This window comes from Balaenoptera acutorostrata, chromosome 11 (genome assembly GCF_949987535.1).
Source record: "Balaenoptera acutorostrata chromosome 11, mBalAcu1.1, whole genome shotgun sequence".
NCBI classification, from domain to species: Eukaryota; Metazoa; Chordata; class Mammalia; order Artiodactyla; family Balaenopteridae; genus Balaenoptera; species Balaenoptera acutorostrata.
Genome location: NC_080074.1, coordinates 66,003,919 through 66,140,218, shown reverse-complemented (window position 1 = coordinate 66,140,218; position 136,300 = coordinate 66,003,919). Strand labels below are relative to the sequence as shown.

The 136,300-nt window shown below is 52.0% G+C and overlaps 9 protein-coding genes and 1 non-coding gene across 27 annotated transcripts in view; 3 read left to right on the top strand and 7 right to left on the bottom strand.

Moving 5' to 3' along the window:
- Nucleotides 1–1,908, top strand: part of CCDC65 (coiled-coil domain containing 65) — a 7,891-nt gene extending 5,983 nt beyond the window's left edge. The window contains exons 5-8 of the mRNA XM_007179282.2: nt 105–302; nt 505–723; nt 1,124–1,276; nt 1,374–1,908. Of these exons, the coding sequence (XP_007179344.2) occupies nt 105–302; nt 505–723; nt 1,124–1,276; nt 1,374–1,691 (888 nt within the window). The 3' untranslated portion in view covers nt 1,692–1,908. The remainder of the gene's footprint in view (nt 1–104; nt 303–504; nt 724–1,123; nt 1,277–1,373) is intronic.
- Nucleotides 1,909–2,138: 230 nt separating this feature from the next.
- FKBP11 (FKBP prolyl isomerase 11) lies at nt 2,139–6,023 on the bottom strand. Its single transcript, XM_007179283.3, has 6 exons — nt 5,774–6,023; nt 5,523–5,588; nt 5,067–5,154; nt 4,737–4,770; nt 4,315–4,385; nt 2,139–2,377 (listed from the first exon to the last, which is right to left on the bottom strand). The coding sequence occupies exons 1-6, from the start codon at nt 5,903–5,905 to the stop codon at nt 2,160–2,162; spliced, it is 609 nt and encodes a 202-aa protein (XP_007179345.1). The 5' UTR covers nt 5,906–6,023; the 3' UTR covers nt 2,139–2,159.
- A 7,233-nt stretch (nt 6,024–13,256) lies between these two features.
- Nucleotides 13,257–31,933, bottom strand: ARF3 (ADP ribosylation factor 3). Its single transcript, XM_007179284.3, has 5 exons — nt 31,711–31,933; nt 18,007–18,246; nt 17,079–17,189; nt 16,718–16,842; nt 13,257–16,152 (listed from the first exon to the last, which is right to left on the bottom strand). The coding sequence occupies exons 2-5, from the start codon at nt 18,152–18,154 to the stop codon at nt 15,991–15,993; spliced, it is 546 nt and encodes a 181-aa protein (XP_007179346.1). The 5' UTR covers nt 18,155–18,246; nt 31,711–31,933; the 3' UTR covers nt 13,257–15,990.
- A 5,901-nt stretch (nt 31,934–37,834) lies between these two features.
- Nucleotides 37,835–43,316, bottom strand: WNT10B (Wnt family member 10B). The gene is made up of 5 exons (XM_028165858.2): nt 43,154–43,316; nt 42,115–42,234; nt 41,730–41,992; nt 39,570–39,943; nt 37,835–38,948 (listed from the first exon to the last, which is right to left on the bottom strand). The coding sequence occupies exons 2-5, from the start codon at nt 42,186–42,188 to the stop codon at nt 38,490–38,492; spliced, it is 1,170 nt and encodes a 389-aa protein (XP_028021659.2). The 5' UTR covers nt 42,189–42,234; nt 43,154–43,316; the 3' UTR covers nt 37,835–38,489.
- Nucleotides 43,317–50,698: 7,382 nt separating this feature from the next.
- WNT1 (Wnt family member 1) lies at nt 50,699–53,714 on the top strand. The gene is made up of 4 exons (XM_007179286.2): nt 50,699–50,802; nt 51,533–51,786; nt 52,474–52,739; nt 53,226–53,714. The coding sequence occupies exons 1-4, from the start codon at nt 50,699–50,701 to the stop codon at nt 53,712–53,714; spliced, it is 1,113 nt and encodes a 370-aa protein (XP_007179348.1).
- Nucleotides 53,715–64,095: 10,381 nt separating this feature from the next.
- On the bottom strand, nt 64,096–70,630 carry DDN (dendrin). 2 transcript variants are annotated; one of them, XM_028165854.2, is made up of 4 exons: nt 70,286–70,630; nt 69,829–69,918; nt 67,897–67,968; nt 64,096–67,489 (listed from the first exon to the last, which is right to left on the bottom strand). In XM_028165854.2, exons 1-4 carry the CDS (start codon nt 70,324–70,326, stop codon nt 65,614–65,616), a joined length of 2,079 nt encoding a protein of 692 aa, XP_028021655.2. In that variant the 5' UTR covers nt 70,327–70,630; the 3' UTR covers nt 64,096–65,613. The 2 variants fall into 2 exon arrangements, with proteins under 2 accessions (XP_028021655.2, XP_007179349.3); XM_007179287.3 differs by lacking the exons at nt 69,829–69,918; nt 70,286–70,630 and having other exon boundaries at nt 67,897–68,105.
- A 421-nt stretch (nt 70,631–71,051) lies between these two features.
- On the bottom strand, nt 71,052–85,007 carry PRKAG1 (protein kinase AMP-activated non-catalytic subunit gamma 1). 4 transcript variants are annotated; one of them, XM_057556998.1, is made up of 13 exons: nt 84,902–85,004; nt 81,048–81,096; nt 75,690–75,872; nt 74,005–74,114; nt 73,725–73,806; nt 73,568–73,626; nt 73,382–73,427; nt 73,225–73,279; nt 72,774–72,900; nt 72,500–72,665; nt 72,304–72,341; nt 71,889–72,035; nt 71,052–71,758 (listed from the first exon to the last, which is right to left on the bottom strand). In XM_057556998.1, exons 4-13 carry the CDS (start codon nt 74,074–74,076, stop codon nt 71,654–71,656), a joined length of 897 nt encoding a protein of 298 aa, XP_057412981.1. In that variant the 5' UTR covers nt 74,077–74,114; nt 75,690–75,872; nt 81,048–81,096; nt 84,902–85,004; the 3' UTR covers nt 71,052–71,653. The 4 variants fall into 4 exon arrangements, with proteins under 4 accessions (XP_057412981.1, XP_007179351.1, XP_007179350.2 ...); XM_007179289.3 differs by lacking the exon at nt 75,690–75,872 and having other exon boundaries at nt 84,902–85,007; XM_007179288.3 differs by lacking the exons at nt 75,690–75,872; nt 84,902–85,004 and adding an exon at nt 82,736–82,754.
- Nucleotides 85,008–85,418: 411 nt separating this feature from the next.
- On the bottom strand, nt 85,419–124,898 carry KMT2D (lysine methyltransferase 2D). 13 transcript variants are annotated; one of them, XM_057555948.1, is made up of 55 exons: nt 123,668–124,884; nt 119,349–119,434; nt 118,953–119,079; nt 118,549–118,772; nt 118,325–118,434; nt 117,987–118,149; nt 117,482–117,647; nt 117,268–117,382; nt 116,964–117,121; nt 116,611–116,756; nt 115,054–116,472; nt 113,854–114,962; nt 113,268–113,381; nt 112,807–112,917; nt 112,168–112,272; nt 111,240–111,421; nt 110,926–111,090; nt 110,721–110,830; nt 110,574–110,621; nt 109,676–109,897; nt 109,327–109,446; nt 109,124–109,237; nt 108,775–108,905; nt 108,543–108,690; nt 108,278–108,343; nt 107,993–108,103; nt 107,654–107,827; nt 107,465–107,549; nt 106,993–107,234; nt 106,822–106,895; nt 106,562–106,612; nt 104,624–106,435; nt 104,338–104,517; nt 104,124–104,260; nt 102,015–103,891; nt 100,352–100,475; nt 100,121–100,205; nt 99,945–100,026; nt 99,612–99,844; nt 96,719–99,511; nt 96,444–96,584; nt 96,153–96,320; nt 95,835–95,994; nt 95,137–95,212; nt 94,790–94,965; nt 94,551–94,681; nt 93,730–93,862; nt 93,524–93,651; nt 92,237–93,377; nt 90,969–91,105; nt 90,740–90,870; nt 88,777–89,062; nt 88,464–88,537; nt 88,228–88,336; nt 85,419–88,088 (listed from the first exon to the last, which is right to left on the bottom strand). In XM_057555948.1, exons 2-55 carry the CDS (start codon nt 119,395–119,397, stop codon nt 87,996–87,998), a joined length of 16,566 nt encoding a protein of 5,521 aa, XP_057411931.1. In that variant the 5' UTR covers nt 119,398–119,434; nt 123,668–124,884; the 3' UTR covers nt 85,419–87,995. The 13 variants fall into 13 exon arrangements, with proteins under 13 accessions (XP_057411931.1, XP_057411933.1, XP_057411942.1 ...); XM_057555950.1 differs by having other exon boundaries at nt 104,624–106,432; XM_057555959.1 differs by having other exon boundaries at nt 104,624–106,342.
- On the top strand, nt 91,715–91,840 carry LOC114237649 (U6atac minor spliceosomal RNA). The gene has a single exon (XR_003623188.1). It is a non-coding gene; the product is annotated as a U6atac minor spliceosomal RNA (small nuclear RNA).
- A 3,019-nt stretch (nt 124,899–127,917) lies between the features above and the next one.
- On the bottom strand, nt 127,918–130,975 carry RHEBL1 (RHEB like 1). 2 transcript variants are annotated; one of them, XM_007179292.2, is made up of 8 exons: nt 130,752–130,975; nt 130,067–130,138; nt 129,668–129,735; nt 129,309–129,391; nt 129,163–129,219; nt 128,913–128,960; nt 128,569–128,650; nt 127,918–128,409 (listed from the first exon to the last, which is right to left on the bottom strand). In XM_007179292.2, the coding sequence occupies exons 1-8, from the start codon at nt 130,801–130,803 to the stop codon at nt 128,320–128,322; spliced, it is 552 nt and encodes a 183-aa protein (XP_007179354.1). In that variant the 5' UTR covers nt 130,804–130,975; the 3' UTR covers nt 127,918–128,319. The 2 variants fall into 2 exon arrangements, with proteins under 2 accessions (XP_007179354.1, XP_057413140.1); XM_057557157.1 differs by lacking the exon at nt 129,163–129,219.
- Nucleotides 130,976–136,300: the final 5,325 nt, after the last annotated feature.

The following is a 136,300-nucleotide window of genomic DNA, read 5'->3' as shown; positions in this document are numbered from 1 at the left end:
CATGCTGTGCTACAAACAGTTCAAGAGGGGGAGGTTGCTGGTGGAAGTGAAAGGGTGCTAATAGGGTAATTCCAAGTACTGGCTATTTTGGGGCCACTTCCCAGAATTTAGAAGAGAAGCACTTTCTAAGACTGCAACTGGAGCATAAAGTAGAAGATCTGTGGAGAAGGTTCCAGGATGCACTCAAGAATTACACTGATGCCACAGAGGATCGAAAGATCGCCTTTGAGACTCTAAAGGTAAAGGACGAGAAGAGCTCCAAAGAGATTGAAGCACAGATGAAAAAAATACAGAGACTACAGGTTAGTGCAGCCAACCTGAAAGACTCACTGCTTTACCTGTTCCACTATCCCCTGTTCTTCTTTCCCCAGTTTCTACTGGGCCTCATCACTGGTTGGGGAAAGATGGTATGCTCTGCTATCAGTCCCCAGACAGTCCTTTTACCTGCTCACTGAAGACTCTCACCTAGTCAAGTGTTTCCTCTAAACTACCCTGTTCCTCTAGGATTCCATAATTATTTTAAAAGGCAAGATCATGGTGCACGGCCGCGAGAGTGAAGAACAGAACCAGAACATTCGTGATGACAAAGAGTTGGTCCTTGTACAACTGCGAAAACTTAAGGCCCAAAGGTCTCAGGCCCGGGGAATATCACAGGAGAACTTAGTCAAACTCACCCTGGAAAGTAATGCCACCCTCAAGGCCCTGAGGAAGATTGTCGACAAGGTAACAAAGGGGAGAGGGCAGCCAGAACAAAACCAAGGAACCTGGCTCCCTGCGAAGCGAAAGGGGCTGGGGAGACATAGAGGGCTTCCCCCTGCTTCCTGCCTGAGTGCACATTTGGAATGCCTATTGTATTCCATGTATTCCATGTATACAATTCCATGTATTGTATTCCCTCTCCTCTCACATTTTAAGTGAAATTAGTTAATAATGAATGAATTTTAGAAGAATATAAAATACTTGGAATAGTGCTTGGCACATAGCTCTCTCTGTTGGATGTATTCATTACTTTTGTCTCCCATTTGGATAAGTAGCTCCCCTGGATTGAAGCAGGGGAACCAAATCCACTATTTGCCCTCCCCACCCCCTTTCCTAATAAAACGTCTCTTCTTGCTTCCAATAGGGTGAAAAGATCCTTAAACTTGCTGAAATATGTAGGAAATTTGAAACAGAGGAAGAAAAAGTGCTGCCTTTTTATTCGTCGGTATTGACTCCCGAGGAGCAGGAGGAGATAGAGAAAATTGACCCAGAGGAGTTTAATGAGGAGCTTGGAAAGGTAAGGCCCCTAGGGCCCGGAGGCCATCGCCCAAGGCTGGGGCTGCATTTGCTAACGGGTCCTACCACACACCTTCCCCCTTTAATTCAATTCCCAGGTGATAATGGACTACATAGGGATGGAGAATTTCTGGAAAAGGTACAACAAAGTGAAACTGGAGCGACTGAGCCTTCAACACAGACGTGCCCAGTTGTTAGAAATCAATGAGAAGCTGCGGGAGATGCTCAAGCAGTACTTGGATGGCATCTCAGTGAGTGATGAAGTGCTGAGCCAGCTCAACCCACTCTTTATCGTCAATCATCGCAGCAACTTACCCCAGCCCCCGTCCACGCCTACAGCCCAGCCAGGTGACAAAAAACCTCCAACCACTTACAACATCATTGAAGCAGCCCATGTGATATCCCACATCCTGTGATACAAGGAGAAAATCTCTTTTCAACCCCCAGAGAATGTTTTGAGAGACCTGAGGACTTTGTTATTAAAAATCTCCATGGAGTTTATGAGCTCCTTATATCTTTGTCATGTTGGATAGAACAGTCTACTTGGAGGACACTAGGAATACAGCGGCCCTAGGGGGTAAAGAGAATAGCTAAGCAACTACCCAGAGGCTTACTTCTCAATGATGGATTGCTCCTCAGAGTCAGGACACCATGGGAGCCAAAACACATACGTTCGGGACCCAGAGATCCTATGGTCCTTGGGGTAAGTTAGGACAGGAAGAGGAGGGCCAGGAGAAGAGATCCAAAGCCTCCAACCACCCCCATGCCAGGCAAGACCCAACTAAGAATGCCCTTTCTCCCCAGCCCTTTACCTTATTCCCACTTACAAAGGCAGCAGCAGAAAGTATCGGGTGAAAAATGCAAAGATTTTTTAAAATTATTGTTTATTTCTTTTTGCTCTTGTTTCGTTTCTCTTCCTTGAGCTTCTTTTTGGAGACTTTAGGTCTGCTGGCCTTTTTGTATAGGTGATACCCAATGAGGCCCAGGAGGGTTGGCACCATGGCCATGCCTACCAGAGGCAAAATGCCTTTCACCAGCTTTTGCCAGTAGTTGGCTCGGATCAGTGCAATGAGCTCCACGTCAAAATGCAGCTCTGCATCCGCTGGAGGCAGAGAGGAGGTGAAGGTTAGAATCCCTGTGCATGTGACCCAGGACTCAAATCTGAATGAAAGCAGGGAGGGCAGACCACAACCACAGCACCAACTGTAAAGCTGGCAAGATTTAAATGTGGGGCTGAGTTCTCTTACAAAGGCAGAAGCAGAGGAGGGTTATGAGCTATCTAGTGATAGTCACATTTACCTCAAATATACAAGTGTGGCTTGTATTCACTGACAGGTCTTTGCCAGGACAGGAAAACTTTCTGTGAAAGACTTTACTTGTAAAGTCCATTTGTAAGTTAGAGACCTCTGTACTAACTGTATTCCATTTCTAAACAGCCACATGGAGAGAATCTTTGCAGGGCTGAAATTAATTGGATTTAAACTAGACTTTTTAAAATTTCACCAACCAATAAGCACACTCAATGTGATTCTTAAAAAAAAATAGGTGTTTCAACATAAGGGCTAGAGAGGAAGAAGGATGTGGTTTAAGAAGTAAGGAGTGGGGCTTCCCTGGTGGTGCAGTGGTTGAGAATCCGCCTGCCAATGCAGGGGACACAGGTTCGAGCCCTGGTCTGGGAAGATCCCACATGCCGCGGAGCGGAGCAACTGGGCCCGTGGGCCACAACTACTGAGCCTGCGCGTCTGGAGCCTATGCTCCGCAACAAGAGAGGCCGCGATAGTGAGAGGCCCGCGCACCGCGATGAAGAGTGGCCCCCGCGCTCCGCAACTAGAGAAAGCCCTCGCACAGAAATGAAGACCCAACACAGCTAAAAATAAATAAATAAATAAATTAATTAAAAAAAAAAAAAAGAAGTAAGGAGTGGAGGAATGGACAGGAATGAGTTGGGGGAGAAATGCAAACAAGCAGCACTGGAAATGAGGAGGTAACAGAATTTTGGGTAAAAGAATTTCTCTTTAGTCCCCTGACCCTCTCTATGGGTCTCTGTCTAAGCTGGAACTCGGATAAGAACTTTTATCCCAGTACTCTGAAGTACAAGTCATTTTCGCTAATAGAACATTTCTTATAACCAAAAGCAAGAGATATGCATCTTGGGAAATCTGTCCAGTCTCAGGCCTTCAAAAATAGGTATCAGCAGTGACCTGTGAGGGCTTTTAAAGTTAGGGGGTAGGCTTGGCCATTTTTTTAAAAAACTTATTTATTTTTAATTTTTATTTATTTAATTTACCTTGGTTACATCAGGTCTTAGTTGCAGCATGCATGTGGGATCTAGTTCCCTGACCAGGGATCAAACCAGAGTCCCCTGCATTGGAGGGAGGATTCTTAACCACTGCACCACCCGGGAAGTCCCAGGCTTGGATTTTAAAAGTTGTTTTTTGTTTTATTTTGTTTTGAATTACTTGACTGTGATCATTTTTACTATCGCTTTCCTGGTGGAGGCTGAAAGGAACGGTGGAGATGTGGTGAGAAGCCATGCCAACTGCACAAACAACAGTTTGGAGTTGTAGGAAAAGGGCAGGAAAGAAGTCCAGAGTTCTCGGAGAGGTGGCACAGGCAGCAGACTCATGTGGCTCAAGCAGGTGTCTCCTCCCTAAAAAGTTGCTGTCTGCCAGAGGACAAGCCAGTGGCTTTAACAGGTTATATGTTCCTAGTCCCTGCTGGTGATCTGAGGAGGAAAAAGGTGGCCCTGCAGAAGGAAGCCTCAGCCACTCCTGTACCTTTCAGCAAACTGGGTTTAGACCTTCTCAAGCTCCAGACAAAGTGCATAGCTCCTTGTATGTAGCTCTTAAAGACTGGGTTTTTTTTGTTTGTTTGTTTGTTTTTGCTGCACAGTGCAGCATGTGGGATCTTAGTTCCCAAATCATGGATCCAGCCTGCGCCCCCTGCATTGGAAGCATAGAGTCTTAACCACTGGATTGCCAGGGACGTCCCCGGGACTGGGTATTTTGATAGCCACAGAGAGAGGCCTAGTCAGATTACCTGGGATAGATGGCGGAAATCCCCGTTTTCCATAGGCCAAGTGAGAAGGAATGATTACCCTTCGCTTCTCTCTGAGGGAAGGAATGTGAGTCATAGCCAGAGGTGGGAACAGGTAGGCCAGCCACCTCAGTCCATCTGAAGCCCCACCAACAAAACCCTCTGGATATTCACACTCAAAACATGAACTTTCCCACCTGAGCACCAAACAGGTTGACCAGCCAAGGCGTCCATCCCCCCACATGTCTCAACTCCACCAACAAAATCCACAGCCAGAAAGCCTGAGGCTTCATCCAAAGCCTCAGTGCCCAGTGACCTTGACCCGCCCAGTGTGAAGCCAAGGCCCATTCTCCTGCCTCCTCTAGGAGCAGGGATAGCAGAGACATGCAGAGGGGGTACCCAAGCCCACCTGCCCAGATACTCACCCCACACACATGTCTAGAAGGCTCTGCTCCAGACCTTGAGGAAGAAGACACAACTGAATAGGAAACTACCTACATTCCCCAAATCCCAGGAGAGGAGGATCAAAGGCTCCCCTTGGACCCTCCGTTGAGCTCCCCACTGCTGGAATCTCTGGCTTCCAATGTGGTATGGGGCAAGAGGAGTACTAGAAGCGGGGTTTGAACCTCAGGAGGTGGCTGGTAGAGCCCTGGGGTCTTATTCCAGGGGGCATTTCCACTCTAGCTTAGGAGTTGAAGAAGCTAAGCAAGGGCTTAGGTTGGGAAGAAGTGGAATGGGAGGTACGGCTCACATACCTGGTATCACCTGCTTTTGGCCAAGTTCTATAACCAGAGGATCTCTGGTCAGAGAAGTGTCAAAGATGCGTCCGTCTACCAAGCTGCCCTGTGGGGGAAAGAGCTTCTAGAGCACACACCTAGTACCTCTCCCTCCCAGCAGGGCGCGCACACACCTGGGCCTCGGTCGGCAACCCCCTTACGACTGCTGCCTAGCATTCCCCTCGGGGCAGAAAGGGCTGGCGCTTCTCGGAGATCCCTCCACCCTTCACTTCTCAGGGCCCGGGAGGAACTGGCGGAAAAGCAGGCAGGTAAAAAGAGTAGGGAAGAGGAGCGCCCCTCCCCCGGCCACGTGCTGCAGGACCCCCAGAGCCGGAGTGACTCGCGAACCGCTTGCCACGTGTCCAAGCTAAAGCTGACGTGTTGCTGCAGGGCGCCGCCCCCCCAGGCCCCGCCCCGGCCCCCCAGGCCCCTCACCGAGTAGTGTATGTGAAGCGTGTCTCCAAAGGCAGCAGGCTCAGCACACGGTTCCGGGGGCTCCACCTAGGATCGCACTACAGGAGTCACGGAGGCTCCACCAAAGATCCCGTTCTTGCCCCTAGACTCAGCACCCCCAGTTCAGTCCCCGCACTGCCTCTCCTCCCCGCTCCCAGGTTCCTTGAGACCCCGGCATTCCCCTCACGAGGCCCGACCTCCACAGAGCCCGCCCGGGACTATCTCCTCCTCACCAGGGTCTCTACTTGGAGGGTCCGGACGGGACTTTCGGTTTCGAAGCCAGCCTCAGCCCGGCACACCGCCCCACAGAGCAGCAGCAGCAGCAGCAGCAGACGGAGCGGGAGAAGCGCGGGGCGCAGGGTCATGACTGGATGGGGGCAGGGCACGGGACACCCAGGACAGGCTGGTGGGTGGCAGCGCCCAGGCCAGACTGGACGGGACAGGGCGGGTCGCGACGCGCGCCAGCTCCTCCTCCTGCAGCCCTTCCTCCACCTTGTCCCCACCTCCTGGAGGGAGGAGGCCGCGGGAGCTCTCCCTGCCCTCTGAGATTCTGACCTGTCCGTTAGCCGTTCGGTCCCATAGCGAGGGGCTGGGTAACGTAATAGCACCCATTTACGATTAACTATTGTGTTCCAGACACTTGTCTGTAATCCTCAAAACCACCTTGAAAGGTAGGCATACTTGTTTCCATTTTACAGATGAGGAACTGGGTGTTCAGGTTAAGTTGCTCAAGGTCATCTAGCTAGGTGGCGACAGAGACAGGATTCAAACCCAGGACTACCTGAGTCCAGCCAGTTTGCGCTCTGGTCTTTCCTCTTAAAGATATATGTGTCCTCACACCTATCCTGGCAGTGTCTGACTGGTCCACCGCAACCCAGCAGCTGCCAAAGGTCGTATCCCTCTCCCATATCCAGCCCTTCAGCTTGGTTTTCTGGAGGTCATGTACCCAAAAGGAGGAAGGGTGTTGTCCCATCACCCTGTCCTTAAGGTAACTGAAAAGAGCACAGGCTATTTCACTGTAAGGATGAGGTGAATCCCTGATCTTTTCCTCTGACATTACCACTTCCTTTCTCCTTTCATCAACAAACTTGTCAAAAGGTCAGCTACATACACCCCTTTTATGTTTGTGCAAGGACTTCAGTTTTCTTGTTTTTAGAAATTCTTTTTATTTATTTATTTTGGCTGTGTTGGGTCTTCATTGCTGCGCGTGGACTTTCTCTAGTTGCGGCCACCAGGGGCTGCTCTTCATTGCGGTGGCTTCTCTTGTGGGCTTCAGTAGTTGTGGCACACGGGCTCAGTAGCTGTGGCTTGCAGGCTCTAGAGCGCAGGCTCAGTAGTTGTGGCGCATGGGCTTAGTTGCTGTGCAGCATGCGGGATCTTCCCAGACCAGGGATAGAACCCGTGTCCCTTGCATTGACAGGTGGATTCTTAACCACTGCGTCACCAGGGAAGTCCCAGGACTTCAGTTTTTAAGACTTTTTAAGTTATTTCCGGTGACCCTACCAATCCCCTGCTGCATGATTTAAGCCCTCACTGCCCACTCATGCCTTGGGTATCTGGATTCTGCTCCCTTAAAAGTCATCAGTGAGTTCACAGTCACCATATTTTGGATCACTTCTTAGGCCTTGTCCTCTTAAGCATCTCTCTGGTCCATGATGCCGTTGAGCTCTGACTGCCCTCCCAAGCTCTAGACACAACTGTGTACTGGGGATCTCCACCTGGATGTTTGACCAGCACCTCAAATCAACAAACAAAATACCGTACTCATTCCTCTTTCTCCTTCCATCCCACCTGCAACAATCTAGACTTCACTCCCAACCTCCTGTTTCTGTTCCTGGTTCTGCTATCAGCACTCTCTTTGATTCTCCTCTCACCCCCACATCCAACCAGTCTGCTTTGGATTTTCCCTCCTCTCCAGCTTTCTTTCCATTCCCACAGCTACCACCCTAATTAAACCTTCATTATTTCTCTCTTTTGGGTTTTTTTTTTTTTTTAAAGCCCCCTCAGCAGGAGGAAATTTCTGGGGGTGATGGAATGCTCTATATCTTGATAGGGATGTGGGTTACATGGGTGTATGCCTGTCAGAACTTATCAAACTGTATAAGATCTGTGCATTGCATTTTATGCAAATTATACCTCAAATTTTTTAAAAAGGAAAAAAAATCAAACACAAACAGAACTATATTTCCACGTCTCCCTTAAAGTTGGATAAGGCCATGTGACTAAGTTCTGGCCTATAAGACATAAACCAAAGTGTTTGAAATATTGTCCTGGACTTCCAGGGAGGCTGCTTAAAGGGAGTTAATTTAACTAAGCAGTGTGTCGCAGTGCTCCACCTCCTCCCCCCCAGTCTCCTTCCCTTCCTTCTTTCTGCTGCCTGGAATATAGATGAGATGAATTACACTCTAGCAGCCATATTAGACCATGAGGTGACCATGAGGATGTAAGTAGGATAGTGAACAAAAAGAAGTCATCAGAGACTGATAACTGTAGAGCCACCATACCAGTCCTGATTGCCTACCACCAGACACCTTTTAACTGAGGTAGAATTGAACTTCTAGGGACTTCCCTGCAGTCTAGTGGTTAACACTCTGTGCTTCCACTGCAGGGGGCATGGGTTTGACCCCTGGTTGGGGAACTAAGATCCCACAGGCCGCGCAGTGTGGCCAAAAAATTAAAAAGAAATGAACTTCTATCTTGTTAAAACAAAAAACAACAAAAGAGTAGTAAGTCCCTCAGCCTCAGCCTCTCCCTACTCTAGCCCATTCTGTTCACTGTTGCTATCTGTTCAGCTTCAGTCATGTTACCTACCTACCCACTAAAAAGCCTGCATGGCTCCGCATTGCCCAGTGAATTAAATTCAGACTACCTGATATGCCAATTGAAAGCTTCCATCATCTGGTCTTAACCTGCCTTTCCAAACCTGGCTTTGATTCCATTAAAATGAAAGCCTTTTAAAGACAGGAACCTCATATTTCTCATTTCTATATTCTCATTGCCTAGTATGATGTCTGACACATTTGATGCTTGATAAATGTTTATAAATTGAATCAAATCCCCTTCATGCTCATGGCATCAGATGAACCTGCGTTGTGTGTTTTCATCTCTGTGTGCAGTTCACGCTCTTCCTTCACCTGTCAAGCTCCTTCCAGGCCAAGCTTGAAGATCACCTCCTCTGTTAAGTCCTGATCCCCTAAGCTAGAAGTCACTTCTCTTATTTCTGAACTTCAGGCACACTTGGGGACTTTAATGTATTTTCCCTCGTGCTGTGGTTATTTGTGTATTCCCGCTCCTCCCTCCCCGTCTCCCCTAAAGAGCGAGCTCCCTGATGGCAAGGACAAGGTTGTGATCGTATCTGGAGTCCCTTAGGTGCCAGCTGCACAATACCCTCCATATAACAGATTCCAGACAAATACGTTTTATTTTGTGTAAATATTATATACTATGCAGTACTGAGAAACCATTAAAAAGGAAAACCTAACTATACTAATATAGAAAACCTCTAAGACAAACATATATACCTTTAAGTTAAAAAAAAAAAAGGTAGAATAATAGATGTGATGAGCCCCTTTATATTTTAACCCCTCCCCAAATGTGTCTAGATACATGTATTTAGAAAAGGAACTAGAGGATACACACCAAATAGCTGAGGGTGGTAACCTTTGGGGACAGAGTGAGCAGAGGGGAACAAGTCCTACATGCTGCTCTGAACACTTCTGTATTGTTTGGAGCTTTTGCAATAAAAATTATTTTGGTTACAAAGATAAATTCTGAAATTAAAATATTGCATGAATGAACATGATACACAGCAATCCAAGGCAATGTGTGGGAGGTGTTGAGGGAGTTGTGCTAGCGGAGCTAAAGGAGCCAGGCCAGGAGAAAAACGTCCTTGTGATTAGAGAGGCCATGGCAGCTTTGCATACCTTAAAGGAAAGTACTGTTTCTAAACAGGGGAGAAAGGGTAAAGAGGCAGAGGGCCAGCTTTTTGGGGAAAATGAACCAACCAGTTTGGCTAAAGTAAGGGACTTAGCCAGAAGACCAGACAGAGGTAATTGGAGAGAGAAGGAAGAGCTGGTTGTGGAGAGCCTTGAATGGCAGTGGGAACCCACTGAAAGTTTCTGAGCAAAGGGGTGACCCCGCATACTGCACTGAGGCATCGGCTGACTGCAATGGTGCCACTGAGGTGGACGGCTACTGTCTCGTCCAGCTCTGAGGCTTTGTTTCGTAAGTACTCTGAATGGGAAGGGGTGAGAGAGGATGGTAGCAGAAAAGGGCAAAACTAAGACAACGTCACCCACAGAGGGCAGCACAAGCCCTCTTGGACCCGGAAGGGACCATGGAGGAAGGAGCTTTCTCCTTGGATCAAGTTAGGAGGAACCTGAAGGACAGAGAAAGGTGAGATGGTCCTGGGAAAGGTAGGGGAGCTGGCCCAACCCTGACTCAAGGCGCAAGTTAATCAGAGGGTCACTCCTGGAGAGGTTTCCACCTTCAAAGGTGTCTGTCAGCAAGTAGGAGAGACTACCACAGACCCCTGGCTTCCAAGACTCATGAGGCACCCATCATGTCCAGCTTGGTCAAGGGCAATGACGTTTATTCATTCATCAAGGTTGAGTGACTATCATGTGCCAGATAGTAAGCAAGGCACTGCTTTTTAAATGGATTTAATATGTTTGACAGATTGTTAATAAAAAGCTTGTGAGTCAGCATATACAAATCTGGATTCAAAATCGAATGGCATATTTTCAGGAGCATGCATATACCCTGGCTGACTAGATGTTTTCTTTTTAGGTATGGTTATGCACTCATAACCAGGAATGAAGCATTACCTCCCTCCCCAACTCTGCCCTTTGGCTGTTCTAGCCAGGGATGTATCATCCCATCAATGCAAGATCTAGCATAGGCAAAAACAGATTCTCCATCTCCTATTTATTACCTAAAGGCAGTATTCCTATATTCAGAACTCAGAAAAAAGCTAGCATCCAAATCCCTGTGATTCATTGCCCCAGGCTAAGCCCTCCAACCCTTAAAAGGCCTTGTACTCGAGTCTGTCTTAGGACAGCTCTCAACAAAGTGTGGGAGGGAGTGCCAGGTGGCCACGTTCATCCTCAAACCTCCTGCCTGGCCCGGACTCACTGTCCAGACCTCCTCAGAGACAGCTCTCAATGCACCTGGTTTGGAGGAAGGGTCGGGGCAGGAAGGGTGCATGGGCAGAACTGGTCAGCTCTGGGCACAGAGAGCCAGAGTTCTGGCTTGAGAGGCACCCTCTCTACTCCACCACATTCAGCTCAGAAGCCAGCTTTGCTCCTAAGCTAGAGCCCAGATACTCTCTTCTGCAGCTCATGGCCATAGTGATACAAACAGGGAGACACTTACCTTCAAGGCTTGATGGTGAACAGTCCTGGCCCAGGTTCCTCACTTCCAGACCTCCAACCACTGCCTTCAGCAGCATTGCGCCCTTTACCACACTCAAGGCTCAGATTTCCTCAGGCCTAACCCTTTCTTCCCTTTGCTCAGGAACTCAGGGTCATCCTTACCCATCCCAGTAATCAGGGCCAGGAAACCTAATTTGAATGAAAAACCTGCAGAGGAAAAAAGGCACCTGGATCCTATGACTCCCCAGTGACCAGCCTGATACTCTAACCTCCAGTTACCAGGCTAGAAAGTAGAGAACTGGACTTTGACCCTTCTACCTCCACACCCTTCTGAACTGGGAAAGAGACTATTCTCAGTAGTATAACTGCCTGCACAAAGACACCACTCCCTGCTGCAAGCAGCAAGGGGGTATCCCCCCTACACACTTACTCCCCGACTCTCACTACCCCACGTGGTACTCTACGCTTATCCCAAGGATTCCAGAGTATCCCAGAAATAGATTCCCTGGTCTTTCCCTCAGTACTGTGGTTTGACTCAATTCTTAGCACATCTCTGGAAACACAGAAGGTACAAAATAAATACCTGTCAGTTTTCTGCTTTGACCAGTCTAGGTACTTGAAACTGGTGACTCCCCAAAGCCTTCAGACCTTATACCTCTAGTCTGAAAAAGTCATACATACTCACACTCATTCTCCCTGTCACTGCCTCCATCCCACCTGGACCAATCCAAGTACTTCCAATGGCTTTCTCCAGGCTCATTTTAGAAGCTCCCTTGCCCAGATTATCCTGAAGTGGATGCTAGGCCCAGATCCTCTGCCAAGCCATGAATGAAGAGCTATTCGTGCTCTGGGAAGACAAGGTGGCTGTTTGTCCTAAGAGCTGGATGCTAAACATTTACCTTCCAGGTTAAGTCTCCCTTTCATCTCCCCATGTCCCCCCCCAACCCCAAAAGATGGAAGGTTTAAGCAAAAGCCACAAGAGAGCTCCCTCCACCTCCTTCCTGGCATCCTAGACTGCCTACTGAGGGACAGAGGGACTAGGTCATCCTCTTCCCCAAGTTGTCAGGGGTCAAAAGACCCCCACTGGCCTGCCATCCAGCTAAAGTCCTCTCCATTATCATTATCTTGTGCGAGGTTGTAGCTCTAGAAGTTATCTATTTATTAGTATACAAATAACGTACTTGGGAAAGTGCTCCTAACTTATCAGTAACCTCAGTCACCAAGCAGGACTTTTGAGAAGCCTAGAAGCAGGAAAGCATCATCTGATTTTGAGGGGTAAGTGGGTAGTGTTCAAAGCTTAAGGGGTTAATAAAGTGATGTCTGGTTGGAGCAGTTTAAGGGTTTCATAAGGGCAGAAGCACTGGTCCTTGAGGGTGATGACTTATTTTAATAGCAAGAGAGGGGCTGAAAAGGAGAATTACCAGGGGAGGCAGCAGGGAGGTAACTGAATACAAATGATATACTTCACACTGGTTCTTGGGGCTCTCAGACCTATTATATGCCTAAATCCTGTCCCTTTCCCATATCATCAGGTTGGGAAGACCTCTGTCCTCAAAGCTTAAGAAAGAGGTAAGAGTCGGGAAGGCCTGCCGCGCTCATCCAGACCTCACCCCGCCTACCCCAAGAAAGGGTAGCACCACCCCTTTCTTTGCCTGAGTAATAGCAGGAGAGGAACACAGTAATGGTGGGAGTGGGATGGGAGGACAGAGGCTTGTCTTTTGCCTCGAAACATTATCTCTGGATGAGGCTTGGCCTCCTGACAATGGGGAACCACACACACCTAAAGCAGAGGTGACGCAGGGCCATCGGCTGTAAGGAGGATCAAGTTCATTATACTACCCAGACGTCTACCCTTCAGGCTTACTCACTGCCAAAATCCAGAACTAGACGGGCGAGCAGACTCCAGTCTATGGATGAGGGGACCCTGTTTCAACTAGAAGCACCTGATGCACAGGCCTGGGGAGATCAGAGTGGAGGCAATGTGGGGCACTCCAAGTTCAGGGCCCTCTAGCTAATGAAGTCCGTAATGTCTACTAAAAGGTGATAAACATGGCTAAGTTCAGGGTTAAACCCTTTACAACTAGAAAGGCAAAGTCATGAAGCCCTCACACTCTGGGGCCCAATTCATTTAAGCTCCCTTTTGGGGTACGACGGGAAATAGTAAGCAGTGTGGAGATGAACCTAAGTTCCTCCATAACCTCACTCTCCCCATTCAAGGGTACCCTTTACCCCGCTGCTGAGAGAAAGAGCAGTCTGGAGAGCGGGACCAGAAGCAGAACTACCCTCACCATTAAACACTGTCCCATGGCTGCTGCACATCAAGCATGAAGGTCTGCTCCAGAGCTGCATAAAACAAGTTTAATTTCCAACCAGGGTCACAGTCATCGCGTATCCCACATTTTGAGCAAGGAGAGAGAAGGTGAGTTATTAAACATATACAGTCTACATTCCAGAGGAGGAAAAAAGAAGAGAAAAACCAGTTCAGAACTGCAGTTACCACTGTAACACCACAAACTTTTAGGGGGGAAATTTAGGGGAAATCCCCAGGGAGAAGAAAGGCTGGAACAAAGGAAAGCAAAAAATTAAACCTACCGGAGGAGAGTGGGGGAGGGAGTGGGCAGAAGTGGAATGAAACACCCAATCCCAAAAGAGCTTTTAGGTGAATGGGAATGTAGAAAGGACCACCCCTGCCAAAGGCCTAGCAGCCTGGGATACTACCAAGATCACTTACTGCCCCCTGCTGGACAGATCCTCAAGCAGCACTTACGTAACCTCTAAGGCTGCTTCCTAACACCCTCAGCCCCACTAGTCCCTGAAGCCCCCAAAACCAAGGTGGGGGTGGGTCTAAAATGAGAAAAACCCATTTGGGACTGGCAACTACCTAGGCAGGGTCAGAGAGGGCGTGAGGCAGGAGAAGAGGCAAAGTCCTCACCAACCACAAAGGTACAGAGTGAAGAATCCTAAGTAGGAAAGAACCAAGGAAAGGGGAGACAAATAGGCAACAGCAGTGATTAAGTTGAGAAGGCAAAGGAAAGGGTTCAGGGAGGGAGAGGCAACAGGAGCAGGAGCAAAAAAAATCTGACAAAATAGAGACAGAGGCAAAGAAAAAGTGTGGAGGGAAGTATCTGTGGGGTCAGGGGAATGAACGCATGTTAAAATGAGACAGAAGCTCCAGCACCCCCCTCCCCCCACCAAACACACATACACACATACACACAAAGGCCTAGAGAGCAAGAGACCTGCATACACCCGCTGCACCTTGGGTAAGTAACACATCACTAAGGAGCTGGCACTGGGGGAGACACCCCTGGAACCTCTCTTTCACAGTTCAGTCTGGGGTGGGCTGGGGGGTATTGATCCTCCTGCTGTAGACAAAGATGACAGGAAGCCTAGTCCCATGGGGTGGGGCTTGGGACAGCCCTTCTGGGAAGGGGTCCCCCAGCCACGCTGTGGAGGCCCTGGGCCCTGACGTTAGCAGAAAGGTTACGGGCGGCCGTCTTGGAGCTCAGGGCGCAGCCAGCACACACAGGAGCCCACAGAAAAGCCACGGCTTCACAGAAACCGCAGAAGTCAGGACCCAGGCCAGGATCTCAGGGACAAGCGCCTCCTGTAGACAGAGACACAGTAGCAGCAGCTTCTGAACAACTACATCATAATGGAGGGAGGACTCTGAAGACCGCCGCATCCCACCAGCACCAACAACCACTTCAGAGTCCTATTCCCTCCATTCCAACGTCCAGATCCATTTATGGGAAGTGGGTGAAGAGGGCAGGGAAAAGCTGTTAGGATGGAGAGGGGGGACAGCAGGATGGTCTGAGGGTCTGGAAACAGAAAATTTTCATCCTTCAGCACATCCTGGACTAGAGAGAACTGGAGAACAGGGGGATTGATACTGAGGTCTGCTATGTCACCCCCACTCCCCACTCCTCATTAAACCAGCCAGCCAGCTCTGGTCAGACCAGCAGAACTACCAGGGTGAGGAAACTTCTGACAAAGGACAGATGAACCACCCAGCCCCAAGACCAGAAGATAGGGGGATAGGAAGGCAGGAATGGGACTGATCTGTGTATCACCTTCTCCTAATAACAAGAGAGGATGAAGATGGAAAACCTGAGCCCCTCTCCCCAGTGCGCTGGGTCCCAAATACACCCCATGGTCTTGCTACCTATCCCCACCTCCCACCTAAAGCTCCTGAGGAACAGCTTTAAGGATGCGGGGGAGGATCAGTTGAACACTCTGAGCTGGTAAGAGTGAGTGGGTTCCTCTCTCCTTCCCACTAAAAGGCAGGGCAGAATGGCATCTCCTTGGGAACAGTCATCTAGAGATAAATGCCACCCCGCTGCCCTAAGTGGGGTGGAGAGAGGGATAAAGGAAGATGGTGGCAGAAAGTCCATCATCTGTCCTATCATCCAGGAAAACACCTACCTGCAGAGGAGAGGAACCAGTGCAGGACTGGGGCAGCCTTCCCTCCCCCTCCTTCCCTTTATCTCACCAACATGGGAGAAGATGATAGGCGAGAGTGGGCAGTGTCCTGGCTCCAAGCCCTGAGCTGCACACCACCTCCTCCACCCGCTCCTTGGCCCCCATATATATCTCTCTATACAGATATATACACGCGCACACATGCACGCACACAAAGAGAGGCCCGTGCAATTTCCATGTAGAACAGGGGGAGAGCAGCAAAGGAAAGGAAGACGGGGAGCAGGAGAGGGGCCTATGGGGAGAGAGAAGGGACTCAGATGCCAAGAGCACACCAACCGGAGCCAAACGAAGCAAACTGGAGAGAATACCCCATCCCACCTCCCAACCCCAGAGCTTGGGGAGGGGGGCACCCCATGAAACCATAACAACCTTGTTTTTGTTTTAAATCCGGTAAATTGGAATGATTCATCATTAGGACAGCAACTGGGGACTGGTCATGGATAGGGGAGGGGAGGGAAGGGGCGGCAAGGCTCTTGTTGGGCATGCGGACATGAAACCCAGGGCCCTGGCCACACTGGCAACAGGAAGGAAAGGGTAGGGCTGGGGCAGGGAGACAGTAGGGGTGGGTGGGGTGGTCGGATAGGGCTGTCTGGCTCTCACTTCTTGTTTTTGAGCTGATTGGCCAGCCAGTCCAGGCCTTCGTACAGCCCGTCCCCGCTGGTGGCACAGGTGGCCTGAATGTACCAGTTGCGGTGACGCAGGGAATGCAGGCCCAACTTGTCTGTGATCTCAGCAGCGTTCATAGCATTAGGCAAATCCTGGAGCACAAGGGAGACAAACAAAAAGGAGCTTCAGGATCTTTCAAAGGCTTCTAGAGCAACCATCTACCAAAGACTTGTAGACTAGCACCCTCTCCTCCTCCTTCAGTGTAGGAACCCAGAGCAAGATCCTAAAGAACTACTTCGGATTTAATCATCCTAGAACTCCAGATCCAAGGCACTAAAGGTCATTCCACTGAGGAGTTGGAAATCAAACATGGGTTGGCAGGGAAGTGGAGAGGTGATTCAGACTGGGCGTACAATCAGGTCTGTCTGACCGTAAGAGTGAGGGCAGTTCCACTAAAGTAGACAATAGGTAAGATAAAAGAGGGACAGGAGATGAAGGTGAACCACACCAGTCCCTCTGGACAGAAATGTTGCTAATTAAAGCTGGGATGGGGTGGGGACAAGAAGAAGAGCATAAAGAAGCCAACTAATCATATTTCCCACACTTTCAAAATTGAGAGCATGGCCATGGGGCTTCCCACACAATGGGCCCCAAGACCCCATAATTTCCACGGCCAGGCTGCCCTCTCTCAAACCCAGGGGTAGGAAGATGTCACACCTGTTTGTTTGCAAAGACAAGGAGCACAGCGTCCCGGAGCTCATCCTCTGCCAGCATCCTCATCAGCTCCTCCCGGGCCTCATTTACTCGCTCCCGATCATTGCTGTCGACCACAAATATCAACCCTAGGGAGGCAGAACATGGGCTGCACAGAGACGGCAGATCAACTCCCCTCCCCCACCACCAAAAGAAAACACCCTCCTTATACCCTCCAAATATCTGCTCCCTTTTCTCCTTGTCTCCCACTCCTAGTAACTGCAGCAGGGCAAGAGTTGGTTACCGATAACCAAGAACAATAGCCATACTCTCTGCTCACACCCAACCAACCCATGCCAGTCCATAGGCAATTCACATGCCCTACCTTGGGTGTTCTGGAAGTAGTGTCTCCAGAGAGGCCGAATCTTGTCCTGGCCACCCACATCCCAAACTGTGAAGCTGATGTTCTTGTACTCCACTGTCTCCACGTTGAACCCTTTGGCAAAAACAGACAATGGTCACTTGGCCTGAAACACCAGGCCTGCACACGATGCCCCAGTGGGTTGTTTGTTTCCCCCAGCCATGGCCATGTCCTAGCAAGGGAAAGAAAGCTAAGGCTTCCTCAGACCTGGTGTTCCTTGACTTAGTAGTGTGAAGGCCAAAAAGAAAACCTAAGAGAAGTGGAAGAGGACGAAGAGGGCCAGTCAGGAAGTTCACAATCACCTGGGTGAGACAACCTTCCCCATTCATTCTCTCCGTTTTTGACTCTCCCTCCTGCAAAAGAAATGACTCAGCCCCACTCCTGTACCTTGGCCACCAGAGTCTGCCTCAGCTAAGAAGTGGGGCCTGTGAGGCAGAGTGAAGAACAGGAAGTGAGCTATAGTCCTGGAGCCCCAAATACAGAACCAGCTGCTGATGACGATCTGGAGCCGCCTTTACAAGGCAAATGTTCTCTCTCCCGCAGACAGGTCTTAACCGGGATCAGGGCCACCAAGGATCTAAACTGAAGCAATTCCAGGCCTCTGGCAGGAACATCAAAGCCCTTCACCTGCTTTTCAAACAACAGAGAACAAACCAGCTCAGTGCCTGAGGGCCACTGTTGGGTGCCAGGCTGAAGTTCCCGCATTAGAGAGGGTCAGGGTAGATAGGCAAACAGCAGCCCCAGCACCTGCTATTAAGCTAAATAACCATTCTTCCCTGAACCCCACAAACTGCAAGGACTTGCCTGGTGGCCAGATGGGGGATCTAGGAATAGGCCCCCTGTCTGGCTCAGTGGTTGGCAATGAAAGCCTACAGCCAAGCTGTGCCCTTACCAATGGTGGGGATGGTGGTGACGATCTCGCCCAGTTTTAGCTTGTACAGGATGGTGGTCTTTCCTGCGGCATCCAGGCCCACCATCAGGATGCGCATCTCCTTCTTCCCAATCAGGCTCTTGAGAAGGTTTCCAAAGATATTACCCATGATCACAGCAGCCGCTTTCTGAGGACAGTAGGGCGCAGTGAGGGCAGTGGCAGTCTGGTTTTGGCTTGGTCCGTGGTATGGAGGACTTGATCCTAGGCAAAGAAATGCAAACTTATTACCACCATCTGCTTGTCAGGATTTCACATTAATGACACCAGCTAAAGTCATGGCTGGAGCTCTTTCATGACAAACTGAGAGCCTGAGGGTACTAAGAAGATCAAGGCCCACTCAGACACATCCTGAGCCTTTGGGAGCAGAGATAAAGCAGTGAACATTCACGACCCCTGTTTCTGCCAGTAATCTACCCATGTGACTTTGGATGAGTTGTTTCACCTGTCCTTATCTGCACCTGTAAATGGAGGGGGTTGAACTAGATGATTTCTAAAGTCCCTTCAGTCCTGACATTCTACACTATACCCCAAGGCATTGGGAGATCATTAATGCCTCTCCCTCCCCCAACCTTACCCTGAGACTTCTGGAAAGGTTGGGAGAGGAGGGAGTGGAATGAGGAGTGGCTCTTTGTGACTCCTAACGAGGTTCAGGCTTGCCAGGTTCCCAAGGTTTATGCTCTCAGCTCTAATCAAGACACTCTGCTTCTTCCCTTCCTATATTTCTACACCGTCCTTTTACACACCAAAATTAATGAGGAAGAAATAAGAAAGCAGCACTCCTAAGAGAGGCTGATCTTTTCCACTCTGTGAAATGCCAGCTGCTAACGTCGTGCCCTGTTCCTACAACAGTGCACTGAGAGCTGGGAGACGGGGTGGCGAGAGGCTGCCCCTCATTCCTCAGCCAGGTAGGTCCTAGGCTCGCCGTGGCCCATCCCAGGACAGCTGCTCCACATGGCCACCTGCAGTGAGGCAGTCAGCTCATCCTCTGCTTCTGCCCTAACCCCCTTCGGTCTATTCTCCAAAGAGCAGCCAGACTGATTTTAAAGCCGAAACCAGGTCATGTTGCTCCTCTATTCAAAACCCTCTCTGGGCTTCATAGCTCCTTTTCAGTAAAACCCAAAGCCATACCAAGGCCTATAAAGTCCGGCACAATCTGCATTCCCGTTTCTCTCATCAGATCTACTCTCCCCTGTGCGTACTCCACTTCAGTTCCCCAATACCTTCCTGCCTCAAAGCTTTTGTCCTTGGTATTCACTCTGTCTGGAGTGCTCCTCTCCCAGACAGCCTTCATGCAGCACTCCCTCACTTCCTTCAGGCATCTGTTCGACCGTCACTTTATCAAAGAGGCCTTCCATAACCACCTATAACACACACACACCACTCTCTACACCATTTATTCCACTTTATTTTTCTTCATAGCATTTATCACCATCTGACACGTTACATATTTGTTTCCTGTTGTACTGTTTTTCTCCTCCTACTGTAATGTCAGCTCCTTATCTATTTTGTTCCCTGCTGTGTTCCCTACCTTGACTAGTACCTGGCACACAGTAGTTGAATAACTGAACTAACTCCCAGGTCTCTACTGACCTGACTAGCAGTTCACTCAGGTTAGACATTTCTGCCTGCTACACACTAGGGAAAAATGAAGGGAGCAGTTAGAACACTACAAAAGTACAAAATGCCTATCTGCCCACCCCATCCACTGCCCCCGACAGACAGAATCAGAGTCATTCATTCCCTCTCTTTTTCCCTCCCTTCTCTATGGCTCAGGACAGCCACAGAAATGAATCTTTGAAACAACAATGAAACGGGGGTTCAGAATCACCCGTGCCAGCCAGTTCTCTGGGCCTGCGGGAGACATGCATCAGCGGGCAGCTTATTCAGCAATCACCATATGCCAGCTGCTGGCATTCTCTACAGCGTCTAGGAACCAGAGATATACACACACACACCCCAAACCCAGCAGGCGAAGGAACAGGTCAAGACAGAGTGCACCCAAACCCAAGAATGTGAAAGGTGGATGGGGAGGAATCCTATTTACAAGCTAAAGCATGGCGGGGTTTGGTGGGAGTTTAGTTGTTTTTTCAAAAACGATTTCAGGCTTTTTTTGTTTCCTACTCTCCTCAGTTTGCAGCGAATTCCAGACTAGTACAAAGGAGCCAGATCAACAGCCCCTGGAGACCAAAGTACTAGTTTGTCCAAAAAACAGAAACAATGAGTGCTTATGGAGTGTTTCATCTTCAAAGACCTCCCCAGACATCCACTAATGAGCCAGGCGTGGTGCTCCGGGTAGGTTCCGCAGATGAGCCCTGCCCCTGACCCAGAGCGCTCACACCCCAGGGGGAGGGCCTGGCTCAACTTTGGCCTCAACTTCAGCCAAGTCGCCCACTAGCCATCCTCCCTGCTCATCCTGCCTCAACCACCCAGGCAGACAGATTCCAGAAGATTTCCTGAGGCAGGAGGGGACACCTGCCCAGCTAATAAGATCAGATCCCACCAACCTTGGTAATCTGTGGTAGTCAGACTTCTGGTTCTGCTGCCGTCACTTCCAGAAATTTAGACCTTCCCCAAGTCTTCCTAGTTTTTATCTTGTCTCCAGCTCAGGTGTCATCTCCTTCAGCTCCACATGATACTTTGCTTTAAAGCTTAAGTAACAGGCTTTGGCCCAGACTCTGAATTGAATTTATACCATACATTTATCTTGCTTTCCTTCATGACTGGAACTGTTGCTGGCTAAATGATTACCAACTGTGAGTCGAGTCGTGGCTGAAAGATACCCCTTGCCCCAGAACATGCATACACTGTCCTTTGGTTTGCTCCTTTGCTAAGCTATCATGCTAAAGTCTTGGTTCAAAATCTGATCCCAGTGTTACACTTATTTCTATTTTCTGGCATGCTACATAAAGCACCCTGAATTATCTGAACCACTCAAGTGGCACTATGTTATGGAGTTTTTTCTTCTTTTATAAGTCTGTATATTTACTGTCTCCCCAATTTAACTGTGTACTCACCATGGGCAAGGACTATGCCTTTTATTTATTTTGGATCTTTCCTTGCTCCCAGTGCCAAGCCCACAGTAGGAGTTTAATCAAGCACATTGGCTAATTTTAGCCTCATCTGAGGATGTCCTTATATCATTTCTTCTGTCCTAGCAGTTATCTCCGTGTAATGCACAGATGGTTGCTTAGCTTTCCTGTCAATTCTTGGCCATTTTCCACACATACTGACCCCAAGACTGGTTTGGGAAAGCCATAAAAGGATTAGAAGACTAAAATTGGTAAAATTTTCTCTTGCCATTTAATACTCAGTGGGGCTGATAGATAACAAACGAAATATTCAAGTAGTTACCATGTGTCCCCCATGGCAGCCCAAACCCTTGAAATTAATGGACATTACAACTCTTCTTTAATATAATCAGGAGCTTGACTCAGATGAACATTCCAAAGGGGGTGTTGGCTTTCTTGTCTTGGCTTTCCCTGTCCCTGCCTGTTTCCAGATAGCATACTGCCCCTACCATCAGGATGGTGGCAACTTTCAGCTTTGTGCCATGAATACAAATCTATGGCTATATAGCCAATTCTCACTTTCACCATAATGCATTCCTAGAGAAAGCTCTGGGAAGCAGATGGCAAACAAACAAACAAACCCTGGATTGTATCCCTATGTACTGTACTGCCTGTAGTCATTCTCTTTTGCCACAGATGGCACTCCTGTGTCAACAGGGCAAAATACCAGGGTTCTATGGGCTGGTAGAAACAGGAAGCAGTTAAACCTAAAGGTGAGTGGCTCAAGATGAAAAATGGAATATAGTCATATCTCTATTAACAAAGAGTATGTCTCAACATTCTATTTTACAGTTACAAACTTTGTTATCTCCTCCGTGTGCGACACTGCAGGAGTTCAACCAAGCACATTGGCTGATTTAAGCCTCACCTGAGGATGTCCTCACTGACAATCACTTACTGCCCCCAATCCCTCTCTCCCACCCTCCAGGAGGGGCAGGCCGTTGCTGTCACTGACTGTTCAGTTATCTGGACTTGAGGCATGCCTGCCTCACCCTCCAGGGGATTCTGAGAGTCACAGCTCAGTCTGCCACACACACTGCCCACTCCTGAAGCAGGCATGTGTCCTGAGACACCCCGAGGGGACTCCTGATCCAGCACCTCCTCTTCAGGCTGCATGGGCCCAGGGAAAGGACGACCAGAGCCTCCCAAATCGTGTGCTGCCCAGGCAGGGTGCACTAAACTGCAGGGTGCAGCTTTATTCCCAAACAATCTTCAAATTGAGATATCACTAATAGAGATGCTATTTTTACCACAGCCAATGGAGCAGACCAAAAAATTTAAGAAAACCAAAGCAGGGTCTGCCTGTATTTAGTTTCCTTAGTGCAGCTGGCTTGTGACCTCTGTAAACTTTCCAAATTTTTGCCTCAAGAGCACTGTAATCAGCACACAAGAACTCCTAGATTAGTATCTCAATGAATTCTATTAGACTCAAAGATTTCCCAAAGCCAAGAAACAGCTTCTGATGTCAGCTTCCATCCATTCATTACACATTTATTGAGTATAATGAACCAGGGATACAGAGGAAGACAGTTTCTGCCTTCATGAAACTCAGTCAATGGGAGAGAAAGACTAGGAAACAGAGGATTACTGTGTGAGGATAAGAGTGGGATAAACACATAGTTTTATGGGGACAGAAAGCTGGAGCAGTTAATCAAGACTGGAGGATAAAGGACGATTCCCAGACATGATTCTCAGGTCACACCTGAGCTGACTCTTAAAGGAAGAATAGGAAATAATCAGACGCTAAGGAATAGGGAAGGTGGGAGAGGGAACAGAGTGTGCACAGGCACAAAGACTTGAGTTAGAGAGAGCATTTATTAGCCAAAGCCAGGTGCAACTGGGAGGTCGTCTATGTGGATGCAGCATGGTGAGTAAAAGGAAGGGATGAGGCTGGAGAGAGAAGCAAGAGCTAGATCATGAAGGGCCTTAAAGGTCATACTGAGTAACATGATCAGATACATGCTTTAGAGACCATTCTGGGCTTCCCGGGTGGCGCAGTGGTTAAGAATCCGCCTGCCAATGCGGGGGGCACGGGTTCAAGCCCTGGCCCGGGAAGATCCCACATGCCGCGGAGCAACTAAGCCCGTGCGCCACAACTACTGAGCCTGCGCTCTAGAGCCCGCGAGCCACAACTACTGAAGCCCGCGCACCTAGAGCCCGTGCTCTGCAACAAGAGAAGCCACTGCAATGAGAAGCCCGCGCACCACAACGAAGAGTAGCCCCCGCTCACCACAACCAGAGAAAGCCCGCGTGCAGCAACAAAGACCCAACTCAGCCATAAATAAATAAACAAAAAGAAAGACCATTCCGACAGCAGTTTAGGGAATACGTTAAAAGGGGGAAAGACTGGAAGCATAGAGACCACTTGGGAGGTACAGTAATACAGATAAGAAAAGTTCTGAAACAGAGGTGGCAATAGAGAGGACAGGACAGATGTGAAACAACAAAATAGTAAAATCCACAGGATTTAATGACTAATTAAACGTAGGAAGGAAGAGGAGAAGAGTCAAAGATGATTCCCAGGTTTCTGGCCTGTGTGATTCAGTGGCAATTCTTTAGGCAGAAAACATAAGAGGAACAGATCTGAGAGTGAAGATGCCAGTGCAGGGGACACGGGTTCGATCCCTGGTCTAGGAAGATCCCACATGCCACGGAGCAACTAAGCCTGTGCGCCACAACTACTGAGCCTGCGCTCTACAGCCTGCGAGCCACAACTACTGAGCCCACATGCCGCAACTACTGAAGCTCGCGTGCCTAGAGCCCGTGCTCCGCAACAAGAGAAGCCACCACAATGAGAAGCCCCCGCACCTCAACAAAGAGTAGTCCCCACTCGCCGCAACTAGAGAAAGCCCGTGTGCAGCAACGAAGACCCAACGCAGCCAAAAATAAATTAATTAAATAAATAAATCTTTAAAAAAAAATTTACCATTTTAACCATTTTTAAGTGTACAGTTCAGTGGCATTAAGTACACTCACACTATTGTGCAACCATCACCACCACGCATTTCCAGAACTTTTTCATCTTCCCAAACTGAAACTCTGTACCTATTAGACAATAATCCCCCTCTCCCCAGCCCCTGGAAACAACCACTCTACTTTCTGTTTCTGAATTTGACTATTCTAGGTATCTCATAAATGTGGAATCAAACAATATTTGTCCTTTTGTGTCTGGCTTATGTCACCTAGACTTCTTGCTATATGTTTAATAAATCCTTTGATTGTTTGAGCCACAGGTGTGTTTTCTATCTTTTGCAACTGATACATCTTAATTGATATATCTAGGGAGAGCGTGTACAGTGAGACAGGAGAAAAGGCCAAAGGCAGAAACCTAGGGCACATCAACATTTAAAGCAATGGGCAAAAAAGAAGGCCAGGAAAGAGAGTAGGAAGCAACCAAAAGGGTAGAAAGGAAATCAAGAGTGAGACATCAGAGACACCAATGAGGAAAGAACATTAAAAAAAAAAAGGAGGGTCAAAGGCTGTAGAAAGGTCAAATTAAGATAAGGCCTGAAAAATACCTACTGAACTTAGCTACCAGGCAATCAGTGATGACCCTGTTATAAATTAGAACATATCTAACTAAAATTAGCCTCCATTTAACTCAACTACCAGCATTTAGGCTCAAGCCAGAATCCTACGCCAGTTTCCCTTCTAGTCCGAAAGGAAGACTCCAGTACAGGATGACCTGAAGGAGGCCACAACACCAAGTGAAGGATTCTAAATCGCCCTGATAAAGACCCAAACACAGAGAAAGGGTGTGGCTTTTCCTACGGACAACCCTCAGCAAGTGAGTCAGAGCAGAGCATTAAGTCTGCTTCAGAATACATGACTTCGCTAGATAAAACAGTGACTGGATAAAAACTAGACTCATTTGTTTCCTTGGAACATTCTGTGGCACTATCCTCTCACCAAAGCTTTCAGCTTGTCCTATTCTTAGAATCTGACCAGTTTACAACTGCACCATCTCCTGATATTCAATGGCTGCTCCAATGCCCACATCGATAGCCTTGGATATCCAGAACACTGTACTTTGCTAATTACAAAATCACTTAAATTCCATGAGTAATCAACCTAAAGCCCTAGTAAATCTTTGCCCCAATCTGGTCCCACTATGCAGGTCAAGATGGAATTGCCAATCTTAAAATTTGTATGGAGACACAAAAGACCCCAAATAGCAAAGCAATCTTGAGGGAAAAAAACGGAGCTGGAGGAATCAGACTCCCTGACTTCAGACTATACTACAAAGCTACAGTAATCAAGACAATATGATACCGGCACAAAAATAGAAATATAGATCAATGGAACAAGATAGAAAGCCCAGAGATAAACCCATGCACCTATGGTCAACTAATCTATGACAAAGGAGGCAAGGATATACAATGGAGAAAAGACAGTCTCTTCAATAAGTGGTGCTGGGAAAACTGGACAGCTACATGTAAAAGAATGAAATTAGAACACTCCCTAACACCATCCACAAAAATAAACTCAAAATGGATTAGAGACCTAAATGTAAGACCGGACACTATAAAACTCTTAGAGGAAAACATAGGAAGAACACTCTTTGACATAAATCACAGCAAGACCTTTTTTGATCCACCTCCTAGAGTAATGGAAATAAAAACAAAAATAAACAAATGGGACCTAATGAAACTTCAAAGCTTTTGCACAGCAAAGAAAACCATAAACAAGACGAAAAGACAACCCTCAGAATGGGAGAAAATACTTGCAAACGAATCAACGGACAAAGGATTAATCTCCCAAATATATAAACAGCTCATGCAGCTCAATATTAAAAAAACAAACATCGGGCTTCCCTGGTGGCGCAGTGGTTGAGAGTCTGCCTGCTAATGCAGGGGACACGGGTTCGAGCCCTGGTCTGGGAAGATCCCACATGCCACGGAGCAGCTGGGCCCGTGAGCCACAATTGCTGAGCCTGCGCGTCTGGAGCCTGTGCCCCGCGACGGGAGGGGCCGCGATAGAGAAAGGCCCGCGCACCGCGATGAAGAGCGGTCCCCGCACCGCGATGAAGAGTGGCCCCCGCTTGCCGCAACTGGAGAAAGCCCTCGCACGAACCGAAGACCCAACACAGCCAAAAATAAATAAATAAATAAATAAATAAATAAGAAAATCCTTTAAAAAAAAAAAAAAAAAACAAACAAACATCCCAATCCAAAAATGGGCAGAAGACCTAAACAGACATTTCTCCAAAGAAGACATACAGATGGCCAAGAAGCATATGAAAAGCTACTCAACATCACTAATTATTAGAGAACTGCAAATCAAAACTACAATGAGGTATCACCTCACACCAGTTAGAATGGGCATCATCAGAAAATCTACAAACAACAAATGCTGGAGAGGGTGTGGAGAAAAGGGAACCCTCTTGCACTGTTGGTGGGAATGTAAATTGATACAGCCACTATGGAGAACAGTATGGAGGTTCCTTAAAAAACTAAAACTGGAATTACCATATGACCCAGCAATCCCACTACTGGGCATATACCCAGAGGAAACCATAATTCAAAAAGACACATGCACCCCAATGTTCACTGCAGCACTATTTACAACAGCCAGGTCATGGAAGCAACTTAAATGCCCATCGACAGACGAATGGATAAAGAAGATGTGGTACATATATACAATGGAATATTACTCAGCCATAAAAAGGACTGAAATTGGGTCATTTGTTGAGACGTGGATGGATCTAGAGACTGTCATCCAGAGTGAAGTAAGTCAGAAAGAGAAAAACAAATATCATATATTAACGCATATATGCGGAACCTAGAAAAATGGTACAGATGAACCGGTTTGCAGGGCAAAAACTGAGACACAGATGTAGAGAACAAATGTATGGACACCAAGGGGGGAAAACGGCGGGGGTGGGGCAGGGGTGGTGGTGGTGTGATGAATTGGGAGATTGGGATTGACATGTATACACTGATGGGTATAAAATGGATGACTAATAAGAACCTGCTGTATAAAAAAATAAAATTAAATTTAAAAATTTTTTTAAAAAAAGATGGAATTGCCAGTGAACAGATGAAACAGGAGGCCATGATTTGGACAAGGCCACCCATCATAGAGCAGCCTAAGGATACAGAAGACAGGGAATCACCTGCCTTGAGCGATAAGAGCCATCTGTGATCCCTTAGTACCTCAAACACACTTCTACTCTAGGACTTACCACATAATGTTTTATTCACCTTTGTGTGTTTTGCTTCCCAGAGTTGGAACTTCCCAAATAATGTGCCTTTAATGCAATACAGGTCAGCTGGAGATACTGATCCCGTCAATACTGGACAGCTAGGCAGGGCTTAGGGTGGCTAGAGCCCACGGGCCAGTCATCTCAGGTTGCAAGCAGCTATGCCTGTTTCACTATTACCATTTTCTCTGTATGCCATGGTGGGAAAAAGTTTGGGAAGTACTTCACTAGACTCTCAGTCCCTTGCCAGCAGGGACCATGCCTTATTCATGTTTCATGTTCCCAGCACCCAGCTCCATGACTGATCTGTAGCTAGTGACTGATATGCTTGTTGCTGAACACGGTTCTACTGATGATGGCAAACGTCTGTGAGGTTGAGGAAGACAGTATTCTTTAGGTGATCTCCAATCCTTTTCCTGTATCTGACAAACTGGAGAAGTGGCTTCCACATTCTCAGAGCCTTAGGGTTCCCTGGATGGGATTCAGAGCCTGCCTGGGGGAAAGGGAGAACTATATGAGAGGCTCTAATTATGTTCCGCCACTCTCCACCACTACCACAGCAGCAGCACTTTTATGCATTTTACGTATCAGACTTCAAATAAGATTTTATATAAGGTAAAGTTCAATTGCTTTTTTTTTTTAAAGTGGAGGATAGGGGACAAAACCACTCCAATAGAGAGCAAATGTACTACTGCATCCTAAATCATGTTGAAATTTAAACATTTATGCTTGACACTCTTGTGTTTAAGCTCATAAAGGACAGGTTATGGGAATTCCCTGGAGGTCCAGTGGTTAGGACTCCGCGCTTTCACTGCCGAGGGCCCGGGTTCAATCCCTGGTTGTCAGGGAACTAAGATCTGCCACACCCAGGCATTTCACCTTTCTTCAGGAATATGGTGCTAATGGTGGATCCCTGAAATCTTGAGCCATTTCCCTTCTGGTCCATATGGTGCAAGCAGATCCTTTGCAGAAGTCCATGCCAAATCTCTTAACACCTTCATAGACTCCCTACCTCAGTCAGTTCTTTCCTAGACTACAATACAAAGCCTTCAAACATTTGTAGAACTTTCTCCAAAAGCTCCCCATGTCCTTTCATTATCAAAAAGCTTTATTAGCATTCTACCTATATTTGCAATAGATGTTGAAAAAGGTACAGTAGACAGAATTACAGATATCGCAACTCTGGATCTTAATACAGTACATTCTGAAACAAAGGCAGACATTTAAAGGAGATATGACTAAGTGAAAAGAGTGGCCCAGGAAATGGAGGATGCTGAAATACTAACTGAAATCTAAAATAATGGGAGCCAGGAAACTAAATGCCCAACCTAGGACAATCAGGGTGCTCTTTTATGGAAGAGTCAACCATTACCTCAGAGTCACACTGACCTTTCTAACATGAACACTATTTTTGAGCCCCTGTATCCTCACCCTACATCCAAGTTGATAGTTCAGGGCCCCTGCCTTGCTCCAGCTTCACCTCCCACTCAGGCAACAGGAGCTGCCTCTGTGAGGCTGATGCTGAAAAAAAGATTTCATTGCTCATAAGCCTACGACCAGCACAGAAAGTCATGGTAACAATCATCCCTCTACACAGGCGCTTCAGGCGGCAAGTTGTTCTTTTGTAAACCTCCTCTTTAAGGCAGCCCTGAGTGCTCATGTTATTATTTCTATGATGATGGTGATTATTAATAGCAGCCAACATTTACTTGAGGGTTACTATGTGTACTTTGTATAATACTAAGTGCTTTACATGTATTATCTCATTTAATTCTCATGCCAACACTATGAATAGGTACCATCATTATCATACTCTTTACAGATGAGGAAAATGAAGCTAAAAGAGGACAAATAATTTCACCAAAATCACACAACTAGTAATTAGCAGAGGCAGGATTTGAACTCAATTTTGTCTGATTCCAAGGTCCACACTCTTAATTACCATACCATTTTGCCTCTAAATTCACTTGAAACAAAAATGGTGAAGGGAACTATGCGTACACCTGAAACTAAAACAATGTTGTAAATCAACCATACCTCAATTTAAAAAAAAAAAATGGTAAGGAGAGCCAAATACAGTGACATGTTTTGAGTCTCAAGCCTCTTGACATCCATTTCTAAAGGTATATGAGGAAGCAGATTCCACAATTTCCCTCAGTTACTGATTCAGCTTGAACAAACCTGGTTTTAAAGAACTTCCTCCTTCTGACCAACAAATCCCACCCACTGTCCTCTGAGTCCATTTTCTCTATTATGACTCCAGTGGAAGAGACTAGCAGAGGTAAACACACTTTATGACCCTTTGTGCACTTAAGACTTCACTTCCACTCTTTCTAGCCTGCTGTCTGCTCTCCTTTACACTTGCATTCAGTTTAATAATAGCAGCTACCATTCACTGGCACCAATTCTATGCCAGGCACCACATACATACACTGGCTCCCTTCTCCGTAATTACCAGGATCCCAATCTGCAGACAACACTCTGAAGGACTTAGGTCTAATGGAGAGACCCCTTTGCCCACAATGGGGAAGCAGGAGATCTGGGATTTCTGATAAATAATGACTGTGTTCTAATATTTTTCTTTTGGGGTCTTACTTTCATTATCCATGACTGTTTTGTGCCTCTTAGGAAGGTGGAGAGACCAAGACATCTTAATTACAAAGGCTAAGGACCTTTACACCCTCACTCAGCTATCTTCAGGCACTCTCCCTGACAGCCAAGCCCTCTCCTCTTTCCTTAAACTGTGGTCAGAAAACCTGAGTTCTATTCATTCACATCCTGTATTCATCATGAGTGCCTACAGTGTGCACAGACAGTGTGGGAGATACAAGATGAGATCCAATTCCTGCACTCAAAAAGCTTCTCTTTGGAAAAGCAAGACATACACATAAAAATTTTGACTACGCAAGGTAATAACTCTATGCTGGGAGGCAGGAGGCATGTGTATATGGGATACAGGAGGACCCTTCCCAGCTGAATCCACGGTCAATGATCCATTCTGTGAAAAGGTGGATCAGCTTCTTTCTTAGAGTGAGCTTTTCTAGACGTGTTATTCAAACTCGGGTCTAAGGTACAATGACCAATTCACTGACCCATTCCAGTCATAGCAAGTGGAGACCCCCCAACATCAAGCTCAAGACAAAATGGCAGCAAAGACTGTCAACACCTGATTAGGGACACGGAAGGAAGTATGCAGAGACTAGATTCTGCCCTGTTGCACTGACCCAAGCAATCAGACTCCTGCAGCAGATCTCCTACCAAATAAAACTTTCATGCCATAGACCAGGGGTGACCCAATCCAACCGCGGCAGAGACAGGTTTTAAGTTACATTTCTCCCTCACCCGATGACCTCACTATTTCTTCTCACTCCTGACCACATACCACACTCCTCCTGGCCTGGCCAGAGAGAGACCAGCAGTAATACAACCCAGAAAGAAGGCAACTCCCCCAAAAGAGGAGCTACCACTTTGCTAATCAAGTGGCCCGTTTTCAGCAGGGAATTCCACACACCCCCGCCCCCTTCCCGCAGACACTGGTATAAGCAATGGCTCCATTTTCTGTTCCGGGAATCCTGGTACTTCCTAAAGAAAGAAAGCGGATTGGAAGACAGAAACTCAGAGCCAGTGACAAGATGCTCCCTCCTCCTGTGAGACCGCCCCCGCTTCGCCTGGGGGAGGAAGGCACCACCTCTCTTCTCCAAGCAAGATCAGATCCCCTCCCCCTCCTCCTGCCTCCTCTCCTCTTGCTCCCCACCTGCTGCCCTCTTCCCGACGTGCGGTCCCCAAGACCCGAAAGCTCAGCCTCCACCAGAATAGTGCCCCTGGGGTGCCCCACTAGCCTGTGTTCCCGGTTAATCCCTAAACCCCCTAAGCACCCCTGCGCCACGATGGGGGGAGGGGGTGTCACCATAGCAAGGCTTCTCTCTGGTCTATTACTCAGGTGGAGGGGGAGAAGGGGTAGGAAAAAGCGACATTCCCTAGCCCTTTAATAAGAAAAGGATACAAAACAGCCATCACCGCCCCCGCGTCACCTCACCTTGGACTGCTTTGCTCCCCCTTAACCCCAACCCTTCAAAAGCCCACCTCCTGCAGGCGAGGGGAACCTAACCGCAGCCCAGGTCGCCCCCTTGTGCGAGGCGGAGGACAAATCCATGTGCGCCCTCCACCCCCACCCCAGCTCCGTGTCCTTCAAATGCGGGGGCAGGCGTGTGGCTGGCCCGGCGCCCCCTCTCCGAGCTCTCTGGTGGGAAGGACCACACCGGCCCATGCCAAGCAGTGCCGGGCGGGCGGGCGAGCGAGCGGGGGTGGGGGTGGGGGTGGGGGTCTATCTTCTCAGCTCCCACCCCGAGTCTCTCCTCTACCGGGACCCGCCTTCCCTCCTCCCCAGCCCCTCACCTGTTCCTGCTCCCAGCTCCGCCGCTGCGGCCACCGCCTCCGCCCCCGCAGGTTCCGCTCGGCTCTCGCTCCACTCTCTCCGGCTCCCTCCGCCGATTTCAGCACGGCTGCTCCCCTGGCCCCGCTCCCGGCTCCCTCCTTCCTTCCCTCCACCTAGCACCGGAAACCGCGACGGCTACAGGAGCTGTGCGGCGCACCCTCACCCCCAGACCAGGATACTTCCCACCTCCCCGATCGCGCGAGAACTGCGCGGCGGCGAGCGGCAGTTCTCGCGAGATCCATCACCATGGCAGCTGCTGCAGCAGAGGCAGCGGGCGCGTGAGTGGAAGACCTGGCGGGGGCTGATGTGGGGGCTGGAAACTGCGGGCGGCAGAGGCGGGAGCTAGGAAATGGGGGTGAGACAGTGGGCACAGAGGTGAGAATCCCAAGCCTCAGAGCCATGTCTGTTATTTAAGGACTGGGCCGCATAGTGGGCACACTGGAGACTGGGACTCCTTGGGCAAAGTCAGGAAGGAGCAGAGTATGAGTGAACAGCCCTTGCTTTGGACCTTACCCCTTAGCTCTCATCTTCATTTTTTTATTTAACCTTTTTTTATATATACATTTATTTATTTATTTTTGGCTGCGTTGGGTCTTCGTTGCTGTGCGCGGGCTTTCTCTAGTTGCGGCAAACGGGAGCTACTGTTCGTTGCGGTGCACAGTCTTCTCATTGCGGTGGCTTCTCTTGTTGCGGAGCACGGGCTCTAGGCGCGCGGGCTTCAGTAGTTGTGGCTCGCGGGCTCTAGAGCGCAGGCTCAGTAGTAGTGGCGCACGGGCTTAGTTGCTCCGCGGCATGTGGGATCTTCCCGGGCCAGGGTTTGAACCCGTGTCCCCTGCATTGGCAGGCGGATTCTTAACCATTGCACCACCAGGGAAGTCCTCAGCTTCATTTCTTAATCAGGGCTATGTGCACCCCCCTGAGAGCCCTCACTGCACCAGTGTTTCTACTCACTACTAAGGCTAAGTTGCTCGGGGGTGAGAATCAAGAGATCTTTTCCATAGGGAAAAGGGAGAGTGATGAATTGAAGAGACTGAAGGAAACAGCTGGACACTGGGCCAGTTAGGAAGTTGGGACTTGAAATACAAACGGTTGAAGACCAGTATTCAGAGGTATGGTTTGAGGAAGTATACCTAGATGAGTATGAATTTTAGGATTACAAGGAAAGTGGGGGATTTTGCACCCGTGTTTCTCTATTCCTGCCAACCCCCACTTTCCTCACACTCATTTCTGCAGCTGGTCTAGACATGCAAAGCTGCCTTGGAACAGTCACAGCTGTGATACAAGAAGGGCGCTAGTAATGCTAAGAATGGAAAAAGGTTCTTGAAGTGCCCTTTCTCCTCATTTACAGCAGTACAGATCCTCCTCAGCGTACAATGGGGTTACATCCCAATAAACCCATCGTAAGTTAAAACATCTTAAGTCAAAATGCGTTTGCACCTAACCTACCGAACATAGTAGCTTAGCCTAGCCTGCCTTAAACATGTTCAGAACACTTACATTAGTCTACAATTGGGCAAAATAATCTAACACAAAGCCTATTTTATAATAAAGTGTTGAATATCTTATGTAATCTATTGAATACTACACTATACTGAAAGTGGAAAACAGAATGCTTTTATGGGCACAGAATGGTTGTAAGTGTATCAGTTGTTTACCCTTGTGATGGCATGGCTGACTGGGAGCTGCAACTCACTGCCACTGCCTAGCATCACAACCGAACATCATACCAAATAGCCTGGGAAAAGATCAAAATTCAAAATTAATTTACAGTTTCTACTCGAGGCATATCACTTTTGCACCATCATAAAGTAAAAAAATCATAAGTTGAACCATTGTAAGTTGGGACCATCTGTATAAGGGAACACATGGCTCTTCCCTAAAGCTTGAGCCAAAATTGTTGCTTTTTTAATTTGTTTTTGTTTTTGGTTTTTTTTTACCTTGTTTCTTGTCTTCTTCCAAGAAGAACTAGACTGGTAGATAGCTACACTCTGTCTACCCCTTATCCCCATCAATCCCTGGTGTATGAATTCACCAGTCCCTTCCTCTTATTCCAGTTTGGGTTTTTTTTTTTTGTTTTAAAGTCTTTATTGACTTTGTTACAATATTGTCTTGTATTGACTCTGTTACAATATTGCTTTGTTACAACATTGTTTTATGTTTTGGTTTTTTGGCCGCGAAGCATGTGGGATCTTAGCTCCCCAACCAGGGATGGAACCCACACCCCCTGCATTGGAAGACAAAGTCTTAACCACTGGACCGCCAGGGAAGTACCCCCAGTTTGTTTTCTCTCTTATTTTAACTTGAAGAATAACACAACCCTAGAATGTGAAGTCAAGAGGCCCTTAATTTAAGATGGTTAAGGATGAGTGATAACCTACATGAGAAAAGAATCCAAAAAAGAATGCATATATGTATATGTATAACTGAATCACTTTGCTGTACACCTGAAACTAATACAACATTGTAAATCAACTATACTCCAATAAAATTAAGATACTATTTAAAAACAGAAAAAGGATGGTGAAGGATGATTGAAAACAAACTTATGGTTACCAAAGGGGAAATGGGGGGGGGGCGGGGGGGCGGGGGGGGGGAGGAGGGATAAATCAGGAGCTTGGGATTAACATACAGACACTACTATATATTTTTTTAAATAAATTTATTTATTTTATTTATTTTTGGCTGCGTTGGGTCTTCGTTGCTGCAAGTGGGCTGTCTCTAGTTGTGGCGAGCGGGGGCTACTCTTCGTTGCGGTGCGCGTGCTTCTCATTGTGGTGGCTTCTCTTGTTGCAGAGCACAAGCTCTAGGCGCACAGGCTTCAGTAGTTGTGGCACACGGGCTCCACAGTTGTGGCTCGCGGGCTCTAGAGCGCAGGCTCAGTAGTTGTGGCACACGGGCTTAGCTGCTCCGTGGCATGTGGGATCTTCCTGGACCAGGGATTGAACCTGTGTCCCCTGCCTTGGCAGGCGGATTCTTAACAACTGCACCACCAGGGGAGTCCCCACACTACTATATGTAAGATAGGTAACCAACAAGGACCTAATGTATAGCATAGGGAACTCTACTCAATATTCTGTGATAACCTATATGAGAAAAGAATCTGAAAAATAATGAATATATGTATACATATAACTGAATCACTTTGCTGTACACTTGAAACTAACACAACAGTGTAAATCAACTATACTCCAATAAAAGAAAAGAAAAGATGGTGAAGGGTGAGATGGATAACAAGGATCATGTTTATAGCAAAGAGAGTTGTATCCATCCTGGGTTATTGCCATTAAGGGCCTTTGCCCTCCTAAGCTCTCTGTTTTAAATGTCAGAAGACTCCTCCAGTGTTATTACAGACTCCTAAAGTGGGCCCTGTGATACCTCCACATGATTACTCTTTTCATTTCTTTTCCTAGAATTTTCTAGGCACACCCCACCAGTTTATGCCCACACACTGATCACCAAAATTATGCTTTGCCACTGCCCTTGCTAGTGCCTCAACCATACCAACATGCCTTGTGGGACTCTGACAGGAGGTGACACCTGTCAATGTTCCTGCCGAAGTCTCCAGATCCTCTCAAGGTTGGGTCCGGGTGTGATAGAAGGATGGAAATGGTGACAGTCTAGTATGGTTAGCAGCAAGTATCATGAATTTGAGTCAGAACTGTTGAATGGAACTGGAGAATCTCCCAGCCCTTCTATCCTTCACCGTCTAGAGTCTGGAGGGGAAAGTGTCTGTTGCAGCATTACTGGGCACTTCCCATGGAGCAAAGAGGAGCACAGACAGGAGGGGTGCTGCTCATCTGGCAATAAGCCAGCCAATGCCACTCCCCAGCTCCCCAGCCACTTGAAAAGCTAAGGGAAGAAGAGCTCTGTCCAGAGCTGAAGGAGGCCAAGAGGCCTGACTTACAGCTCATCAGTCTTTCTCCCTCCCTCTGGCTGCCATTGGCGCTAACTAAAGCTGAAATTTTAGCCACCCGCTCTGTGGGTTGCACACTCCCACTCCCGTCACTGACCCCAGGCCTGGGCCTGAGCCCAGAGCGTGTGCCGGGAGCAGGGGTGGGGAGGGGGGTGTTGGCCTTGCTGACAAAATCCATTTGGAATTTCTCAAGGTTGTGGTTTGGGGCTTAAGTTTGCCACAGAGTGTGTCTGACGAAAGAAGAGAGAACGCTAGAAAGAGAAAGGGAGCCAAAGAGAGCACAGAGGAAGGAAATAGGGGAAAAACTGAAATATTCCTGCTGTGATTTCATTGGACATTCTCCTCCCTCTTCCTGAGTGTGAGAAATTCCCATTCTGGATATTCCTTATCATTATTCTCTCATATCCTGTGTGTATTCTAGCTGCATCCCTCTCTCCCCAACTATCCCATACATACGTTAGGCTCAGTCAGTGCCTAAAGCCTACCTCCACCAAATTTCCAAATCAAGAATTCGCAGTGCACAAGCAGAAATTCAGGACATAAACTTTTGCCATAAACTACTGCCCTAAACCAACACCCCTTGTGGTTCTTGCTACCGTCATTTCACCTGATTTTGAGGGTAGATATAGTTATTGCCTAGAGGAGTGAAAAGGACTATTTCTACATCCCCTAGCCAAGGAGATGACCTGATAGAGTCAGCATCTTGCAACTCCATAAATATTGTTATTTGTAAAGTTCTAAATTTGTGATGCAGATTCCTTTTCTGAATTGAAAGATAATTGTTTATTTTCTTTTCTTTTTTTAATAAATTTATTTATTGCATTTATTTATTTATTTATTTATTTATTTTTTAATTTTTGGCTGCGTTGGGTCTTCGTTGCTGCGCACGGGCTTTCTCTAGTTGCGGCAAGCGGGGGTTACTCTTCGTTGTGGTGTGCAGGCTTCTCATTGTGGTGGCTTCTCTTGTTGCGGAGCGGAGCACAGGCTCTAGGTGCGCAGGCTTCAGTAGTTGTAGCATGCAGGCTCAGTAGTTGTGGCTTGCGGGCTCTAGAGCGCAGGCTCAGTAGCTGTGGCGCATGGGCTTAGTTGCTCCGTGGCACGTGGGATCTTCCGGGACCAGGGATCGAACCCGTGTCTCCTGCATTGGCAGGTGGATTCTCAACCACTGTGCCACCAGGGAAGCCCTAATTGTTTGTTTTCAATGATACTGGGCTAGGAATAGAAAGAAATTGGAATTGAAATAAAAGAAATTCTGTTTTCTCTAGTTATGGTTATCTCCTGAAAGATAAAGGCATTGTTTTATTGAGATTAAATGCAGAAACGCTCTGAATAAGGAAAGACAAACTACACAGGCAAATAATTCAGTGGGAGAGCATGCTGGTGTTTCTGGTTTCCAAAGTAAAAAACTCCAATTTTGAGCGTAGGAATCCTTTATATATGTTTCGCATTAGTCTTGCATCTATCTCCAAGTTCTCTGATTTGGAGCCAGAGAGAAAAGAACCTGCCCTTTTGGGTCCAGGTTCAATGCTGGGACATCTTCAGGACATGAAAACCCCAGAAAGGAGGTGACCTCATGGTATGTAGGGTAGGGGTCAAAACAAATCACAGCCAGAGGACCAAATCTGGTCCCGCAGTCCATTTCTGTGAATTAAGTTTTATTGGACATAGCCATGCCCATTTGTTTATGTATGGTCTATGGCTGCTTTTGAGTAATTATGGCAGAGTTGAGTAGTTTCGACAAAGTCCGAAAGTCTAATGTATCTACCATCAAGCCCTTTACAGGGGAAAAAAAAAAAGCCAACCCCTGTTTTAGGGCAGTGACCAAGGCAAAATTTGGAGTTGAGGCACAGAGAATGTAAATAGGGCCTATGTTTACATTTCTAGTCCCTCACACCTAGAAGTCCCCCCCGCCCTGCCCAGGTTTTTCCACACTAAAAGTCACCAGGTCACCTGAAGACCATCTGAAATCCTTTGTGGAACCAGGCATTATATACAAAAAGTCATTGAGTGTGGGAGGGTAGGAGAATTCACCCGGCAAAGAATCCAGGACTGGGATCCCAAATGTGGGTAGAAATATCACCATCTGTATTCACTGGTCCAGTAACTTAATTTATTTTTGTTACAAACAAGAACCAAGAACAAGTCTCAGTACAATAAATTATCCATTCCCACCCCCCGTGCTGAAGAAAGAAAAAGAGGCTCAGAGAATCTTAGGTAAAATTCTTCCTTTGGAGGGTTCCCTTTAACATCTGAATTGGGGGGGCAGCTTCCCTAAGGGCCTAGACAGACAACTTTCAGGGCTTTTGAGTGCCCTGTACTCTGTCCCTTCCCTAAGAAAAACCTCTCTACAACCATCTCCCATTACTCCCTAAGAGGGGGCCCAGGCTGCAGTAAAGGAGTTTGGGAACAGCAAGTAGGAGTGAGTGGTCTCCTTCTGGATACAGGTCTTATGGCTCCACACAATGCCTGGGGCTATCCCTCAAAAGAAAAGAGTGGTCAAACTATAGGGACTCCCCAGCCAAAAGGAGTGTGAATGAGAGTTAAAGGGACCCCAGGATGGGTAGAGGGGGGCAATACAGTTCATTTCATCTTAGTCCATTCGGATGATCAAGGAGCAGAAGAGGGTGACAGCTCCCTCTCAAGCCCTCCTACTGTGGGGGAGAAGGCCACACATCACAGACTCCACCTGACCCCTACCACCCCCAAAGCTGTTTCCAGGTAGATACTTTGAGCTTCCAGGGGCCAAGATTGACCCTGGACAGAAATCAGAGCAAAAGGCTGCAAAGGTGCCCCTCCCCTTCCCCAGCCCCTCAGTGAGGCGGACCCTCACTTACACACGTTGACCCACTCTGTGACCTTGCACTCATCACATAGCACGTAGCAGCACCAGTGGAAGCGGCAATGACAGCGCTCAGCTCGTGTCTGCCGGAGCACGTTGTGGCCGCGGCCACAGCACAGGCTGCCACAGCCATCCAGCAGGCGGCTGGTCTTGTTGCAGGCCCGGCCCCGCGTGCCTGGGGAGCCCATGGTGGGGTCTCGCTCACAGAAGTCAGGAGACTTCTCAAAGTAGACCAGTTCTCCTGAGAGGCGACGGGGACGAAGGCGGGGTTGGAAGGCTCCGGAGTTGCGGTTGTGAGTATCAATGAAGATGGCCCGGCCCAGCCGCTCCCTCAAGGCTGCCCCTACCACCCGGAACTCTGGGGCTGACCTCCAGCACGTCTTGAACTGGCAGCTGCCTGATGTGCCATGGCACTTGCATTTCCGCTTCAGGTTCTCAGTTACCACCTAGAGCATCAGCAGGGAAGAGGTGAAAGGGGAGGGCAGCAAACGGACAGAGCACAGAGGCACAGGAGAGGGGAGGGAACAGAGGGCACAGAGGGACAAACAGAGGCAAGAATGACAAGGGAACATCAGAAGAGAAAGGGCACTTCGAGGCTGGCTAATAGCCCAACTCCCTCATTTTATGGTTGGAGAACTGAAGCCGGAGCAGAGTGTAATTTGCCCATCTTCAATAACTAGCTGGCAACAGGACTCAGCTCCAGTTGTCCTGACTCCCAGTCCAGTGCTCTTTCCAGAGTGAGCACTGCCAAACCAGGGAGTCTAGCACCCCTAAATTCTGTAGGGAAGACAGCTATAATAATAGCTACCATGTAATGAGCACCCGCCAAGGACTAGGCACTATTCTGGGTGCTCTATTTGCTAGCTCACTCTTAATGACACTGTAAGGTAGGTATCATTAGACTCTTTTTACAGATGCAAAACTGAGGTTAAGTGACTTGCTCTGCTCCAGGCCACCCAGCTGGTGAGTGGCAATCACCCACCACATCCTCTTGCTATGCTGTGCCTCCCAAGATCTAGCCAGGCCTCGAAAGCTAGGGAGACGGAGGGCAAGTTGCACACACATACCTGACGCCCCACCCTGTTGTTGTGGATTCGCATTCGTGCCTGGATGTCCCGGGGAGCTTCCCTGGAATCCAAGAAATCCCGAGAGAACTTCTCTCCAAAGTCCATGTCATGGTTACAGCCACCCCATTCCCATGTGTCCTGGGGGCCAGGGCTGGGGCCTGAGCCGGGGCCCGGGCTGGGCAGGGAGTGGGGAAAACTCTTGCCCCGGGACAGAGCCTGCAGCTGCAGCAGTTTGGCCCTCAGCCGATCCTGCTCGCCACTGCCCTTCCAGCCACAGCTGCAGCTCACCAGCTTGCCCAGGCTGCAGGCTGTGGCTACCGCATGCATGACCCCAGCAGCCAGCATGGAGAAGGAAAAAGCGCTCTCTCGGAAACCTGGGGATGAAAAGGTTTTGATGGTAGGGGTAAGTCTGACAGGCAGCTGAGAGTAAGGAGGCCAAAGGAAATAAACAGCCACACTCCAATTCCAGAAACTCCTGACTCCTGATCCTGCCATTTACCAGCTGAGTAATTTGGGAGCAAGTCACACGGGAAGTAAGGGAACCGAAAGCACAGAGCCTCAGTTTCCTCATCTTTAAAGGGAGAGGATGGTTTGAGATCATCCCTGAGGCCCATTCTTGCTCTGTTAAGTCTGGGATTTTCAGGTATGGATGAAAGAGCTAGCCTAAAGGGAAAGACCCCTGGGGTTGAGAGATGACTAAGAGAGAGTCCCTGAGGTCTTTGAAGATGTGTTCACTTAGTTCTACATCTGAAAGCCTTAGAAATTCCCCAGCCCTGCAGGTGGGGTGGAAGCAGAGTCCTTTGGTTTTGTGTGTGTGTGTGTGTGTGTGTGTGTGTGTGTGTGTGTGTGTGTGTGTGTGTAATTCAAGATTATTTTAATCAGCCTTTTAACCAACCTACCCTCCACCACTCCAACATCCCCAAAGTACGGGAGCTGTGGAGCTGTCCTTCCTTTTTCCAGCTTCTAGTTTTATAAGACTATTGCCCATTAAGACTGCCCTTTATGTTTATCCTAACCTGCTATTACTCTATAAAACACTGGGAGAGGGAGAGAGGTGGGGGTGATTCTCCCTAAGGCCCTCTTAAAATATTGGCTTCTTTGTTATGTTTTGGGGGTCACAGAGGCTCAGGATGACAAGCCTTTCCCGGGCTTAGATAGACACGCTTCTCATTTGGGCATCAAAGCCTTCGCCTACACCAGGCCCTGTGGAAATGGAGGGGGTCCCTCACTTCCTTCTAGGCAGGGGCTCTCTGGAGCCCTGACTGGATGAGAGACAGCACCTCTCTAGGGGCCAGGCCTCTCCCACCCCAGGACGCAGGGCTCCTGGCCCAGCCTCCTGATCCTCCAACCCCAACCCTCCAGGGGGGAAGCTGTTTGCACAAGTCTTGGGAATTCCCCTGAAGATGGCAGCTGCCTATTAACCCTGTGGTCCCCAAAGTATTGCCCCCACCCTTGGGCTGAGACTGAGATGGATGTTTACTCCTCTAGGGAGTAAACTCGGGCATGGCCTGGCAAGAGACAGGGCTGCCTCTCAGACCAGGGCCCCCAGACCAGGCCCCGAAGTGACCTGTTCTCCACCCCTCCAGCCACTCCTCACCTGCTCAGGTGAGAGCCACCTGGGGCCCTCACAGCACAGAGGAGGGGGACGCTCCCTGGCTTCAAAGCCATCAGGGTCTTTGTTCCCACCTTCTGCTCCTGGGAACCCCAGTAATTAGGGGAGTGGGTTTAACCCTTAAACGGTTGGGGGCGTCACCCCACCCCCGCTGAGGCTCTGGGGACACCAGCCTGGGCTTGTCCCATGGCGAGGGAGGGACAGAAAACTGGGGGAGGGGAAGAAGGGGGGCATTTGAAGTTTCCAGGGCTGGGGGCATCTCTTGCTCGCAGGTGCAGCCCAGATCAGCTGGGCGGAGGCAGGAAAGGGGGGGCCCTAAGGTAGGGGAGCAGGGACCCAGTTGCCTTGCCGGCAGTGCGCAGGTGGAAGTCAGAAGCACGGGGCCCCAGACGGGTGGCCAGACCCTACTCCGCGCGCGGCTCTGGGGGGAATTCCCGGAGAGGCCCCTCCCGGAGTCGTGAACTCGTCCCTTCCCGCCTCCGCTCGCCTCGGCCTGCCCCCCGCCCCCCAGCCCCGGCGACGGCGCAGACCCGCCCTGTCAGGCTCACCGCGCTTGAGGATGGCGCTGTGGTGCGGCAGGCGGCCGCCGCCCTCGAGCGCCGAGCAGTTCCAGCGCTGGTCACGCAGCTGGTGCTGACACTCGTGGACCGCGATGTGCAGGCCCTGAAGCGCGGACGCCGTCACGTCGGGGCTGCGCAGGCACAGGCCTAACTGCCGCTTGCTCAGGCCCGACAGCGTCAAGCATACGGTGTTGGCGGTCAGCGGCGGCTCGCCGGGCAGCTTCAGACCCAGAATCTCATTGCTTAGGGCCCTGGGAACCGAGAAGGCATTTGAGGGTCTGTGGTCCAGGCCTCGCGCCCCCTCTGACTCCTCCCGCCCCGCCTCTAGCCCAGGGCTTTCTCTCGTGGGCTGGGTGACGGGGGAACTGCTCACCGACTGCACAAAGCCAGGAACAGGAGACCCGCGAGGCCCGAGGGCGGAGGCCGCGGCCGCGGCTCCTCCCGCATGTCGAATCCCGGGCCCGAAGGCCCCGGTGGGCAGATCGATCAGGGCCTGCGGGACAGGGAGACTTAAGGATGGCTCCGGAATAGGGTGGCTCGCCTGGGCAACCAAAGAATGCCCAACTTCGGGCTCCTAACTCACCAGTGCCACCCCACCGACCGTTCTCACCCCCCTCAAACAAAACAATAAAGATCACGCCTTGATTCCCAGAGTACCTGGGCCCTGGAGGAAGTCCCTGCCTAGAAGCTGGGACTTACGCTAGTGCTCTGGAGCCGATCTAGCCAGACACAATGCCTGGCACACAGGCACACTCACGTGCAAAGAGATGTATAGACTCACAAACAGCTCTCCACTACCTTGCCCACCGCTCCCTTTTCAAGGGCCCCAAGACTGGCTTCCCCTGCCCAGCACAGCTTCACCCTCTCACTGGGATGCTGGGCAGGATTGGGAGGGGGTTCCCCACCACCCCCAGCTGGCAGGGCGGGGGTGGGGGAGTGTCGCCTCCAGGTGCCGTCTAAGGCCAGCAGCTTCTCTGAAAAGGGTGGAGAAATGGGCTCCCCATCCCACTCTGCCCCCTTCAGCCCCAGTAGGGAGCGAGGGGAGGCTCCAGGTGCGGCAAAGTCAGGGAGGGGACCTTGGTTCCCTCCTGAAAGGGACCATGGAGCAAGCTGAGACCTCTTCCTCATCTGCCACCTTCCCTAACCACATGTTCCCCTCCTCCTAGCATCGCCCGTCTGGTCCCCGCCAGGTCCCCAGTCTCAGTCCCCACCCCTTTGCTCCCGTTCATTGCCCTCCAAATCTGGGGCCACTCCTTTATTTGCTGTGTCTTTATCTCTGGCGATATCCCCGGCTCTCTCCGCATCTCTGTGCCCCCGTGGGCGGATGCGTGTCTGTCTGTCTGACTGCCACTGTGCCTGTCTCATCCCCGTGTGCGAGTCCCTGCCCTCCCTGCTTTCCCGGTCCCGATTACCTCCAGCTGCTCTGGTGCGGAGTCCGCCACCGGCGCGGTTGGGTAGCCTGGGCTCGGGCTGTTCAGACCGTGGGGAGACTGCGTCGGGTTCTGCCCCCTCGGCAGAGCCGCATTCTTCCAGGGCAGGGCCACTCCTCTTCGCCGCTTCCCCAGCGCCGCCGCGGCCGCCGGGAGGAAGGGAGGGAGGAAGGGAGGGAGTGATCGAGAAAGCTAGCAGGCGGGCGAGCAAAGAACTGGGGGCTCTGGCTCTACTCGCGCCGAGCTCACCGGCGGCTCTGCCGCGGCTGACAGAGCTGCGGCCCCTCCCCGAGCCCGGGGCATCCCCACCCCACTCCTCGCACCCCCCGCCATGACCCGGGGAGCCCAGCCGCTCCCCCTCCTCCCAGCGTACACACACACCCTCTCCCCCGACGCCTGGGTTCAGGCTTGGCCCCGCTGAAGGGGGAGGTGGTCAGAGTTCTGCTCACCTGCTCTGGGACCGCCCAGGCTGCAAGGAGGGTGCAGTGACCCAGTCTAGGGAGCCAGGACCCTGGTCCCAAGTGGTCATTTCTCTTTGCCTCAGTTTCCCCACTGATAGCTGGATGGTTGCAAGGTGCCCTTGAGAAGATGAAGATGGAGCTGAGATGGAAGTTTTGTCGCTGGACAGTCTTGGGTAGAGCCCTCAGAGAGAGCACACTGCAGGGCAATCGGAGCCGGCAGGAGCAGCTCCCTTCTGGGTGGCTTGGCTTCCGCCCACCTCCGAGCCCTACGCCTGCCTCTTGGGAGGGGTCAGCTCTGGCCTCAGAGTTTGGCTTTAGCAGCGGCTCGGGTAGCTCCAGAGATCTTCAGCCTGCCCCAATGCTTCCCTTGGCTTACAGGCAGCCTTGCCAGCAGAGGTCTCCTGCCCTTCCTAGGATCCCGGGTCTGCACTCCGGGTAGCCCATATTCCTGCTCCAGACTCTCAGACTTGCTTCACGTGGAATGAGGAGGGCCTCGGGATCCCAAGCTGAGCCCAGCCCAAGGACAGCCAGGGAAAGAGCCTGATCCTGGGTTGCACATACAGAGGCAAACCACCTTAGGGAGCTCCAGTGGCAGCGAAGGGGTTAGGAGCCACTGCGCTCCTGCCTGACTCACCCTCCCAGCTATAACCACTATGGGCTATTTTTGCCAGAGAGGGGCCCCAGGCTTCCCAGCCGCCCCCCGCCCCTGCCAGACCGCAGCCCAAGGCACTGCTGGCCCCGCGCGCCCAAGGCTGGCACGTTGACTCAGAGACAGGCCCCCCGGGGAAGCAGAGCCACGGGGCTGAAACCCACAGCCCCAGTCATCGCTTCCTTGGTAGTGGCCATGCAGCTCTGCTGGGCAGCGAGCCTCCAGTCTGTGTGGCTGCAGGTCCTGCCCCGTGCTGCAGGGGGCATTGCTGTCTAGGAGGCGAAGCTGTCTGAGAGAGATTAGTGACTTTCATCTGTTGGGATATGTATTAATCACCTTTATGTGCCAGGCCTCAAGCAGGCTAGGGAGGTGAAAGCGCCATGGTCCTGACACTGGACAGCTGTGACCACAGAGGGTTGCTTGCTTTTCTCTGCTTTCCTACCTCTGGGGGAGAGGGGAGTATAGGAGAAGGAGCCCTAGAGCTCTTGCCCCTCCTTCCTGTTTAGGGGCCAAGAACCAAACCGTGTGTGGCTTTTGAGGCCACCAGAATCTGCACCCTGTCTCAGTAGCTTTTGTCCTTACACCTGGATTCAGTGTCCTTGTCCTTCTCCCTGGATGTCAGCCTGGAAGTTTACCTAGGTCCCTGCAGGGGGGGACGAGGCTTCCTATGCCCCTCTTCTCCCACAGGGGGACCTCTTGGACACTCGTATTTCTCCATGTGTCTCCAGGTCTCCCTCAGGTTTCAGACTGTTCCTTCTTATTCTACCCTTGCTGGGCTGCAGTATAGTCAGGTGCCAAGGAAGGGCCAGGGTCAGAACTACTGCCACAGATTCCATTTTCTTAGTGACCCCAGGGCTCCCCAAGCTGGCCTATCCCAAGTCCAAGGACCCATACTCCTGTTCCCTTTCCCTACAGAAGCCCAGCTCTGGGACCTGAGTCCACAGGCAGGCAGACTGGGTGGCCTGAGCTGGCCCCCAGTGCCCTCGGCCCGACCGGCTGGCCTGAGCACTGACCCGCAGGCGGCTGGAGGGTGGTGTGGCAGGCGGGGCCTGGAGAGGGCTGCGGGTACACACCCATTGCCTAATACCCCAAGCACGCGGCCAGCTCCAGGAAAGGAGAGGGGCGGGAACCAGAGAGACCTTGACAAGGGTTGGGGCCATGACAGCAGGGGGAAAGTGAGGGACTGTCATTGCTTCATGGAGGGAAATGGGAGCAAGCTGGTCCCCCTTCCCCTCAATGGGAAGGGTAGGGGGCTGCCTTCCCATCATGGGGATGGATGCACCGAGAGCAATCTGAGAAGAACACTGGGGCCCTATAGGGCGGGGGTCAAAGAAAAGAGAGATTGGGGGATCGAGCAACTGAGGCGTCGGCTAAAGCTGAGTACAGTCTCGAAAGCCTCCTCCTCTTCCTCCCCCTCCTCCCCCCACCCCGTGTTTGCCTTGGCCCAGGGTCCCGGGTGACTCATCTATTGCTGAGCCGCTGATAGGGGCGGCCAGGCCCGGGGAACCCAAATTATAGGCCCTGGAGGGATGGATGCGCCCGCGGCGGCGGTGAGCTCAGCTGCGCTGCCCACCCTCCGCCTCTCACGCCTTCTGCTGCAGCACCGTAGGCCACCACCCGGAGGCACCAGAGGTTCCACAGCCCGACTACGCTGGACTCCCAAGAAACCCCCCCACATTCAGCAGTTGGCCCCAACATATCTGTGAGATTACCCTCGACAGAACTTTGCCCCCTTCTCTACCAGAGACTGATGCCTTCCCAGCCCAAGGAGATAGTGCCACCTGCTGGTGCTTCAAAGGAAGGAGGGCTCCTCTGCCCATAACTCTCAGCCCTGGTCCCCTGCTTCCTCCCCAGACCCCATCTAGGTAAAGCCTCTCTCCCCTCTGACATATCTCTCTCATTTCTATTTCAAGGGAGGCGGTGGCTTGCTACTGATTTTCTACCTTAAGCCTTTAAAGTTATCCATGGTCAAAAGTGATACAAAGAAAAATAAAGCAGGGTAAAGGAAATAGGTAGTGGGATTACATTTTATACAGGAGGAGGAAAAGGGAAGGAACAAATTCATGGAGATAGCTGAGGAAGGGCATTCCAGAAGACAGAAAAGCAGGTGCAAAGATCTTGGGACAGACACTTACTTGGTACATTCAAGGAATTAGCAAGGAGGCCGGTGTGGCTGGAGGGAGGAACCCACAGGGGAGAGAGTGGTAGGCATTGAAGTTAGAAGACAAGGAAGGAGCAGGGTCAGATTATATAGGGCCTTGTAGGCAAAATAAAGATTTTGCCTTTTCCTTTGAGTGAGATAGGGAATCACTGGAAAATTCTGAGCAGAGAATGAAACGATCTCACTTTGTTTTAGAAAGAATGGCTCTGGCTGCTGTGTGGAAAATAGACTATGGGGCCCAAGGACTGGGGCAGGGAGAACTGTTAGGAGGCTATTGCAGTAGTACAGGAGAGAGATATGATGGTGGCTCTGACCAGTGTTGTAGAAGTGAAATAGTAAGAATGGATCAGATTCTACATACATTTTGAAGACAGAAGGGCAGGACTTTTTTTTTTCTTTTTTCTTTTCTTTTTTTACTGATTTGACACAGATTATAAGAAAACAGATGAGTCAAGGATGGCTCTAAGATTCTTGTCCTGAGCAACTGAAAGGATGGAGTTGCCATTTACTGGGATGGGGATGACTGAAAAAAGAGCAGGTGCAGGGGAAGAATTGGGAGTTCAGTTTTGGACATTGTACATTTTGAGGTGTTTATTCAAGTGTTAGATATGCAAGTCCAGAGTTCAGGGCCAGAGATAAAAGTAGGGAACATGAGACTGGATAGTTCACCAAAGGAGTGAGTGTAGACTGAGAAGAAGCTCCAGATTGAACTGGGGTGCAGTCCAATGAGTTATGTAGAAATTGGGTACAAAGGTGGAACCAGATAAAGAGACTGAGAAGGTGAGCAGCCAGGGAGGTAGGAACGGTGTTCCAGAAATCAAGAGAGAATATTTCAAGGAGGAAGTGTTCAACTTTGTCTGCTATTCCTAAAAAGTTTGTTAGGAGAGAACTGAGATTTGACTGTAGAGCAAAATGGAGGTCATGGATGATTGTGATAAGGAAATGTATTGGGTTAGACGGTGTGATTAGGGTGGTGGAAAGAAAAAATAAAGAAAAGAAACTGGTACTGGTGATTAAAGCAACGCTTTTGAGTTCTGCAGTAAAAGACAGCAGAGAAACGGGGCAACCTTGGGTGGTAATGTGAAGTCAAACAAAGTTTTGGGGTTTTTTAGATGGGAGACATTACAGCATATTTGTATGCTGATGGGTATGATCCAGTAGAGAGGTAAATTGAGGATGCAGGAAAGAAAGAGAGGACAATTGATAGAGCGATGATTTGATCTAAATAGAAATTTGGGCCAGATCATACAGAGTGTGACCAGACCTAGAGCCCTCCCACTCTTCCCCACTATTCCTGGCGGGTGGAATGGTGAAACAAAGGATACTGAATCCTTCTTTCCTCTCTTCCCACCTCTGCTTGTCACCAGTGGCCACAGACAGGACTGCCCTGTCTTTGAGCCCAGCTCCCTCCTCCATGGGGTTTTATCAACCCACCAAGCCAAAAGATGTGACCCAGGCCCCAGTGGGAAGAAACTCCTAAGGGACAAAGGACAAGCTGCCCATGGTACACTGTTTACTTGAGCCATCTGTGCTGGGTGGCCTCTGCAGAGGCCACTGGCTTTTAGACCTGTGTAAGATGCTGGGCCAGTACACCTTGTCCCTCAGGGTCAAATCCTTGGAGGGGCCAAGCATGCTGGACTGGGCAAAGGGCCTGGAAAATATATTCCCCTCAAAAATAACCTCCATCAGGCTTCATTTGGGTTAATATGCATCTCTTTTAAAATGCAAGTGCCCCAGGAAGATTAATTAAACTTATCAGGCATTTATTTCTTAGAGTGATTTCCCTGCATTGGAGGGGAAGCCTGATCATTTCTGGGACTTGGAACCCTTTAGGAACAAGCCTGGGTACATTGCTCAGTCAAAAAGCATCCTAAAGGCAGAGGAGATGAAAAAGAGAGGATCAAAAAGGGAGGCAATCAGCTCGGTGCTTTGTGACCACCTAGAGGGGTGGGATACGGAGGATGGGAGGGAGACGCAAGAGGGAGGAGATATGGGGATATAGGTATATGTATAGCTGATTCACTTTGTTATAAAGCAGAAACTAACACAACACTGTAAAGCAATTGTACTCCAAAAAAAAGGGGGGGAGGCAGGGGACTTCCCTGGTGGTCCAGTGGTTAAGACTCCATGCTCCACATGCAGGGGCCCGGGTTTGATCCCTAGTCAGGGAACTAGATCCCGCATGCCGCAACTAAGACCTGATGCAGCCAGATAAATAAATAATTTTTTTTTTTTAAAAAAGGAGAGGCAGGAAGATCCTAAAGACCATTTTTATTTATCTGCCAATTTCGGGAAGAGCTCCCGGCCTGCTATTGCTGCACGGTCACAAGCAACCAGTAAGGTGGAAAGAGCATGGGCTTTGAGTCAAAACAGTCTGGGTTTTAACCTGGCTCTGCCATTTATTCCCTCGTTAGCTGTGTGGCCCTTGGATAACTGCCCAATGTAGTTTTTCCTCCGTAAAATGGAGAGAGAGGAGAGATGTAAAGGAGGAGATCCTCCCTCTTCCAGGGGCCATCTGTGTGTGGTGGTGGGGCATGATAACCAGGCTGGCAGTGCCCCCTATGCCCCATATAGGGAACAGCTGCCACTTCTTCGATAGGAGGCAGAGGTGGCCTTGAGGCTGAGATAGAGTCCTAGGAGGAGCGACTCCCAGGACTCGTAGAGATGGTCGCAGGTGCTCTAGGTATCCTGGCATGGTGAGAGTGAAGAGAGCCAGAGTTTTGGGGGAGAAGACAGAAACCTGGCAGAAAAATTCAGAAAGAAGCAGAAACTTGGAGACACAAGTTCCCTCTTCTGGGTTCAGTTTAGCCAGCAGCCCTTCTCTTCCCAGCGCCTCCATGCACACCCCTGACATCTGCTCCACTGCCCTTCCTTTCTGAGCCTAGTCCTCAGGGACGCTGCCACTCCAGGCCTCATCCATCTTGATACCACCTTGGTTACAGGCTTAGTCGCCCCTCCCCCAGTGACATGCACAGGCTGACACATGCCACAGGGTGACACACTATAGGATGACACAAGGTACACCGGGTGAGAGTGACACACCTATGCATATTTAATCTCCCACTCATCCGCCCACCTCCGCACACAGTTCCAGACACTCTCTGTTCCTCGGCCAACCTTCTGGGTCTCTCCTGACGTAGCTGCCACCTCCTTCCCGACACCTAGGAGATGATGCACTGCCCCAGGTGGTGACAAGACGACTAGATGACCCTTTCTGACCTGAGCTAAGTTCCAAGATTCCTGGGAAAGGCTCCTAACATCCCTCTTCAGTACATGGATTTTCTGTGCACGAGGACACCCGGGAGTGTGCACTCTCAGAACACACTCACGCATATTCTCACCCTCAGTCTCATTTGCAATGTCCCACTTAGCGCACACACACAGCCACTTGTGCACTCCTTCCAGCCCACCCCGCAAGCACAGACTGCCGCTGCCTCAGGCCCCTCTCCATGGTGGGGCTCTGTGTGGTCAGCGCATCCCCCAACCCACCCCTGGGATTTCCCTGACCACAGTCCCAGCCCCACCCCAGTCTCCCCCTTTTCCTTCCCTGTCCAGCCGTCGGGGGTTCCTGGGAGGGGAGGTGTCTCCGCAGGGTCGCTGCCCAGAACCACAGCTTTCCTTCTTCCACTCAGGATGGGGCAGAGAGGAGACGCCGGCGGGGACCGGGGTGACGTCGAGGGGACAGCCCCACAGCGGGCAGCGAAGCGGTTGAGCTCCTGGCAGTTTGTCCCCGAAGCACACTGGTCGCCGCGCCCCCTGGCGGACGCTGGTCCCCGACGGGCTCCGGACGCGGAGAGGAGTGAGGCGGGCGCGCGTGGGAGGGCGTCCCAAGGGGAGGGGTCGGCGGCCAGTGCAGGTCCGGAGGCGGGAGCCAGCGGGTAGGGGGCGGGGGTGAGCCCCGACGGCCAGCCCGTCAGCTCTCGGCTCAGACGGGCGGGAGCCACGGCCCCGCTCGCTGCCCATTGTCTGCGCCCCTGACCGGTGTGCCCTGGTGCCACAGTGCGGTCCGGCGGGGCAGCCTCCTATCGTCACTTCAGCCAGCGCCGCAACTATAAGAGGCGGTGCCGCCCGCCGTGGCTGCCTCAGCCCACCAGCTGGGACCGCGAGCCATGCAGCCCGTCGCCCGCCCCCGGGGCTGTTAGAGCCAGACTGCGGACTCTCGCCACAGCCGCCACCGCCGCGTCCCGTCCCACCGCCGCGGGCAGCAGCCAAAGCCGCCCCAACTGCAGCACAGAGCGGGCAAGGCCGGGCAGGCCATGGGGCACTGGGCGCTGCTGCCTGGCTGGGTTTCCGCTACGCTGTTGCTGGCGCTGGCCGCTCTGCCTGCAGCCCTGGCCGCCAACAGCAGTGGCCGATGGTGGTAAGTGAGCTGGTGCGGGGTCGCCACTTGTCTCGGGGCACAGAGCCAGGGGCCAGCCCCATCCAGCTCCCACGCTCTGGGATCCGTCCGCAGACAGGCTCCCTCCAGCGCTCTGACTTCCCTTTGAGACACCGAGGGGCGCTCTGGGGCGGAGCTGCTCCAGAGTATCCAGCTCTGCTTAAGTGGGGTGAATGGTCCGCCCGGTGGCCCACGATACCCCAGCCAGGGAGCCCACTCCCATCTAGCACCGCCCTTCTTCCAAGAGCCCCAAACCGAGCCTCACGGCGGTAGTCACACCACAGGTTTCCCAGCCTCGGGAGAAAAAGGGCAGGCGTGCACTCAGAAAGAAGCCAAGTAGAGGGCGGAACTCCCAAGCATTTCACGCCTTGGGTGGGCATGGATGGCAGGCCAGGGTTTGCTCGCCAGGCTGCCCGGAAGCAGGCTCTGAGAGCCAAGGCGAATATCTAGTCTCCGGTTCCCCAGGCCTCTGCTGTCCAGCTCCGGGCGCAGGGCCCCCGAGCAGCCCTAAGATTCCTGGGAACACAAAACTCTGGACGCCAAGTCCTTTCAAACTAGTGAGCCCAGGAGCGCGGAACTGTTACCTTACTATTGATCTCCCGCCGCTCTCGCCAGCAAATAGCTCCAGAAAGAGGACAGGGTGGGCATGACCTTTCTGGTTAGGGTGCAGGTCCCCTTCCAGAGCTTGAGCTCCTATCATGCGTCTCACCAGGGGCATCGTGAACGTAGCCTCCTCCACGAACCTGCTGACCGACTCCAAGAGTCTGCAACTGGTACTCGAGCCCAGTCTGCAGCTGCTGAGCCGCAAACAGAGGCGGCTGATCCGCCAGAACCCAGGGATCCTGCACAGTGTGAGCGGGGGACTGCAGAGCGCTGTGCGAGAGTGCAAGTGGCAGTTCCGGAACCGCCGCTGGAACTGTCCCACAGCTTCGGGGCCCCACCTCTTCGGCAAGATCGTCAACCGAGGTGGGTACCCAGGAAGATGACGCTTCCTGGACGAGGGCAACGCATGGTCACCCTCAGGGCAGGGGCGGGCAAGTGCAGGGAAGATGTGCGGGGCGCCTGCAGGGTCACACGATCCACCCGCCAAGAGCTTCATGCCAGCCCTAGCTCTGGGCCAGACTCGTTCTACCAGGGGCTTTCAAGCCGTGCACCTCGGGTACGAAGCTAACTTTTCTGAGCCACTGCCCCAGAGAAAGGGAGTTCTGAGTCGTGGACGCTGGCTGGCCACTGCTGTCCCTGAGCCCCTCTCAAAGCTGGTCTCTGCGGGCATCTCTTACCTCCAGCCCAGCAAGTCTTGCATCGCTGCCGAGGGCCGGGCCGAAAGTTTGGGCTGCGGAGAAGTCTTGGCGGTGCAGAATTCTTCCACTCCCCTCTTTTCGGCTTTTCCCTCTGGGGCTGCCCCACTTCCACCGAGAAGCCAAAATGCTCCCTGAGTCTCAGTAACGTGTGATTACAAGCGTGGACGTGGTTGCGTGCCCACGCACTTGCTTTCTCCGTGAGACCAGCTTCCCAACACAGCCGGTCGCCGGGCTTTCAGGAATCTAAGGAAGGATTTGGGGCGTGGGACTCAAGGGTCCCAAGCCCTCCACTGAAGGTGCCTGCTGCACCCCCGCGTGCCCCCTAGCTGATCCCCGCTCCCTTCCCCAACAGGCTGTCGGGAAACAGCATTTATCTTCGCCATCACCTCGGCCGGGGTCACCCATTCGGTGGCGCGCTCCTGCTCGGAGGGCTCCATCGAGTCCTGCACGTGCGACTACCGGCGGCGCGGTCCTGGGGGCCCCGATTGGCACTGGGGGGGCTGCAGCGACAACATCGACTTCGGCCGCCTCTTTGGCCGGGAGTTTGTGGACTCCGGGGAGAAGGGGCGGGACCTGCGCTTCCTCATGAACCTTCACAACAACGAGGCGGGCCGCACGGTGAGCGGGCTTGAGGGTAACCGCACCCGAAACGGAATGGCAGGGTTCTCGGAGTCCCTCGCAGAGGCTAACCTCGAACTTGGGAAGTAACGGTCGGTGATAAGGTCAGGGGTTAGGGTAAGGAGCCCAGGCGAGGGCGTCCGGAGGGCGCGGAGGCTTGGAAGGAAGCCAGAGAATGAAAGAGATAGTGGCTGACAACGGAGACGTTAGAAGTCATGTAACCCATAGACTGTATTGCCTACAGCCACTCCACTGTACAGGTTCAAAAAACCAGGTTGAGAGGCAGAGACAGATTCGCCGGGTGGAGCAGAGTTGGGCTTAGTGTCCAAATCTCTGCGGGACATTTCGCGCCTCCCTTCCTCTGTGCGCGGCTAGGCCTGGGCCTTTGCTGAGGTTCCGGCGACGTCCGGGAGGGGGCGGTATCTGGGAAGGTGGCCCTGACTCTGACAGTGCCCTGGAACACCCTTTCTTCTCCGTTTCCCCCAGACCGTGTTCTCCGAGATGCGCCAGGAGTGCAAGTGCCACGGGATGTCCGGCTCGTGCACGGTGCGCACGTGCTGGATGCGGCTGCCCACGCTGCGCGCCGTGGGCGACGTGCTGCGGGACCGCTTCGACGGCGCCTCGCGCGTCCTGTACGGCAATCGCGGCAACAACCGTGCCTCGCGGGCGGAACTGCTGCGCCTCGAGCCCGAGGACCCCGCTCACAAGCCTCCCTCCCCCCACGATCTCGTCTACTTCGAGAAATCGCCCAACTTCTGCACATACAGCGGACGCCTGGGTACAGCGGGCACGGCAGGGCGCGCCTGCAACAGCTCGTCGCCCGCGCTGGACGGCTGCGAGCTGCTCTGCTGTGGCCGGGGCCACCGCACGCGCACGCAGCGCGTCACCGAGCGCTGCAACTGCACCTTCCACTGGTGCTGCCACGTCAGCTGCCGCAACTGCACGCACACTCGCGTACTGCACGAGTGCCTGTGAGGCGCTGCGCGGACTCATCCCTAGGAGCGTTCTCGGCAAGCCCACCCCCAAAGAGATTCGCTGGCACCTAAGACCCAGATCCTCGCCCACCCAGCCCCTTCAGCCACACTCCGCGACTGCTACGTATCCGATCATTTCTCCCACCTCATCCTACCTGGGGACTCCTGAAACCACTTGCCTGGGGCGGCATGAACCCTCTTGCCATCCTGACTGACCTGCCCCGGACCTACCTCCCTCCATCTCCGCAGGAGACCCCTTGTTGCACTGCCCCCTGCTTGGCCAGGAGGTGGGAGAAGGATTCGTCCCCTCCTCCATCAGGGTCAGCTCCTGACGTGTAGCTCTGTCTCCTCCACCGCGCCAGCAATCTGCCTGCCTCTCTCCCTCTCCTTTATCCTCCGTTTTTTCCAGATCCCCACATGCCCTTCCCATTCTCCTGCCAAGGGTGCAGACCCTGAACACACACCTGAGCACCAGGGCCTTTGTCCTCCCCACCTACAGCTGAAGCGGGAGGTTCCAGGGTGAAAGGGCAGCTGTGGTGATGTGGAACATGAGGTTGGGGGACCCCGCAGAAATATCCCCGTTCTTCCAGCCTCTGTCGTGGAGCCATTGAACAGCTGCCAGCCATGCCTCCCTCAGCCACCTCCTACCCCCTTCCTGTCCTGCCTCCTCATCAGTGTGTAAATAATTTGCACTGAAACGTGGATAAAAAGCCACAAGTTTGGTTGTTGTAAATAAAACTATTTATTGTGCTGGGTTCCAGCCTGGTTTGCAGAGACCACCTCCACCCAACCCAATCCTCTCCATTCTTCTCTCCTTTTGCCCTCCAGCCTTTTCTGACCCCTCTTTTCCTCTCCCCACTTTCTCAAAGATGCCTTTGCATACCGGAATCAGTATTTCCTTCCACTGTAGCTATTAGTGGCTCCTCGCCCCCACCCATGTAGTATCTTCCTCTGCAGAATAAAATCTCTATTTTTATCAATGACTTGGTGGCTTTTCCTTGAATCCAGAACACACTATTGCTTACCTCCTTTAAACAAATAGGATACATTGTTGGGGAACTGGTTTCCTGACCCTGGAAGAGGACTCTGAGATTCTGTCCCTTGGATGACCCTAATGAGGCCACTGGGGATCCAGATCCCCAGAAGAACCCGGCCAGGAATCAAAAGATGCTGCGAGGTCCTTCCTCCTCTTTGAACACCAACTGGCTCTGTGATATTAGGCAAGTCCATAACTTCCTCAGTTTCTTCCCTTGCTGAGAGGGGATGAAACAAACAAACTTGGAGCCTGCCTTTCCTATGCAGATGAGCTGCTGTGAAAATCGCTATAACTGAGTGACAGCTATGATGGTGTTCTGAAAAGAAACCAAAGAAGAAAGAGAAAGAGAAACCCCAAACAGAAAGGGTGCTGCTGCTCCTGGTGGACAGCTTTTGGACCCCAAAGCCTATCTGGGCCAGCTGTGGTCAGGGTGTTGGGCAATGGGGAAGCCACTCCCCTTCCCAAGACAAGGAAATGCCATATTAGGATGCCAGCTTCCAAACCTTGGGCTAAGCAGGATCCAGGTAACAGGTGATAGGCTCTATTCCTGGACCCAAAAGCTCAGAGATGATGATGGGGGAGAAGAAAGGAGCAGTAGGGTTAGAATTCAAATAGAGGCTAGACTTAAACCAGTGTTACCGAAAGGAAACCCAAGTGTGGTCCATAACCAAACCATGAAGCTAGCCATTCCCATAAAGAGCCCAAATGAGGATTCTGTTAGTAACAACACCAGTATGAGACCTCTGTGTGCATTTCACCAGATTGGAGGGGAGTACTAATCCTGCCCACAGCCTGAAACCTACCTCTAACTCTAATCCACTCCCTTTCCCTAGGTCTAGGTCCACCCTTAGCCTTAACCTTTCTTCAGACAAACACCAACCGCTTCCTAAGCTCTAATGCCTGTCCCTCATCCTAACACTTCCCTCTAGGGGAGGACCCAAAGAGCAAGGGGGGAGCTATGAAGCACCGCACCCCCAAGGGCAACAACTGATCCCAGCCTACTAGAGAATTTCCCCCTCTCCCCAGGACTCTTGCTGTTGTTGCTGCCTCCCACCTCTCCCTGGCTGTGTGAACTCTGACCCCTGTTGGCCTTTGGGATATGTGTGGGGGTAGGGAAGTGGAGCCAGGAGCTGCTCAACCCTGCAATGACATCCCTTTTCCTTTCTCTCCATCCAGCAAGCTAGCACCAGCTCAGCTCAGCTCTGATGGGCAGTTGAGGGGGAGGAATAGAAATCTTATTGATCCTGGGTAGAAGGCACCTGACAGGCCTTGGTTTCCAGTAAAGAACCCCCCGCAAAGAATGTCCAGTCTATAATCCAACGAGTTATTAGATCGCCCAGATCCCAAAGCATGAAGTTAATGGGCTGCCAGAGGCAGGAGGGGGGCCTTGGGACCCTGCTAGACAATACCCAGATTCGGGGAGGAGCAGCATGGTGGGGAGCCGAAAGGTTTGCGGCTGTACCCAACCACTCTTGCCTAATTTCTAACTCTAAAAACTAGAATCAATATCTGCTTTCAGGCCTGGAAGCTGGGAGGCTCTGAGCTGAGCTGACACATTGGAGCTGGAAGAAGAGCAAGGGAAAAAGTGAATCCTGTTCTGGTCCTAACTGGACTTTCAAAAATTCCGTTCCTTTCTCAGCCTCAGTGGCTTTGTCTATTCAACAGGGATGGTTATTAGGTACTTAGTCTTCTTCAGGAAGGTGATAAAGTTCAGATGAGACCATGTACGTGAAACCTCATGTCGTTTGAACACTTGCTGACACCTCTTCTGTGCCAGCCATATATGCCAAATGCTGGGGATATAGTGATATATGAGCCATAGAGCCTGCCTGGAGAAGTTTACAGTCTGGCCAGGGAATCAAGCACATCAACAGATGTTGTCACGATAATGGGAGCAGTGCAGTGAGGGCTCAGTGAAGTGTAAAGCCCTCTGAACATGCATGAGGTTTAAGGACAGACTCCCATACTCAAGTCCTCAGCATGGAGGCCCTTCACTTCCAGGCACTGGGACTTCAAGGGAGGGGGTAGGGAAGTACAGAATGGGGCTGGGCCCTCAAGGGGGCGTGCAATGATAAAAAGGAAAAAAGCAAGCAAAAGGGCTGTAGGATCTGCAAAGCACTACATAGGAGCTAATTATTTATTATGATCATCTGTGCCATCCTCACACCGGGCAGGTAAATCCTGGGGAGGAAAGCAGCTGTGCCTAGAGAGAGGCCTCACAAAGGTCTTAGGGCCCAGAGCGGGTTCAGGGAGGGTCACCATAGGCTAGTGCTATCAGGAATGGGCCTAATGCCCCAGCTAGCCCTATCTACCCAGGCTATCCTCCCGCCCACCTCTGATCTTCAGGTGGGATCTGAGACTGGCAGGGACCCCGGACACAGGGTCGGCCTCAGTGAGTGAGGGAGGCACTCGTCCTGAAATATCCTGGGCGGGGGGAGGGCGGAAAAGCTGAGAGGACTGAGCCTGCACAGTCCCCGGAGGGTCAGCAAGCCGGCACCACACACACCCTGCCACACGCACCCTGGAAAAATCCTGTCAGTGGGGCTGCAAATACCCCAGGGTCTAGCACCCACCCCCCAACCTCAGGCTGGCTCAGTCCTCCTCTCCAGGCCAGAGGGAGAAAAATAACAAAATGAGGAGAAAATAAGCTGTTTGGCTGTGGTGTGAGCAGGAATATCCATGCAGAGCTGCCCACCACTCACCCTTACTCACTCTTTCCACACCCAGCCAGGGCGCCCAGCATGAGACAGACCACCCCCCTGCCCCCTCCCCCGTCTGGGCTAAAAGCAGACGCTGGTGAGCGAGCAGCAGGTTATAAATATGCCCAGGGAACTGCCGCCAACTCGCTCCCTTGTCATCCCCTGGGAGGGTATAGGGTGGGGTGGCTCCTAGGGAGGAGCCAGGGCTGCCCTGTTCCCTGGGGCCCAGGAGGAAGTGGGGCTTCCAAGAGGCTACTGCTTTTTTTTTTTTTTTTTTTTTTTTTGCCCTTTTCAAAGGGAAGGAGCCACTGCCACTTCATTTTTCCTGGACATTTGCTCATCTGCTCAGAGGTGGGGTCCCCATCCTCCTTGGACCATGGCTGCAAGCTCAGAATGAAAGGGCCCAAGTCCATTCACTGTGTGTCACGGTGGAGCCCAGCGCCACTTCTCCTCCTCACACCCAACACCAAAACTCATTCATTCACTCAACAGACATTAACAGAGGGCCTGCTGAATGCCCTGTGCACAAGCATGTCTGCACGTACAAGCACATGCCCGTGTATGTACACGCACACAGCAGCCCCTACTCCCATGCGCTCACACCAGCTCCAGCCCCTCCTACAGACTTCTTGGCTTTAACCTGGCAGCCTCATCAGGAACGGTAAATCTTCAGGCTCCTGGTCCTGTCTCAGAGTAGGTTGGGCAGGGGGAAGGGGGGACATTGAGAACAGGGCCCCTAAACATTCCTGCTTCTACTACTTCCCTGATAAATGAGAGGGTCCTTTCTCTCCTCCCTGTCCAATCATCCTACCAATGTAGGTGCCACACAAGGAAGAAAGAGCCACTCTGTAGGATGCTGGGGGGCACCTGCCCAGGCTGCCAGAGCCTCCTGCTTCCCAGCCACTTGCCAAGTAGGTAGCAAGCTGGGCAAGAGGGGGCAGTGCCATCCTGGAAAGCTCCCAGCTCTCCTCCCCCAGAGCCAAACCCCTCCCTTTTCTCTCCTCCCTATTAATCCTCGGAAGTGAAGGGGCCGGCCCTGGCGGACCCTCAGCCCTATTGTGGCCCCTCGCCCTCCTCGGCTGGCGTCTAATTAACTCCTCCTGCCCCCGGTTTTGTGCGCCCCCCTTACCCCACCTTGTCGGCCCCGCCCCTCCGCTCGGCCGGCTCCCCCCCACGGACATTCCAGCCCGGCCGGGCTGGTGTGCCAGGGCAACCAAGGCCGGACCGAGGCCTAATCCCCCCGCCGCCTGGCCCGGCTCGGGGAGCCCCACTCACCTCCCCGCTCTCTGGGGGCTGCCCGGCTCTGCTGTGGCGGAGACACACAATCGGGACAAAGGCGCAGCCCCCAGGGGGCTAACTCAGCCTTCACGCCCAGGTTGTGCGGCATTTGGGGAGTTTAATGAATTGTCCATCACGCCTTTCAGGGCCCGCCCGTCAGCCTGGATTAATCTTTGGAGCCCTGGTGGGGTAGGAGACACTAAGCCTGTATTTATTACTCTCCCATTGTCACTAATTGAGGTAATTATCTGTGACTCTGGCCTGGCCAACAATGCGGCATTCACTCCCGGGACCTCGATGGGCCTGGCTCCCACTCTCAGCACCAACCCTCCCTCCTCTCCTCTCCCAAACCCGCCAAGGGCTGAGTGGAGCCCTGGAGCATGATGGGAAAGTGGACAATGTCCCATAATGCTTCACCTCCCCACCAGTATGGCATTGCAGCCAGGGAGAGGCCTGGTGCCTCCAAAGCAGGCGAGAAGAGAAGGCAGCCTGTCTGGGGACAGGTTTGGCAGGCAGAGCCCTCAAGCCACGGAGGGGCATGTCTTGAGGTATTTGGTTTTCTGGACTCTCCAACGCCCCATCTCTGGGTTTGTGGCGCCAGGGTCTCCCAGGGCCCTTCTGTGGATCCACCTTCATGTCCCTGTAGCCTCCTGAGCTCTAGGGTATTAGGAGGCCCCATCCAATACCAGGTGTACTTTAGGGAGGTCCCTAAAGCTTTCAGGGCTGGCAGAGTAGTGTGGGTATGATGGGGGAGGTGGGGAGAAAGAATAGGAAAGGGCTCGTGAGGGAGCTCAGGGGAAGAGCCAGAGGAGCCATCCCAGGAAGGAGCATCCAGGGCTCACGCTAATGTGGCCATGCAGTAACCATAGGGAGAAACTTGGATTTGAAGGGGTGAGCAGTGCCGAAGAGTAGATTTCACATGGAGATGGCTTCCCAGGTCAAGGGGATTGGCCCTGGGGAACAGGTGTGTGTGTGTCTGTGTGTGTGTGTGTGTAAAAGAGAGAGATAGAGAAAGATAGCAAAGGAAGATTTGGACAGGACTGGATGGTGAGCTCCTGGAGGGCAGAGACTGTGTCTTCGTCACTGTTGTTTTCCAAGAGCCTAACATTGTACCTGGCACATAGTAGATCCTGTCAGATGAATGGATGGGTGAGGCCTGTATTTTCATTGGGGTTAAGATCTGTCGACTCTTCTCTTGCAGAGCTGCACGCAGACTCTTCATTCTGCCTCAGGACTTGCTGAAAAGAAGTTCTGACCATCCCCGGACAGTTCTTGAACAGGCAGTTCACCAGCTGCCGGTGTCAAGGACCTTGGCAGAACTCAGTGCTACAGTTGGAACAGCGCCACCTTGTGGTGCCTCTTGGGAGAGCTCCTGCAAGACCCCAGCAAAGGAAACAGGGTCATCCCTCCCAGCAGGGGGTGGTCACATCAGGCAGCAGCCACCCCTCCCCCTATATGTTGACCCTGAATTGCTGTGCCAGTGTTCCTGTGGCACAGTTTTATCATTTGTTCCTTCCTTCTGCCAGCATTTGCTGAGAGCCTGCTCCAGGCCAAGCTCGTAGGTGATATGAAGCTAAATCAAAGGCACTACTCTTGAGTAGCTCATGGTCCAGTAGGGAATTCTACAAAAACTCTCTGCCCCTCACCTCTCCGTCAATTCCTCTCACTAAAGCTCAAATGTTTTATCCTTGCTTCCCAGGGACACTTCATGATTTGGCTCCCACACATCATTCCAGGATCCCATCCCTCTGCAGCTCTGCCTTCCCCAGTGCCTTTGCTCCCAGTGAAATCTGTGCGCTTTCCCACCTCTCTACCTTCACTCACACCCTGGAATGAACCTCTTCCCCATCTCCCCTTGCTGAAATCCACCTCAAAGCTTCCTTCCTCTTGAAGCTCTTCTAATTTCCCTTGGCAAAGTGGCCCTGCCTCCTGAAGCACCTTCTTGGCAGGACTTTCATTAACAGCACATACTGGCTCTTCCATGGGTGGTGATCTGTGTATGTTATTCAGTTTCCTATTGGCTTCTAGCTTTCTGAGGACGTGGACTCTGTGTTTTGTTCATCTTGGCATCTCTTTCAACACTGAGCTAGGCACATCATATGCCCTCGTTAAGATAGATGGATGGATGGATGAATGAATGGATAGATGGATAAATGGATGGAAGGATGACAGATGAGTTGGTGGCTGAATGGATAAATGGATGGGTGGGATGTATAGATGGACGCATGCATGCATGGGTGAATGAACAAAAGGATGGATGCATGCATGCATAGATAGATGGATGGATGAAGCAAGTCTTCTCTAAAAATGATTCACAAAAGGCTATGTAGTACCAGGGGCTTCAAGGGAGGGAGCCTACCCCATGCCAGGACACACAGAGGAGAGAAGAGTGTCCAGGCCGAGCCTTCCTTCACTAACCGGTGTACCCTCAGTGACTGGTCTCCCAGAGGCCTGGGTATATTCTGACTCCCCAGAAGTCATAGTTTGGGAGCTGTTCCTTCCTTCATGCTCACGTAGACCCTCTGGAATGTCTTCATCAACATATATTATATTATACCGCCTGCATGGTGATGACTCTGTAGTTTCCTCTTCCACATCCCTTACCCTGTCTCACACACACCCTAGATTTGTGAGCTCCCTGAAGATAGGTAACATGTCTGAGTCTCTTGTGTGTCCCTAAGGCCTGGCATGCAGGTTTAATGGGTGTGTGAACAAATGAATAACTGAGTGAATGCCGACTCTCTTCCCCACAGACACATTTTGCACACTACCACTACTATTCATGTTCAGCCATCTTGGCTTGTCCTCTCCTCCTCACACACTTCCACACACGCCAGAGTTATGGCCTGGTTCTTTGTTTCATTACCCATTTGTGGCCGATCTAGGGAAGTCCCAGGGCTCTCCTGAAAGTCTGAAGGGGGAGGGGGCTCTTAGCTCCTCTAAGGCCGTATTAACCGGGACCCATTCAGAAAAGGGCTTCCCTGAGAAGAACCTGGCTATTGGGAGGGTAGGAGCATCCTGCGCTGACCTGAGGGCTGCCGCCCCCACCTGACCACACCCTCCAGCTTTGCCGTCCTACTCCTGACCTGTGAGGCTGTCCCAAGGTGGGGGTGGGAGGAGAGAGGTAGTTGTGGCCTCTGTCTTGAGGCTGGCTGGCTGGCAGACACAGCCAGATTTAGAAGTCATTTTCACAGCAGGGAGTCTCCAGCCTCCCACCCACAGGGCCCTGCAGGGCCAGTCTGAGATATGGCTCACCAAGGGCTGGCCCGGAGACCTGCACTAGCTCCTCCTCTTCTCCTCTCTCTCCCTTTCTCCCCAGATCTTTAGCAGCTGGTGCTGATTCCACCCTTAGGCAAAGATAAAGGGAGTCCTGGGTGGGGGTGGGGGGCTAGTGCACTGGCATCTTAACCACCCAAGTGCTCCCAGTACACCATTCACCCGTTCAAGGGGCTGTTTGTCTCCACCCTAGGGATCCCCTCTACTCTCCGCCTCTGCTGCCTGTTCCTCCTCTTCCCTTACCTCTACTTCTCTCTTCCCATCTCCTAGCCCGATACCCCAACACTAATGACATAGCCCTAGAGAGAAATAATAATCAGAGCTTAACACACATATCACTTACTATGTACCAGGCGTTGTTCCAAGTGCTTTACATATTGAATCATTTCATTCTCCCAACAAGCCTATGAAAAAGCACTATTAATAACCTCATTTTATAACTGAGGGTACCAAGGCACAGAGAGGTTGAGTAATTGCCCAAGGTCATACAGCTAGTATGAGGTAGGTACAAGATTTAAACCCGGGCTGCCAGGTCCCAGAGTCCGTGTTCTGAACACAACACTACCATAGTTCTCTAACAATGATAGCAGTGTGGGTAAGCTCTTAGAAACTGGCCTCCTGTGTGCTCAGCCTCAAAGAGGCCCAGGCAGCATAGTGGAGCCCACCTCCACAAGGCCAGCCCCTCCACTTTCCCATGCAGCTCACCTCTCCTGCCAGCCCCAGAGCCCTGGAGCCCCTGGGCTACAGCAAATTCCAGGCAGATGCTCTCGCCACTGCCCTGGTCTTCCTCAGTCTTCCTCCTAGCCTGAAGTCCATCCTCTTCTCAGGCCCAGAGGTCAAAGGCACACACCCCTCAGCTGGACCAGGCTCACCCCAGCCTGGCCTCAGGTTTCACTCCTGCCTTTATCTTCCACAACTCCTCTGAATGTATCCTCAACTCCAGTCAAACCAGACCATTTGATAATTTCCTAAACATACCCTGTTCCCCTATGTCCATGCCTCTATTTTTGCTCTTCCCTCTACTTGGAACCTCTTTCCCCGAATTCTATCTCAGATGCCACCTCCTCCATGGAGCCTTTCCTGATCTCATAAAATCCATACAATCTGCCTTGTTTGATTCCTTAGAGTACTTAACATCCACTGCTCAATCTATCATTATTTGTGTGTTTTCCTCTTCACCCCATTGTCAGGCAGGTGTTACTCATCTCTTTCCTGGAACCCAGCTTAGTGCCTGGTTCCCCTCAGGTGCTCAGTAAATGCTCAGTAGTTATAATCAGTAGAAGTTAGAATTGCAGGTGGAAGGGAGACAGAACTCAGGAACCTTTGATCTCTGCCCAAGGTGAACCCCCAATTACTTTACTTCCTCCAGCAAGAGCTAACTTGAAACCTGGCAGTGTGGGTTCCAGGCAGCTTCTGGGATGGAAGGACCTTCCTGGGTGACTCTGACCAAGGTTCTCCATTTAGGTTCAAAGCCCAAAGAGGACACCCTCCCCCCGCCCCATTCCACTGAACCAAGGCCCGGCTTAGGGTCCGGTCCAGCGGCCTCCCTACCCTGCCCCCTCCCCGTCCTGCCCAGCCTCTCCTGGTGCGGGTGGGGAGTGACACTGAGATAATTGGAGACCAAAACTATACGCGGTTTGAGAGCGGGGCTTGGGATCTGAACGCTGAGCCTGAGTTGGAGTTGGCAGGACTCCGTGGGGGTGGGGGGCAGAGGCGGGGCCGAGGGCCGGGCCAGGACTCGGAGACCGAGTCTGAGCGAAGCCCCCGCGCCTGCCGAGTCGGCGGCTAAATTTACCCAGGCTGACTCAGCCCTTGCCCGGAATGGGGGGTGGGGGGAGGGCATCGGGGCAATGGGAAGAGCCAGCGGGGGTGGGGTGGGGGGCAAGGAACAGAGAGTCCGGCCTGGGGGAGACAGGGGTGGGCAGGGAGTTTCCATCCAATAAAGGAGTCTCCTCCACCGCCCACCAGGCGGGAAGAAGCGCAGGAGCCCTGGGGGAGGGACACTATGGGGAATAGGTCCGTGAAAGGAAGAAGATGTCAAGGCTGGACAAAGGGAAGCTTAGATTTATTGAGCGCCTACTGTGTACCAGGCACTGTGCAAGGCGCTTTACATACATTATCGCATTAAGTCCTCACAACAACCCTGCGAGGTAGGTGTTTATAAACCCCCATTTGACGGATGAGGAAACTGAGGCTCAGGGAGGTGAAGTGATTTGACCAAGTTCACATGGCTAGTAAATAGAGACAGAAGAGGTGCCCGAGATCGAAGAAAAAAAAAATACTTCAATGTCTGGGTCCCAAGCCGTTTGGTGTGGATAGTACAAAGAGGGGCTCCGCGCGCTCCAGAGGTCTGCAAGGCCAGAGGCCTGCTCCCGATCTCGCAAGACTGGAGACAGCAAGGCGGGGGACACGCGCACAGTAACTCGGGAGCAATTGATTAACTGGCAGTGCCGGGGTTGGAGGGACTCGCGGACTAGCTACCAGGGAAATCCGCGACCTGCGCGCGCCCCGTAGTGGCTACAGCGAGTATCACACCCCACACCTACAGGCTTTTGGGGACCAGCCTCCCTCTTCCTTCCCTGGCTGGTTTCTGGAAGAGGCAGACATGCAAGACATTCTCAGGGTTCTTTCAGATGGGTGATACCACCTGAGTGGGAAATCGTGGTAACTATTCAGAGCATCGCTAAGGAACACCAGGGAGGAGGAAAAGGGGAAGGCCTAAAAAAGTCCCAAGCCGCTCAGCTCAGACCACCATAAGCCAGGGACAGTGACAAGGCCACCACCCTGCACTGCCTTGGGGGTCCTACGCCTAAACCTGAGACTGGAATAGAAGCCCTTGCCCACTTACTCGGCTCTTCTGCAAACACTGCACAGTCTCTTGAATTGAGAGTGAATGCAGGTGTCAAAGAAGCCACCCAGGGACCCTCAGACTCTGTTCACTTATTCCTAACTGTCTTGGCTTGTGGAGGCGAGGAGTAGATAAACGCCTCCCCAAGGACTCCAAAACATCAGGGATGGACGTTAGAACTCCCCTGTTTTACATACTACAGGGCCTGGAGAGGGGAGGCGACTTGCCTAAGGTCACCCAGCAAACCAGTGTCAGAGTTGGGATTGGAAGCCAAAACCTGTGACACCAAAGTGAGTCCTCTTTCTGCTTTGCTGGTGGCTTCTGCCAAGAGCCCCTCCTCTTCTGCCAAAGGCCTCTCCGTCACCTGGTCGCCTCAGTCCGAAGCCTCTCCATCACTTTCCCCCTCCTGCCCAGAGGCCCCGCCCTGAAGTTGCCCTATGACTATCCCATCCCTGTTCTCCTGCCTTATCCTGGCTAGGCCTCTCTGCTCAGCTCCATGCCTAGTGCGTCGGCCCCTGCTGAAGACCTTACCCGAGTGCCCTGAATGGAGCAAAAGTTAAAGTCTACTGCGCACCCTCATCTCTCCTGAAAAAAAAAATCATGAATTGACATATGCTCCCTTTCCTTTCATCTGTGCGCCTTCTATTTTGAGTATGGGAACGGGTATAGGTAAGAGGTACAAGGAAGTCTGTGAGGAAGAAAGGGGACACAAATACAATAAAGGGCCTCTCACTGTCGCTCCCTATTTCCCTGTGGGGTCCCCTTAGTGTCCCTCGCCCCCGAAGAGGATCTCCTCGGTTCGGCTGATGACATCTAGAATCTCTCGGATATTGTCGCTCAGCTCGGCTGCCTTCCCGCCTTCCGGGGGCCCGGTCCGCTCGTTCCGCCAGGAGGCGCCCGAGGCTTCTGTGTCGCTTCCATCAGAAGAGCTGCTATGGACGCTGAGCTCCGCAGCTTCGTCGGAGTCGGAGTCCGGGGCGGTGTGGCGGCGGATGCGGGACACGGCTTCCCGCAGGGCCCCGGCATAGGGCCCCGGGGTCCGCGCCCAGCCCCGGCCTGCGCGCCGCGGGACCGCCGCCACTTCCTCCGAGCCCTCGGCACCGCGCGCGCCTCCCGAAGCCGCTGGGCCTAAGGCTGAACGCTCTGGGCTACCTGGCTGCGTGGGGGCATCCTGCAGGTTTACTTCGCCGACCGGGAGCCCCAAGATGCGGGAGGCGCGCTCCTCCAGTGAGGAGTCCGCGGACTTCCCGCCCTCAGCTTCGAGCCCACGTCCCCCACCGGGCTGGTGTGAAGGGCGACTGCTCAACAGCAGCTTTCGGCAAGGGGAGGGAAGGACCGCGGCCCCCTCTCCCTCCTCCTTGTTGGGCTTCAGTTGGGTGGGGGCATTCCCCACAAGGCGCGGCACCCCAGCGGGCAAAAGCTGCACATGCTGGGTTCGAGGGGTCGGAACATACTGGGACCGTATCACCACGCAAGTGGCGTCAATGACAAAGACGCCTTCCCCACGAGCCGGGCCACGGGAACTTCGGGGCAGGGTGTGGGGGCGGCGGGTCGCCTTCCAACCCTCCAAGGTCTCGGGTCCTGCCTCCTCTCTATGACCCAGGGACTCCCTCCATCCCGTGCCTCCCGGAGCCCAGGGTCTGGGGAGGGTCTGGCTATGTCGGGGCGGCTGCTTTTTAACGGAGGGCATCCAGCACTTGGGGAGCCAGCTCTGTTCTCTCCCTTCTCTCCCTTCCCCGGAGCCCTTGGGATGGGGCCTGGACCTGGGAGCAGGGCGCGGGGGGCTGGGAGTGGCAGGTGCAGACCCCGCAGGAACTGTCTCCGTGCCTGGGTTCCCAGTAGCTTTGGCTTGGGGATGGCCGTCGCTACCACTCTTCAGGCCAGCAGCAGCAGCCAGCCTCAGGCTTCTCTCCGCGGCCCCCTTACCGGACTCCAGCCTTGGCCTGGCTGTTCCACAGCCTGGGGATCCCCCCAGGAGACCCCGGCCCTGACGGAGACCCCAGGCCCCTAGGACGTCCCGGTAGATCCGAGGATCTAGCCTCTTCTTTGCGCACCCTCCCTCTGTCCTGGTCGGAGCAGGGGTTGAAGAGGTGGGCGCCTGCGAGGGCTCGGGTCCTCGCTTAGTCCCCAGGGTCCTGTGGGGGCCTTCGTAAGAGGGTGGAGCCACGTAGGGTGGCGGCCGGTCCCAGCGGCGTCGCGGGGCCATTCCGGCAGCACCTCTCAGCAGCAGGTGAGCTTCGTAGCTGGGGGGCCCTGGCCGCCGACCTCCCCAGGGCCCCGCCCACGCCGCCCCTGGATTGCTCTGCGGCTGCGCGGATGGACGGGGCGGTCGCCCCACGGACCCCAGGCGCTCCGGCCGTGAGAGAGCTGGGAGCCCTGCAGGCTGGGCCACCCGAGGGGCGTTCCGAGGCTCCGGGCGGGGCCGACCAGGGGGACTCCTTCGGGCCCCACCAGCCTTGCGCCTTTTTCGCTCAGTCTCCTTGGCCTCCCGCTCCTGCGATGCCGCTTTCCTTTTCTCTTGCTCCCGGGCTCGGGCCTCGGCCGGGGGCCCCGCCCGCCAGTTGGTCGCCTCCTGCAGCACCCTGGAGGCCCAGGGCCGGCGGGGCGGCGGCTCAGGGGATCCCGGGCGCGGCCCACACCTGGGACAATGAGCAGGAACCCAGGTGAGCAGTTTGTGGGGGAAGGGAGCCGAGGTCCGGGGAGCTGGGAGCGCTGCAGACCACTTGGGGCCGCCTTGTGGAGGGGAGTGTGTGAGTGGGTGCGCGTGTGCACGTGCGTATATGTTAGGGTTGAAGTCGAAGCGGGACTCCTCACCATCTCTCCATACACACTTTAACAGCGTCTGCCCCATCTCACCTGCCCTTTCTCACGCCCACTCCTGTCCCCCCAAACAAATGGGATGAGTCAAGCCCCAGCCCTCGGGATGGGGTGGGGGGAGGCGTGGGAAAGAGAAGGGGGAACAGCAGCCCTGGCTGGTGCCCACGGGAAGGTCCAGACCCCAATCCCTGCCCCACCACTCTCTTCCCCTTACCCCTCCTTCACTCACGTGCGGCTCTGGGGCCCGCGGGCCCAGTGGCTGGCCTGGAAGTCCATGAGCTGTCGAGGAGGGGCGCGGCGACTATAATGACAGGAAATAGTCTTCACTTCGATCACCAGCAGCTTTGATTTCTGCACCCAGAGGCAGCTGCCAGACTCCTCATCCTGGAGCTCCCGGGGGCTATCGGGCCCCTCGGAGAATAGCTGGCCATCCAGCATCCTGCCCCACCCCACCCCGGCCCCCCACCCTCCCACCCGCCCCGAAAGCCCCCTCCCAGCCCGGGGAGCCGGCGCCCACTGCAGAGCGGCGGGCCCAGCGACTGGGGACTATATATACCCAGGCACACGTGTGTGCCTGTCTGTGTGTGTGCGCGCGCATGTGACACGGCGAGGACGGCTCCTCGCTGCTACCTCCCCCACGTGCACGACCGCCTCCTAGGGCCCAGGATTGGGCGCCCCTTCCCACTGCTCTTGTCCCCCAAGCCTGATGGGACCTGCACGAGTGGGCAGGGGATTTCTTGTTCTCGCCAAGCTGACAGCGCCCGCCCCCCCCCCCGCCCCCATTTCTTCAACCTTCCCGCCGTTTTAACCCTTCATTCTCCTGCTTGTCAGGGTGCCTGACCAGCAGCGTTCTGCCCCTGACTTCCTGCCTCGGACTTTGTTTTCTCCGACAGGGAGGTGATGGGAATGGAACTCAAGGTCTCCGCCTGCCACTCTCTGCTGGTTTCCATGGGGTTGGGGTGCAGGAGGGGCTGGCCCACGGCTGGGGGGGTTATTTTTAGCGGCAGTGGCGTTCGGGCGCAGAGAGGAGATGAGTAACCAGCTTCCACGCGGTGGAGGGAGGAGGCGGTGGCTTTCACGCAGCCTTTGTGCGACTCTGGGGGAGAGCTGCCTCCAAGCTCAAAAAGGGTCACCCCCCCCCAACACACACACCATTAACTCCTTACCCTCTCAGTGCTGTGCTCAGGGCTGCTGGTGCAGCATGACAGGAGTCTGTCTTAGCCATCGAAGCTGCCCACACTCTCATTCTAAGATGTTTGTCCTTGGGCACCCATGGAGCCCTCTCCCTGAGGCAGGCTCTCTCCCCCAGTCCAGAAGCCTGGATTTAGCAGTCATAATGTTCTCAGCCTGAGCTCTGCTCAGCTTTATGGAGGACAGACTAGGGTGCATACCCACTTGCACCCTCTCAGAGGGTATAGAGGAGGAATGGCATGCTCCCTTGGCAAAACTAATCCCCTAGCAACTGAAATGATAAAAGTGGCCCCTATTTCCCAGCGTAGATCTCTCCATCACCACTACCACAATGCCTGGCTGACTCAACCCCCACCTGAAGTTGTGCTCAAGACCATCACCTTTTAGGCTCATTCTGTCCCAGGGGGGTTGTTGCTTACATCTACATGATCCCTCCCCCCAAGCCTATACCAGGTGTCCCCTGATTCACCATGGTAATGTTAGTGGCAGCACAGCCCACGCCAACCCTTCCATGCAGAGACTTAGCAACCATGCCTGGCAACCATGGCAGCAGTTCCAGTGGAGAGGAGGGGTGCGGGGAGGTGGGAGAAAAGAGTGTGTATGGCAATGGTTCCTGAAGAAGGGATAATTCACCTCTCCTGAGAGGAATAGGTAAGAATAGAAGGCTATGAAGCTCCCACATTTTGTCCCTTGTCTTTCTTTCTGCTCCATCCTCAGACTCTGAGACTGGTTGGGTTTTAGGGGGCAATGGGAGAAGCAGATCCCAATTTGTTTTCCACCAAAGTATATGCAGCCCTTGGGCACAGACCCTTCATTTTAAGGTGATGAGCCAGGAGGGTTGTTTTAGGACAGAGACTGACTTACTGAGAACCAGAGAAACAAAACCCAGGCCTCCTGCTCCCTAACATGTACCTTTAGAGAGAACCCAAACATCCCCTATCCCATCCAGTCGACCCCACTTTACACCTACCAGGTGCACCGATGTCTCTCTGCTTGAAGGTGCTTCCTTCCACCCAGGTCCCAACAGAGCCCTAAGGCTTTAAAGGTCCTTGCCTCCTCCCTAGACATGATGGAATGTGACATAAGGAGACATCTGTCCTTTCCATCATTCACCCACGCCCACACAAACATACCCTAATTCTAATAACTTGGAAGCCTCCCTCCCTCAAGTCTGGGAATGTGCTATGAGAGCTGTGAAGGGATGAATGCAGAAGCAGGGGCTTCTCCAAAGCCATGATGCAGCACTGAAAGCTGACCTCTGACCAGTGCCCTGATGCTTCTCTGTGTTCCATCAAGAAGCCTGGTTTGGAGGAACCAGTATGGTATGGCTGGGTTCATCCCAGTTCTTAGGCACAGTGTGGGTAGGGATACACACAGGAGTTACTCTAAAATTCTTTCAAATCTTGGATAGGAAATGGTTATCATACCTGTAAGGCAGTGGTGAGATGGTACCCAGAATGTGGTTCATAGCGAACAATCTAGCAGTCCTTACGGTGCTCGGTGCTGACTACTGTTTTGGTCCACATGGTTTCAGCACAGGGAAAGGGTCTGATGGGGTGACCATAATCCTGCTGCTCCCCACCCCCCACTCTCCAGCTCATATCTACCTTGGAAGAAAGGGATTTGTGAGTTCAAAGACAGTGCCAGCTCAGCAAAATCCAAAGAGTCCCACCTTCTCTAAGATAAGTTGATAGTGGCAGGTCTCTCTGCCTACCTAAAGGAGATCCTCGGTCTGTTATGGGATTTTCCTTGGGTGCCAGCTATGGTCCAGGCAGAGGAGAAAGTGAGGTGATAAGGAGACTGCAGGGAATAGGGCGGGGAATAGTTATTAACAGAGAATTAGAAAGGCAGTAAATCTAGTGTAGTGGTGAAGTGCATGAGCTCTAAGGCAAGACTATTTCGGCTCAAATCCTAGCTCTACTTTTTATTAACGGTGTGGCCCTAGGCTAGTTACTTGGCCTCTCTGTGCCTCAGTTAAAAGAAAAAAAGATCTGTAAAACTGAAATAGTATCTACTATTGTTCTGAGGATTAGTTGAATATATGTAAAGCACTGAGAATGGTGCCTGGCACACAGCTTTATATATATGTGTGTGTGCTATTGTTGTTGTTATTAATGATGAGCTGAAGAAGCCATATGAAGTAGGAGGGTTGGAGTACTAGTGTCTATCAGCTACAAAAATCAAACACTGAAATACCATGAAAAGGCTCCTGTCATTTTAATTAGGTTTGCCACAAAAAGCAATAACCTCAGCTAACCACTCTGCCCTCCCCCTCCACCTACGTCTCATCTCCCTTCACATGCATACAGCACAGGAACCCAAAGGCCCTCCTCCCCATGATCCTCCCCACTCCCATTATGGGAAGAAATGCCATTAAATGGACTCAGCCTCCTCCATACAGCAGGAAACAGGATGAATAAAAATATCTTTATGAAGAGTCTTGTTGTGTCCATTATCTTAGGGTGGAGTCACGGGCAGAGATAGAGGCAAAGGCTGGGTGAGGTCTGGGGATCTCTCAGAGATCAGAATTTGCCTGAGGAGCACAGAAGGGGGGCTATGTCTAAGCGGACAGGGACTAGGCGGAAAGTTTTCCTCAAGGGTGAGGATAAGGACAGCTAAAAATCCATTCTCCTTCCCCCCCCACACCTTCCCTCACTCCCATGTAGAAGGGTAGGGGGCTCCCGGGCAGGGAACAGAGTCACAATTCTCTAAAGTTCTCGTCTCTGGTTCCCAGAGCTTTGGGCAGGCAGTGAGTGGGGCATAATCCCTGGTGCTGCATGACCCCTTCCCCCGGCTCAGGGCTTCTCTCCGCCTGTGAGCACCAGGGCCTGCAAGATGTCAGACAGTGATACAATTCCCTTGACCACATCATTCTCATCCACCACTACAAGTCGGTGAACCTGCACAGAGCAATAAGGGAGAAAGGGATGTTTAGTGCCAGCCTCAGTTAAGGTGAGCCCTCAGCCCCTACCCTCCATGCCAAACCAAAGCTGCTACCCCCAGCACCTTTTGGGTTGCTGGCTCCCCTACCTCTGCTTCCACCAGCCTGTTGATGATGGTTTCCAGAGTCTCATGCAGGTAGCACTTGAGGACACCCTCAAAGTAATGTGATCGATGTTGCAGGGCTTTGGTCACTGACACATCTAGGTTGTTGTAGGTCTTTTCTGCTGCCAGATTCTGGGGAGAGAGAGAAACATTCATGCTGGGAAGCAAGGGAGCCAGCCCGCAAACTCCGAGCCCACCCAACCTCACCAGAGTGATTTAGGGTAGCTGTCAGCCATGCCCACAAGCCACACCCAGCTCATTCAATTCCTTTTCAAGTAGGATTTGAAAGCTTGGAAGCTTCTAAAACCCTCAGGTCCCAGAAGAGACTCTCTTCTTCTCCCTCTCCACATCCAACACCCCACCCCTCTCCCTGCCTCCCAGCACCTCCACAATCACTCACGATAACATCAAACTTGGAGTAGATGTCCACCACACGCCCTAGGGGGACAGAGGCAGCTCAGCAAGGAGGATCTGGTATCCAAGGCTCCCCCTGCCTATAGAATCACCCTCCGGGCTGAGCTGAGGGGACAGCAGATTTTCCCACAGCCTCCCTGGCTTCCCTGGAGCCCTCCCTCTCCTTTTGCCCAATCTCTCACCTTTCTCATCCACCACTGGCAGGGCTGAGACTCGGTGCTGTACAAAGATGCCCAGAGCCACGTAGACGGGGGTAGTAGTGCGGACCATAGCAATGTTAGCATAGGTGCCAATCTGTAGTACTTCCAGAGACTTAGACATGAACGCTGGCTTGGGGAACTCAGTGATCTGAGGAAATTACCATCATCTTGATTTTTTTCAAGGCCCCTCAAACCACCTTTGGATACCCCTCCGACAAGTATGTAAGAAGTAAAAACTGGGCTGAGGAGCACTTACAAACAACTTGAGGAATTTGAGGATGCGCTTGTGGGTGAGGATGTACAAGGTGTTGCCTGATTCCGGGTCAATAACTGGCAGCCTGTGGATCTTGTTTCGAATTAATGAAGAGACAGCATCAAACAAGCTGTGGGAAGGTAGGGGATAATGATAAGTTCCACAGTGCTGGGCCTGAGGGTGGTTAAATAGCTCCTTAGAGTTTGTTTATAAAAAGGTGGTTGGGGGAGAGGAGCAGTGTTCAGACTAGACCTAAATGTGTGTGTGTGTGTGTGTGTGTGAGAGAGAGAGAGAGACAGAGAGAGACAGAGAGAGACAGAGAGAGACAGAGAGAGACAGAGAGAGAGGAGTGTCTTGCCTCTCTTCTGCCCTTGGATCTTTGTGTATCTAGGGCCTTAGCTATGATAATGGCAAGGCTCTTTCCCCTCTGGACAAATGGTTAGCTGGAACTCACCTGGCATTAGGAGAAATGCAGACAAGTGGTTTAAAGGAATCCTGTAGATACACCTCTGAAGGGAAAAGGGAGGTTCACAAAATACCACCATGAAAAACTGTTTCCCAGGAAACTTTCCATCCCTTTATCCTTTTACAACCCCCAGTTCTCTACATACCTCTCCAAGTTTCTATCTTGTGTTCTTCCAGCTCATAGATCTGTACCTGAAAGCAGAAGCAACAGAACTTGAGACTTGATCTCCCTGCTTCATTAACCCCCTGTAGTTTGTTTGGAAGAAAGGAAATGAGAATGAGGGACTCTGGGCAGGGAAAGTGGTTTTGGTCATTGAGCTAAGGCTCCTTACCAGGGCTGATTTATAGTAGCGGTGCAGAATATTGATGAAATCAGTGATGGTCAGCATGCCTAGAGGCCAAGATAAGAGCCCTCAGCACTGCTCAAAGCCTCTCTCCCTGCCCAGCACAAGATGCCAGTAAAACTGTGTTCCAACAACTTCTGCTTACCCACAAAACTTTGCTTCTTACTATCCCACAAAGGGGCAGCTCGGACACCATTAGTCACCAAAGCAAAGAAAGCTTTCTTCACCTGTAGTGAAAGAGTAACAGTCACAAAGGAAAATTTGCAGGGGGCAGGACTTTAAAAGAATAGGAATTGGGTATGCTGGGAAAACACGAGCCTAACCCCATAGAAGGACAAGGGTATTACCCTTGGGATGAGGTAGGATGAGAGGTATTGAACCAGAGGCTCCAAGGAAGGGGGAAGGGAAAAGAGGATTTCGCCTACCTGAAGGGAAGTATCAAATACAACCAATTTTGAGCTTGTGGGAATCAGGTCATAGCAGCGATGAGACTTCATGAAGGAAGTATACACGCTATTGTTGGATTCTGGAGTCTCTGCATAGGGTGGGATAGTTAGTAGCTTCCTTCCAGTGCAACAACTCACAATCAAAAGAGGCAGAAAATAAAAGTGTTGTAGTTGCTCAAATATTTACAGCATGATTTTATAAGGCCCCCTATTCTGTTTTGTTCCTATTGTTCCCACAAAACCTGGATAAACCCCTTAGAAAACCATTTCATCCAACCCCACCCCCAGGTAGAACTATATCTATTGGCTCCTTAGCCAAAAGATGGCTGACTAAAACAGAAAGTCTGTAATACTTTCACTAACCTATTCTAGTCTAAAAGCTTTTTTTCTCATCTTTAACTCATTGTCCTTTTCATATATTTAGCACATTTTCACTTGTTCTCTTTTCTCAATTAAGATGTAATTAAGCTTCTTAAAATCCAAGTAAACTTCTTAAAATTCTTCTAAGACCCACAGATGAGAAAGTCATGGTCCAAGTTGGGCCATTTCAGAACAACACTAAGTTCAAGCCCAGTGCTCAATCAACCTGGCCCAAAACAACCTGAGAGTCCATCTTGGGATGACCTTGTGATTCAGAAATCATCCCACCTACTCTAGACAAATGAGAGACCCTGGCTGGGTTTACCTTTCCATTCCCCTGATTTTAACTGCTTGCTCTCAACTGGAGAAGCAAGCCCCAAAATAATAGCCCAAATGTGCTACATAGTATGCTATGTGTACTTAAAAATATTACACCATTTAATCTGCAAGGCAAATAAATATTGCCCTCATTTTTCAGCTGAGAAAACAGGTGGAAAGCAGCGAAAAAAACCCAAAAAAACAAAAAACCAACCTGCTCAAGGTCATACCATTAGTAACAAGAAAGACTCAAACATGGATCTACCTGATTCCAAAGTTCACGCTCTTAAATCCTACGCCAGTTGTTTGTTTTTAATTTTTTACCAAAGTTATACAGGTACACAGTTTAAAGAGTCAAACAGTTCTACAAATTTTGTTAAGAAAAACTGCAGTCCCTAGCACCCACCTCCCTGTACTACCCCTCCCCAGAGATGAGACCTCTTTTAGCTGAGTATTTTGGTACTTATTTCTATGTCTATAAATAACATGCTTATATTGCTACATTTTTTGTTCACTTTTAGGCATTAACTATTATCATGCAAGGAAGATGAGAGGCATTATCTATTATCATGCAAGGAAGATGAGAGGCATTATCTATTATCATGCAAGGAAGATGAGAATTTTCAATTCTCTTTCCTACCAGGACCCCATTATAAACATGCACCTCCCATCACTCCGTTCTCCCAGAAGTTAAACTGTAAGGTTGGTTACATCAGTATTTAAATAATTTTGACTAAATATTCATTATTCAGAGCTAAGTCAAGTAGTAAAGTCTGAGTTTTTTTTCTTTCACAACTTTTTGTTTTCCTTGGAGTTAATAATTGTCTTGTCTTTTTGTTTGCTTAGTTCTCTATGCATAGTACTTATAACTAATTCAATCCCCAAACTCTTTACCAATTGTTTAAATCTCCTTTCAAGAAGTTCAGAAGCATGAGACAGTCTAACAATTTAAACTACCCAAAGAAGTCTCTCTGGAGCCTTCTGACCTGCTCAGATCTGGGCTGGTGTGCCTGGTGTGCACTGCTGTCATCCTTAGATCTTCCTTCATCACCATCCAGGGGAGCCCTTTCACGTCTCTCCTGTATTGGCACTCCTGTGTCCTGTATCCCATGTTTTCATCTTTTTTGATTACTCCCTTGTTTTGGTGGAGCACATCTTCCAGTAGCTTCCTGAGAAAGGGTGCATGGGAAGTAAATTTTTTGAGACCTTGTAGCCTGCAGATATCTTTATTTTACCCTCATCTTTGAATTATAATTTGGCTGGATATAGAATTCTAGGTTGGAATTTATTTTCCTGCAGAATATTGAAGGCACTGCGCTTCATTGCCTGCCAGCTTCTGGTGGTGTTGAGAGTCCGGAGTCCCAGGCAATTCTGATTCTTTGTATGTGACTTGTTTTTTTCTCTTTGGAAACTCAGGATCTTCTCTTTGTTCCCAGTGTTCTGAAATCTCATGATGATTGTGCTTTGGGTGGGACAATTTCACCCATTGTGCTGAATATTCAATGAGTCCTTTCAACATGAAAACTAATGTTCTTCAGTTCCAGGAAATGTTCTTGAATTACTTCCTTGATTGTTTCCTTCCCTCTGTGTTGTCATTTTTCTCTTTCTGTAACTCCTATTATTTAGATATTATTTAGATATTTAGATATTATTCCAAAACTGACCCTTTAAGGTTTGTTTTTGTTGTTGTTGTTGTTTTTAAAATACAGTAGTCCCCCCCTTATCCAAGGTTTCACTTTCCATGGTCTCAGTTACTCGTGGTCAACCCTAGTCTGACTATTAAATGGAAAATTCCAGAAATAAACAATTCATAAGTTTTAAATTGCACGGCATTCTGAGCAACATGATGAAATCTCTTGCCATTAAGCTCAGTTCCAGCCCTGGGCGTCAATCGTCCCTTTGTCCAGCATATCCCGCCCGTTAGTCACTTAGTAGCCCTCTCAGTTATCAGATTGACTGTCACTGTATCACAGTGTTTGTGTTCAAGTAACCCTTATTTTACTTAATAATGGCCACAGAGCACAAGAATAGTGAGGCTGGCAATTTGGATATGTAAAACTGAAGCCCCAAAGTGCTTCCTATAAGTGAAAAGGTGAAAGTTCTTGACTTAATAAGGGAAAGAAAAAAAATCATATGCTGAGATCTATGATAAGAATGAACCTCTGGACGCCCTTGGTGGCGCAGTGGTTAAGAATCCACCTGCCGGGCTTCCCTGGTGGCGCAGTGGTTGAGAATCTGCCTGCTAATGCAGGGGACACGGGTTCGAGCCCTGGTCTGGGAGGATCCCACATGCCGCGGAGCAACTGGGCCCGTGAGCCACAACTACTGAGCCTGCGCGTCTGGAGCCTGTGCTCCGCAACAAGAGAGGCCGCAACAGTGAGAGGCCCTCGCACCGCGATGAAGAGTGGCCCCCGCTTGCAGCAACTAGAGAAAGCCCTCGCACAGAAACGAAGACCCAACACAGCCAAAAATAAATAAATAAATAATTTAAAAAAAAAAAAAAGAATCCGCCTGCCAAGGCCGGGACATGGGTTCAATCCCTGGTCTGGGAAGACCCCGCATGCCACGGAGCAACTAAGCCTGTGTGCCACAACTACTGAGCCTGCGCTCTAGAGCCCGTGAGCCACAACTACTGAGCTCATGCACCGCAATGGGCTGAAGCCTGCAATGAAGCCCGCACACCTAGAGCCTGTGCTCAGCACCAAGACAAGCCACCGCAATGAGAAGCCCACATACTGCAACGAAGAGTAGCCCCCGCTCACCGCAACTAGAGAAAGCCTGCATGCAGCAACGAAGACCCAACGCAGCCAAAAATAAATAAATAAAGATAAAATGTTAAATTAAAAAAAAAAAGAATCAGCATAAACACAATTCACTGATTAAAAAAAAAAAAGAATGAATCTTCTGTGAAACTGTGAAGAATGAAAAAGGAATTCATGCTAGTTTTGCTGTTGCACCTCCAACTGCAAAAGTTATGGGGTCAGTGTGTGATAAGGGCTTAGTCAAGATGGAAAAGGCATTAAATTTGTACAATAAGATATTTAGAGGCAGACAGACCGACCAACCCCATTCACATAACTCTTAATATATGTTATAACTGTTCTATTTTATTATTAGTTACTGTTGTTAACCTCTTACTGTGCCTAATTTGTAAATTAAACTTTCATAGGTATGTATGTATGTATAGGAAAAAACCATAATATATACAGGGTTTCATAGTATCTGCGGTTTCAGGCATCCACTGGGAGTCTTAGAATGTATCCCCCGAGGATAAGGAGGTACTAACTACTGTATCTTTTCTCTCCTACTTTCCTCTTCTGATTTTTTTTTCTTTTCCTTTATAGTTTATTACAAGATATTGAATAAAGTTCCTTGTGCCATACAGTAGGACTCTGTTGTTTATCTATTTTATATATAGTAGTTTCTATCTGTTAATCCCATACTCCTAATTTATCCCCCTCCTTTCTCCTTTGGTAACCGTAAGTTTGTTTTCTATGTCTGTGAGTCCACTTCTTTGATTTTTAATTCTACTTTATGAGAGATTTCTTCAACTTGATTTTCCACACCTCCTACTTAGTTTAAAATTTTTGCTATTATATTTTTAATTTCCAAGAGCTCCTTTTTTGTTTTCTGAAAACTGCTTTTCTTAAAAAAATTACTTCCTATACTTGTTTCATGGTGGAAATATTCTTTATCTGAGTATGCATTAATATTTTTAAATTTTATTTTTAATAAATTTATTTATTTATTTTTGGCTGCATTGGGTCTTTGTTGCTGCGCGCGGGCTTTCTCTAGTCGTGGTGAGCAAGGGCTACTCTTCATTGCGGTGCGCGGGCTTCTCATTGTAGTGGCTTCTCTTGTTGCGAAGCATGGGCTCTAGGCACGCAGGCTTCAGTAGTTGCGGTGCGCTGGCTCAGTAGTTGTGACTCACAGGCTCTAGAGCACAGGCTCAGTAGTTGTGGTGCACGGGCTTATCTGCTCTGCGGCATGTGGGATCTTCCCGGACCAGGGATCGAACCCGTGTCCCCTGCACTGGCAGGCGGATTCTTAATCACTGTGCCACCAGGGAAGTCCATTAACGTTAACTTTTAAAGTTCTCTTCTCTATGCGTTGACTTTTCCCCTCTGTTGCTTTTTTTTCCTGTTTGTTTGTTTTTTTCCATTTGTGGGGGGCAGTTTGGATCACTTTTTTCATGTTACAGGCTTTCTTTAGATGTCTGGTAATCCTTGGTTTAAAAGAGGATTCAAACCATATTTTAAGAGTGGAGTCTTTAAAGCTGATTAGAAGCTTTATGTCTGTAAATGAACCTTGTTGATGGTGAACCATTTAGATGGGGAACACTCAATACTTACATTTTTAGGGCTTTCCCCTCAATGGGATTCTGAAGAGAAGGATTATTCATGCAATTTTGTGCTTGGAGGATGAAGTCTTTTCTATTAGCACTCTGAAAACCGAATGGGGGAAAAGGGCTGGGGTCTCAGCATCCAGTATAGTTCACTTCGTGCTCCTGTTTTCAGCACAGTACCTCTGCCTTCAACTGGGCCGGCGCCCCTTTCCATACCTCCAGTCTCTGCCAAAGTTGGGATAGGAGTTTCCCAGCTGCACTCAGTGGGGTAGGGAGTCTTGCCATCTGACTGCTTCTTAGACCTTCAATGCTTTTGGACTTTCCTCACTGCTAGTTTATAATTCAGTTTTCTCAGGTCTGCTAAGTCACTTACCACACTTCTGTCTGCGTTCCAGCTTCCAAAAATTCATTGCTATTATCTCCTCTCTTGTTCTCCCTATTCTGGTGGTTTTGTACCTTTTTAAAAAAATTCCTTCATGGTTTTAGTGGCTTTTTGTGAAGGAGCGAAAGTAGATGCATGTATTCAATCCACCATCTTTAACTGGAAGGCCACCATTGTTCTTCAAATTTGAAAACTCACAGATTCCCAAGAACATGTCTTTTGACACCAGTTTAAGACATGGTACACTGATAGTTAAATACTATCATTCCAGGCTACAGGACTACAAACATATTTGACTTGGTTTTCCCAGGATTTTTAAAATAATTTTAAAATCAGTTGCCCAATTAAAAAAATCTGGAGATTTACATAAAAATCCAAACTCTCGGTTTCTTTTCATAATCAGAAGATCTGACAAAAGTAGGTTGTGAATTCCCGAATAGTAGCAATTGACCAGACCTGGATAGTTGCTGCCTCCTTTTAGATGCAACGAGATCTACAGGTTATTGTAGTCATACGCAGCTCATGTCACTGCTTGATCCATGGAGACAATTTGAGGTTCTTACCCTTGCCTCAGTTGGTGCTAATGCGAAAGCACTCAGAAACACAAAATAAGCACTGATATCATGGGGCAGTACTCAATTATGAAGAATCATCTAGGTAATTCAAAATATGACTATATTAACTTTTTTGGATACCAACAACATGAAAACAGAACATTTAAAAAATTCTTGTGGAGAACTCACGGACCTTTAATAATATGTTCTAGGATCTCATCCCATATTTCAATCCTCTGAGAAAGTGTGTACTCCTAATGCCATAAACATGTCCTAGGAAGACTAGGAGTGTTCCTGGGCAAAATTCTTTACCAAAGATGCCTATAAATTTTGCTTCTTTCTAGATGACCTAGGGTTGGACCATTCCATTCTAACCAAGTATTTGGGCAGGTGCTGGAATTGCCTTCTCCTGTGCCCTGAATTTTAGGGTTTAGTGCCTCTATTTCTAGATTAGTTCTAAGGGTTTCAAGTCCTTTCTATAATTTCTTGTGTATACTCAGTGGTTTTAGTGAGATCACTGTATGATAAAATCCTAGTGGCTTTGTTTCTGGGCTACTCAGAACATACCAGGGACTTTTTTTTTTTTTTTTTGCAGTATCAACTCATTTATTCATTCACTATTCTTTCTTTCTTTCTTTTTTGGCCACACGGCATGTGGGACCTTAGTTCCCCAACCAGGGATGGAACCTGCACCCCCTGCATTGGAAGCACAGAGTCTTAATCACTGGACCACCAGGGAAGTCCCTACCGGGGACTTCTAAACCATGGTTAGCCAGCCCAGAGTTGCCTATGGAAGTTTTCCCTGTACCTCAAAAGTTTCTCTCAAGTGGTTTGACAACTGAAGATATTAATCATCCTCACCCTGCCCAAGATTTATTCCTAGGTGATCTTGCCAAATCATTGTTCCTGATTTATGTGGTTTGGCACATTATCTGGCCCAGCTTTGATCTTCCCAGGGAAGACTCCGGGAGAAATTCAAAAGCACTGCTGAAGACAAATCAGGATCGGGCTACTGGTATGAAACTGGTTTTTCATACCAGTTTCCTTTCTTCAGTAAACTTACCTTGAGGATGCTCATTTTCCAGAGCTGAGTAGTTATCTGAAGAAGTGACCTGGAGAGACAGAGGAACAAAGATTCAGCCTATCTTAGGCTCCATCCATTTGAGCCTAGCAACATTAGGGAAAGGGCTGGTTAACGAATGACTTCCTTGTCCTTCAGAAATACTATCTCATTTAATCTTTATAATAACCCTGAGGTGAATACTATTATTAGCCTTATTTTCACAGATTAGGAAACTTAGGTTCAAGAAATATTAAGCAACCTGCCCAAGGTCTCATGGCTGGCAAAGGGTGGAATGGGGATTTGAATACAGACCTGTGCTGTTCCAAAGCTCATGCCCTTATATACTACCTTGCCTAATGAAACATTAGGTCTTAAAAGCTGAGACTAGAAAATATGAGCTTAAGGTTGGCCCCACAAGACTCTCACAGACCTATTTTATAAAAATATGGAAGCCAGAGAGACAATACTGCTTTCCCCCAAACAGTCACTAAGCATAGTTGTGGGCACCTGAGTCACTGATGCACCCCTTACCATGAGAGGAGGCCACATCTGGGGCGGATCCCAGAAGCTGACTACCAGAGAGAGTCAAAGTTTGAATGACTGAGGGGTAGATGAGAAGGATAAATGTTCTGAAACTAGGGAACCGAGTCCTCTCAGCACCCTTGCGAGTCAAAGGCTGCTACAGCCCAGAGGGTGCTGGTTTTCCAAGCTTCCTTGTTCATGACAGTCTGAGATTAGAAAGTGCTTTGAATATAGAGAAACCTTCAGAACCATCTCTGTGCTCCCTCAAGTGGGAACATTTGGAAATTTCATTGTTATCTAGGAACCCAGGAGAGATAGTGATAATTTTTGTTGGCTGGAATCAACAGTTTTGGCTCTATTTTGCTCTGTCTGGGTAATATCCCCAAACTAACTTAAAGTCATACTTCACCTCCACAGCTGCTGTAGTAACATGAAGTTAAAGGCCTTGGCTTGAACCTGGGAGGTTGGCTGGTAAACAGGGTCAAGTTGGTAGGACAGCGCTAAACTTCCCTCCTCTAACAGGCCACGGTGTAGGCAGGGGATAATCTCCCTCTCTTCTGTCTGGACAGCATGAGGCTATCAGCACGGCCTGGCATTCTGGCAAAACTATCGGAAAAACAGCCTCATCACTTCTAAGTGGGAAAGAGGTCTGTTTAGCAGTAAAGCAGCCTTACACAGATCTATACAAAGACACAGCAACAGCTACTTCTGTAGAAATTATCGTACCCAGCGTATGATACTTATTTACTGCACTGTGCTACAGTTATGTTGTTCATTATCTATCCAAACAGACTGTAAATTCCTGGAAGCCTGGAACTATCATATACTTCTTTGTATCACTCCCTCATACCACCTAGCATGGGGGTTTGCATATAACTCTCAACTGTTTTGTTTTTTAACTCTCAAATTGATAATGATACACACTGATGTGAACAGAGAGACCTAAGATGAAGTTAGAGAGAGAGAAAAGAGACACACAGCTAAACAGAGACACAGACACCTACATAAGAGAGTCAGACACAATTGAATATGACTTTATCTTTCTGCCTGTTTCTCCACACAGGAGTGGGGTAATTATGTCCACTCTCTCTACATTTAATAACACAGGGGACTTGTGCAAAATACTATTTTCAGAGACACACCCTAGATCTGACACATAGACTCACAATTTCTTCCAAACTCCTGATCCACATTTTCAGTTGTTTGCTGGACCACCACAGATGTCACAGAGACTCCTCAAATGCTTCAATACAAAACAGAACAGCATCTGTCCCTCCAATCCTATTATTCTTACTGTGGGTCCCACCTTTGTTTTTGCATTGCTGTCTTCCCTGATGCCTAGAACTGTGGTCTTGATTCCTCCAAGAACGAGCTATGCCAACATGTCTGCTTAGAATGACAGAGCAGGGCATGACCTAAACTTGTCCTTAACATCTCTCAGCTAAGCTGCTATGTTAGAAATGCCTCAAAGCCATCTCTCTCCTTTCCACTTTCACAGCTTTAACTTAGCCTTTTACATCCCACTTCTATAGCATTCTCTAAGCTGGTCTCCCTGCCAGTTTAGAGAAGAGGAAGTCTATTTCCTCTTCAATTTGTCTTTCATGCTGTCACCAAGTTCTCTCACCAAGCATCTCAGGTTTGGAAGGGACTTTCAACTCCAGCAACCAAGAACTCACTACTTTCTGAAGCAGCTTCATCCATTTACAGAAAGCCGTTAGGAATATTCCTAAAGTACACTCACTACCTTGCTCATGAATCTTCCATGGGTCCTCTTATTACAAAATAAAGTTCAAACTTAATGTGGTATGCAATATCTTCAACCTGACCCCAGCCTACTTTTCCATTTTCCAGTCATTTCTCCAACTGTGACCAAAATCCAAAGCTCCAGCAACATCAAGCCACTGGCTCACCCCAATTAATCTCTACATGCCCCAGTTTCTATGCCCTTGCTCTCACTGTTCTCTCAACCTGCAATGCCCTCTCGTGGGCTGACAGCAATTTCTCCCTCCTCTATGCTGCCACGGTCCTTTTTCTGCATCTTGATGCTAGCATTTATTACAGTCTACCTTAAATAACAGCTGTCACTGACTTGCCCTCACCCTCACCCCCGCTCCAGTTAGGCTAAGCATTTTCAAAGCAGGAGTTTTCTTTTTTCTTTATTTTATTCAATTAATTAATTTATTTATTGGCCAAGATGCGTGGCCTGTGGTATCTTAGTCCCCCCACCAGGGATCAAACCCAGGCCTGGCAGTGAAAAGGCTGAGTCCTAACCACTGGACCGCCAGGGAACTCCCTTTTTTTTTCTTTTCAAAACTATTTCTATTCCAAAAACCTAATCCAGTACATAAAGTATGAGGGCTAAATTAGAAAACCTATATTAAAATGCTTTGTAAACCATAATACATTTATAAGTAAGTAAAAAATAATGTTATTTTGAATTTAATGGAATCAGACCTTTTATTCTTGCTCAAAATTCTCTTAATCTGTAAGAACTTACTCCCTTGCCTGGGTGACCAGCTGCAAATCATTTTACCACTTTGGTCTGGTTTCTTCTTTATAACCTTAGGGACATGACCTCTCTGCAGGCAAACAAAGGGTACAGTAAGGGAAATGACCCTGGGCATGTAACTGATCCAAAGAAAGGTGAACCTGCAGCCCTCACACAACTACAGTAGCAGATGATAAAAACCAAGGTAGTTAGAGTTACTCTGCCTGACAAAGGATACATGGAGGGAAGTGAATGGGAAGGGTTCCAGAGTACTAGACAAAGGCTCCTGAGAGTGAGGATGGGTCCAAACAGGTAGTAGGCAACCTGCAGCAACTCTGGGAGGATGACAGGGACCTGCCACAATCCGTCAATGCCTGCCTGCCAAGAAGGAGCTTTCAGACGTCCCTCCTGCCAAGGAGTGCATGAATCACACTCACACAACTGGGGACCAGGTGCTACCTGCAAGCGGGGGTCCCTCGGAACCCCCTGCTTCACCCAGGAAATCTGGCTCACAACCCTTCTCTCTCAGGCAAACCTCTGAAGGGCTCGAGGCGCTAAAAGGAAAGGAGGCCCGACATCGCCAAGGCGTGCGTAGGTTCCAAGGAGGGAGCTAGGAGTCATTGCCCGCTCGGGCTAAAAGTACCACGGACCGAAGGCAGGCACGGGCGCGGCCCAGTCCTAGGAGATGCACTCAGCGAAGGAGCGGAGGGGCAGGGTCACGGGATAGGACAGACACCCTGCTTCTCGTTTACTGGGCACCAGCGCCGGCCCCGGCCTCCCCATCCCCTGACGGGGGGTCTCAAGCTCCACAGCGCCCTCCCGCAGCCCTCCCCGCGCTCCTCACCGCCTCCATCGCGAGAGACGCCGGCTGGGTTCGTTCGCTTTAGGAAGCTTGCCCGGGGCGGGAGGCAGGGAAGGTCCCGCCCCACGTCCGGTACCGCGACGCCACTTCCGGCTACGTCAGGACTGACGCAAGCCAAGGGCGGAAGGCGGGGAGCTGACCCTTCCGGCGTGGCCTGGCCTCCGAAATCGCCCTCCCCCCGGTCCTCCCGCACCTCACGGATCCCACCGACGGCGAGGGTGACGGGACGGAGCCGCTTGTATTTAAAATGTTCTTTTTTTATTTGTCGTTTAAAAACAAACTTGGAAGAAGCAAAATCCAAAACTTGCCCTTTGCCTCTTGCAACATAAATTATGTACAGTTCAGAATGATCGCTGATACAAAACATGCCAAGGACGGGGGCGCTGGGGGTGGAGGGAGAGAGGGCGCTTTTAAAAAAGGGAATCATTTCATCCGTTGTTACGAAGGACCAACCTTGCTGTACAGGATACACACAACACAAAATAAAGTCTTCACGGGATTCACACTTGTCAGAGATTTATTTTTTAAAAAGGGGGAGGGAGGGTCCTGGAGGTGAGGGGAGAAGACTGTAAAGGGGAAAAACTGAAAATTGAATATGTGCAAGTGTAAACCAACCCAAAATACAAACATGGGGCACGGGGAAGGGCGGGGCGGGGGAGAGGGAATTCTGATGCAATTATACAGGCGGGGTACTTAAAAAAAAAAAAACAAAAAAAAAACCAACAACCAAAATTCCAACCTTGTAGCTTGGGTCTGAGTTAGTTTATATAAAAATTAAAAACTGTATAAGGTTTCTTCACTAAATTCTACAGGACTATCAGATACCTAGCATATGCTTACAAAGTCTGCCCCATCCCCTTTTCCCAATCCCAGGGCCCAAGCCCCAACCAGAGCCTGACTCGCAGGAGCCAATCTCCCCCTCCCTGTAGCCTAGACCTTTTTTGCTCTTGGAAAAGGAACATCCAATGGCTTTGGGGGCAGCAGCCCAGTCTCCCCACTGTCTGATTTAATTACAGTGGTTTCTGTGGGGGTGAGGGGATGTTATTTCTCTTAAACATTTGCAGCTTGAAACAGTTGAGGAAGCAGCTTAAAAAAAAAAAAAAAACTCCCTACCCCCATCAATCCGCAACCCCCCAAATTCGAAAACAAACAAAAACAAACCTAAAATCACAACAGCAACCGTGCTCCCCCTCCAGCAGGCCCGCCCATACACCACCACCAAGCCCACCCCTACACTCCAGACATTTGATTCTTGAAAATATTAATTACAAAATGCCCTTTGCCCACAGCCCCTAGGAGAGAACTGCATATAAGCTTCATCTTCATCCCCATGGCTCCCTACCAGAGAGGGGTCTGGGGCCTCACCCACCCCCTGACCTAACCCTACCCCCAGGAAGAGGTTCAACTGCAGCACAAGCTTGGGCAGAAAGGGGAAGGACAAGGGAGGAGGCAGGGGAACCCATTACCCTCTGGCTCCCCCTGGGGCCAGCTCACTTTTGTGCGTTATAACATAGTCCAACTATACAAAAGGGGGTGGGAATCGCCCAGCCTCTATACCCCCCCCTTACAGCAGTCACAGCCAGGGGGTGGGGAGGAGGGGGTGAGGAAAAGGGCGGTAGGTTGGGTAATGGAGGGGGCTCCCCCACAAGGGGAGCTCCATGTGTCCGCCCCACGCCCCCCTACCATTTATAAACTGGTTTTGTAAAAAGAAAATAGATATATTTATATAGAATATATAAAGCACAAAAATTAGTAGTTTTACATTTGCTCTCCCCGGGGGTGGGGGGAGAGGGGAGGGTTCTCACCTCCAGCCGGCTCCCCCATGCCCCACAAGACTATGTACAATCCCATGTATAAATAGATAAATACCCCCCACCCTCCCCGCGCTGACACTAAGCTCCCCCAGCCCCACATCACCACCCCTTCCCACCAGACCAGCAGCAGTTTGGTGACGGAGGGAAAGTGGGAGCTCCGGGCCACACCCTGCCTCACTGGGTATGGGCATGCCACTCAGGGATAGCCCTCACCCTACCACCCACCCACCCTATCCAGGGGCTGGAGGGCAAATGGGCTCATGATGGGGTTGGGAAAACCGGAGGGAGATATCCTGGTCCTAAGTTTAGCACACCCCTCCTGCCCCCATGTCCAGATGGAGAAGGAAGTCCTAGAGCAACTAGGGGCCAGTCATCCCCAATCTTCATCATCATTAGCCTCAACCACCATCCCATGCCCGTAATTAAAAACAAAGATGGATTTTTTTTTGTTGTTTTTTCTTCTTCCTCCTACCCCCCTTCCACCCACTCAGAAGAGGGCAGTGAGGTGGGGGAGAGGGTTGGGGCAGTAGGGGGCTTGGAGAGGGTCTCACATTTCAAAACAGCAAAAAATCCAACACTTAAATGAGGTAGGTGTGGGTGCGGGGTCTCCTTGCCCGGCTTGCCTGGCTTGCCCTCCTGGGCAGCGGGGCGCCTCTTTCCCGTTCATGTTGCATTTGTCAGAGTGGAAAACAAGGAAACACAACCCATAGAGAGACAGAAACACAGAGGAGAAGAGGGAGACAGAGACAGATTGAGAGGGAAGGGGATGGGGGTGAGGGTGGGGGCAGGACCCGGCAGGCAGGGCCAGGTGTGGGACCCGGCCTTTGGGATTGTCAAGCTTAGTCAAGTCTCTTTGCAGCCTCGAGTTGGGCCAGAGAGGTCGGTGGGAGCAGCAGGGCTGTGAGGCCCGGCCACACATCCTCCTCCCCCCTCCCTGCTGCCTCCCAGATGCTTCTGGGTAGTTCCCAGCCCATATCCCCCTCAAACCTGAGATGCCCAATGGCTGCTTCTGTCTGACCCCTCCTGGAGCTGGGGGCAGAGATGCCAGCCTGGGGGCCAGTGGCGGGGAAGAGGGTCATCCCTGGTGCCCAGGGTGGGCTTGGCCTAGGGCCCTCTGCCCCAGCCTCCTGCTCCAGGGGCTCCGGTCAGCCGGCAGCCCCAGCCCTGGGTCCTGGCTCTGGCTGCTACCTCTCTTCCCCCTCATCCCTTTCAGGGAAGAGGTTGGGGTGGGGGACTCCCCTGCCTGGTAGCCTCAAAGCTTCTTAGTTCATCCATTTCCGACAATTCCAGGCTCCACAGTGGCAGGGGATCTTGTGCTGATCGTCCTCAAAATCAAACTGATAGTCATATGTCAGCTGGAAAGAGAAGAGGGCAGAATCAATGCCAGCCCCCCAGAGGAAGTGGGGGAGGGCAGTGGCCTTGGATTTTGACTTCCAGCAAATGGCAGAGAAGAGGGAGCTTCTTTGTCACTCACTGAGGGATGCTTCCTCTTACCTCCTCTCCTTTGGGGATTCGCCGGCTGGAGATGATGATGATTTTGTCCTCCTTGTCAAATGTCACAACTTCTGCCACACAGTTAGGGGCACAGGAATGGTTAATGTACCTAGGCAGTGGGACAAAGTCAGAAACGCCGAGCAACTGGGTTGGATGATTCTGGTTCCTTGTTGGCCCACCCCCAGAATGCCACCCTCAGGGACTCTTAAATCCCTTCTTACTCATCCCTCTCTCACCTGGCAGGGCCTCCGGTCAACGTAGCATCAATGACATGTTCGTTGTTTATTCGAAACATGTAGATGCCTCGATTCTAGAAAGGCAGAGGTTGCAGAGGAAGGGGCAAGAATATCAGAGAATGGCAGCGGTGGTGGCGAGATCAAGGAGTGGACTTGGGCAGTGGGCTTATCTTCATTTCTTATTCTTCCGTTCTCCTGCCTCTCCCCTCCTCTTCCCACAGCTTTCCACCTGCTCCTCTGGCCCCAATCCTGCCCCTTGCCCCTTGGCTAAGTGTGGACCACACACCATGATGGCCCCTCTGCCAGCCCATACCTGCTCCTCATAGATTTTCTCCCGCCGGTTGGCCACCTCATTGCGAATGATGGTGCCAATGTACTCAATGACCATTGTGTGCTTTTCTAGGTCCTTGGCTGCATAGAGCCCCAGGCCCTGGATACGGGAGCGAGCCAGATATACATTGTTCTTCCACTCAGTGCGGAGCCGCCGGTACTGAGATGACTTCGAGTGCACAAACTGCTTGCTGTACGGGGTGTTGGTCTCGCCTGTGAAGGTGCTCTGATATGCCTTGGACATGCTGGTGCTGTTCAGAGTGTGGGGCCTGGGAGGTGATATAGTCCATGACAAGACAGCTCTCCCCCAGACCAGGCACACGCCACCCACTTCCTCCCTGGGATGTGCAACGCTCCAGTTAGGGGCATGTGCTGCCTTGGGAATGGAGTAGAGGCATCTGAGTCTTGGCTTTGGTGAGGCAGCAACTAGCTATGGGGACCCTTCCAACAGCCTGGGTGACAAAGAAAGCCCAGGATGGGGGGGTGGGGCATGGAGGAAGGGAAGGGGCACTGATTCCCCTACACTGAGCCCGCTCTCCCATCTCCCCACCTTCTACCACCCTCCTGCCAAACCAGACTCAAGGCCATGCTCAAGACCTCTGGGAGGTCTTCCCCAAGCAGCCCAGGCCTGGAATTTAAGCTCATGATTTGTTCAAATATCTGAGTCCTACTTCCTGCTCATACTGGAAGCTCTGAAAATGGGGGCCATGTCTACCACATTGGGCTGGATTTTAATTAAAATTGGCTCTGAATCCATAGCCAAAAGGTAGTATCCTTTCCTTTCTTTAGACTGTCCTCTTCTCTGATGTAACATTGGGCTCTGTGCAGGTGGCTCAGTGCAGGGGAATGACTGCTGCCTAGGAGGATGCCTTTTCACCACCCTAGGGCACCAGCCAAATTCTTGCCCATCCCAGAGCAGTGGTTTTCAAACTGATTCTTTTTTATACAGCAGAAATCTTTTTGTTTTTTTCTTTAACAAAACATTACCGGAACTCCCATACATAAACTAGATGGAAACGGAACTCTTCTGGTTGAATCCAATTTGGGGAAGGGGGAGTTATGCATGGAGAGGGCCAAGTTCTGCCTACTCAGTTTATGCATTCCAGGGCTTTCTGGAACACACACAGTTTGAAAACCACTGTTGTAGAGCATCAAGGACCAGGGCTGGCTGGGGTAGAGTTTGACGCTCTACGACAGCCTGAGGAGCAACCGAAGGCCTTCAAGAAAGCCCTCCTAGCGTGGATTTTGCCTCCCTCTACCCAGGGACCAAGGTCAGCCTACTGTGGTACACAGCAAGAACAGTGGATCACAAGTCAAGAGATAAGGCTCTGGTCCCAGCTGTGACCTTTGTCTAGTCACTTAATCTTTCTGGGTCTCAGTTTTCTCAGCTGTAAAATGGGGATCATACCACCTGCCCTACCTACCTCATAAGGTTGTTGTGAGGATCAAATGAGATAATGGATGTGAAAACGCTTTGAAAAAAAAAGTATAAAGTGCTATACAAATGTAAGGTTTTATTATTTTTCCTATTATATTCCTAATTATATATTTTTGACACCAACTCAGCCTGAGGAAGGGAAGGTGAACCTAGCACTCAGGGGGCGTCTGTCTGAGGTTTGGGAGAATCACAGGCCCCCTAGAAGCAAAACAGGAAAGGAAGGTGGTGACTGGGTCCTTTATACATTTCATATGACTTCACCACTGTCTACCCAGAACCTCCCCAGTGGCCATCCCCCGGGTGCCCAAGATAAGTCTATCTCTAGACGGCAGGTCAACCCAGAATACCTGAGCAGGCTGGGGGAGGAAAGGGATACCCTAGTGATACCTGCACACCCTCTAATCAGGAGGCCTAGAGTGAACCCCCAGTCTCTCCAAGGGAACTCTGATCTGTAACCCCAAACACTTGTAATTGGCCAGAGGGTCCCTACCAACCCCCACAAGCTCACCGTTTGTAGTGTGTGAGGATTTTAGGCTCTGATCGAGCACAACCAGTGGGGTTGATCATGAGTGGCAGCTCCATCAGGGGGTGGCGTCCATAGCGGAATAAATAATTTTGACAGCTTTCCACTCCAGGCAGCTGTGGGCACAGGTCATGCTCACTTTAGCCTGAGCACTTCCGGGGCAGAACCAACCTTCCCCGTGCCCACCTGGCCCCACCCGTGGCCCCTTCCTTACTGATTCAGCTATGCGCAGCACGGCGTGCACCGTCAGCCCAAAGAGCTCCTCGCCTTTCAGGTACTCAGGGAAGAGCCGCAGCATGTCAGCCTCTTTTCTCATGGCAGCCACAGGCTCAATGATGCGATTCCACACAGCTAAGAGGCAAGGAAAGAGAGCAGCCCTCAGAGGCAACTTCTGCTCACTGACCTCAGCCCTAACCTCCATCTGAAGCTACATTTGTTTTCTGTAGCCTGCCCACCTTGCTGTCAAGAGGGTGTGTGGTTCTTCAGGAGCCCCTCTTGGCCTCCCAATCTCAGTCTCCCTCAACAAGCCAGGAGGCTTCCCACCCTGGAGGGGCATCAGAGAGCCTTGTGACACAGAAACATGAACTCAGGGCCCAGGATACCCAGCACAGGCATGTTTTGGAGTTGAGAAGACTTGGGTTCAAGTTCTAATACTGGCCATGGGACCTTAAGGCAAATACTTAAATCTCTCCACTACTCAGTTTCTCTATGTGTAAAACTTGGCATAATAATAGTACTCAGCTTGCAGGGTTTTGTGTGAACAAGATAACTTATATAAATCACTCAGCTTAGTTTGTGGCGCATAGCATATGCTCACTACAATGTAACTCTTACTGTTACTTTTATCAGTAACACTGAAACTAAGATCAAGATTTTATCCAGGGAAAAGCAACCATAAGGAACTCAAGGCTAGAATTAGATTGGGTGAGCTGGAAGACGAAGTCTCAGAACTGTATCCTTGTGTTGTATGAAAGGAGAGAAGGTTAGCACTCCCCTTGACAAGGATGGAAGAGGCCTTCGGGCCTAACAACACGCATACGGTTAAGGCATTACCACTTACTTCGTGGCATCTAACCACTGTTTTTAGATGCAAGAGGGAAGAGATATGGGAACATATGTATATGTATAACTGATTCACTTTGTTGTGGAGCAGAAACTAACACACCATTGTAAAGCCATTATACTCCAATAAAGATGTTTAAAAAAAAAAAAGAACTGTATCCTTTAGATCCACTGAGTTGGGAAAAGGAGCTGACATATGTGTCGTCAGACAAGCAAAATATCCTCAATTACAAGGGAATTCAAGGTGACTGAGCGGTCAAAACACTTTCTCTGGAGATCTTCAAGAGACCTCTGCCTGCCCTAAGTGGGGAAGAAAGATCACCCATGAGGAGCCTGCAGGTCTCTTCTCAACATCGTAAAGGGGACGCTGGGAGACGCTTGCCCAATTCCGTATTACCACTTCAAGGGCCCCGTGCTCACCCTGGGGAGAGGCGTCAGTGAAGACCAGGTCCTCCAGGCCCTGCTCCATGACTTTGATCACAAACTCCGGCCGCCCGTTGTTCTCGCCGATGGAGCAGCGGTAGCAGCAGCGGCGGTTGTTAGTACGGAGGCTCCAGTAGATGCGCGTGGCCTCGTAGCCCACGGGATAGAGAGCGGTGGCACTGTGGAAGTCGGCCATCTGGTGGGGGAGCAGCTGTCCGATGGCGTGGAACACAAGGCCCCCCACACGGAACATGTGCAGCCGCTCTCCCCGCTGGATAATGCTGGCGATTTGCTTCACCTCATCTCGCTCAATGTAGACCCGCCGGAAGACAGCAAAAGAGCTCAGCTCCTGCTCGCAGGGCCCCTTGATCTTATGCATCGGACACAGCATGGTCTTGTCTTTGAAGAACATGCACTTGGCGCGGATGGCGCAGGCAAAATGGTAGACGTTGGGGCAACGCATGCGATTGCAGCTGCTGGTGGCACCAGTGCGCTGGCACAGGGAGCACTTGGTGAGCAGTCCTCGGTGCAGGGCAACCTCCACGTTCATCAGTGCCCCACCCTGGGTCTCATATACCTCCGTGGACCACAGGGCACAGTTGAGGTGCACCCACAAGTCCAGGTCCAGGTTCAGCAGGCGAGCGGGCCCATCCGTGGCCCCATCCCCCTCCTCATGACAGAAGCAGCAGCGCCGCATGTCTCGAGGCACCTTGTCAGGTCGCAGGGCTGTGCCAAGCTGCTCCATAAACTCTGCCACTTCCCGCTCATCCTCCTGCCGCACACCACCCTTCTGGATGGTCAGCAGCAGCCGGAGACGCTTCCAGCGCACCCCCTTCCACTTCTTGAGGCGAGGGGGCCGGGAATCTTCACCTTCTTCAGAAGGCCGGGCTCGGGGCTTGGGCCGGGCTGATTCAGGGGACGAGGCAAGTGGCAGAGGCGAGGGGACTGGGGGCTCAGCTGAGGGTTCAGCTGGAAGTTCAGCCAAGGGTTCAGCAGGGGGGCTGGCAGGAGAGGGTGCCAAAGGGGAAGGGGGTGGGGAGGGTGCTTCAGGAGGCGGGGCCGAGAGCTGCCGCACGTCCAGGTTGGAGACGTTGTAGGTGTAGCCATGCTGGATGGGTGGCTCTGGGGCGGGGCTCTCCTATGGGAAGACGCCCTGTACCATTAGTGCCAGCTCCCCGCTGAACTAGTCACCTCTCTCCTCCCACCCAGATTCCACTTGCCCAAAAGCCCTGTGCCTTCTCGGTCCTAGCCAGATACCCACCCCTTTCCCGCCAACAGACCCACCTGTTTGAGGAGACTCAAGATGTCTAACTGGCTCTTGAGGGTATAGCCGGGCAACACAGCATCAAACTGCTTCAGCCAATCAGGGCCAGCTTCTGGGCTCTTGCCTCCCAAACCCTTTTCTTTCCCACCTGCAGGAAGGAAGGGGTCAGAGCCTCCCACCAGAATCATTCCCTGCAGGTCCCAAGGAGTTTTCCTGCCAAACTCACCAGGGCCCTCAGCTTCCCCCTTCTTAGGCTCAATGCCTGCCCGGGCAGGGCTCTCTGGGAACAGCACCTCATAGGAGTTGGGGATCTTCATGCTTAGTAGCTCTGCCACTGCCACCATCACACCATTCAGGTTCTGCCAGGGCAGGAAAGGGGATGGAACAGCCGTGTCAGCAGAGTGCGTGGAGTGAGAACTACCACCAGCTTGGTAGGGACAAGGACACTCAGAAGGCAACTCCCCAAGTGGCCATGTGCCATCAGTCTTGCCCCTGTGCCGTCCAGCTCTTCTCACGCATTTCCTTTATGGGCAGCCTTTCCCAAACCGCTGTGGGCATTAACGGGAGCTCCACAGAAAGAGACCTGTGCGTACTGGGTTTGGGAAATGACACACACTACATCCACTACTTGGAAATTCACAATACACATTAGCAAAGTAAAGGATCTGAAGAGTCTTGTAATAAAGAAACCTGTTTTGCTATTTTAACTGGGATTTCCAGTTTCCTTTGACAACAAAACCCTGATAACATTTTCAAAAAATCAGAATTCCACCCAGCGTGACTAGGGACATGCTGTTTTGTAGCACTTGTCACATTATACACACTCTCCTATTTGTTGACTTGTGTCTTTACCACTGAACTGTGAGCCCCTTGAGGGCAGGGACCCCTTGTGCTACATTTTTCCTAATCCCACAGTCCAGCTCAGGCTTTCATACACAGTAGGTCCTCAATACCTAGTTTTAAATGATTGGATTTATCCAGAGAAGCTCCCGGGACTGCCCACTGACCAGCATCCCCTTGGCCTCCGAGGCACCCCCAGGAACATACCTTGGCAGCAGCGGCAGAAACTGTCAGCATGACTGACACCTCGCTTCCTTTGCCCTTTTCCCAAGTTGTGGCAGGCAGCTTCCCAGGGGCCTCCAGATCCAGGGCCCCATAAGGTTTGCTATCTGGGAAGACTGAATGAGAAAGGGGGACCTGTGTAAGCTCCAGCTGCCTCTCTCCCCAACCTCTGACAATGCAGCCCGGCCTGGCCAGGACTGGTCCATGCCCAGAGCAACCTCTACCTGGGATGCTGGCCCGAGGAATGATGGGGATGACGGGGGAGAGAGCCCGGTCGTCCTGCTCCCACCGGCCTGAGCCCAGCTGAGGGAAACGAGGGGCTTCCTCCCCCAGGATGCTCTCGGGGGACGAAGCTGGCACAATGCTGTCAGGAGAATCGCTGTCCTCGTCACTCTCCATCCTGTGGGCCAAAAGTAGACATCCATTGCTAAGGCCCTACAGATGCCACCTCCCAAATCTAGAGATTAGTAGATGTCACAGCCCTGCTTGAAATCTGCTGCCGTCCAAGGGAAAAATAAGGCGACCTGCCCGCACCCCAATTCCTCATCCCCATTTCTGGCCCCACCCGCACCTGACATCCTCAGTCTGATTGTGAGGGGGCGTAGGCAAGGCGGCCAGCAGGTCTAGACTCTTCACCTCTGAAGCATCTGAGGGGTAGGTGGGAGAAGAAAAGTCAGGCTGAGGGTGGCCAGAGCCAATGGTGCTTTCTCCCATATGTTTCAGGCCTAACTAGTACAAGACCTAGCTTAGCTATCATGACCACTGTCTACCCATCCACCCACCTACCAGTTTAGGGCAGACAACCTATATTTATTGAGCCTTTCTAAAGAGGTACTCTGTAAGTACATTCTTTGTTTATAGTCTTTTAGCGACTCCATTAGGCGAGCACTATTTTTATTCCACAGTGAGAAAACTGAGGCTCACACAAGTCAATCAATTTGGCTGCAGTAACACAGCTAAATAAACGCAGGAGCCAGGATTCAAATCCAGATCTGACTGTAGTTCGTACCCACTGGGTAAGGAAGCTGGGCCATTCCCTGTAAGCGAAAGCTTCATAAATACTCTCCCTGTCCTGTTGCCTTTGCTCTAGACTCCAGAAGCCAACCCTTGCCTCCAACAAATCAGTCCTAAAGAGGCCCTTCTTATCTCAAGGACCCTGTCGTGTATGCACACAGAGCAACACGCAACCCACTCCTATCTTAAACTGTACCACATGACCCCAGCCACCAAGACCTAGCGGAGGAGAAGCTCACTCCGTTCCTGGCTTACCCCTCAGCGTCCCTTCAGCATCCCGGGCAGAGGTGGCATCCTTGGGGTGCTCCCCCAGCTCTTCAGATGGAGTGACGCCATTCACCATCTTCTGCTGCACCGATGGGGGTGGGGTGGGGGGCAGCGACGAGGGTGGTGTCGGCGGGTTACTCAGGTTATTCTGGGGGTGGGGTGGGGTGTTGTGTGCAAGATGGCATAGGGAGACTGACATGATCTCCTGGCCCTACACTATACCAGCAATTTCCACAAGTCTGCCACCCCCATCTCCACGCCCCCAGGAACCTCATCGTCCCCAAAAGGTATTGCCATTTTTCTGACCTTGGTAAGCAGCTGGGAATAGTAGTCAGGGCCCGTGGGCAGCGCCCCACTTCCAAAGGCCCCCCTCAGCTGGCACTGCCCATTGATTGGGCAGCCGCTGCCAAAGGGAGCAAAGAGGCTAAAATTGGCGGTGATGGTAGGCTCCGTGAGGGGCAGCAGGGACAGCTCCTAGGAGGGGCAAGATGACAAGGTTGGAAACCTGCAGCGTGTACATCTCTGCTACTGCACAGTTGGGGGCCAGGCTGCCCCCTAACCTGGGATGGGACCAGGGGACTGGCTCCTGGGGGTCACCTGTTTCAGCTGTTTCAGCAAGGCCTCGCTGGCCCTGACCCCGTCCTCCTTCCGCAGCTTCTTTCGGGAGCTCACCAACCTGTCGCTTGCCTTCTGTACCCTCTTGGGCTTCGGTGTCAAAGGCTTCCTTGCTGCTGTATCCTAAGCCAGATAAACCCACAGTGAAGGCCGCTGTCCCCCACGGAGCCCTCACCTCATTTCACCCAGACCTGTTCACTCTGCCCCCCGGGCTCCAGACCCCGCACTGTCTGCTCCACTCCAGCTAGAGTACTCACCTCCTTGTTGCTGGGGGTACCCTGTAGTTTCTGCTCCAGCCCAGCCAGCTTGCTGTCAATGTGCCCGTTGATCTCAGCTCGCAGCCCCTCGGGCCCCCGCCCAGTGCTGAGTTGCACATTCTTTGCTCGTAGAAGCTTCTGCAAGAGCAGATGCCCAGCCTCTGAGCGAGGGCCTGCCAGCAGGAGGTGGTTGCTGGTACCTGGTGCCCCTATTGGCTCCCCGTTGGCCTCCCTCTTCACTGCCTGGGCTCCCAGGGCACATGGCTCTTCCCGAGGCTCCTGCTTGATGCTGAGATGGGGTGGCTCGGGTACCACCTGCCCATTCACCTGCTCCAGATGCCCAGGTACCAGGCTGCTTTGGTCCGGCTTCTGGGCTTCCGCTAGGTTGTCTGGGGGGTCCCAAGGTCCCAGCCCCTTGCCAAAGAAGGTATCTGCAAGCTGGGCAGCAGCAGGTGAGACCCTCCCAGGAGGCAGCTCCAAGGGTGGCCCCTGGGGTTTTGGGGTTCCTGGTTGGGTGGTAGGGAGCTGGGCCTCAGAGGGAAGCTGGGAGCTGGGGGAAGGTAACTGTGAGGAAGGTCTCTTTGGCTCTTGGGGGCTGGATGGTGGAGGTGTGGGAAGGACAGGGCCAAGGACTGGTCCTGTGGATAAGGCTCCTTGTGGGGCGGGGAGCCGGGGTGGGCCCTGAGGTCGAAGCCCTGCCCCCAGCTCCTGAAGAGGGCCTGTCTGGGATCCAGTGAAGCCCCCAAGTTGGGGTTGGCGGCCCAGGAGGCCCTGGAGGGGAGAGGGCTGGGTCCCAGGCTCCTGGTAGGGTGGGGCCTGGCGTACTGCCTGACTCTGCTGTAGCTGCCGCTGCATGAGGAGTGCCTGTAGCTGCTGCTGCTGCTGAGGACTCAAGTGCCGCAGCTGTGGGTTTTTGGCCAGGACTCCTTGAAGCTGTGCTCGAAGCTGACCCACTGTAGGCATGACCCCAGCTCCAGGCAGGCTCTGCCCAGACTGGGGGACAGATCCTGGTTTGGCAGGCTGTGGCCCTGCATTATTTTGCACGGGCCGCTCTAGTCCAGGGGGCTGTTGGGAGCTCAGAAGATTCTGGGTCATGGGTCCAGGCTGCTCCCCTAAGGAAACAGAGGATTGGGCCAGCACGTGGGGCATAGATGAGGCCTCAGAAGATGATCCACTGCCTGGTTGCCCATGGCTTCCCACACCCGCTGTGTGCAGCAAGTTAACTTGCTGCTGCTGTTGTCCTGGGAGCCTCAGAGGTGGCTGCAGCTGCACAGAGCTGGGCTGAGCCTGGGCCTGGGGTTGGACAAGGAGGAGTTGTGAGTCCCCGGAGAGTGAGGGCTTTACCTCCCCTGGTTCAGTGGCCACTGACTCTGGTACAGTCCCTACAGCTAACGGCCCTCCCTGATGCGTGGAGGGCCCCTCAGTGGTCTCTGGAGGAAGAGCCGCCTCTGCAATGTTTTGTTCCTTGCCCGTTAGGATGAGGGTTGGGCCCAGGGCTCCGGGGCTAGAAAAGTGTTGCAGAGGCTTGGCTGGCATGCCAGGGCCGAGTGTCACTTGCTGCTGTTGCTGTTGCTGTTGCTGTTGCTGTTGCTGCTGCTGCTGTTGCTGCTGCTGCTGCTGCTGCTGTTGAGGAGACAGTAAAGTTCGACTCTGGCTCAAGAGGCCCATCTGCTGCTGCTGTTGTTGAAGCTGCTGCTGCTGCTGCTGCTGTTGTAGCTGCTGCTGCTGCTGCTGTTGTAGCTGCTGCTGCTGCTGCTGTTGTTGTAGCTGCTGCTGCTGCTGCTGTTGTAGCTGCTGCTGCTGCTGCTGTTGTAGCTGCTGCTGCTGCAGCTGTTGCTGCTGCAAGGAGGCCATGGGCTGAGCACTCAGTTTGGGCTGCCCACTGTGTGGCATCAGACCCTGCTGAAGATGGGAAAGCCCTGCCATGGATCCCTGCTGTTGGTGCTGTTGCTGCTGCTGCTGCTGCTGCTGCTGCTGCTGCTGGGATGTGACCAGCCGGTGTCCCATAAGGCCCTGACCCTGCTGTGCCAGCTGGGGGGAACTTAGCACCCGGGGCTGGGTCAGGATCACCTGTCTGTGAGGGCCCTGGGGGCCCAGAGCTCCAGGGTGCTGTTGCTGCTGCTGCTGCTGCAACACTGCCACCTGGGCAGGGCCCAGCATGCCCTGGGGCCCCTGGGGTGGCTGGGGGGACAGCTGCTGGACCAAGAGGCCCTGATGGCTGCTGGGAGGCAGAAGCCCTTGGGGCTTGGGACCCAGACCCTGGTTTGCCGGTACCCCTGGGCCCTGTTGCTGTTGCTGCTGGATTGCCACCTGTCCTAGGAGGTGCTGCTGCTGCTGTTGCAGTTTCTGGGCAAGCTGCAGGCGTTGCTGCTGTAGCTGCAGCTGCCTCTCCTGTAAAAGCCTCGAGTCAGGTCCTAGGCCTCGAAGAGCAAGGTTGCCAGGGAAAAAGCTCCCTGAGGGGCCAGCCAGGGCCCCAGCCCCACCAGAATGTTGCTGTTGCTGCTGCTGGGCCAGGGTGGTGTTGAGGAAGGGGCCACCAGGCTGTCCAGGTAGTGCCATGCCCCCGGGGGGCAGGCGAAGACCTGCAGCTTGCCCACCGGGGGGCCCCTGTGGTGGCTGCAGCCCATGGCCGGGGAGCAGCTGACCAGGAAGCTTGGTGAGTAGCCGGGGACTCTGGGAAGGGCTAAGGGCCAATACAGCTGAGTGCTGCTGCTGCTGCTGCTGCTGCTGCTGCTGCTGCTTATTCCGATATTCTGCCATGAGATTAGTGTGCTCCTTCTGCTGCTTCCGGACCTAACATGGAAGGGTCAGGGAGGTCAGCCTGGAGCCTGCCCACCCATGCCATCCCTCTTCCCAGGCTCCTGGTTGCTAGGCTGAAGTCTGCCTTCCCCACCTGATCCAGCTGTTTCTGGATCTTGCTCTGTTGTTCTGTAACCAGCTTGAGCTTCTCAGCATCAGCCTCTGGGAACTCACGGCCAGCCTTTTTGGCAGTGCGCTGCTTGGCGCACAGAGCTTTCCGGGACTTGCGGTGCACCCCGATCTGCTCCTCTAGCACCTTCAGTTGCATCTGTAGGAGCTGCTGGGTATGGAACAGCCACTCCTCATACTGCCGCTGGTCAGCCTCATCTGGGAAAGGAAGCGGGCGGGTGTCAGGTGATCCAAATCCCTCTTTCCCCACATACCCCAAGCCACTTCCTTGCACACTCCTCCCCATCCCCATACTCACTGATCACTCCCTGGGCAAAAGTGGGTGGATTGGGACGAGCCTGGGAGGGGTCACCGGCACTCCGCTCCTGTGACGAGAGAGACTGCTAAAGGGTCACTGTTCTGTACCAGGCCCTAAGAAGGGTGACCTGATGCCATAGGACCCAAGCTCCCACTCCCACCTGACCATTTATTTACCTGGCCACTCCCAGCTGCCACGTGGTTCTGCAGATCACTGCCGGGCCCCCCTGAGAGTCTCTGGGCTAGCAGGGACACTTGCTGCCTGGAGTCCGCCAAAGCAAAGAGGATGTGTCGGTGATGGGGAAAGTTGAAGGGCAAAGAGGTGGGACAAGAAGGAAGTAGGATGTGGAAGAACAGGGGAGGGACTGGAAAAAGAAAGGGCCAACCCTCCCACCCTGCAAGTCTTACCTGTTCATACCAGGTGCCACTCCAATGCTGCCCTGAGCCATCACCTTCTTGATGCCTTTCAAAGCAACCATCTTGGCCTTTGCAATAGGATCAATGATATCTTCTGCAGCAAATTTGTCCAGGTCTGGAGAGGGAGGAGCCAAGTGAGCTGGGCATTGAGGTCAATGCCCCATTCCATGTCTACTGTTCCGACACCTTGACCTCCACTAAGCCAAGCAGAACAATGGCATGGCATGGTGGAAAGACCACTGGACTAGGAGCCAGGCAGCATAGGTGACTCAGTTCTGTTATTCACAGGACATGCGGCTCCGTTTTTACTTGCACAGTGCTAGGAAAAGGTACTCAGTGAATATCTGTTGAGCCAATATATCAATGTCATTTCACCTCTATGGGCCTCAGTTTACTCTTCTATTTGATAGAGATCATGATTCCTTATTCTGCTCACCTCATGGAGCTATTGAGAGGATCAAATGTGACCAGAATACGAGTACACTTTATGACCTAGAAAGCATTCTTCAAAAGTAGTGTTCTTAGGGCAACTAAGTGCAGCCCAAGAACCCAAGATGTGGGCACTGTGCCAAAGTCCAACGCCAGAGCTGTTTTGGGCACAACACGCATCACCTACAGACCACTCTTCTGCTTGTCCAGGATGCTGGGTAGGAAAAGAGAAACTAGCAGCCACCAAAAACTTAAATCTTCCTAAAATCCTGTACATTGTATATTTCTCCACTGCTCAGAAAGCTTAACTGACTCCCTACTTTTTTTTCTTTTTTTGGCCCCGCCGAGCTGCATGTGGGATCTTAGTTCCCCAATCAGGGATCGAACCCTCGCACCCTGCATTGGAAGCAGTCTTCACCACTGCACTGCCAGGGAAGTCCCCTGACCCCCTACTTTTAAGAGGACTAACCAAACTCCCTCTCCTGGTTATTTTGAGGCAGTAAAACAGTTAAGAGGATATGAGGGCCAGGGTTCAAATTCCAGCTCTGTTAATTGTGCTGGGCAAGTTAACTTAACCTTGGGCAAGTTAACTTAACCTCTCTGCCTCAGTTTCCTTTTCTATAATCCAAGATAATAATAGTACCTACTTAATGTGTTTGTTGTGATGATTAAATTATACAGTGAATGTAAAGCGCTCAGCACAGTGTCTGGCATGGCAAACAACCGTTATTCAATAGACGCTATTATAATTTGAGGTCTTCTTCAATCTGAGCCCTCTTCTTACCTCTCCAAAGCTACGGTGGCGCCCCCTCACTTCCCTCCGCAAAGCCTGCTCCAGCCTAACCACTCCACTCATTGTCTCCAAATATACCCCATGGGCTTTCCTGCTGCTAAGTCTCACTAAGTCTTTTCACCAACCCGGTTGCTTTTTCTTGCACCACTTCTCTCCAAGTCCTAATCTTTGGGTCTCACCACAGCTACAAAGCCTTTGCTAATCAGACTTCATGCGTCTATTCCATTCATTCATTCAACATTTGAATGCCTGCTGTATGCCAGGCACTATTCTCCCTTAAAAGCTACAGTGCTTCTGCTTACACCACTCGTATGGAATCTGGCCAAAGCTCTTTGTGTCCCATCCCCTTTAACTAGGGAGGATCTTGGGTCTGCAGCCTCCGTGAGCATTTAGTGGTAACAGTGATAAGTCAGCGCCCCCAGCTGAGGTTACCTGTATCCGGGAAGAAGCTGTTAGCCAGCTGCTGCTGCATTGCCAGCTGCTGCGGTTTCATGCACATGGAAGGTGGCATGGTACCCATGGGCTTCTGTGCCAGCACTGGCTGCGGGCTCTGCTGGGGCACCAAGCCTGCCTGTCCCCCATGCTGCCCACTTAGCATATGCCCTTGGTTGGACACCATGGTCATGGATGGGGCCAGGCGCTGCTGGAGGGCATGAGCTGGTGGCTGGGTGGGCATCAGTGGCTGGGCCAAGCCTGGCTGTCGGGAACCTCCAAGTCCCAGGGCAAGCTGCTGCTGGGTGCCAGCCAAACTGGGAGAAGAGCCCTCATGTGGCAAAGACACAGGCTGGGCAGGGCCTGGGGTGGACAGCAGGGAATGCTGCTGTTGCTGCTGCTGCTGGGCAGGCTGCAGCTGTGCTGAGAGCTGCTGTTTCTTCTGCAGCTCCTTCTTCTCATGTTCCAACAGGTCCTCGATGAGCAGGGGCAACTCACTAGCTACCAGTGAACTCTCCATCTTGTCCAGCTCATCCCCAGATGCATGTCCACCGGGCAAGGTCAGGGCCCCACTCTCTAGCTCAAACTTTTCCAGCAGGGAGGACCCTCCTGGGCCACTCAGTGGGCTGGGGGTCAGCAGGTGAGCTGGTGGTCCTCCTGTGGTCCCAAAGGGGACCTTCTCAGCTGGGTGCCCACTACTGGAAAAAGGTCCTGGGCCCATTCGAGTGTCCCGGCTGCCCACCACACTCTGTCCTGGCTTCAGCCCCAGGCCTAGGGAAGTGGTGGCTGGAGCTGGCTCTACCTTGGGGGTGGTAATGGTAAACTGGCAAGGGGAAGGGTGGCGCCCACCCTCCTCCAACTTGGGCTTCACCTCGGGGAGCACGGATGCCAGACGGGGCTCAGAGGCATCAGCAGCCGGGGGAGGGCGCTCCTCAGGGCCCAAGGGTCCTGGCTCCACCCCCCGCAGCAGAGCCTCCCGCTCAGCCTTTTCATTGGCCGACTCCACCAGCCTCAGATGCTCATTGAAGATGTCCTTCTTGTCCCCGGTGTCCAGCTCAGGGTCAGTATAGGCCAGCAGGTCAAACTCATCCCCGTTGAGCAGGTCGTCCAGGTGGGGATCATTGGTCTCCAGGTTTTCCAGGGTGCCCAGCTCATCATCTCCCTTGGCCACATCCACACCCAGGCCCAGGTGAGCAAGCTCCTCATCATCCTCCAGGGCCTTGTGGGCATCAAAGTCATCGTCCAACTCAGGATCCTCACAGGGTAACTTCCCAGCTTCCAGGGCCAGAGGAGGGCGGCCAAGCTCAGTGCCTGAGGGAGGCCGGCTGACTAGCTCCAAGCCAGCGGGCGCGTTGGGACCCTTGGTATGGGGCGTTGGATGCAGGCCGTTGTTCAGTTCAGGGGCTGGTGGGGCTGAGGGTTTCTGGGGAGGAAGGCCTGACACTGCTAGGCCACGAAGCCCTTCAGGGGCCAGTCGGTGAGAATCCTCAGTTACAGGGAAAAAACGGGGTCTCTGAGGGGGGCCCTGACCAGGAAACGGAGGCACCCCCGGTCCCAGTCCTTTCTGTACATTGTGCCGCAACTCAATGAACTGGGCAGGACCAGCTGGACCAGGCACTGGCTCACCAGGGCCAGGCAGGCGGGTGGGAATTCCCGCCAAGGGGGAACCTATGGCTTGGCGGCCAAGTTCAGGCCCAGGAGTTGACGGAAAGCGTGTCGACATGGCAAGTCGCATGGAAGTTGCTGCTGTTGCCTGTTGCTGCTGCTGCTGCTGCTGCTGCCACAGTTGCTGCTGCTGCTGCTGCTGCTGCTGCAAGGGCAGGGACCCAGGATACGGTGCTCGCTGATAGAAGGCTTGGGAGCCTCCCACCAATTGCCTGGAAGAATATGCAGTAGTCAGTAAGACGGAAGCAGGACGAAAAAGAGCTAGAACACGGGCTGCCCTAAGGAAGGAAGGCTGGAGTTAATGCAGTGAGGGGGAAGGAATGGGGAAGAGAAGTTAAGTGATACTGAAGAAGGATTACAGAGACAGGAAAATCAGAGGCAGCACACAATGGTGGTACAATATGTTCCCTTGCTTTTCCCCCAGGGCACCCCCTGGAGCCTCACCGGCTGTTCACATCCATAGAGGAAGGGGTGGCTGGTGGAGGTGGCCGGGAGAGTCGGTCATCACTGGGGAAAGCCCCCGGCCCCAGGATGGGGCCACCCAGCTTGCTTGGGGGCAGCCCCACAAGGCTGCTCTTGTCCTAGGAGAGATGAGGGTAGATGAAGGTGGGGCCACCTTCAGCATCTTGGATCCACTACCCCTTGCCACTCCACCTACCTGGGTGCCAGCAAAGGGGGTCTGGCCTCGACCCAGCTGCTCAAAGGCAGGGCTACTAGGCTCAGCACCCCAGCTGCCCGGGGGCCCCACTGCTCCGGCAGCTGCCGCAGTTTCCTTCTCCTGCCGAAGGGTGTTGCGCTGGATCTGCTGCCGAATCAGCAGCTCCCGTAGTCGTTGGCGCTGCGCAGAGAACAGAGAAGAGGGGTAAGTCCATTCTACTCGAACCAAAGGGCTGGCACAGAGACAGAGGAGACGTGGGGGGCTCAGGTCCAGGATGTCGACTCACCTGTCGTTGCTTCTCCAGCTCTGTCTGACTGAGGCTGGACATGCCTGGGTCCTGGGTACCTGGAAGTTCAGGTGCCGCCAAAGAGCTGCCCATCCCAGCCCCTGGGTCTTCTCGCTTCTCAGCTGGAGAGGTGATGCCTGCCCGCTGTGAGGCTCCATGGGACAGGTAGGGGAGGGATCCATCGGGTGCAGGTGGTGGAAGGACTGATGGGGGGCGCAGTGGGGACAGCCCATAGCCCTCTCCTGTGGACCCACTGCTGGGTCCCAGAGGGCTGCCCGATGGGTGGAAGTTCCCTGTGGCTACTGTGTAGTTTGTGCTTTGAGGCTTGCCCAAGGTAGGGCCGGGCCCAAAATGGCTGTTGATCCCATGGGGTGGAGGGAGACCAGGCTGAGGGACAGGGGGCTTTAGCGAAGGCTCCCCTACTGCCTGAGGGAAAGTGAAACGCATGGGAGAAGGGGTGCCTACAAATGCACCAGTCCCAGGGGACCGGGCAAAATTGGGGGGCTGCACACTTGGGACCTTGGCATGGAGCTCACCTGCCGGCCCTGAGGGCAGGGCTGCTGGGAAACCCCCAGCCCCCAACGGAGTGTGGGCTAGAGGTCCAGCCTTGAAGGCAACTTCAGGGGGCTGGGGGCGGGGTGGCTTATGCAGTGGGGCAAACGGGTCCCGGGACTGAGGGCGTGACGGTGGGCGGGAATAGGGGTCAGGGGACTGGAAGCGAGGGGTAACAGGGGAGGGGCAGAAAGCCTCAGCAGACAGAGGACGGGGTGTCAGCGGGGACTGGGAGCTGGACTGGGACTGGGGACTGGCGGGCACTCGGGAGAAAGGGTCAGAGGGCAGCGAGCGAGGAGGCAGGGCACAGCAGCTCTCAGGGGGCGGGGGCGGGGGCCGAGGGGTCAACGGGGGTTGGGCATAGGGGTCAGGGTAGGGACCAGGGCGAAAGATGTCCGAGTGGCTGGGAGGGGAAGGGGCCAAAGCCTGGGCAGGGGGCGGCTCCTGGGGCCTTAGGCCCAAGCCTGGGCTCTGGGGCTCTACCTGAGATGCCCGAGGGGTCAGGGGGGCTTTGAAGACGTCGGGTGCCTTTAACTCCAGGCCACCCAGATGGGGGCCTGAGGAGGGTGAGTCAACAAAGCCCAGGTTTGGGGGCCCATAGCTGGGAGAGGATGCCCCAAGCTCTTCCTTCTTCACCTCTAGGGCCTTCCGAGACTCCCCGAAAGGCAGGGGCGACAGCAGAGGCTCAGAAGCCTTGCCTCCCCCTACCCCTGGGCTCTCAGGCACAGCCAGGTTGTCCAGTGAGGGGCAGCGGGGTTTGAGGAAGGGGTCAGGTGTGGAGGGCTGGTGTCGGGGGGTGCCAGGTGGGGTGGTGTGGAACTCCCCTGGCTGGCCGGTCCCAGGACGAGATGAGGCGCCCAGCGTCGCGGGCTGCACGGGGGCCCCGGTCGGACTAGGATAGGGAGGGTAGGTGGGTGGTGCCGTGGGGAAGCGGGGCTCCAGAGCGTAGGCGGGGGCCAGTCCAAAGGGGTCCTGCGAAGGCACTTGGGCGGGCACCTGGGGTGGGAGCTTGAGGAAGAGCTCACCGGGCGAGTCGGGGCCGGGCACCGTGCCCGCCGGCGGCTTCAGGAACCCATCCGCAGAGGTAGACAAGCCGGCGGGGGGAGTGGGGCTGCCAATGAAAATGGTGGGGGCAGCAGCAGGAGGCGGGCTGCCCAGTGCCCCTGGCTGGGGGGGAATGCGGAGATGAAGGGCCGGTCGGTCAGTCTTACGGGCCATGTCGCCCACCTTGGTCTGCTTGTTGATCTGGCTCTCAGCCTGCTACAGGGGGAGACCAGGCACAGAGCAGTCAGGCTGCTGTGGGCAGGCCCTATGTCCCCCCTACCCTTAGGGAGCCCGCCCCACTACAGGCCTTGGATGGCACGACCCAACCTGGCCCCCACTCACCTTTTGCACCTTGCTGATGCGGTGAGCTGCCCGGTTATCTTTGGCCTTTTGCTGAGGAATAGAGGACACAACCTTAGGCTAGGACGCAATCTCACGCTCAGCCCCCAGCCCTCGCAATGTCACTCACACTGCCTACCCAGAAGCCGATCCCTACTGGCCCAGCTGCTTTGGGAGTGGGGAATGGAAAGAACTGAGGCGACCTTCCCAAAGTCACCCCGCACCCTCAGTTCCCGTGCTGACCCAGGCTCCCTCTGTCTCACCAGGTAGGGGGCTTTATCAGCAGCTGGAACTTTTCTCCAGAGCTTCATGATTTGTTTGCAGCGGCTAGACCAGTCTGGAGGGCAGAGAGAATGTGTTAGAGGAGACCTGGCAGGTGACCCCTGCACGTGCCATGTTACAGGTTGTCTCCCTTGCCCTCATCCCACGGGTACCTGGGTAATCTTGCTTGAGATTGGGAAAGTTAATGTTGGCATAGAGCACAGGTGAGATGGTAGAGAGCTGGCCCAACTCCTCGTCCTTCTCCCAGCGCTGAAGACTCCGCTGGTTGTAGGAGAGCCCGTCGCCCTCACCCTCTGTGGTGGGCGTGGTCGGGGTGGAGGGCGTGGTGCCCCCCGAGCCTGTCCAGGGGCTGTCTGGCTCACCGGGCTCCGGGCTAAAGAAGCCCCCGCGCTCCCTGGGGCGCAGGGGCGGAGAGTCACAGAGGGCAGGGACGCCAAGCCCCACCCCAGACAAACTGCCCAGAGTCCCCAGGCCACTGCCCTGCCCCAACAGAGGACAGTCACTAACAAAGGAGCAGAGGGAGGTGTTGCTACAGCAGCACCCAAGAGTCCAAGGTTCCCTCCCTTGGCATGGCCCCAGTTGGAGGGAAGGGACTGCCCACGGGGGTTAAGCATAAATACCAACCTAGAATCCAGGAATGGGGACTGGCAAAGGCCCGGGTAGGAGTCCATTGGGCTGCTGGAGGGGAGACTGCCCAAAGGGAGTCCACCTACAAGAGGCACAGGATCAGCGAAAGGAGTAAGTGGCCCATCCTGAAGGCAGGCTTGGCCATACCTGCCCACCCAGTTTTCAAACCACTCCTATCCGGATCACCTTGAAGAAAGGGCCTCTGTAGCGGTGTACGGCTGCCGTCGAGGCCAGGGGTTCCACAACCCAGATGTTGCTCTCGTTCAGAACCCAGAACATCCTTGAAAAGCTGCTGCAGGTCCTTGGATTCCATCTTGGGCAGTTCTGTGAGGGATCGATGAAGGATGCTGCTGAGGAAGACTGGGGAGTTGAAGGGACACCACAGGGCTACAAACGGTCACGGCCAGGGAAGGTGCCCACGGCTCCCCACTAGAGAAGCTGTACAGATGAGAGTCTCAAAGGTAGGATGCTCTCCTTCTCCCACAGAGGACCCTTATACGCAAGGAGTGCGGGTCACAGCCTCACCTTCTGTGGGAATCCTGTCTAAGTCAGAGCTAAGCATCCCTTCACCCGGGGTGCCTGGCTTCTCAGGGTCACTAGGCACTGGGGATGCCTTTACGCCGCCATCCTCAGGTCCTGCAATTGCCAGGAGAAACCCATCAGCCAAGGCCAGTGTGGAGGTACCACACTGGCCACCCTGAACCACAGAAGGCATGGAACGCTTTCCAGCCTCCAACCCTGATAGTGCTCAGGGGCAGAACAGGTTGCAGAAGCAAAACCAAGATGGCACACAGTCCCAGCAGCCCTCACCTGACGTATCAGCCTTGCCCTCAGGACCACGGGATTCTTCATCTGCAACATCCGGACCATCATCTCCTACGAGCAAGAGTCGCCATTCCAATCAGAGATGCCCTACATGTGATGCCCCGAATAGGACCCCAGCTCCAAGGCCAGGGCCCTTGGCCCACCCTCAACTCCTGGAGACCAGCCCATTTCCCACTAAAATCTCTTACCAGCTTCTAAGCACAGAGTGAAGTTGGACCCCTTCAGACCACCTTACCCCCACACGACTGACCTTTCTGTGAGGTCGGGAGCTCCTTCCTATCTGAGCCTCCATCCCCCTTGGCTTTTGGGGTTCCTAGTCCAAAGCTTGGCCGGCCCACCCCAACTGCAAAAAGGGCCTTCCGGCTCAGGTCCAGCAGCTCCTTCCCAAAGAAGGCTTCCTGTGGGAGGAGTCAGGGAGAAACAGGCTTCTTCATGCCCTGCAGGACCGACACTGCCCTTGCCCCCTGGAGCCTAAGACCCACCTGCAGATAAGCAGGGAACATGTCCTCTAGTTTGCTCTTCTTGCGCCCTCGCCGCTGCTGCTTCTTCTTCTCATCCCCATCAGCTAAGCTCTGGTCCACAGAGCCCTCTGCAGGCAGGTCGGCAGGCAACACTGGGGACCGAATGGGAGGTGTCTGCCTCTCTGGGGACAGCAGGCACGCTGCTCCCAACTTGGCCTGGGGACGCTTTCTGCCTACTCTCTCCCCAGCACCAGTTGGGCCCACTACTCTCTTGGCCCTCTGAGTGAACTCCCCTGCCCCAGGCCTCCCTGGCAGTGTCCCACAGGTCCTGTGATCCCCACCTTCTCCCAGGCCCCACTGGAGCCCTCACCCGTCTCACCCTCGTCGGGCTGCCCATCCCCACTCAACACCTCCGCCTGTGCAGCAGGCCCCTTTTTCACACGTGTGTGGGATTTCCGCTGTCGCACCATGAAACCACCGATGCCTATAAGGAGACAGAGCTGAGGCTGAGAAGCCGCTGGGGACCTGGTGAGCTGCCCTTCACCACCCCACCTCTGCATCCCAGGGCCTCACCAGGCCGATAGGGTTTGCGTTTGCGTTTTTTGCTTTCCTCGGTCTCCTCTTTGCCAGGCTCTCCATCAGGGCTGACGGGGCCCTCTAGTTTAATTTCGCATTCCATGTGCTCCACACCACCTGTGTACGGGGACAGACGAGATGGAAGCAGGTCAGAGGCATGGACCCTTTTAACCCTGTCATCCTGCCACCTAAGAACAGAGCTGAGTGCCCTGCCACAGAGCCATCTGGACAAGACCAACAGTGGCTTGAGGGTGACTGGGAGTGATAATGCAGCTCCTACCCAACATTCAACTCTCACAGGCACGCTCCCATTACTCTGGCACTCCCTGAGATCCCTCAGCCTGACCTTCACCCTTGAGCAGCTCATCAGTGTCCAGGTCTCCATCCTTCTTGTCATCAGGGCCAAGGGCATCTGAAGGCTCAGAACCCTCCAGCCCTGCCTCGCCTGGGAGGCCAAGCCGTCCTCGCCGCTGGCGCCGCTTGTGCAGGGGCGACATGGTCAGGTTACGCAGCACAGCCATGCCAGTTTCTGTCAGCCACACACCCTCGAAGCGGAAGTACTGGGGCTCTGCACAAGGGGGAAGAGCGTGTGACCCCTGATGGAGGCCCCAAGGAGGGCAGAACTCCAAGTTTCGGCCTAAGTCCCTAGCTGGGACTAAAGCTCTGTGAAGAGCAAGAGAGAGACAGACTGAAGTCCAGACTGGGGTCTGAGGGCTGGAGAGGAGAGACCACCAATGGGCGCCAGCTAAGGCCCGAGTGCTCCCTCGGTTAACCAGGGGGATCAGAGAGACCGCTCCTGCTGAAGCCAGACTTTGCTCACGATTAACCCTCAGTTCACCAAATATATTCTCTAGCTGTCTGGGGCCAGGAAGGCCCCTCCTTGCCGAATGCCAGCTCACAGTGCCCCAGATGCCAGGAGCAGTGCCCACACCACAATGGAGGTGGGAGAGCCCCAGCTCCTTCATTAAGGAGAAAGAGCTGTGTTCTGTGCTCTCTGGAGATGAGATTCTAGCCGTACAAAGGCCGTGTTGCCTGGTGTAAGGAACTCTGCCTGGGAAACTGGATGCCTTGGTTCTCGTCATAACTTCATCACTGACCTATGGGGTGACCTTGGGCAGGCCACTCAAGCCCCCTGGGTCTTAGTTTCCTTCTCTGAAAATAACGAGATAAAGTTGGGGGGCTGGAGCTGGACTAAGTGTCTAAGGTCTCCTCTGGCTTTGGCATTCAGAATTTCTGTGACTCACCCGGCTCTTTCACCTTCATAGGCACCAACTCTGGAGGCGCAACAGGCACTGTGGAGAGGACAAACCAAGGCAGCTAGAGGCCCTGTCCCAAAGCAAGGCACCCCTGCCCCCACTCCTCCTCCCCTCTCCCCAGCTCCTGGTACTCACCAGCAGGCTTTACCACGTAAGGCTGGCAGGAGACACAGTCAAAGCCCTCGTCAGCCGCCTGCTCCACGTCATCCTCTGTGAAGAGGCTCTCGCAACCAGCATGCATCCACCTGGGAGGAGGGAGACAGGAGGGGATAAACTGAGACAATGCAAGGCTGAGAACAGGGAAGAGGGGGCTTACATGAGGGGCAAGGGGCACCCTCACCGTTCACAGTGACGGCACTGGATCAGGAGGTCCTCTTCCACATACGGGGCATGACAGATCGGGCAGGTCACCAGGCTGGCGCAGGGCCCGCAGTGCGTGTAACTATTCTGCCATTCACAGTGGAAGCCAGGGGAGGCGGCCCCACACTGCATACAGGACACACACCTGGTGGGGGCAGAAAGACAGACCCTCAGCACCTAACCTACCCAAAGCACCCAAAGCCGCCTGGCCTTCTAAACCCCGCCTCTGCCATGTATTCAACATCACACCCACTCAAACATTTCAGGCCCCTCTGAAGATCCCAGTCTCCTTACCACTTGCACTTCCAGCCACCCTTGGGCACGGTGAGCAGTGGGGGGTCCAGGCAGTACGTGTGGTAGCTAATGTCACAGTCATCGCAGAGCAGCAGGCGGGAGGGGTCTGAGGCCTGGCCGCATACCTCACACACGATGCACTCCACGCAACGCCAGCCCTTCAGCAGCATCACCTTGGTGATCTGGTGCAGAAGATGGCAATTCCTCAGGAGGTGATGCGGGGGGCAGGGCAGACCTCTCAGGGGAGGGTGGGACTTACACAGGTGAGGCTGGAGGACCCCAGTACCCAGGCCAGACCTCCATTTGAGCACAGGGAAGCGACACAGAGCACCCTCACCCCAAAAATAGTGGATCTTAAACTTAGGCTTCCAGGGATCTCTGCTGATCAGAGAACAGCCTCACCCGGCCACTGCCTCATTACGACCTTTCACTAGCGAAGTCTCCAAAAAGACTGTGGATAGAATTAGGTCGTATTTCCCCCAGTTTTTCCTGAACATGCAGAACCTGCTACTGCTGCAAGTTAGTGAGTGATAGCAGTGGACAAGTTCTAAATTAACATTAATGAAAACCCCAAAATGACTGATCATACTTGAGTCAAAAACACTGCTTTCTCTTTGTGGACATGTGTTTGATTCTGATTTTACATTTTATATCCAGACCATATCATGCTTTCTACTAGTAAAGTTCTCATAGTTTATATGATGGACTGAATTATACCAGCAAGTCATGGTCTACCACAAAGAAACTCGTAAAGACCACTATGGTTTCCAAAGTATTTTTTCCCCAAGATGAATCTGACAACCACTGGAAACTGATGAACAACACCCATGACCAATGGCCACTTAAAGTAGAGTGGCCAGGACAGGGAACTAGGATAAGCAGTAATGACCCCATCCCCCAGGCCAGACCTCTTGGGCCCTGAACTCACCTTGCTGTTGACACAGTAAGGGTGATAGCACTGAGAGCACTGGGAACAGGCAAGGAGGTGGCCCTCTGCCCCCCGGCCAAAGCTGCCGCATACCACACACATGTCCTGGGGAAACACACAGAAACCCAAATGTCCAACCTCACATCCTCAATACCATTCAGTCCCAGTAACTGACTACACCACTAATCTGAGAGGAGGGAGTCAAAGAACCAGAAGCCTATCCCCAGCGTTAGGACACGGTGAGCCATCACGGGACCCCGTTCCTTCCTAGCATGCCTTGCTCATCTGATCAGGTAATTTGAAATGATACAGCCTGACATGGGTAACGGTAATGAGAAGTAAAAGATAAGATGGGTAAAGACTGGTCAGGATGAGACAGTAATATATGCGACAAAATTCTACAGCTTCGAGATTACGCGTGTTCCCTAGACTCTAAGCCTCAATAGGGCAGAAACCATTTCTGCCTTTTTCACTGCTACATCCCTAGCTGCTAGCTCAGTGTCAAGCTCATTCTCTGGAATGCCAGAAGTAGGTCCCTGGTTCTCCCCATTTACCCTCCCACCGAAACACACATATCCAACTGTTCAGTCTGCCAGATCTCACTGCTGAAGATGGGACTACAAAAGTCAAGTATGGTACCTGCATTAGGACAAACTTGTCTGTGTTGGAGAAGAGAACCACAGTATTTTGCATGGTGTCATCATCATCATCTTCTTCCTCCTTGCTGGGAGAGCTATCGATATCAGCAACCTTATAGGCAGAGAGTTGTGGAAAGTGAGGCAGCTAAATCTGCCCCAACTAAGCTGCTTTCCTCTTTGGTGTTGGGGGAAGGCGGCATAAACCCCTGGCTAACATGAAAGCCAGGAGCCAGGACTAAGAAGCAGAAGAACACCCCAGCTCCCAAACTGGGCCTCAGCCCGACATCAGATTTCAGAGAAGCCTGAGGGCCAAGAGGACAGAAGGAGCACAGACATAGCTGGACAGGCCCTAGGCTAGCAGGCAGGCAGGTGAGCGTGCAGGGGACTGGCAAGATTTAAAGGGTGTTTAATCTTGAAGGGGCCAGCTGAAGCATGGTTGGGGGATGGGAGGCCTCTCCTTACTACCAGAGTCTCAATGGAAGAAGTAGTTGATTTTAGCCGGGCCCGTCCTCTGCCACGTCCTCCATGTGCTCCTCCGCGTGGCCGGCGTCTTCCTGGGAAACTACTGCTGCGACCCTGAGTGAGGAAAGGGGACGATTACAGGAAAAGTCGAGGGCTAATATGCTGGATCCACAGGCTTGGAGGGAAGAGAAGAGACGAAGGGACAGAGTATGGCAGGTAACAAAGCCCAAAAGTCCCAGTCAGGGCCAGGGAAAAATCCAAGCTCTCAGACAGCAACAGGTAGGTAACTGGTCCAAACCACTCACCATCTTCCAAGAAGAGTGGTCAACGTGGTACAACAAGAAAAAATACCGGCTTGAGAGACCTGAGTTTCTAGTCCCGATTCTATGGCTGAGTTACCATGAACCTGGGCAAGTCACGTCCCCCTGTGAATCAGTATTCTCCTTGATAAAATAAGAAGATGCACTCAAGGATCTCTGACAGTCCAGGATGCAATAAGCCAGGTAGGAAGGTATCAGTGACACAGGACTATACCTCTGACAGTGGCATGACACCAAGCACATCCAGTGGCTGGATAGCCCCTTACCTGTTTGATGCGGGAACGAGCCGGGGAGCTGCGCCGCCTCCCCTTGTCCCCCTCCGCTTTGCCTCCTCCGATAGCCGTCCCAGCATCACACAACAGCGAGTCATCTGTCTCTGGCAGCGAATCCGTACAAAGCCGCAGGGAGCCCTCATCTCGGGCTGGACTAACGTCTGTAGATACCCCCAGCTCCATGGACAAGGAGCCACCCCCCTCGGGGTCGGGAGAGCCCAGCAGGGGCTCTGAACCAGGAAAACTGGCACTGGCATCGCCCTGGCTCAGATTGGAGATCTCATTAACGATGTCAGATTTGATGAGAGTAGGTGGGGTAGGAGCCACTGGTGCACGTGGCTCCTCTTGCTCTTCACAGGGTGAGCCCTGCTCTGCCTGCTTGCATTCTGGGCCATAGACCTCCATAGGGGTCACAGGGGCCAGCTCCTCGGGGTCCAGGAGCACAGGAGAACCCTTAAGTTCACTAGCCAAACTGCCAGGGGTCTGTCCGGCCTCTGGCTGTGATCCAGGAGTGTCAGTCCCATCCAGAGGGGCTGTATCTTCCCCCAGGCCAGAGAAGTCATCCAGGGCTGGGGCAGGGCTGGGTGCAGGGCAGGAAAGGTTCCCCATGGGAGAGGGGAGAGGACTAGTAGGGCTGGGTTCCAAGGCTGGGCACTCAGGTTCTGGGGCTTTCTCAGTCTCCATCTCATGTGGCTCAGCCTCATCTGAGACCTGCACTGCCTTCTGCATGGGACTCAGTGGGGAAGGAATAGACAGTGGCAGAGCAGGGGGAGAGCAGTGGGAAGGAGGGGAGTTTGGGGGAGGCAGGGAATGCTGGAGGAGTGGGGAACAACGAGGGGGAAGGGGCTCCATCAGCATGGGAGAGGTCGGTCCCACCGGGGAGCCTGGAGATGGGGGAAGGATCATGGGGGGTACAGGCTCAGGGTCAGTGCAGTTAGCTTCTGGTGGAGGGCTGATAGGTGTCTCTAGGATGGGGGCAGCCAATGGCGACTCAGGGTCACTGTCCCCTTTGGCACCAAAGGGGTACTCTAACTCTCCCAAAGGAGACAGGGCCGGCGGGGCCACAGCTGTGATAATGGGTGAGAGCGGAGGAGGAAGAGGATCTGGAGAGACAGAAAACAAGAGAGGCTCTTAGGTCAGACGTGCCATAAAGAGTTAAGAGCCCCGAGTGAGAGGGCACCGGCACCCCCGTACCTGGTGGCGTCAGCTGAGGTGACAAAGACGGCTCCCCAGACGGGGACGACGGCAGCTCCTCCGGCAGAGGGGACAGAGGTGGCTCCCCAGGCTCAGACAGGGCCGGCTCTCCAAGCAAAGGGGATAAGGGCGGCTCGCCAGGTGGGAGGAACGAGGGCAATTCCTCAGGTGCAGGGCACAGGCCTGGCTCCTCAGGGCGAGGGGACAGGCGCGGCTCCTCAGGGCGAGGGGACAGGCGCGGCTCCTCGGGCACTGGGGACAACTGCGGCTCCTCAGCCATGGGGGACAGGCGTGGCTTCTCAGGCTGGGAGGACAGATGCAGCTCCTCAGGTGCAGGGGACAGACGCGGCTCCTCGGACACAGGGGACGGGCGCGGCTCCTCGGACACAGGGGACGGGCGCGGCTCCTGGGGCGCAGGGGACAAGCGCGGTTCCTCGGGCGCAGGAGACAAACGAGGCTCCTGGGGCGCAGGGGACAGGCGCGGCTCCTGGGGCGCAGGGGACAGGTGTGGCTCCTCGGGCCGGGGGCAGGGTCGCAGTTCCTCAGGCAGTGGCGACAGGGGTGACTCCTCCAGGGGTAGGGACATAAGCAAGTCCTCCGGTGGCGGGGAAGCAGGTGAGTCTTCAGGTGGCGGGGACGCGGGTGAGTCCTCAGGCGGTGGGGACAGGCGTGAAGCCTCAGGTGGCGGGGATGTGGGAGACTCCTCAGGTGGTGGGGACAGGGGAGATTCCTCAGGTGGTGGGGACAGGCGTGACACCTCAGGCAGGGGAGACAGGCGTGACACCTCAGGTGGGGGGGACATGGGCGAGTCTTCAGGTGGCGGGGACATGGGTGAGTCCTCAGGCGGTGGGGACAGGCGTGACGCCTCAGGTGGTGGGGAGAGAGGAGACTCCTCTGGGGGAGGGGACAGGGGCGATTCCTCAAATGGTGGGAACAGACAAGATGCCTCAGGTGGTGGAGACATGGGTGACTCTTCAGGTGGAGGGGACATGGGTGACTCCTCAGGCGGTGGGAACAGGCGCGACGCTTCGGGTGGTGGGGAGGTAGGCAATTCCTCCGGTGGGGGGGACAGGGGAGACTCCTCAAATGGCGGTGACAGAGGTGATGCTTCAGGCGGTGGGGATAAGGGTGTCTCAAGCGGGGGAGATGGGGGGGACTCCTCTGGGGGAGAGAAGGGTGACTCCTCCAGTGGAGAAAAAGGTGATGCCTCAGGTGGGGGAGACAGAGGAGACTCCTCAGGCGGTGGAGAGAGGGGTGAGTCCTCAGGCGGTGGGGACAGGCGCGATGCCTCAGGCGGCGGGGATGTGGGCGATTCCTCAGGCGGTGGGGACAGGGGTGACTCCTCAGGTGGGGGCAGCAGTGGCATCTCCTCATTTAGGGAGGCCTCCAACTGGGGCTCAAGTTGGGCCCCTTCTCTACCTGCAGACATAACACACCATGCTCCTACCTAGTTCAGCTGCACTCCACAGAAAGTACAGGGTCTGGGGCAAAGCAGAAACTGTCCCTTGCCACACGATAGAAGGGGATTACTTTCAGGGACCCTCACACCCTACTCACCTAGTGGTTTGGCTTCACATTGCAGGGGCCCCAGTTCCTTGGGTTGCATAGAGGTCACGTGCCCACCCTTTGGCTGCCCTTGGCATGCAACGTACAGAGCATCGGGCTCATCAGTGGGGGTATCGCCAGGCTCTGGGGATGAGAATCTGCAGAGGGTACAGGGGAGCAGGCACCACGGCTCTCATCAGCTATCAGCTCCTCACGAGAGCACACTGGGGCGAGGCACGAATGCTATGGATTGTACTGCCCGCCCGAGGGCCCTCCTCTCAAAGTCAGCTTGCTTTAACACGAGCCCTGCCCATCTCAGTACTTCCGATCCCCCAGCCCGATCTCTGCCAGTCCACACCACTTACCTGCCACAGACCGGGGGGTGCTGCTCAGCAACAGAACTGACAGGCTGTCCTCCCTGGGCTTTGTGACAGCGGTGACAGAGCGAGTAGTTCTCAAACCACTCAGAGTTGGGGTTCAGCTCTGCTGAGCCTGCCCCACAGGCCCGGCATACCCGGCATGCCTAGGGGAAGGGAACGGGCAAAACGGGCACTTGTCAGACAGCCAGAGACTGGAGGAGAGCACGGGACTCGTCACAACAGAGAAACTCGGGATGCTGTAGGAGGCAGACTCAGGGAGAGTAAGGCAGGAGGATGAGGGGACACTCACCTTGCACTTCCAAGAGTGAGCAGGCAGTTCCTCCATAGGTGGTTTCAGGCAGAAGGTATGGTATCCTTTGTCACACGTCTCACAGACCAACATCTTAGAGTCATTCCCAGGTTTCCTGCAGGGGCACAGGGCACATAACAGGGTCCTCCTTGCCCTCATTTTCAACCTTACCCTGTGCTTCGCCTAAGGTTCTCTCCTGCCCTCCCACTCTTACCTGCAAGCTTGGCACACTTTGCACTCAGGGCACTGCCAGCCAGCACGTTTGCGGGCAGTCAGAGCAGTGTCCAGGCAGGCCCCGTGATAGTGATGCCCACAGCTGGTACAGAAGAACAGGTCACACAATTCCCCTGGCCCCTCACATACTGCACAGCGAGCCTCCTCTGCAGTGGGAAGGGACAGAGGACACAGGTCAGCTATGGATTCCTTACAGGACTCGGCACAGTGCTGTCTACATAACAGGCATTCCACAGACACAGAATGAACGAATAACAAATAGTTACTAGGTGTCTGCCTAATATATGCCAGGCACTGCTCTAGGCACTGCAGACACCATGCTAAACAAGACAGGCAAAGCCCCTGCACTCACAAAGTCCACACGTATTTTAGTGGGGCAGACTGACAGTATGTAATTGTAGACTTCTGAGTGCTCTGCAGAGTACAAAACCCCCAGCACCCCTGGACCCTCATCTGCCCTACGTCCAAAGGGCAGGACTTCTCACCCAGATGTGTGGCCCCCTCACTGTGCTCCGGGCATAGCAGCTGCAGTGTTTTCATGGATAAGAAGGAACCGCTGGCAGTTGCACAAGGGAAGTGGTAAAGACGTGGACATCCAGGTGAGCGGCAAGGGATGGAGGCACCGAGTCTGGTGCAGTGGGAACAGCGCTGCCAGGGTGGAGACAAAGGCTCAGTGCTAGCCAGCTCTCTCCAGAGCAACACGTCAGGCACTGGCTCTGTCCCAGTATGCCCCCTGCCCTTCTCATTCCACCCTGACTCTACGAAGCCCACCAGCCCTGCCCACCCTGCCCTGGGCCTACGCAATCCCCTGGCCCGGCCCCACCTGTGAGATCCCTGAGAAGATGGCCTTGTCCACACCACATAGTTCTGGGCCCTCCTGCCCCCACACGCCTGCCGACCACGCAGCACACCAGTGGTGAGCCCAGCAGGACCCTGCATAAGGGGAAAGGGGGAAAGAGTTAACAAGAACGTGATCACTGCTTCAGGACCACTCAGCCCCTTCCCCGTTTCCTGCTCAAGTCAGCTACCCCACTTCTCTTCACTTACCTCCAGGTTCTCCTAGGTGGGCAGGTGTCAGGCCCTCAGGGAAACCAATCTGTGATAGGTCCTCACTGGGCAGCGCTGCCTCACTGGGCCCTGGGTTCCCCCCAGGGGATACCACTGGACACCGGGGCCAGTCAAATGGCAACTCAAAGCACCGTAGCTCCCGCTGCCCATGTAGACTGGGCTCCCCGCAGTTACAGAGAGCACAACGCCGCATTGGACCCCCACTGTGAACACACAAGCATCAGCACCACGCTGGCCCCTGCCCACAGGTACCCCTAAACAACCCCATGACTTGCACACCTATGCTTCCCACTCATTTTCCTAAATTTTCCACCTTGAAAGCCCCAGACTCTCAAATCAAATCCTCGTATGTCCTTACATCCTCATTTCCCCAAACTAGTTACCTGCAGTCCTGGGGAGGCTCCTGAAGCCTGGGACCCCCAGAACTGGGCACAGAGCCCTCCCCCACATGTGGTTTGGGAAGGTCTGGCTCAGTGGCACCTGACTCTTCGGAGGCTGCAGGTCCATCAGCTGAATGAACAGACAGAGAAGTGTGCATCAGCCATTATCCTCTATTTAATACTAGTCCACTCATCAGACCCAAGAGATTATCCAAAACCCTTGGTGGATAACAGTGATGGCATTTCAACTTTTGTCCCAAAGAACAAAGTCCTTCCATTACCTTTCTATTAGATGGACTTAGCTCCTGTCCTTGTGCTAGGACCAGAAATTGTCTGGTCCTAAGATTGTCTGGGTAGAACAGAAAGCTGCCAAGCAAACCCAGAATGTGCCCTACTCACCTGCTGGTTCTGAATCTTTATCCTCACCAGGCGGCTTCGGGCTGTCCATCCCTCTCTCCGACTGGGCAGGGCCCTCTCGGGGAGACCTGTCAGACCCAAGAGATATCTATTTGTCTAGTAAGTCTTCCCACTAAACACTTTCCCCCAAATCCTAGGAAGAAGGCAGCTAATGTTATCTAAACCCTACAGAAATCAGAGTAAAGCCATACCTACAAATTCCTGCACTAATGACAAGGAAAGTCCCTCTCCCCAACAGTTGTCCCACTGCCTACTTCCTCCCCAGATAAACACATACCATCTTCTCCTACTCTGAATTCTGAGAGGATCCACTCCCCTTTCCCACTTCCCACCTCCTGTCCAAGAGTTCCCAGGACAATAGCATCCAACTAGAAGCACATACAATCTACATCTAGTATCACTCTTTGCCTCATGACTGAGTTCTTGGCTTCTGGTGGGACCTATCCCTTGGACTTTTTCCTCAGGTCTTAAGTCAGCTACCATCCTAGAGGCCTTTCAGAGCCAACCCAGGGGCAGTCATAACAAGAAGCCTGAGTCCAGCCGAAATCCCTCTCCGTGGGGTCTTGCAGGACGTAGAACACATTACTGGAACTAAAGCCCATCTCCGAATGGATCTCCCCCATCTCCACTGGTTTCAACCAGAACATCCCAATCACAACAGAAGAAACTCCCCAATTTCCACCCACTGCCCATCTAAATCCAGCTCAGGCCCACCCCCTGGCCCCTGCCATGACTGAGCTCAGGATCTCACCCAGCCTGAAGGCCTCAGGTCGTTGCCCTTAGCAACGCCAACAGCCCTTCCTCCTCAGATGTCCCTAGTAGTTAACCGAAGTGGGCCTTAAGAGTTACTGAGCATGTGTAGACAGGCCTGAGGCTAGGCATGCTGGGAGTTGTAGTCTCAGGAAGCACACCACCACTTGGAGCTGTTCTAAACAGGGCAGGACAGAGCAAAGTAGCTTCCTTCCTCTTCCGTCAAGCAGGGTTTCCACACACACTATGGGGGTGGCGGGTAACGGTCCCCTCTTCTAAGATATGCCTGCCTATCCCAGAGCCAAATGAAACATATTAAAGTTATACCTAAGAAGGTCAAGACCCACGCCTTTGGGTATATTTTCCTAAACCTCAGATAAAACTAAACACAGTACAAAAAAGAGAGAAGTAAAGAATAAGAATTACAGAGCTGAGGAAGAGGAAAGAGGTCCTATAGAAGAAGGGAGGTAAGGACAGGTGTAAACAGCTCTTAGTGGGAAGGGTAGGGGCTTAAGCAGAGAAACAGAGTATAGTTTTCCTACAGAAGGTAGAGGGGAATCCCTAAAACAAAACTCTAAATAAAAGTTTGAGAACTGTATCTCTCACCTTCTCCACTCCTCTTGTTTAACCAGAGGGACCACACCAACCTTAGTAAGGACAAGCCTCTCTTCCCAAACCAAATACCCCAGTCAGCCACTTGGGGTTGAGTGACTGGGGCAGATGAGACAGGGGGGAACCCTCAAAGGTGCCCAGGATCCATAAATCAATTACCTAAGAACCACATTATAAGTCCTCTTTCCCTGAGCTAACACTCCATTTCCAGAGACTGGCAGTGGGCCTCATGTAACATGTCACAGGAAGGGAAATTTTATTTTACTTTTTTCCTCTCACACTATTAGATTCTACTAGATTGGGAAAGTGAAATATCACCTGATACCTGTTACCTCTATTCCCAGATCACCTCTTTCCCAAACCTGCCACCCACACAATCACACCTGAAAGGAAAGCAGGGTGGTCATCTAGCCAGCCCACAGAAAAGCTGCTCTGGAACTTCAAGGGGCCACCTAGAAGCCTCCGATGTGAATTAGGGGTTGGAGGTCAGGGCACCAGCCAGGCTCCTCTTACCATTCAGTCATTCAAGGCCTGACCACACCCAGAAGGCTTCAAAGTTTCCTAAATGTGTGCAACTTTTGCTGTACCTTACCACTAAATGCCGCCAAGATCTTCCAACTGTTGTGCTCTCAAAGTTAAGGCTAAAGGCGTCACAAACAGCAAGAAATGAAAAGCAACAGTGATAGTACAGTGGGTGGGAGGAGGACTGCCTCACACAAGGCCAGAGGGACAAATTCCTCCGCCCTCCCCCAAGCGCAGCCCTCTCAAGCTGGTGCTGGCACTGCTTGGGGAGCTACAGAAACCACCTTCGTCTAGCCTTGGGAAACAGTACCAACATCCTCCAAAGCTGCAGCCTCATTCATGGCACCGTGGAAGATGAGAGAGAAGCAAAGGGTTGAGTGTCCTCCAAGCTGAGGAAAAAGAATCTAGAGGCACTTCCAAGAAGCCCCATTTCACTACCCTGCAGTCTAGCGCCTGCACCCCAATGCTGAGTGCCAGTTGTCAGGCCCCTCCTTAAACAGATCTAAACAAATAAAGACCATAGGTTCCCCTGTCCCATCATTCACAGCCAGAAACCACACATACACACCAAGGGTTTTTTCCCTGGATCTAAACTGGGGTAATGCCTGGCCAGGCTTCCTCAGGGGAACTAGGGATCCCAGAGAAATACAGATCTAGGGAGTAAAACTGTGGTGGGTCCCCTTAATCCTAGGCCAAAGAGGCCCAGAACAGCAAGGAAAAAAGCAGGGATTCATCTCAATCCACTTTCCTCCCTGCCTCCATCCCAGACCAAAAGCTTTAACTCCATTTTCCCAGCCAAAGGGGAAATGGAGGCTTGGAGAGGTGAAAGGCTGAAGCAGGCCCTTGAGTGAACAGCTCTTCTGTAGGACTCAGGACTTCCTGGTTCCCAGCCTGAGACTCAAACCACACCTCTCCCCACCCCCATTTTGGGTTGGCCCTCCAGGGAAGAATCCAAATGGCAACAGTGGCCCTGTAGACCCTCCGGACTACCCCCTGGGTCATGCTAGGGTCAGCCACAGCTAACAAGGAGAGGTCTCTCCTAAGGAAGTTCTTCAGGGACAGACAACAGGAGAGGCCCTCCACAGGAGGCAAGGGCAGACAGCATGGGCGACAGCTAGCCTCATTCCGGCACCCCTGTGCCACCTCTCACCTCAGGAGTACCACCCAGAAATCTTTCAAGGGCAAACCCCTATTTTCTCCTTTCCAAGACCAGGCTCAAAGAGGTCTAGCCTATGTATGGTGGAGGGAGTAGAGTGAGGGAGCAAAATACACCAGCCAAATCCCTGCTGGGCAGCATGACAGCTGTGAGAGGGGCTGTCCCAGCCCAGGGTCAGAGGCATGAGGCTCATGCTGCACCCTTCATGCAGTCACATACACACCACTTCTCCCCAACACCTCCTGCCAGGGCTGAAAACACTGGCTTCAGCAGACACAGCTCTGATCAAGTCACTTCTCCTCCAAAGAGATATAGGCCCCCCTATTCTGCAGAGTTGGGACAGGATCAGAGGACAAGTTAACATTCCCTGATTGAAAAAGGTTGGAGAGGTCTGGGAGGGGCCTGCAAGATTGGCCAGGGACTTATGGGCAACCAGCTCTCCACACCAGGCCCAGAGAAAGCGGGAGACAAAAGCCATTTTTTTGCAGCCCACATTCGCAGGGAGCAAATCTCAACGGCCTCCTCTATAATCCCCTAGAGATTATGTCCATCCGGAGAGGAGGGGAGGCAAAGCAGGCTAAGACAGCACTAGGCCTCGCTGGGGTCACTCTGCCAGGCAGGGGTAGTTGAAAGTTGAACAGCAAGGCCACAGCTGCCCCCAGCCCCGCCTCCTTCTTGCCCCGGCCACCCCTTCATCACAATGGTCAGTTTCCACACACTCTCCCCTTTGCACAGTGAAATAAGGCCTAGTGAAGGATCTAGGGTTCCCTGAGTCTCCCAAAGACTACTCTGGGTGCCCGGATGGGCAAGAACAACCTTAAAGTCCAACCTGGCAGTAAATCGGACCTGGCAGTGCCACCCTACCCCCGCTCCCAAGTTGTTCTATTCCCAAGGCCCACAAGGAACCCTGAAGGAGAAGCAGCTGACTGGGATTGGTGCTGGCATCAGGGCTTGGGTCCTAGTTTGGTAGAGCTCCCCCCAACACAAAAATAAACAGGCAGAGAGGCCTTCTGGCCAGGTTCCCAAACTCCCGTGGTTCCCTGAACCCCCCAGTCTTTAAAGAGGCACACCCCAGGACACCAGGCCTCGGTTGTGCTCTGGCGACTGGCTCGGGTTCCCTTGACAGACCCTGCCAAAGGAACCCTCTTCAGCTCTGGCACCCCTTTCTCCAACCTACAGGCCAGCTCCGGCCAAGACAGTCCATCTGGCTATGCCCCCAGTCCAACCCTTTCTGGGCCCTGGCCGGGCGGACTTCACTCACCTCTTCACAGGGCGATCCAGAAATCCTCATCCGAGAACATGGCCAGAGCCCGGGCCGCTCCCCGACCTCCAACCGCCAGAGCGATCACAGCCGCCCCCCGCACGGGGGGGCTTAGGGGGGCCAAGAACGGTAAATCCAGGTCGGAGTGGCCACCCTCCCCCGCCCAAAAAAAGCAAGAAGCCAAAGAAAGGTTCTCTGCCTCGGGTTCCAGCAGTTTAGGTTTCCATGGACAGCCCCTGGGCGGCGAATCCCGAGCGGACACAAAGAGAGCACCGGTGGCTTTGATCTTGGGCGAGCAGGATCCGCATCCGCGTCGCCGGGCGGCCTCTCAGTCCTAGGGCCGGGCCAGCGCCCCGGCCGCCCGCACCGGGCTCGGGCGTAACGTCGAGGCTCTCCAGATGGAACGTCGAGGCGCCTCCCCAGCAGCCCGGAAGGAATGCCGCGCCGCCCCGCGCCGGGCCCGGATGGAACGTGAGACCCTCGCAGGAGCGCCGAGCCCCTCTCCCCGCTCGGGCCGGCGCCCCGGGGCCGCGCGAGCTACGGCGACACGGAGCCGGCGGGGCCGCGAAGCTGAACCTGACACACACCCCAGCGCCGGGCTCCTCGACCCCAAGCGCTCGCCCTCGGCGGCTTCGAGCCCCCCACCTTCTGCTCCCCCCGGGGAAGGGAGGAGGGTAGGTGGGCGAGGAAGAGGAAGGGGCGGGCGGTGCGAGCCCTCTGCCCGCTCCCCTCCGGCCGCTCCAGGCCCTGCGCTCGCCTCCCTTCCCCTCTGGCCTCGGGAGCTGCCCCGCCCCCGGCCTGGCCGGCTCTGATCGGCGGCACCCCCTCGACCCCCGGCTGGCTGCGATCGCGGGGGGCTTAGAGGTGCATGGCCCAACCCCGGCTCCCGGCGCCGGGGGGTCAGGAAACTGAGCGGAAAGTGGGGAACGAGGCAGCCATTTGCAACCGGAGAGGAAAGTAGTGCAGCGCGGCGCCGCTCCGCCTCCCCCCCCTCCGCCTCCTGTTCGGCCGGTAGGGTGGTTCCTGCGAAGGGGCTATTTCCTGGCCCGAGATCTCGGCAATGGTCGTGGAGATTCAGGAAGCCTCCGGCGCGAGATCCGGGTGGCCCTTTTGCCTGGTGAACCCCACTCCAGAAGGGGGAGAAAAGAGAAGACGCGGCCCTATTTTGTGTTGGAGCGGAGCGGCGGAGGGATCCGGCCCTCTCGGAGGAAAGGCTGTGACTTTGCAGTTCTACGCACACGCTGAGGGATCCCTCCGCCACGGGTTAACCCCGACTGCGCCGGGCCAGCCGCTGTGCAGACACGTGGGAAAGAAGCCCCCCTTCTCTTCGCCTCGGCCCTAGAACTGCCTCCTTTACCGCCCGGCTAGTAAAACTAGGACTCCGGGCACTTTCTAATTCCGTTTCCCTGGAGTTATCGGCCCCTGAAACTCCAGCTGCCCCTTGCCTTGACCAGCAGCAGTCTTTCCCGGGAGGGGGATGGAAGAAGAGCCAGGAGGTTGGCCGCTGCTCTGCATCCTGGGAACTGGAGTCCGCAAATGGAGAAAGTGAGGCACGGCGCCTGGCGCTGCAAAGGGTGGGTTCCTGCCACGTTCGGGGGCCTGAAGAAAAACGGAACGAGTCCCTAGTCGTTCCTTCTGGCTCTCAAATCCCCTCGAGAGGAAAGAGGACTGTTAGTGCCCCCACAATCACTTCCCCCATCAAAACATAAATGTAGAGTTTCCCCTCCTTTGCCGGGTGCTCCCACCCCCAGCCCCAGTCCTTCTTTCCTAATCTTCAGGGCCTGTGTCCCCCTTCTTAGTAAACATGTAACCCCTTTTTAGAGAGCATGTAACTTGTAGCCTTGCTGCTACCTGGCCGGAGTGCTGTTATTCTAGACAAGATCTCAGCATGCAGGCACCCCACCCCCCATTAGTCTGGATGAGAAGGGATTGGAAATGACTTCTCTGCATTAACTCTATCCACGGGATGGACAGGAGAAGAAAAATTAACGAATGTGCTAGATACTTTATATATTCTTAGTTATTCTTCACCCTCGTTATGAATTACGTGTAATTATGTCCATATTACAGATGAAAAGATTGAGACTAAAATAGGTAAAATTGCTCAACAAACCACATGAAGTGAGAAGTTGAGCCATGCATGATGCAAAACAATGGCCATGTTTTTCCTGGGATATGTGTGTGTATTCATATATATGTATTTATTTTATTATTATTATTATTATTTTTAAGATGTGGAGAAAGAGGCAGGCAAATCAGGTGCAGGGCTGGTTTTGTGGGAAAGGGTTTACAGTGCTGTCCAATAGAACTTTCTGCAATGATAGAAATGCACTATACACTATCTGATATGGTTTAGCCACACGTAGCTATTGAGCACTTTGAAATGTAGGTGGTGCAACTGAGGAACTTTTAATTTTAGTTAATTTTAAAACTAAATTAAATAGTAATATGTGACTTGTGGCTTTCATATTGGATAGTGCAGGAGACCTAAATCCCTACTGGCCAGAGTCATAGGAGGGATCAGATATGTCCTGTGCTAGCCACACACTGACATATGCTCTTCACTGACCATTCAGGTCTATTTCAGCAAAAAAGTCCAGCAGTGACCCCACACCTGTCCCAGCTATAGTGGAATAAGTTCACCAAGAGTCAGAAGTTGGAAAATGGAAGGCCACTCCCTACTCTGCACCCAGAGGCAGAGGCAGACCCTCACCAGAAAGACCTCAAATAACACAATAGCCACTATTTCTTAAGGGTTTATTATGTATGAGGACCTATGCTAAGCATTTCATAAATCACTTCAGTTTAATTCTCACATCAGTCCTATGAGGAAGGTTTAACTACACTTCATAAATGAGAAACTGAGAGAGGTTCAGAGGCTCAGAGAGGTTAAGTGTCTGCCCAAGGTCACACAGCTAAGTGGAAGAGTAACTCTTTTAACCCAGCCATTAACCACTATTCTTTACTACTATCAGGCCTTGAGATTGTTTGATACACTTCTAGAAAACCTCAGACATTTGTTAATCTATCTCAGACCTCATGGAAATAACAGCAGGAGTGTAGGTACCCTTAATGAGAATTCCAAGTCAGATATACAAAAGGACCTAATTTTAGTGTAGGGAGAGAGGGTGTTTACAACCCTAAAGAGACTCCTAAGCCCCCGAGAGATTGCTCTTTGGAATATGCTCCTTACTGCAGCCTTTCTTTCTTTTTAGAGTCTAGATCAGAGATGCAAAAGCAGCTGGCAGGACTTTTGAAAACCAGCATGACAAACCGTCATCCCCAACTGTAAGCCCAGCTAGCCTGGAGCCAGGCAATAACAAGGTCACAGCTAAAAATCACACCTAAATTTTGTCCATTTTCCCCAACTAAGTGCATTGACAGAGTTGGCAGGAGTGCATCCCCAGCTGGCAGGAGAACTCTATGCCCTTCCTGTGAAGGATACCATTCAGGTAACCCTTATAAGTCCTTGGAGGAGGTATTAGGCCAGTTAGGCCCTAGGGCTGCTGGGGAGGGGTGGGGGGTAGAGGCAGGTAGGACCAAATTTTCCTAGCCAAACTCATCCTCCTACCGAGCTGGCGGGTCAATAAGAAAGAGCAGAAGCAATAGCCTTTGACACCTAAGAAAGGTAGCACAACTCCAAAGGTGTGAAAGGTATGAAAGGAGCAGAGAACATCCATTTTAATGGAAGGCACTTGGGGAGATGGAGAGCGGGGAGTGGGGATTGACCAGGGGCATTATTTCTTACTTTATTCAACTCTTAAAAAGCTGAAATCATCATAACACTTTAGTCCCTGCCTTCACACTACTTCACAATTCTTACATCACTGGGAACAAGGGTCTTTCTTCCTCCACCCAAACCCTATCCTCTCTGAGTTCCAGCAAATGCCAAGGCCCCGCAAGGGAAGCTAGGTCAGCATGTGGCAGCTGGCCACTAGAGGGTGGTGTTTCTGTAGTTAAGGGGATTGTGAGAGCCTACAAATTTGGATGGGAGTGGCAGTCAATAGGTTACCTGTATAGGAGAAGAGTCGAAAAGAAAGATGGGAAAGATAAGTAGTAAGTCTTAGGGTAATGGTCCTGAATAAGTGAGGGGTAAGGAATAGGAACAAGGTAGGAGGAAAGAGTTAACCCTGATTCTCTACCAAAGGCCATAGTCATCACTCCTTAGAAAAGGAGATATTGGCCCTGAGCTCTCCCCAGATACAGAGAAGTCAACTACAAAAAGATTAATCAGTTTATTTGCATATATACATTGTCACTCCAGGGAGCCAGCTCCACTTCAGGAGTCCCCAGCTCCCCTCACCCAGCCAACACCCAAAACCTACATAGGAGACTGGGTCCTGAATAAACAATGCCCAGGACTCATATCCCAACTCCATAGGTTATAACAATTCATTTATTTAGCAAAAACAGAGCTAGAGGACAGTGCCCATGAGACATCCTTGCCTCTTTGTAAACATCGAGAACCAGGCCACTGGAGCCCGGGTAAGTGTGCAAACATGAGGGTACCACACTGTGTGCCCAGAGGGCCAGGGACACAGCTGGCAACCAAACAAACCCGTGAAGTCCTGAGGGCCTGCCCCCCCAAGCCCCCACTGGAGGCTGGCAAGTGCCAGGGGCAGAATCAAGGCAGCTACCCCATGCTCAAGGGCTCACATGAGATGGCAGCGGCGCTCTTGCCCATATGAATTCTCTACCCGAGCAATCTCCTGGATGACTTTGGTGAAGATGCCTTGAGTCAGCTGCAAGGGATAAGGATTCAGGGCAAAAAAAAATTGTTTAGTTCACTGCCAATACCACCCAACTCTGAGGTGAATACCCCATTCCCTCACCATCCCCACCACCAAGCAGTGCCATAACACTGCTACCCCCACCACCTTCCTAATCTTCAGGCCCAGCACCTGCTTATCTCGAGCAGATGACTCCATAAATGTCGCACCCCAGGACTCTGCCAGCTTCTTCCCCTCGACAGCCTGGACCTCCCTAGAAGCAAATTTGGGACATGAAAATGAAGGACAGCAATGGCCCCATGTTCTCTGCAAAATCTTTATAGGAGCCTAGGACTGAGGCTTGAAATATGAAATGATAGTTTTTGAAATAGAAGGGTTGTTTTGTCTTACCCTTCAAGTTAGAAATGAAGAGGTAAAATGACTGGTTCAAATCAGTGGCAGAGCCACGACAAGAGCCTGGCTCATTCCTAGTCCAGCTCACTTTCCTTCGCCTTAAGCTACAGAGATTTCCATACCTGTCTGGAGAGAGATCTGCCTTGTTCCCCACCAGCACCACTGGCAGCCTGGGAGGAAACAGCAGTTACTACAGGATCCCCTCTGTTCCCCATGGACCCCAACCTCCTTCACATCAGAGCTGGACAACTCCCCATCAAACCAGACAGGATCTATGTCCTGACTTTCTCCTTAATTTGGATCAATACTCCCCTCTGTCCTCCCTCTCCCCTCGGGTCCACACTATGTCTTTATTCCCCCAGAGCCACATACCGGGTTTTCCCGTGGCCTTCATGTAGCTTTTGGTACAGACTCTCAATGACTTGGAAACTTTAAACACAAGAAATGAATCTATAACTTTATTCTGGGACAGCCCTCAGATCCTCCCAAGTCCCCCACTCACAACCTTGGTCACTTACCTATGCAGAGAGGTGACAGAATACACAAGCACATAACCATGGACCCCAATGATGAATGAATAGGGCAGAATGCTGTACTCATCCTGACAAGAAATAGAAACATCAATACCTAGATCCACAGCACTCAGATGGCCAAGGTTGGTGGGCTGTATCCTGGGGACCCTCCCTGTGGCACTCCCTACTCCAGTCACTTCTATTCAACAAGTATTAATAGAGTAGCTCCAATCAGCACTGCACACTGAAATGCTGCTAAAATGCTTTTCTTTTCATCCTACTTTACAGATGAGCCTCAGAGGCTACCAGACTTCATCTCCCAGGACTGAACTGCCACATTTAGATACCCTACCCCAAACTGGTACCTGCCCTGCTGTGTCCACCAGGTGTAGGTGAAATTCATCTTTGCCAAGAGTCACTATCTTGCTGTAAGCTGAAAAGAAAAGAAAACTTGACTGTGAGGTGCCTTGTAGGACTAGCAATCTGTGCCCCTATATATTGACATAGATGGGCCAGGTCTAGAGAGCTCTCCAGGAAACTGGAGAGACAATGTTAGGCTTCTTATTGTCTACATATACACCATCCTGGACTCAGTATCTTGGAAAATCCACACTCTAGCTCCACTCAGAACAGGATTGCTAGGGGAGATTAGATTTAATGTCTAATTAAATCATCCCTCTGGCACCAGGAAAATCCCAAACTATGGACTTGGATGGGGCACCCAAGCCTTCCCTACCCAATCCCTAGGGGAGAAGTCTACTCACTATTCTCCACAGTAGGATCATAGCCTTCCAGGAACTCGCCCTCCACAAATTGATGTGCTAAAGATGTCTTCCCTGTGGGAAGCAGAGGTAATTTTATCCAAATCACCCATCCATATTCACATCCTCTGTCCTTTCGGGCTGTGGCCCTGGACTAAAGGGGACCCCAAATTAGCATCATAGCCTGGGAATGCCCCATGCAATGCTTTCCCTTAGGCTACCTTCACCCTCTTTTCGCCCTGGGTCTCTGCACCTTGGCCACCGGATGCATACAGTAGTGCCGCAGGAAGCTTTTCCCGCCGCCTTTCCCCACCCCACCTCACCCCTGGGAAGATCCAGGATTCCTTAGGACCCAGTCAGTCCTGCACCGGACACCTGAGACTTGCCCCACCCAGACCGCGCCCCCGCCATCAAATCCTGACCCCACCTCCACCCCCCAGAGTAACGCTGAGGACCACCGCGGTGATCCAGCAGTAAAGCCCACGTTAACTCCTACATGCTCCAGCTTCCTGCAGCCTTCCACACTACCACCACCCCAGCCTTTCCAACTCCAACCTTTCAATCCTCGCTCTACAACCTGGTTTTAAGGATGCCACCATTCCTCCCTGGGTCGCGTACCCGCGGCAGTGCGCCTCCTCTGGCCAAAAAGCCGCGGTGCATCCGTGCTCTCCCCAAGACCGAGACTCACCTACGGAGCGGTATCCGAGGATGACCACCTTCCTGTAGCGAACTAACGGCATGGCAGGAGCCGGCCCCGAGGGGCTTGCAGAACTTGGGGCTGAGAGAGCCCCAAGAAGAGAAAGTCGAGTGCAGGCAGGTGTAGCAACCGGCACAGGAAAGCCGCTCACCCTGAAGCTGCCAGGAGCAAGATAGAGGGAAACCAAAACAGGCGCCGCGCCCGGAGCTGGCCACGTGATCACAACACAGCAAGTCTAAGGCGAGGGAGCCGGCCGACCAGGGAACTACACTGCCGCGCTGCTCAGGGCTCCGCCCCCCAGGCCGCTCGCCATTGGTCCACTAGAAACGATAGGGGCGGGGCCGTTGGCAGAAGCAAAGGGCGGGCCTCACGTGGAGCGGGAGAACCAGGAGCTGCGCGTGCGCAGACTAGACCCGGTTCATTCATAAAGAAACAGAAAGGAACCCGGGGTCCTAGAGGTGTTTGCGCCTTTGCAACCTAGTAAAAGCGGCTGCAAAGAATCATGGATGGATAATATCCGTTGTGGCTGGGCTGGAATTTCTGGTCAAAAGATTCTAGGCCTCCCTTTTGCAAGGTCTCCGGCGTCCTTGGGTAGGGAAAAAAAGGCCAAAGTTGCAATATATTCCCTCCGATTCCCCCAGACTTCAGCCCCAGATATTTATTGTCGGGTTTCCACAGTCTTCCAGGATTTAACTTCGGAACTGCAAATCTTATTCCTGGGAAAATTGTTAGAATTTGTGGCCAAGTCCTCTGAGGTTTAGCTGTCATCATTATCACAGTGTTTTATTTATTCAACAAATATTATTAAGCGTATACTATATGTTTTAGGCATTTCTCTATCTTTGAAGATAGAGCGAAGAACATGACAGATAAGGTCTCTGAACTCACAAAGCTTAAAACCTAGTTGGGAAGAAACAAACTTAAACAAGTAAGTATTAGATAGTATTAAGTGCTATATAGAGCAGTGTGATAAGAAATAACCAGTTTAGATCAGTGACACTTCCTTTCAAAAGAAGCCCCATTTAAGCTCAAGTCTGAATGACAGTAAGGAGCCAGCTAGCAAAAGATTCAGACAAAAGAATCCATCAGTGCTATGGCGCTAGGGTGGAAATAAATTTGTTAAAATCCAGAAAAGAGAGAGAGAGAGAAAGCCAGTTAGCCTAAAGCAGATGAAATTTAAGAGGATGGCAGGGGCCAGGCCATGTAGAGTAGTTTGGACTAATTCTAAGTACCTAGAAAGCTGTTGATTATGTTACTAAGTAAGTTGGGTCATGACATGATCTGAATTGTGTTTCTAAAAGATCTCCCTGGCTGTAGAGAATGGATGGGGGTTTGAGAGAAACAGGAGCAAGTGGAGCAAGCAGGAAGATCAGCTAGGAGGCTGTTACTTGTAGTCCAGGTGAGAGGTGAGGGTGGCTTGACTAGAGTGGTAGAGATGAATGAAGCTGAGAATTCAGTGTATGTTTTGAGGCTGAGGTTAAGCTGGCTTGCTTGCTGAAGGATTGGATACAGGAGGTGAGGGAGGATAAAGAGGAAAGAAACCTAGATTTAGAGTGCTACTTTGTGCCAGGTGCATTTCATTGTCATCTCATTTAATATTCTCCACGGCCTGAGGTTGTTAATTGGCATTATTCATTCATTCATCAACAAATATCGCACAACCACCATGGCCCAGGCACCCTTCCAGGTGCTTAAAATAGAGCCATGAACAACAGGGACAAGGTCTTTGCTTACAAGGAGCAAGTATTTTTGGGGAGAAGACCAACAATCTACAAGCAAACAATAAGTGAGTTACAGTTAAAAAGTAATAACTGCAGGGACCTCTCTGGTGGTCCAGTGGTTAAGACTCCATGCTCCCAATGCAGGGGGCCCCAGTTTGATCCCTGGTCAGGGAACTAGATCCCACATGCCGCAACTAAAAAAGACCCCGCGTGCCGCAATGAAGATCCTGCGTGCTGCAACTAAGACCCGGCGCAGCGAAAGACAGAGAGAAAGAAAGAAAAAAAGTAATAACTGCAATGAGAAAAAATAAACAAGACATTAGTGGGCTAGAGAGTAACCTGGGGTGTTACTCCTCTTTTTTTATATGATATCCTAGGAAGCTGAGGAGGTAACATTTGTGCCTGAGACTTGAGTAGTGGGTAGCTATTATCACGGTTCTCTTTCAGTTGTGGAAACTGAGAGTCATACAGGTAGCACACAGAAGTTGTTTCTTTTGGAAGGCCCTGATGTCCCCTGCATTGGCAGGTGGATTCTTAACCACTGAGCCACCAGTGAAGTCCCCAAAGAGCCACTTCTTAATCTGCCCTCAGAAAGGAACCCAAATACCTTTTCTACTGGATAAAGGAAGTTCCTTGCAGACCAGCAATTTTATGCTGGATTATTGGGCTTGAATGAGGTTGGCGGTAGTTCCAGGTTAGGTTTCAAGCACTGTAGGATAAAACAAAGAACTGGATTCAATTCAATAAAAATTTATTCATCTCCTACTTTGTACCAGGCAGTCTTACCATGTTTTGCACACTAGGGATATAAAGATAAATAATATTGGTAGATGCCTTTTATGCTGTTTGTCTTTCCACATCAACTCTCTACTCTTTTCCACCCAGATCTATGTCCAGGAGGTAGACCTTGCCCCTTGGATTCCAGTGGGGTTCAACCAAAGAGGAATACTCACAGAAGATCAAATGGAAGGAAGAGAAGGTCTGTTCCCACACTGAAGGTCACAGCACCTCTCAAAGCACTCCCCCAACCCTAGCACAGACAGCTCTCAGTGTTCTGTTTCCAGTAATTCCCTCCCCTTACCCTTCAGGCCTACAGTAATAACAGCCTCTCTGATACTCACCCGGAGGTGTTGTTCTATCCCTTTTGCTTCCCTACACCTTGCCCACACCTTTGTAAATAATCTCTTTATTAAATCATCCTCAAACTCTCTTGTTTTCAATCAAGAAGAAGGCAAAAGGACTAAGGCAAAGGGCTTTTTCTTGTGGCTTTTTCTGGATGAGAAGATCTCACAGAAGATTTTCACCTATATCTTCTTGAACAGAACTGTATCATATGATCATCTCTACCTGCAAAAGAGCCTGGAAATTTTAGCATTTTCTTTTCCACCCTCTATAGTATAGGAAGGTAAAAGAGAATAGGAACAAATGTTTAGTGAGCCATTCTACAAGACCTGCATATCTTGGGACCAAGATATTTGTTTGTTAAATATCAGTCGCCGTAAAAGGTAGGGCATAAACGGTTACTTTGTAAAGATCAGAGGTAGGGACTTCCCCGGTGGCGCAGTGGTTAAGAATCCCCCTGCCAATGCAGGGGACACGGGTTGGAGCCCTGGCCTGGGAAGATGCCACATGCCACAGAGCAACTAAGCCCGTGCACCACAACTACTGAGTCTGAGTCCTAGAGCCTGCGAGCCACAACTACTGAGCCCGTGTGCCACAACCACTGAAGCCTGTGTGCCTAGAGCCCATGCTCCACAACAAGAAAAGCCACCGCAATGAGAAGCCCGCGCACCACAACGAAGAGTAGCCCCTGTTAGCCACAATTAGAGAAAGCCTGCGCGCAGCAACGAAGACCCAACGCAGCCAAAAATAAATAAATAAAAAATAAATTAATTTTTAAAAATCACAGATATGCAAAGATCACCAATATAGGATAAAATAAAGGAAGCAAACTATCCTAATGTTTGTTAGGTAAATAAGCTTAGAATAAAATTTCTAGTGACAGCATCATACATTGCTCTGTCTCAAACAACTGAGATAAAATAAAGATGAAATGCTCCCAGAAAACTGTTTTAAGTATCTCTATGAAAAGTGAAAACATTTTTACTATGTTTCCATTGAAACGATGGGTTCCATTTTACAGGTCTTCAGAGATTCTTGGTTTTCCACAGTTTTGGTGGAGAAAGGCTTCACCTCCCTGCTGATGTATGTTATCGATTGTTGCATAACAAACTATATCAAAACTTGGTGGTTTAAAACAATACCAATGTATTATTTCTCATGATTTTGTGGATTAACTTGGCAGTTCTTCTGTCGTCTCTCCTGGACTCACTCATGGGGCTACCAGAGGCCACAGACCCTGTTGGGTAGCCCTCTCTTTCAACTAGATACAGTTGCAGCTCTTTTGAGTTCTTGTAATCCTTCCTTCCCTTGCCCCTTCAGGCCTAGGGGTTAGCACCTCTGATGACTCCCCACTGATGCCAGACTGAATGCTTCACCACGCTTGTAGATACTTCATTACTCTGTCCACAACTTTATGAATATCCCTTTCATTATATTATCTTCAGTTTCCCATTTGAGTATGCAATCTGTTTCCTCCAAGGATTCTGAATGATACACCTCTGAATGTTATAGTAGGGAAAATTATCAGGCAAAAGATTAGAAGGCAAAATTATATCATCTCACATTACAGTATAAGTAGCTAGAAGCATGGAAGAAATTTTTCTTCAAAAAAGAAGAGAGAGAGAGAGAGGAAGGAAGAAAGAAAGAAAAGAAAAGTTGATTGATTCTGTCTGGAAGGATCAGAGATTCCACATGATAACTGAGCTGAGCCTTAAAGCTCAAGAAGGCCCTAAGCAAAAAAGCAAAATGCTGGGATGGTGAGGAATAAATTAGGAGTTTGGGATTAACATATACACACTACTATATATAAAATAGATAACCAACAAGGACCTACAGTATAGCACAGGGAACTATACTCAATAACTGATGTGTTTCTTTTTATAAATTTATTTATTTATTTTTTGGCTGTGTTGGGTCTTCATTGCTGCCTGCGGGCTTTCTCTACTTGCGGGGAGCGGGGGCTCCTCTTCGTTGTGGTGCGCGGGCTTTTCATTGCGGTGGCTTCTCTTGTTGTGGAGCACGGGCTCTAGGCGCGTGGGTTTCAGTAGTTGTGGTGCGTGGGCTCAGTAGTTGTGGCTCGTGGGCTCTAGAGCGCAGACTCAGTAGTTGTGGCACACGGGCTTAGTTGCTCTGCAGCATGTGGGATCTTCCCGGACCAGGGCTCGAGACCATGTCCCCTGCATTGGCAGGCGGATTCTTAACCACTGTGCCACCAGGGAAATCCCTATACTCAATATCTTGTAGTAACCTATAATGGAAAAGAATCTGAAAAAGTGAATCAGTATATATATATGTATATATATATATGTATGTATATACACACACAACTGAATCACTTTGCTGTGATTTCCTGAAACTAACACAACATTGTAAATCAACTATACTTCAATAAAAAAAATTTTTTTAAGGCAAAATGCTAAGAGAAGAGTGAAAGCACAGTGTGTCTGGAAATACAGAGTGGACTCTGTACCTGGAGCATTCTGTGTGGGGGGACTATGTGTGGAAATTAAGGCTGGAAATTTGACTGGGATCAGATCAGGGAGGGCTCTGAATGCCAGCTTTAAGAATTTGGTCTCGGGACTTCCCTGGTGGCGAAATGGTTAAGAATCCGCCTGCCAGTGCAGGGAACACAGGTTCGAGCCCTGGTCCAGGAAGATCCCACGTGCCGCGGAGCGGCTAAGCCCGTGTGCCACAACT

What these genes read in the sequence shown, in the direction of transcription:
- KMT2D (XM_057555948.1), bottom strand. Translation starts at nt 119,397, where the DNA reads ATGGACAGCCCGAAGCCGCCTGGTGAGGATAAAGATTCAGAACCAGCA. An exon ending in GGTGGCTGGAAGTGCAAGTG is followed by an intron (nt 111,091 to 111,239) that starts GTAAGGAGACTG and finishes TGCCCCCACCAG; the next exon opens with GTGTGTGTCCTGTATGCAGT. An exon ending in GCATCAGCAAGGTGCAAAAG is followed by an intron (nt 106,436 to 106,561) that starts GTGAGTGGGGGC and finishes CTCCCCCTGTAG; the next exon opens with CAGGCTGAGAGCCAGATCAA.
- WNT1 (XM_007179286.2), top strand. Translation starts at nt 50,699, where the DNA reads ATGGGGCACTGGGCGCTGCTGCCTGGCTGGGTTTCCGCTACGCTGTTG. An exon ending in AACAGCAGTGGCCGATGGTG is followed by an intron (nt 50,803 to 51,532) that starts GTAAGTGAGCTG and finishes GCGTCTCACCAG; the next exon opens with GGGCATCGTGAACGTAGCCT. An exon ending in CGGCAAGATCGTCAACCGAG is followed by an intron (nt 51,787 to 52,473) that starts GTGGGTACCCAG and finishes CTTCCCCAACAG; the next exon opens with GCTGTCGGGAAACAGCATTT.
- RHEBL1 (XM_007179292.2), bottom strand. Translation starts at nt 130,803, where the DNA reads ATGCCGTTAGTTCGCTACAGGAAGGTGGTCATCCTCGGATACCGCTCC. An exon ending in GAAGGCCACGGGAAAACCCG is followed by an intron (nt 128,961 to 129,162) that starts GTATGTGGCTCT and finishes GTTTCCTCCCAG; the next exon opens with GCTGCCAGTGGTGCTGGTGG. An exon ending in GCAGATCTCTCTCCAGACAG is followed by an intron (nt 128,651 to 128,912) that starts GTATGGAAATCT and finishes ATTTGCTTCTAG; the next exon opens with GGAGGTCCAGGCTGTCGAGG.
- PRKAG1 (XM_007179289.3), bottom strand. An exon ending in GGAAAATGAGCATCCTCAAG is followed by an intron (nt 74,115 to 81,047) that starts GTAAGTTTACTG and finishes CACCCTATGCAG; the next exon opens with AGACTCCAGAATCCAACAAT. An exon ending in CAAGATAGAAACTTGGAGAG is followed by an intron (nt 73,280 to 73,381) that starts GTATGTAGAGAA and finishes TTTTCCCTTCAG; the next exon opens with AGGTGTATCTACAGGATTCC.
- WNT10B (XM_028165858.2), bottom strand. Translation starts at nt 42,188, where the DNA reads ATGCGGGAGGAGCCGCGGCCGCGGCCTCCGCCCTCGGGCCTCGCGGGT. An exon ending in TTCCTGGCTTTGTGCAGTCG is followed by an intron (nt 41,993 to 42,114) that starts GTGAGCAGTTCC and finishes CTCGGTTCCCAG; the next exon opens with GGCCCTAAGCAATGAGATTC. An exon ending in ACAACAGGGTGGGGCGTCAG is followed by an intron (nt 38,949 to 39,569) that starts GTATGTGTGTGC and finishes CTGATGCTCTAG; the next exon opens with GTGGTAACTGAGAACCTGAA.
- ARF3 (XM_007179284.3), bottom strand. Translation starts at nt 18,154, where the DNA reads ATGGGTAATATCTTTGGAAACCTTCTCAAGAGCCTGATTGGGAAGAAG. An exon ending in CTACTTCCAGAACACCCAAG is followed by an intron (nt 16,843 to 17,078) that starts GTAGGGCATGTG and finishes CTGCCTCCCTAG; the next exon opens with GGTTGATATTTGTGGTCGAC. An exon ending in TTGTCTTTGCAAACAAACAG is followed by an intron (nt 16,153 to 16,717) that starts GTGTGACATCTT and finishes CTTGTGCTCCAG; the next exon opens with GATTTGCCTAATGCTATGAA.
- DDN (XM_007179287.3), bottom strand. Translation starts at nt 68,105, where the DNA reads ATGCTGGATGGCCAGCTATTCTCCGAGGGGCCCGATAGCCCCCGGGAG. An exon ending in CGCGGGCCCCAGAGCCGCAC is followed by an intron (nt 67,490 to 67,896) that starts GTGAGTGAAGGA and finishes TCATTGTCCCAG; the next exon opens with GTGTGGGCCGCGCCCGGGAT.
- FKBP11 (XM_007179283.3), bottom strand. Translation starts at nt 5,905, where the DNA reads ATGACCCTGCGCCCCGCGCTTCTCCCGCTCCGTCTGCTGCTGCTGCTG. An exon ending in CTTCTAGACATGTGTGTGGG is followed by an intron (nt 4,386 to 4,736) that starts GTGAGTATCTGG and finishes TCCTTCCCTCAG; the next exon opens with AGAGAAGCGAAGGGTAATCA. An exon ending in ATTTCCGCCATCTATCCCAG is followed by an intron (nt 2,378 to 4,314) that starts GTAATCTGACTA and finishes CTCTGCCTCCAG; the next exon opens with CGGATGCAGAGCTGCATTTT.